We start from the raw sequence: 144,179 nt of genomic DNA, 5'->3' as shown, positions 1-144,179 counted from the left end.
CTATTGGTTTTGATATTTCGAACAACAATTTCCATTGCTTCGAAGGATTTATTCTTACTAAGATACCAGAAAACAGGCTCTTAATCCTTTGACGTAAACAAATATCAAAACATTCCTTCACCGCGAGGCATGGAATGTGCTTCGAAATAAGCTTTCGACGTTCGAAGCCGTATGTCATTTCAGTTTGGCGCCCAAAATTGGCTTTGAAACCAAATAATTTATTATACTTCGAACAACAATTCCCATCCTTAAGGGATCTCTAGTTTTGCTTCGAAGGATACTACTCTCACTAAGAAACCTAAAACAGGTCTTTAAACCCCTTCAAAGTAAACAAATACTTGAACATTTTTACATCCTTAGGTATGGAATGTTCTTCGAAGCAGGCTTCCGACATTCGAAGTCGCTTGTCTTTTCATTTTGGGCGCTAAAACTGGCTTCGAAGCCAAATGTTTTATTTCAAAGCTAACGTCAACATCTGAGATGTGTTTTTCCCTCCAAAAGTATCAATATTGAAAGAAACTCTTCGTATCTGTACTTTTAGTACTTCTCTATGAATTATACGATATATTTTCCAGACACAAAGGTTTTTAGAACCCTTTTACTTCATATTCTGAAATCACTCATTTGTTCAACACACAAACCCTTCCCCTTTATTAACCCTCTCTTCCTTGCTACTTGCCACCAATGGATTCTTCTTCTCTGAAAGTACTAACTGATGATCGTATAAGCCCAACAATGGCTTTGAAGAGATGTATTGAGGAAGAGATCGCCAAACTTACAGCTGATGGGTCAAGCGCCATAGACGGATGCCTCTTTGTTTCTCGCCATAGCGATAAACAAGAATACATCCTAGGTCCTATCTTTCAGCTTTATACCCTCGCTTGGAGGACCACTTTCTTCTCTATGAAAGGGGACTCAACTAAGGGAATTGGAGAATGACCTGTCCTCACCGTTGTTGGCCGACATTGAGAGCTGAGTGGGAGGAATGGTATGACAGAGTTGTGCCTGCAAGAGAAGATGACTTGCAAGAGCTCTGTATTCTCGACGCCCTTCATCTTTCCAGGTTTATCATTCCTGAAGACCCTTTTTTGATTACTGCTGCTCTTTGCTTTTGGAACATGGCTTTTAATTTTTTTCAGTTTCGGTGTGGCATGATGGCTCCCACCGTTCTTGATATCTGCCATCTCCTAGGGCTTTCACCCCTTGGTACTCCTTTTACACCCAACTACCCGAACCTTTCTGTTAAGTTTTCCCTTCCTCCCTTAAATTCCTCCTATAATGACTTTGTAAAGGCTGAAAACAAAAGGGTAGGCCCCGTGAGAGATAGAGGACTTTTTTCCTTTATTTTATACTAGTTGTGTAAATTTCTCTTTTGTACATCATCTCAACAGATTATGCCTGAATTCGTCCCACTTGCGAAGGCCCTTGTTTTGAAGAAACGCATAGCCTTGGCCCCATATCTCTTAGGCCATATTTATAGAGCTTGCTCCCAATTTTGTGAGAAACCTCTTGACATCAACCAAGGAGGTCCCCTTTGGGTGCTCCAACTCTGGCTCTTTGCTTACTTCACTGATTTGCATCCCAAATGCTTAAAATTCCTTGTTCAGGATCCTAGCACTTATAGGGAGAAATATGCTAGAATTGTTCTTTATCCTGCCTCCTTTGCCTATTACCTCACCTTTTTTTATCAACTTCATATTTCTCCATCTGCCCCTTTGATGCCAACAAAGGACCCGCTTGTCTGCAAACATTTTTGGCTGATAAAGAGTGCTCCACCCCAACACACAAAGATATGTGGGCTTCTATTTTGTTACCGAGGGAGCTATTCATTGGTACTTTAAACCCTCGAGCTTATAAGTGTATATCTGAGATATACTGTCCTTTTCAGTTCGCCAGATAATTTGGGTTTACCCAGGGGATTCCCGTTCCACTTTGCAGCCTCTCGAATGTCCATCTTACGGCCAGAGACCTAAGAATACCCAAATCAAAACTAGAGATGGCAGCGTTTAAACTGTTGAAAGAATTGAGTGAGTTCAAATTTGTCCCCTTTCTTCCCTCTGGCTTGGCTTTGAAAAGATTTCAAAACTGGTGGACAGCCAACATGGAAGTGCACCTATCGGTACACCCTCATGATTTGTTGATAGGGCTAAGAGTGCCTTCTAAGGCTAAACCAACAACAGTTGAAAACATACCCTCTCTTTCCACAGCTACCCAAACTGTTCTTGTAGCCTCACCCCCTCCAGCTAGAGTTACCAGAGCTGCTTCGAAAAAGGGTAAGTGTTTTCAGGTTCTTTTTCTTTTAGACTCTTTTGTTTATTTCTTTTACACTCATACTTCTTGGTTCAGGGTCTCCACAAGAAGAATCTCCTAAAAGAGCTGAAACTCTAGCTGCTCTCAAAGACAAACAACAGCAGAAAAAGAAAATGAAGCTAATACTCACTCCTGAAGAATCTGAATCTCAGACTGAAGAGAGAGAGATTGAGAAAGAGCAAGAAATACCATTACAGAGAACAAAGAGAAAAAAAGTAGCTGTCTCTCCGTCTGATTCGATCGAAGACCCTACTCATGAGACAGTTGCCAAAGAAGTGGAAAAGGAACTTACTCCTGAAGAGCCTGAATCCCAGATTGAAGAAAGAGAGATTGAGAAAGAGCAGGAAATACCATTATCGAGAAGAAAGAGAAAGAAGATGACTGTCTTCCCTTCTGATTTGGCCGAAGACCCCACTCATGTGGCGGCTGCCAAAGTAGTAGAGGAGGAACATTCTAGAGAAATAATTGTTTTTCAAAGAGTTGAGAAGAGGCGGCAGCAGCAACTATTAAGAGACGAAGCTGCTGCTGCTAATGCAATCCACAGGGAAACTACGAGAAGGCAACACATTGCTGAGCACTATTCCCTTCGTAGCTCTCATATCATTGCTATCACTTCTGAAACAAGTAATTTCTTTCATGCCTCTATTCTTTTCTTGTCAAATTCTTGGTATTGAGACTTGACATTATTTTGTACTTCTTCTTTTGCAGCAACAACTACTGAGCCTATTCTTCTAATAAGGACTCCCTCAGTTTCGGTTGAAGTTGATCAATTGCAAAATGTCAAGTCTATTCAGATAATACTCCCACTTCCTAGACCTACATTCTCTGCACCCTCCTTGAGGCCAAGTATTGCTGCTTCTTTCCCTTCTGGCTTAATTTCATATCTCCTTCATTTGACTTTTGATTTATCTGAATTTAATTCTCTTTCGAGCCTTGCTTTTCCTCCTCCTCCTAAAGGAATTCCACCTGCTGCTCTATCTCTGATGGTAGCTGATTCCCCTATAGAGGGTGTTGGCAGCTCTCTAACTCATAGTCTATTATCTTTGCCTAGTTCCAGCCCCTCTTCTCTCGACCTACTGGTGGCTAGAACTATAGAAACTACTGAAGATGCTCCACCAATTTCTCTTATCCCTACGCAGTCCTTTGTGCCTTCTATCAAAGCTCTTTCTACTCCCTTCATGTCCACGGATAAGGTAGACATCTTCAAAGCTAGACTAGCTATTCTCTTCGACATACCTTCCACCTCTCCAATAGCTGGTGATGAGACTGAGCCATTAGTTCTGGCTAATTCCTTGCTAGAAATTTTTTAGAGCCCTTCCACCAGTAGTAAGACTTTTTCGCCTCTGATAGACTTGGACAGCTGACTAGAGCTGTTGACATCTTTTTCGAGGATCCCTTTTGAGGCCTTACAGAGGCCTATAATAAGAAATGGCTTCCTTCAGTGCTGCAAAATCGTTGAGCAATCTACCATGACTGTCTCAAGTCATTTATCTCAAGCAGCAATCACTATTGATTTTTACATCAATATTTGCCATGCTGCCAAGGCTGCAGAGGAGAAATTGGTTAGAGACCAAAGCTTTGTTTCCAAAGTACATACTGAAGTATCAGAGCTAAAGGAACAACATTCCTCTGTCTCCCACTTTCGAACTCAACTACTGGAGAAGAAAGCTCAACTTGAGGAGGAGCTATCCGCAGTTAACCAAGCCTTAATCCGCACTGACACCAAGTTGCAGATTACCAATCAAGGACTGGCCGACCGAAAGCAGGAAATGACCACAGCCATCCAGTTGTTTTCATCATTTAAGAATAGAACATCCATTGTAAAAGAACAACTGAGGCACTGTACTGACTTTTGGGCCAATTTATGGTAAAATGTATTCAACTCTTCATGAAAAACAAATTCTTATTTACCATTTGAGTATTCTTGTGTTCCTGTACTTAGTATTTATTTTATTCCTTGTGTTTCCCATATGGTTGGAAAATAAGACTTTAAATATCTGTCATTAATCTTTTGGGATGTATGTATCCATTCAAATTTCTCAAATGGTATGCTCCAAAAGGCAGGACTCTATGAACTTGATATGGTCCTTCCCAGTTAGGTGACCATTTACCAAACTTATGGCTTTTGATCCCTATTGGGAGTATTGTCTTCCATACCAAATCACCTTCATCAAAGCCAATGTGTTTGACTTTCTTATTATAACTTTTGGCTGTTTTCTTCTTTTGAAAAAGAATGCTATTTAATGCCAGAATTCTAGCTTCATCTATACTTTCCAACTCCAAGCACATACTCTGATGGTATTGCTCAAGATCTAACTGGTCTTGGCATCTTACCCTCAAGGACTTAACATTAATTTCCACAGGTAACATTGCATCATACCCATATACTAAGGCATAAGGAGTGACTCATGTACTTGGCCTTGGAGAAGTTCTATAAGCCCACAATACATCCAACAATAAGTTATGCCAATCCCTAGGATTGTCTTCCACAACTTTCTGTATTCCTTTTTTCAAAAACTTATTGGATGATTCAGCTTGACCATTGGCTTATGCATAATAGGGGGTGGAATTAACAAGGCTGATTCCAAATTCTGCCACAAAAGACTTTACCATTTTCCCATCAAATACAGTCCCATTATCAACAGTTATAGTCTGTGGGATACCAAATCTATGGATTAAATCCTTAATGAATCCAATGACCTCAGTCTGGTCTACAGCCTTGTATGGCTTAGCTTCGACCCACGTAGTGAAGTAATCAGTGGCCACCAAAATAAAACAATGATGCTTCGAAGAGGGTGGGTGTATTTTCCCTATCATATTCGTGCCCCATCCTCTAAATGGCCAAGGTTTCACAACTGCATGCAAGTCAGTTATGGGCACATGCCTTATTATGCCATGTTTTTGGCATGCCTGGCAACCTCTTGCATATTCTATGCAGTCTTTAAGGATAGTTGGCCAATAATAGGAATGCCTGTGAAGTAACCATCTCATCTTCAGACCAGGCTGATGAGCACCACAGATGCCTTCATGAACCTCAGCCATGGCTGTCAATGCTTCTTTTGGGCGTAAACATTCCAACAATAAACCATCTCCCCCCCCTTTTGTAGAGAGCATTAACATATATCATGTATTGCATAGACTGCAATTTAATTTTTCTACTGGCCTTCAAAGATGGGCCAGCCAGATACTGCATTATCGGATGCCTCCAATCTTGTTCTTGTAAATCATTATGATTGACTTCCAAGACCACATTCCTTTTATTTAAGTGTAGTATTAATTTCTGATATGTTGTTTGGCTTATGTCCCTTTGAGTATTATCCCTTCTCTTGATATTCGAAACTTTCTGGGCCACATCATTAGCTTTATTATTCAAGAATCTTGGGACATGAGTTACATTTGCTATCTGAAATTGGGAAAGCAGATATAATGCAACAACATAATATGACAGCATGCTTATACTTTGACACTTGAAAATCCCTTCACTTAGTTAACTACCAATTGAGAATCTCCAAATATGTCAACTGCATGAGCTTGTAATCCAATAAGAATTTCCAGCCTCATTATTAAGGCTTCATATTCAGCTTGATTATTGGAACAAGTAATTTCATCCACTCTGAAATCATCTGTGGTTTCTACTCCTTGTGGTGGCGGAATTACTATACCAATTCCAATTAAACCATTGGTTTTTGATCCGTCAAACCACATTTGCCATGGTTCAACACTAGCCATACCAAGTTCCATTATCTCTTGGCTTTTTGTTTGAGATGGATGGTCTGCCAAAAAATTAGCTAAAACTTGTCCTTTTACTGCCTTTTGGGAAACATATTCTAAATGAAATTCTGATAAAGCTAGTATCCATTTGCCAATTCTTCCCCTCAACATAGGTCTAGATAACATATATTTAACCAAATCTATGGTTGCAATTACCAAGACAGTTATAGGCAAAAGATAGTATCTTAATTTCATTGCAGCAAAATACAATGCAAGGCACAGCTTTTCCATAGCTGAGTATTTACATTCACAATAATTTAGAAACCTACTAAGGTAATAAACAGCTTGCTCCTTTCCTTCTTCATTGTCTTGGGCTAAGAAAGCTCCCAATGAATTCTCTACTTGTAATAACCCTCACGCTGTCCTAATCATACTCATATGCATTCATATGATTCTATCTTGTTAAGCTTGCATTTCAAGTCTTGTCCTTGTTCGCTTATATGTTACAGCATGCTTTGTACCTTACTCGGTGCGGGTTTAGCCGAGGTCACCCCGAGCCTAGGTCAGTTTTGAACCTCTTGCATCTAAGACCATCTTGGAATTTACTTTGGTTGACTCCACCTTCGCTCTGACATGTTGGCCGAGATGTCACTATCTAGGCCGAGGTGTTCATCGCCTAGGCCGAGATGTGTATTATCTAGGCTGAGATATTACCCTTGAACCCTAGTGGCCTTACTCTTGGATTGGTACGACCTAGACCGAGGTGTGGCACATCTAGGCCAAGGTGTGGCACAGCTAGGCCAAGTGTTGTCCTTTCTAGCCGATGTCGTTGTCACTTGCTTGCCGAAGTCTTGTTGTTAGCCGATGTCGTTACTTGTCGGAGTTCTCCTGCCACCTAGCTTATTGAGTACACGTTGTTATAGTCTTGTCTTTTCACTCAGTCACCTTTTTTAGTAGAACCAGCCAGTCGTTGCCACGTACCCCTGCAGAGGGTTAAGTCAGCCGACAGACCCAGAAAATATACATTTTGTATTATATCTTTGCCTTGTAGAGAGAGAAGCTCTAGGAAGAAGAAGAAGTTTTAGAGTGAGAGAGTGGGCTTTCGAGCTTGATTCCTAGAGATCAAACCGTTAGATTCGTGTATTGAGGTTAGATTCTTGATTTACTCTTGTCGTCCTTTATGTTTATCTAGCTGCATTGCACGATCGAACCTGTTCTGCACGTCATGCATTGATTTAAAGTTAGTTTTAGAAAGAGAAAATAGTGTTCATGTGTTCTTGAAGAAAAGTCTTGTTTGATCCGAAAGTTTGCATTAAGATTCATGTTTTTGTGTTTGTTCTTACAAGATCCTTGAATATGGGTACCCAGGTCCATGTTTTTGAATTCATAGCATGAAATCCCAAATTTTGTAATAGCAAATTATGATCTTTGCATTCGTTTTCCTCATGTTCATGTTCTTCATGTTCGTCATGTTCTTTAAGAGAGGGAAACCCAGATTTTTCCCGACTTCATTTCCTTGAGTGTGGCCATCGAGGCCACACCTCCGCAAGGAGGTGTGGGACCTCGGCCTAGACCTGGTAGTTGCCCAGCATGTTTTCCCGAGATAAGAAACTGTGTTTTGTTTTGATTTGACTTAGTTTTGAAGAATGCCGAGGTCATTTGCATGCATGCAAGACTTGTTTTGAGTAGTGCATTCAATAGACTTTGCCACGTGTTTGTAGGACTTGGACTTGCCTTGACCCCGACGTTTGAAGAACTAGGTGAGTGGTATTTTTAATAAAGTTATGTTATTAAGTTTTGATAAAGTTTTGCCTTGCTTGTTTTGGAAAAGTATTTGTTAAGCATGAATGACTATTCCTATTTTGTGTATCAAGTATTAGCTTTGGTTTTGACAATCTTTGAAAGTCCGTACGTGCTAAGGGACTATGAGCGTTTGTAGCACAATCTTTGAAAGTCCATACGTGCTAGGGGACTATAAGAATTTGTAGCACAATCTTTGAAAGTCCGTACGTGCTAAGGGACTATAAGCGTTTGTAGCACAATCTTTGAAAGTCCGTACGTGCTAAGGGACTATAAGCATTTGTAGCACAATCTTTAAAAGTCCGTACGTGCTAGGGGACTATAAGCATTTGTAGCACAAGTTTTGTTAATGTCATCCCTTGGAACATGAAAGACCTTGATTGTTGAGACTTGGAAGATTTGTTAGATAAACTTGATTTACTCTTTGATTTTGTACAAAATGTGACGTGCCTTGATTTGATAAAGATTTCGGAAATCATTCATGTAAACCCCTTTATTATTTATACCATTTACTGAGTATCCAATCTCACCCCTCTATATATATATATATATATGTAGGTGACGAGCAGGACGGCGGTGACGCCTAGATGCACTTGCTACTTGTTTTGGATTTTGCACTTTTACAGCATCTTGAAGATTATGCTTCTTAGTTGTATTTTATTGTATTTTGTATTTGATGGCTGAGAAGCCTTTTGGTCAAGATGCATTTTTGTACTTCATTCTGTTGTATTAAAGCTATGTAATGATGTATGCCATTCCATTTAACTTATGCACTGCTCTTGTGGACTACATAGCTTTGAATTTATTGCTTCCGCATTTGCAAGCCCCATATGTATACTCTGTTTGTGTGTGAATTTTGAAAGTTGGCCTTCGGTAATCTCGGATTACTGGCCATCACGGCACCATTCTACTAGGGACGGGATGGGGTCATGACAGATTGGTATCAGAGTACAAGTTTCTTATAGTACGTTATTCACACACTTGAGTCCTAAAAAGCATAGGATTTCCCTTAGAAAAATGTTAGGATCGCATCATATTGCTTGCTATTTGATAAGGTGTGCATTATCTCGGCATGACCCTTTGTTATTTGCATACATGATTCTTGGTTCAGTTTGTTTTAAAGTTGCATTTTGCATACTCATAGCATCATGAGGAGAGGTAGACCACCAATTGGCCAATATCAATCAGAGGATAGACTGGACAGACTAGAGAGACTGGTTGAAGGTTTAACCCGTGAGTTGAGACAAATGAGGCAACAGAATGCTAGTGCTATATCTATCCAGGCCGAGCAGACAAATGGCCAACATGCAGTTCCGCCCCCACCTCCTCCAGTGCCTCAAGTGCCTCCGCAGCCAGCCTTGTATGGGGACGGCACGATCGCCTTGATTAGGGAGTTTAAGAAGATAAAACCGCCGAGATTCTCAGGGGGTATAGAGCCAATGAAGGCCGAGGCGTGGGTTTTGGAAATGGAGAAGCTGTTCGAGATCTTTCCCAACACCAACGCTCAGAAGGTTACATTGGCAGCATTCACATTAGACGATGACGCTCGAAGGTGGTAGATGATGATTCGGGAAACTAATCCTGGTTTAACGTGGGCCAGATTTTTGGAGCTATTTTACAACAAGCATTTTCCCCTTAGCGTTCGAGATCACAAGACCACAGAGTTTCAAGCTCTGACGCAAGGCAACAGGACAGTGGCAGAATACGACCGTGCCTTCATCGAATTGGCGAGATACGCGCCTCATATGGTCAGTGATGAATATAGGAAAGCTAGGAAGTTTGAAAGTGGACTACGTGGACCGATCCAGGATCGAGTCAACATGCTCAATATGCCGACTTACGCCGAGGTGTTAGATAAGGCCATTCTGTCGGAAGCCAACTTAAACCGATATCAAAATTCAGGAGAGAGTCAGAGGAAGAGACAGAACTATGAAGGTCGTCGGATGCCGTTTAATGCCAAGAAGAAGGCGAATGTGGGCAGTTCCAACAACTCAACTCGGGATGGTAATGCTAAGCCGACGTGTGCGAGTTGTGGGAAGCCGCATCTCGGGGTTTGCCGTTGGGCAACAGGAGCTTGCTTTGAATATGGTGAGACAGGCCACCGCGTGAAAGACTGTCCGAAGGCAAGGGCTAATGATAGTAAGAAAAATGGGAACACCTCGGGCTCTGCACACGGAAGCAACGTCGGAAGGACACAGATGAGATAGGGTAGAGTTTTTGCTCTAGTGCCAAGAGACACCCAGAATGCTGAAACGGTAGTGTCAGGTACACTCTCAATCTGCTCTCAAGTTGCATACATCTTGCTTGATTCGGGCTCTACACATTCATTTTATTTGTTAAATTTGCCGAGAAGTTGAACAGACCGCTAGAACCCTTTGATTATGTGTTATCTGTATCTACTCCATCTGGGGGAACAAAGATTGTTGCATCCATATATAGGGCGTGTGTTGTAGTGATTGAGGGTGTAGAGTTATTAGTTGATTTGATGCCATTAAGCATGACTCACTTCGATGTCATACTGGGAATGGATTGGTTAGTAGCGAATCATGCATTCATCAATTGTGTTACTAAGAGTGTCACATTAAAGACCCCAAACCAAGCCGAGGTCATTTTCCAGGGTAAGGGAGTAGTACCCCCACCTTACTTAATCTCATCCATGAAAGCCTATAAGTTGATCCAAAAAGGGTGTCAGGGTTATTTGTGCAGTATACTAAGCGATTTAAATGGGAGTGTTGAGTTAGCGGACATACCAGTTGTTAAGGAATTTCCCGACGTCTTTCCAAGTGAGTTACCTGGCCACTTAGTCGATAGAGAAATAGAGTTTACTGTGGACATCATTTCGGGAACGCAACCTATCTCCAAGACACCCTATAGGATGGCCCCAGCTGAACTTAGAGAACTGAAACTGCAATTACAAGAATTGTTGGATAAAGGATTCATTAGGCCAAGCACTTCACCATGGGGAGCACCCGTTCTATTTGTTAAGAAAAAGGATGGCACACTTCGCCTTTGCATTGATTACAGAGAACTTAATAAGGTAACCATTAAGAACAAGTACCCGTTGCCTAGGATTGATGATTTGCTGGATCAACTACAAGGAGCACGAGTCTTTTCCAAGATTGACCTTAGGTCGAGCTACCATCAACTGAAAGTTAAAGCCGAGGACGTTGAGAAGACTACTTTTCGGACAAGGTATGGCCACTACGAATTTTTGGTAATGCCTTTCGGAGTGACCAATGCCCCTGCAGCATTCATGGACTTGATGAACAGAGTCTTTAAGCCGTATCTAGATGAGTTCGTAGTTGTTTTTATTGACGACATATTGATCTATTCCAAGAGTACAATTGAGCACGAGAATCATCTGAGACTCGCCCTGCAAATCTTGAGAGACAAGAAGTTGTACGCCAAGTTGAGTAAGTGCGAGTTTTGGCTTTTCAGCATTTCATTTTTAGGGCATGTGATTAATGAAGAGGGTATATCAGTTGATCCCAGTAAGATTGAAGCCATTGTGAATTGGCCGACGCCGACCAACATGTTCGAGGTTCGTAGTTTTCTGGGCTTGGCAGGTTATTACAGAAAGTTTGTGAAGGACTTCTCAAGGATTGCAGTACCATTGACACAACTAACTAAGAAGGGAACAGCATATGAATGGACCGATGATAGAGAATCAGCTTTCCAAGAGTTGAAGACGAGGTTAGTTACGGCACCAGTTCTTGTACTCCCATCAGGTAATGAGGAATTTCAGATTTTCAGTAATGCTTCACACAAGGGTTTGGGTTGTGTATTAATGCAAGGGGGCAAAGTCATAGCATATGCATCTCGTCAGTTGAAACTTCATGAAAAGAACTATCCAACCCATGATCTAGAGCTAGCAGCCGTGGTGTTTACTTTGAAGATTTGGCGTCACTACTTATATGGAGCCTCTTGCCAAGTTTTTACAGATCACAAGAGCTTGAAGTACTTGTTCACTCAAAAGGAACTAAATTTGAGGCAGAGAAGATGGCTTGAATTATTGAAGGATTACGACATGCAGATTCAGTATCACCCAGGTAAAGCAAACTCGGTAGCCGACGCATTGAGTAGAAAGTCAGTGGGAAGTATGGCATGCCTAGCCATGATTTCAGTGGAGCCGACTACTATTGGGGAAGTAAAGGCAAGGCAAATAGAGGATGAATTCCTGAAGAAGGTAGCCAACAAGATTATCATCAGGCCGAGGTCAGGTTACACCCTTGACAATGGAGTGCTTAAGTTTGAAGGAAGATTGTGCGTGGCCGACGTCCCAGAGTTGAAAGGAAAGATTTTGCAAGACTCTCATGGATCTAGATTTGCAGTTCACCCAGGGAACACCAAGATGTATCAAGATGTAAAACAGACTTTTTGGTGGCCAAATATGAAAAGAGAGATAGCCAAGTTCGTGTCCCAGTGTTTGTATTGTCAGCAAGTGAAAGCAGAACATTAGAGGCCAGCAGGACTTCTTCAACCTTTGCCGATTCCCGAGTGGAAATGGGAACACATCTCCATGGACTTTGTGATTAGTTTGCCGAAGACACAGAAAGGGATGGATTCAATTGGGGTTGTAGTCGATAGATTAACTAAGTCAGCACACTTCTTGCCTGTTCAGACTACCTTTAATGCCGATCAACTTGATTTGTTGTATATGAATGAGATCGTTAAACTTCATGGAGTGTCGATGTCCATTGTGTCAGACCGAGATCCGAAGTTCGTTTCTAGGTTTTGGCGGAGTCTACAAGGAGCTTTGGGAACAGAGTTGAAATTTAGCACAGTTTTTCATCCCCATACCGATGGCCAAACAGAGAGAACAATTCAGACACTTGAAGACATGCTTAGATTATGTATATTAGACTTCAAGGGAAGCTGGGAAGTGCATTTGCCATTAGTAGAATTCGCTTACAACAACAGTTATCAAACTAGCATTGGCATGGCGCCGTATGAAGCCTTATATGGAAGAAAGTGCAGATCGCCGATATGTTGGACCGAAGTAGGAGATAAAGCTTTGATCGGCCCCGATCTAGTTCAAAGGACAACCGAAAAGATCAAGCTTATCCAACAAAGGATCAGAACCGCTCAGAGTCAACAAAAGAGTTACGCCGACTAGAGAAGAAAGGAGTTAGAGTTTGAAGTAGGGGATCATGTATTCCTGAAAACCTCGCCGATGAAAGGAGTTTCAAGATTTGGGGAGAAGGGTAAATTGGCACCCCGTTACATTGGACCGTTCAAAATTCTTGAGAAAGTTAACCCAGTTGCCTACAGACTTGCTTTGCCGCCGAGATCAAGTCAGGTTCATAATGTGTTTCATATCTCGATGTTGAGAAAGTATATTCGGGACCCACTGCACGTGATTGATCATTTTGGGATTGTGGTTGATGAAGATTTAAGCTATGAAGAAAACTGATGCGTATCATCGATAGACAAGTGAGGCAATTGAGAAACAAGGCAATACCGATGGTGAAAATTGAATGGAATGAGCATTACGGCAAGGATGCCACATCGGACATTTTCGCCCCTAGTTCGAGGGGTATTTCTGTTCTAGCTTCGCAAGCTTCTTCTGATGAGGTCTGATCTTCTTGATCTGACTTTGGTGCCTCTTGTTCGAGGGCTGTTTCGAATCTGGCCACACAGGCCTCATATCGCGGTTGACCGTTGAACACTCTGAATCCAAGGTCAAGGTTTGAAAGTAAGGGCTCGAGTCTCGAGGCTAAGAGCGATTCTAAGCTGCACAATCTCAAGAGCGATTCCACACAGGTCTTCGTAGGACCACGCAAAACATTTTGTTTTTGAAAATTTTTAAGAAAGCGACAAATCACTCGCGCTGAAGATAGTGTGAAACCAGTCTGGATCAAGCCAGGGTCCTTCTCAGTTGTAACAACCCTCATACTGTTTACCGATTAATGACTGATTGGTTATCGATAACCATTGATTACCGTTAAACTGAACTGATTATGACTGATAATTGAACTGATTCAAGTACTGAACTGACTGACTGGAATCTGGAAGTAATTGACTGACTGTATCTGTTTAAATGCATAGTAATTGCATTCTATCTGTTGATTGATTATTTGATCTGTTCGTGTTTTATGTTTAAACTGCTAATTGAAGGCCTTATCGGCGGCCGAATCCGGAATTGATTGATATTTTATGGCCATTGTAATTTATGTGAAATTATGGTATGGTTATCCGAAAACTGATTAGGTATGATTAAATTAGATTAATTTTGGCAAATGCTCAAAGCTTGACTTATTTACCAAAGAGCCATCTAGTGGGCCACTACCTAGGCATATTGAGCTACACCACACTTGAATCAAAACACTTCCTCAGCCTTGTTTGAGCACTCAGTCGAATTTAGAGAGAGAGGAAGTGAGAGACTGGAGTTCACTTGTAGAATTGCTTGGAAATTGAAGGATTTAGAGCATAAGATTGCATAGTTGAACCTCTAGACTTGCATTCAAGGAACCTAGGTATGAATTTCATCCTTTTGACTTGTCTTTAAGTTGATTCATGCATGGTTCATGTCTAATTGTAAAGCTAAGCCTAGAATTGGTTCATTGTTGTTGATTTGAAGCTCAATCTTTGCATGCATGTTAGTATTGTTGGTTTTTGAGTTGTTTTCATGGCAAAATGTCACATGCATGTTCACAATTATGTTTAAGTCCATGATTTCATCATGTTTTGGAAAGATTTGGCTCATAAGAGCATGGAATTGAAGCTTTGAAACGATTTGAATGCATGCATGTTTGCATGTTTATATTGTTCTTGAAATTGGTTTGAACTTGGGTTTTAATTAAACACCCTTGGGCTTTGATTTCGCAAATCGAGCTTTGAATCATGTTTAACTATGTGTTTACAAATGTTTTCTGGAAATTCAGCCCAAGAGGTCGAGTTTTGAGTTGTTTAAACTTGAGTTTGAGCTTGGAGGTGCAATCTGGGTTTTCCAGATTTCGCACTTCCGCTCGAGCGGGGAAAGTTACGCTCGAGCGTGGAATCCGAGCAACCAGTATCTCTGCACTGTTTTACAGTCCGCTCGAGCGGAGGTTTGGGCGCTCGAGCGGAGTCATGTCTCAAGCTCGAGCGGGCGTCGAGCGGAGATTTCACCCATCCAGTACTTTTACAGTACGCTCGAGCGGGAAAGTTTACGCTCGAGCGTGTACCTTTGTTGCATGTCCGCTCGAGCGGGGAAACCTGCGCTCGAGCGGAACTCTGTTTTTCTGAGAATGCTTTTAAATGTGCATCTTTGCATCCTCATCTCATTCTAGGCATTCTTAGGCCTAGTTGTAGACATCTTGTTGAGGATATAGATGTAGAACACACCGAGGCATTAGGGATTAAGTTGTTATCTTTCCCAGCTGTGTAGCTTAGTGTGTTCAATCTGTTAACTGTGTAGGGTTGGCGACTGGGGAGACACGCTCTAGCTTACTGTAGCCCGAACTCTGTGAGTAACAATTGTGTAAAGATATGTTCAAATGATTATCTTCTGAATACTGAACTGAACTGTTTCCTGAACTGATATTGTTTACTGAATGAATATATGTCCTATCTTCTGAACTGTATTGTGGCATCCTTAGCACCTACTGTTACTGTTACTGTTACAGAGATCTCTGTCGGTTCCCTTGTTGGAACCACTACTGTCTACTGACTGATGGCCACCATTACTGTTCGGTCTTCTAGACCTACTGTTTACTGTTATGCTAACGGATGTACCACATATGACTGCTTACTGTACTGAACAACTGAATGACTGATTGAAATGAACTGTTTTCATACTGTAAGGACATTCATTCTTAACCTCTTTACGCTTTATGTTATTCACTGGGCTTTAGCTCACTGCTCATATATATATGTAGGTGCTCAGCCACCAGACCAGAGTTAGGAGCGTGGGTTAGACTCCAGTTTTGTCAAGCCAGCCTTTGTGCCTCACTGCGAGGTTCCGAGCCTAACGTGTGAGGGCTTAGGGGTGTTTTACAATTCCCCCTTTTGTACTGTTTCACTGTTTTGTATAGACTGAATGTTTACCGTACTGTTATCTAGGGTTGAGTCCCTAGTCTGAATGATTGTAACTATTGTGCATACCGTTCTGTACTGTTTACGTCTAAATGTATGAAAAATCTTTTCATGTAGACTGTCGCAGCTCATTGGGCATTGTTTATTTACTGTTTTGGCTTCCGCCAGGCCCTGTACTCTGTTTTACTGTATTACTGTCCTGCAGGCCTTCGGTAATCTCGGATTACTGGCTGGTTACGGTGCTAAACCCATAGGGCCGGGTTTGGGTCGTGACAGAGTGGTATCAGAGCGATACTTAACCACGAGTTATACCGCACACACGTGTCCAAATGAGCTATAGGGTGTCCTAGAAAGTAATTAGGGCATCTCATGAGCATGAAAAGTGTGTGGTTATGTTATAACTGAATATCTGCTAATGTGTTAAACTGTGAAACAAATGACTGCTTATGTTTAAAACTGTTATAACTGCTTATAGTGAAATGGACAATACAAATGAACCTGAATCCTCATCTACTGAGGCAAGAATGGAAAGAATGATGGAACTGATAACTGCTAGACTTGAACAACAACAGAACCAACAGCCCCCACCTCCTCCTCCTCCTCCGGTACAGCCGGAACCTAATACAAATGTAAATGATGGGGATATTATTGCTCTAACCCAGAAGTTCAGCAAAATGAAACCGCCATCCTTTCAGGGAGGCCTCGAACCGTTAAAAGCTGAAGCTTGGGTTTTGGAAACAGAGAAACTATTTGAAGTGTTCCCGTGCTCTGAAGCACACAAGGTACTGTTAGCCACCTTTACTCTACAAGAAGAAGCTAGAAGGTGGTGGATGTTGATCCGCGATACAAATACTGTTATGACTTGGGCTCAGTTCAAGGAGTTCTTCTTTGAAAAGTATTTCCTTCAGTGTGTCAGGGATAGAAAAGTGACTGAATTTGAGCAGCTGAAGCAGGGCTCGATGTCCGTCGCGGAATATGAAACAAAATTTACTGAACTTGCCAGATATACACCACACATGGTGGACACTGACTACAAGAAGGCCAGAAAATTTGAAGGCGGCCTTAATGTTGCAATACTTGACCGAATAAATGTTTTGAAACTACCGACTTTTGTGGGTGTTCTCGACCGGGCATTGATGGCCGAGTCAAACATTGAAGCACTGAAAACTGAAACACCAACGTCGGAATGGCGTAGTAAGAGGCAGGGGTTTAAATTCAAGAAAGGCAAGCACAACCCAGCCAACAAGAAACAGAATACGGGGTCGACAACTAGCCCCAGCCAAGGGAGTGGGTTTATACCACCCTGTTCTGAGTGTGGCAAGAAGCACAAAGGGGTCTGCTACAAGATATCAGGAGCCTGTTATAGGTGTGGCAAAGTGGGCCAGATGGTTAAAGACTGTCCCTCTGCCCCACAAACTAGTAGTAAAGCTACGCCAAGCGCAGCAGCGTCAAATGTAGCACCAAAGCCTAACCCCAGAACTACCGGGAAAGAGCCCCTGAGGCAGGGCCGAGTGTTCGCCCTAGTACCGGGAGACGTCCAGAATACCGAGACCGTTGTGTCAGGTATTCTCTCTATTTGTACTCAGAATGCTTATGTACTGATTGATTCGGGGTCTACGCATTCTTATGTGTCGTATGATTTTTCGCGTAAATTGAATAGACCCTTAGAACCTATGAATTATCTGTTAGCCGTATCATCACCCGTTGGGGGATCTATGACCTGTGCATACATGTACCCTGCTTGTGAAATCATTGTTGGAGATGCACATCTGTTTATCGATTTACTGCCATTGAACATTGACCATTTTGATGTAATATTGGGAATGGACTGGTTAACGAAATATCATGCCACCATAGACTGTGTGATGAAACAAGTAATTTTCCATCCACCTGGTCTACCTGAATTTCTGTTTAATGGGGTTGGAGTAGTACCTCCCCCGTATCTGATTTCATCTGTGAAAGCTGTTAAATTGATTAGAAAGGGCTGTAAGGGATATCTGTGTTCTGTACTGACTGTACCTACTGATGATAATGCTAATGTGAACTGTATTTCTATAGTCAGAGAATTCCCAGATGTTTTTCCAGATAATCTTCCAGGAGATTTGATTGACAGGGAGATTGAATTTACTGTTGATGTGGTTCCCGGAACACAGCCAGTTTCTAAAGCTCCGTACCGAATGGCTCCAACTGAATTGAAAGAACTGAAAGTGCAACTGCAAGAACTATTAGACAAAAAGTTTATCAAACCCAGTACCTCACCATGGGGTGCGCCTGTTTTGTTTGTAAAGAAGAAAGATCGCTCGCTGAGACTGTGCATTGATTACCGTGAATTGAACAAGGTAACTGTGAAAAATAAATATCCATTGCCACGTATTGATGATTTGTTTGATCAGTTACAGGGTGCACAAGTGTTTTCCAAGATTGACCTCAGATCCGGATACCATCAGTTGAAAGTTAAATCAGATGACATTGATAAAACTGCTTTTAGAACGAGGTATGGACATTACGAATTTTTAGTTATGCCTTTTGGAGTCACAAATGCACCAGCTGCATTTATGGACCTCATGAACAGAATTTTCAAACCATACCTTGATGACTTTATTGTTGTATTTATTGATGACATATTGATTTACTCCAAGAGTATAGAAGAACATGAACATCATCTGAGACTTGCCCTACAAACCTTAAGAGAACAGAAACTGTATGCTAAACTGTCTAAATGTGAATTTTGGCTTGACCATGTTATGTTCTTGGGGCATGTTGTTAGCAAAAATGGAATTTCTGTTGATCCGCAGAAAATTGAAGCTGTAGTGAACTGGCCTAGACCGACAAATGTGACTGAAGTCCGAAGCTTTTTGGGATTGGCTGGATATTACAGACGATTTGTCAAGGATTTCTCCAAAATTGCCCTACCATTGACTCAGTTAACTCAGAAGGGGATATCATTCGACTGGACTGACCAAAGAGAATCTGCTTTCCAGGAGTTGAAAACTCGCTTAGTGACTGCACCTGTTCTAACTTTACCTTCAGGTACGGATGGTTATACTGTCTTTAGTGATGCTTCTCATAAGGGTTTGGGATGTGTTTTAATGCAGAATGGGAGAGTAATTGCCTATACTTCCCGACAACTGAGACCGCATGAAAAGAACTACCCGACCCATGATCTGGAACTTGCTGCAGTAGTATTTGCACTGAAAATCTGGTGTCACTATCTGTACGGGGTGACATGTGAAGTATATACCGACCACAAGAGTTTGAAATATTTCTTCACACAGAAAGAACTGAATATGAGACAGCGGAGATGGCTAGAACTGATTAAAGACTACGACCTACAGATTTTGTACCATCCGGGAAAAGCCAATACCGTTGCCGATGCACTGAGCCGGAAATCGATTGGAAACTTAGCATGTTTGCTTACCGGACAGAAAGAGCTGCTTTTTGACCTTGAAAAATCAGAAATTGAAGTTGTTTTGTGAGAACAAGGTGGAACCTTAGCTGCTATTTCTGCTCAACCGGCACTGATTGAGGAGATTAAAGAGAAACAGCAACTGGATGACTTCTTGAAGAAGATCATCGAAGAAAGAGAATCTAAACCGAGACCGGGATTCAAATTTGAGAACAATGTACTGAAATTTCACGAAAGACTGTGTGTACCGAATGATATTGAACTGAAAAGAAGAGTTCTGCAAGAAGGCCACAATTCGAAATTATCTATCCACCCGGGGAATACGAAAATGTACCAAGATCTGAAACAGAATTTCTGGTGGCCGGGAATGAAGAAAGAAATTGCTGACTTTGTGTCCAAATGCCTTCATTGCCAACAGGTCAAAGCTGAACATCAACGACCTGCCGGATTATTGCAACCCCTACCCATACCAGAGTGGAAATGGGAGCATATCACTATGGATTTCATAGTGGGATTGCCTCGCTCCAATAAAGGTATGGACTCGATTTGGGTTATTGTTGATAGACTGACTAAATCTGCTCACTTCTTACCTGTTAAGACAATCTATAATGCGGACAAATTGGCTATACTCTATATTGATGAAATTGTGAGACTGCATGGAGTGCCTGTGTCTATTGTTTCTGACAGGGATTCGAAGTTTACATCGAGGTTTTGGCAAAGCCTACAGACTGCATTGGGTACTGAATTGAGACTGAGTAGTGCCTATCATCCTCAGACAGATGGCCAATCAGAAAGGACCATCCAAACTCTGGAGGATTTACTGAGAATGTGTGTCCTTGATATTCAGGGAAATTGGGGAAGTCATTTGCCCTTAGCTGAATTCGCCTACAATAACAGCTATCATTCGAGTATTGGCATGGCGCCTTTCGAGGCGTTGTATGGCAGAAAATGTAGATCTCCGATTTGCTGGGCAGAAGTTGGAGACGGGCCTTTGCTTGGGCCCGAGATCGTATATGAAACGACCGAGAAAGTGAAACTGATACAACAAAGACTGAAAACTGCGCAGAGCAAACAGAAGAGTTATGCTGACGTCAGAAGACGAGACAGAGAGTATGAAGTAGGTGATCACGTATTTGTGAAAGTGACACCGATGAAAGGCCAGGCTCGTTTTGGAGTCAAAGGCAAGTTAGCACCGAGATACGTCGGACCATATGAGATTATTGAGAAAATCAATCCGGTGGCGTATCAAGTTGCGCTCCCTCCTGAAATGGAGCATATGCATAACGTCTTCCACATTTCTATGTTAAGAGACTACCTCCGGGATCCCTTCCATGTGATTGAGCCTACTCGGGTAGTGTTGAATGATGACTACACTTACGAGGAACGGCCTATACAGATTGTGAACAGACGGATCAAGAAACTGAGGAACAAAGAGATCCTGCTAGTGAAAGTTGACTGGCAGAACCATGGTGGCGTGTATGCCACTTGGGAAAGGGAAGACGACATGGCTAAAAGATATCCTGAACTGTTTCCACTGAACCCTGTTTTCTTCCAGAATGAAGGTAACTCGAGTTTAGAGGACTAAACTCTTTATAAGGAGGGGAGACTGTAACAACCTTCATACTGTTTACCGATTAATGACTGATTGGTTACCGATAACCATTGATTACCGTTAAACTGAACTGATTATGACTGATAATTGAACTGATTCAAGTACTGAACTGACTGACTGGAATCTGGAAGTAATTGACTGACTGTATCTGTTTAAATGCATAGTAATTGCATTCTATCTGTTGATTGATTATTTGATCTGTTCGTGTTTTATGTTTAAACTGCTAATTGAAGGCCTTATCGGCGGCCGAATCCGAAATTGATTGATATTTTATGGCCATTGTAATTTATGTGAAATTATGGTATGGTTATCCGAAAACTGATTAGGTATGATTAAATTAGATTAATTTTGGCAAATGCTCAAAGTTTGACTTATTTACTAAAGAGCCATCTAGTGGGCCACTACCTAGGCATATTGAGCTACACCACACTTGAATCAAAACACTTCCTCAGCCTTGTTTGAGCACTCAGTCGAATTTAGAGAGAGAGGAAGTGAGAGACTGGAGTTCACTTGTAGAATTGCTTGGAAATTGAAGGATTTAGAGCATAAGATTGCATAGTTGAACCTCTAGACTTGCATTCAAGGAACCTAGGTATGAATTTCATCATTTTGACTTGTCTTTAAGTTGATTCATGCATGGTTCATGTCTAATTGTAAAGCTAAGCCTAGAATTGGTTCATTGTTGTTGATTTAAAGCTCAATCTTTGCATGCATGTTAGTATTGTTGGTTTTTGAGTTGTTTTCATGGCAAAATGTCACATGCATGTTCACAATTATGTTTAAGTCCATGATTTCATCATGTTTTGGAAAGATTTGGCTCATAAGAGCATGGAATTGAAGCTTTGAAACGATTTGAATGCATGCATGTTTGCATGTTTATATTGTTCTTGAAATTGGTTTGAACTTGGGTTTTAATTAAACACCCTTGGGCTTTGATTTCGCAAATCGAGCTTTGAATCATGTTTAACTATGTGTTTACAAATGTTTTCTGGAAATTCAGCCCAAGAGGTCGAGTTTTGAGTTGTTTAAACTTGAGTTTGAGCTTGGAGGTGCAATCTGGGTTTTCCAGATTTCGCACTTCCGCTCGAGCGGGGAAAGTTACGCTCGAGCGTGGAATCCGAGCAACCAGTATCTCTGCACTGTTTTACAGTCCGCTCGAGCGGAGGTTTGGGCGCTCGAGCGGAGTCATGTCTCAAGCTCGAGCGGGCGTCGAGCGGAGATTTCACCCATCCAGTACTTTTACAGTACGCTCGAGCGGGAAAGTTTACGCTCGAGCGTGTACCTTTGTTGCATGTCCGCTCGAGCGGGGAAACCTGCGCTCGAGCGGAACTCTGTTTTTCTGAGAATGCTTTTAAATGTGCATCTTTGCATCCTCATCTCATTCTAGGCATTCTTAGGCCTAGTTGTAGACATCTTGTTGAGGATATAGATGTAGAACACACCGAGGCATTAGGGATTAAGTTGTTATCTTTCCCAGCTGTGTAGCTTAGTGTGTTCAATCTGTTAACTGTGTAGGGTTGGCGACTGGGGAGACACGCTCTAGCTTACTGTAGCCCGAACTCTGTGAGTAACAATTGTGTAAAGATATGTTCAAATGATTATCTTCTGAATACTGAACTGAACTGTTTCCTGAACTGATATTGTTTACTGAATGAATATATGTCCTATCTTCTGAACTGTATTGTGGCATCCTTAGCACCTACTGTTACTGTTACTGTTACAGAGATCTCTGTCGGTTCCCTTGTTGGAACCACTACTGTCTACTGACTGATGGCCACCATTACTGTTCGGTCTTCTAGACCTACTGTTTACTGTTATGCTAACGGATGTACCACATATGACTGCTTACTGTACTGAACAACTGAATGACTGATTGAAATGAACTGTTTTCATACTGTAAGGACATTCATTCTTAACCTCTTTACGCTTTATGTTATTCACTGGGCTTTAGCTCACTGCTCATATATATATGTAGGTGCTCAGCCACCAGACCAGAGTTAGGAGCGTGGGTTAGACTCCAGTTTTGTCAAGCCAGCCTTTGTGCCTCACTGCGAGGTTCCGAGCCTAACGTGTGAGGGCTTAGGGGTGTTTTACAATTCCCCCTTTTGTACTGTTTCACTGTTTTGTATAGACTGAATGTTTACCGTACTGTTATCTAGGGTTGAGTCCCTAGTCTGAATGATTGTAACTATTGTGCATACCGTTCTGTACTGTTTACGTCTAAATGTATGAAAAATCTTTTCATATAGACTGTCGCAGCTCATTGGGCATTGTTTATTTACTGTTTTGGCTTCCGCCAGGCCCTGTACTCTGTTTTACTGTATTACTGTCCTGCAGGCCTTCGGTAATCTCGGATTACTGGCCGGTTACGGTGCTAAACCCATAGGGCCGGGTTTGGGTCGTGACATCAGTACTCACGCTAACAAGCATGATTCCATTCATTAAGGGCTTAGCACGCCTTTCTTTCTCTCAATTGATCAAATTTTTACAAAACCCGAGGAATTCCTTCCTCTTCGTTTTCACCGCAGTGTTCAAAAGGTTTTGAAAAACTTAGGTCGATGCAATGAATTCAAGGCACAGAAAAGACACAGCTTTTAATCAAATACTGCCATCTCATTTGGAATTTCTGGTACAACTGGCACAAGGCAGAAGCAAATGCGAGAGCGTGAAAATCACTGCTGTTTCATTCAAAATCTGTTGGCACAACTGGCTCCCTGACAGAAACAGACTCAAAACAAAACGAAAAGACAAACACAAAACAAAATGGTGATGCCCGAGGCAACACCCCCTGGAATCACCCGACTCCTATACAACAAGACTGACTCGATACAACAAGACAGACTCAACAGGACTGACTCAACACAATGAGACAGACTCAGCAGGACTAGCTCTATACAACGAGACAGACTCGACAGGCCTGACCCGATATAACAAGACAGACTTAACAGGACTAACTCGATACAACAAGACAGACTCAACAGGACTGACTCGATACAACAAAACAGACTCAATACCCAAGTCAGAAAGCAGAATAAACAGTATTCACAAATGCTCAAAATAGTGCGTGCCATCCATCACATCTGGAGTAAACTGAGCACCGCCAGCAAGTGGTTCATCCCCCGATCACATAACAACATAGGTCCAGAGTACCCGGGGGATATCAGACCCTTCTGATGCCATGGTTCCAAGACTACTTAGTAAAAGGGAAAACAGAGAGCATCTCAGCCTGATTTCACGATAACCCACATGAGCAGAGTTGAATGACTGTACTCGTTACTGATTTATGCCCCAAAATTCTGCCTCAAATCTGATACCCTCGGGTAAAACTGATTCCCTAAATAGTGATGCCCGCAGGCCTGATACTCAGATTTGTAGACTGTTACATGCATTCCTGTAGAGGCACACTCTAAAAGCACATAACAAGCAAATGAGAGCCAAAACACCCCTATATTGGGGTAGGGTTTCCTTGTCCTATTTTGTCAGGAGCTAGGGTTTCACTACGCACGCAGCGGTTTCAAACAACCTATATCGGGTAAGCAACCTGTCCTAGTTTGGAATGGTCACTATGGATTCCGAATATGCACTAGGTCGAATGGTCAAAAGGGTGCCCTGGTAAAATCGGGGTATGTGTTCCTATACTGGCAGAGCCCACAACCGGTAAGCCTTATGGTCATGCCTTGACAAGACAAGCCTCCGGCAAACCGTTCAGGAATAGCAGATGGCAAACACGGTGTCCTAGGCGCACCAATGCAAATGCAATGCAAAGAAACACATAAGTGTAGTCAAAACAAGATATCATGAGTTCGAGTCAAGTTCTCTAAATCCCCAGCGGAGTCGCTAGAAACTGTAGATGTCCCCGAACGCCCCCGGGAGGACGAGGTCCCCCCGTTCCATTCGATATTGGGCTCACTACAGTTCAGGACTCTCAAATTGTCACGGTTCATAATCTGAACCAAAGAGTCCAAATCCGGCAAATCGTTTTGAGAAAACAGATTTTGAAAGAAGTGCCAAACATGGACTGCTTTGCTAGATACAGAGTCGCCACCTAAATATTTTATTTTGGGGAAATTTAGGAAACCCTTACTCGTTTGCCTAAGGCCACGTGTCCGTCATCACCAAAGTTGCCTCGGCTCGGGAACTTGGGTACGATTGGGGAAGGTCACTTCGTGAGCACCCCCGCTCGCCCGATCAAAGATCGGCCTCTACTAACCATGATATCTAGTTTTGAAAACTTTATGCGTTCTTATTCCGGTTATTAGCCTAGATTTACTATGTGATGCGCACAGCATATAAGCATAGACTGGATCGCCTGAATTGGAACAAAACATTTCATGTTTGTTTTTGAAAGATGGTTTGATGGTGTTACTCGCAAGTAGGCTAAGACGTGGATTTGCCACCCTCGGGTGGGCTTAGAAAAGATGGTTTTGCCACTATCTAGTGGGCTTAAAATAAACAGTTGATGATTTATTCCAATCTAAACAACCCAACTTTCACCCACAGACACTCAGGCAGTTATATCACATAAGCAAATAGCCTCATGGTAAGCATGCTATTCATGGCAGTCACTCACACGCATGCAAGGATGCTAAAGCATAAAACTTACCGAGTACTCCAAGCCAAAAAAGAAGCTAATTAGAAATCCATGCATGATCCTAATTATACAGAAATGCCTAATGCAACACATGAAAAATGCAACTATAGCAGGCTCGGCTATTCTAAACATGGCATATGAGATGCAACAGCTAACAAGTATTCAACTTTGAAATTGAAATACAATGCAGTTAATATGATGCGCCGAGCCCGGTGCATGCAAAACAGATGAATGAATGCAAACATGCTATCATACTGTATGCTAATTGAAACATGCCCTAATCTAACCATCATAAGCAGGTAAATAAAATGGAAGAAAGACGTGGGGTTGGAAGACATACATCACACTCACGCACACTTATTACAATTATGCCCTCGCACAGAGGGTCCGAATAAATAATACAGTCCCAAATAAAAGAATAGTACAGTCCAAATAAATATTACAGTCCAAATATGTACAAATTCCTAATTAATCAACAAATTAACTAAGAAAATAAATAAACTGGCATGCAAGCCAGGGACTGCCTTGATTCCATTCCGGATGATGAATGATGCATGCCCGGGTTGCCTTTGCGCGGAAATCCATGACGATGCCCCAATTAGCCTCTGTTTGCACCTGTTCTTGAAATGCGTGCCAAGCCTCGGAAGACCGTTGATTCTTGATTTGCTGCAACAGAGAGCAGGAAAGGGACATAGCAATGTATTTTCACAAATGTATGCATGCCTCGATCCTCGTGCCACCAATCACGCATCTCGATGCATGATGGCCGAGGAGTCGAATTGCGCAATTTAATATGAAATGAATGCACATGAAAACACAACAAGACCTAACTCCATCATGCATGATCCGGAGTGTCGGTGACTAGGGAATTGAGACACGTTCTGTCACTCGGAGTACGGAATGCACCTCGTTTCCCGTGCCGGGCTAACTCCTATCCCGAACACGATGCAATATGCATGACATGCATGAAATGCAACTAAGATACAATCCTAACATACACAATGTTATGGAATGGCATACAAGCTACACGAGATAATACACAACCGAGCATACACAATGCTATGGATGAAATGGCATACGCAATGCAATAATGGGCTTACACCAACATGAGAGAGTCTCAGCCACACTCACATAGGAGGCCATCGGATGAAAAAGAAACAACTCGAGACGCGTGCACGCGTGCACGCAAAATGAGGACCGACCCTCAGGCATTGAAATGCCACTCTAATGAGACATGGCAAAGGCATGGAATATGATATGCAAATATGAAAAAATCAGTAGCAAAATGAGGGGCAAAACAGCCCCGAAACAAGGCGAAATGACACCCGATGCATGGAATTTCTCCCGGAATGCAAAACTAGGTACATGAAATGGCTTACAACTATACAAAGAATGCATTATTTGATCATTACATGTGAAGACAGATTTAAGGAAGCCCCAAAACAAGCATGTTTACAGTTCTAAGCGAGGCCAAACAGCAAACACAAATAGGGCAAACCTAGCATGCAAAAATAGCCCTAAATGTGAGATAAAGAAGCAACTCACAGCTTCTGACCCCAAACAGATTAGGGCCCTTCAACAATGTTGAAGAGAGGCCAAAAATATGATGTTTTATAGTTTATGGAAAACCACAAAAACTAACACAGGTATGGCTAAGCTCTCATGCAAGAAAAGGGCCAAAGGATGGACAAAGAAGCAAGTAGTGGTTGCTGGCCTTAAACACAAAGGGGCCCTTCAACAATGTTGAAGAGGGGCCAAAAATAATGCACTTTACAGTTGATGGCCGGACCCAAAACAGTATGCAAGAATGCTCAAAATGCTATGCAAAATAAGGCCAAAAATAGGGATATAACACAAAGTATATAAAATATGCCTCAAACCATGAAAGACCCTTAATGAAACATGAAGAGGGGGTCAAAATAAGACTGTTTTCAGTTCTTAAAAGAGACCAAAAACAGAAGCATCCGAGGCTAACAAATCATGCAAAAAAATGGCCAAAAGAGAGATATAATGGCAAGTAGTAAATGGAGGCCACAAACAGCAATGAGCCCTTCAAAAATCTTGAATAAGGGCTCAAAATAAGCAACTCTTCAGTTTATGACATGCCTCAAAACAGATTATACATAAGCCTAAAATACTACGCAAGAAATAGGCATACAAGAGGGATAATGAAGCAAGTGCAAGATGGGGACCTCAAATGACAAAAGTCCCTTAATAAAACATGAAATAGAGCTAAAAAAACACTACTTTCAGTTATGGCCGAAGCTCAGATATACAAGAAAGTGAGGCTAAGAAATGTTGCAAAAAATGAGCTAGAAAGAGGGAAATGGTAACTCACCCTTGTAGACCAATCTTTAGCAACTTCTTGGACCAAATTTGCTGCCTCCTAGCCTCTGAGAAGACCTCCAAGCTGCTGGAAATGGAAGTGGTGGTGTGGTGCTAGGTGATGGTGTGTAAAAATGGTTAAGAACTTAAGGGGTTTTGAGGTTTAGAGTAGAGAGAGAGAGAAATTTAATGAGAGAGCTCAAAACCAAAATTTTCTCACCCTCCAACACAGCTGGGAGCTGCTGGTTTTATAAGCAAAAGAGTTGGAAAAGAGGGGGAAAAAGGGGGGGGGGGGGAAACAATTCAAGTTTCCCCCCAAAAAAGGCCAAAAAGTGGGATATAAAGGCAAGTGGTAGCTTCTGGACCCAAATGGCCGAGAGCCCTTCAACAAAGTTGAAGAGGGGCTCAAAACAAGACACTTTGTAGTTTATGACCAAGTCCAAAACAGCTCACAAGTAAGCCTAAAATACCGTGCAAAAATAGGCCTAAAAGAGCGTTAAAGAAGCAAGTGATAGGAGGAGATCTCAAACAGCAAAAGGTCCTTAATCAAACATGAAAAGGACCTCAAAATATGACTATCTCAAGTTTGAGTCGGAGCCCAAAAATGTAGAATGAAGGTTCGGGAGCCAAAACACGCAATTTGGGGCCCCGAAAGTGGACTGTTAGGCACCGGAAGTTGTGTCTGACCACAAAGTTGGTCTCTCGGACCGCAGTGTCCCTCAAAAGGGAGTAAATAAGATGCATGCCAAAAACTGAAGCAAACGGAGGTGGTTAAACGGTCTCGAATCGAGGCACACGGCCAACGGCTCCGAAAAATCGGAAACCTGACTCCAAACGGGCAAAACGGCCTACGACCACGAAACGTAGCCTACGGCCACTGAGAGATGATCTACGAGACCTCTCCCTCCCTTCGGGAAGAGAAAACAGAGAAAACGGAGCCTGGTTCGCAAACCGAGGCAAAGCACAAAAAAGTCCGGAAGTCTGGAGGCAAGGCTCGCAGCCGAGACTCTAAAACTTTTGAACGAGCACAATATGCAATATCACCGAGCACTCAAATGGTGACATCTGAGTCTCAAGGTCGGTCAAAAATGAGGTGTCTACACACCCCCTCAATATACAATTTGGCCTCTGCGAAGTCTGCACAGGCTATGAAGGGTTGAGGATCTACATCAATTTCCTCTGTTTCTCCATTGCCCAAGGCCATTATTATCTTCTGATGTAAAGAGGAGGGCACACACTTGTTAGTGTGAATCCAATCTCTACCAAGTAAAGCATTGTACTTAGCATTGCTGTCGATAACGAAGAATGCCGTCATGCAGTCCCTGGTTCCCACACTCAAGTTGATGGGCAAAATTCCCTGAGCCATCTGTTTGTCTCCAGCGAAGCCAGCAATGGTTGTGCTGGTTGGGATTAACCTAGGGTTCCTTTTCCCTAATTTCTTCAAGGGAGATTTCGGAAGCAGGTTCACTGCTGCCCCATTATCCACCAAGACTCGGTTCAATTGTATCCCATCGAAGAAGGCCTTGATATACAAAGGCTTGACATGTTGTGTCATAGATGTCAAGGGATACTCAAAAGGATATGAGAGGTTAATACTCACCTCTTCTTCACTCTCGTATTTAGTTTCCATTGGGGTAGCCATTCCAAATTCATCTTGCACCATACTCACTTGTGAGTCTTCATTAGAGACTGGAATTGGGTCAATTTCTTGACCCTCTTGGTTCTCATTTTCAGCTTGGAATTCATGTGGTAGTATGTGTACCATATTCACTGATACTGGAGGGAACGAGCTAAATTGGATGGCTGGTTGTGCCTGTTTCTCCTTTTGGCCACCTTGTTCAGTTATTTCGGAAGCATCTTCCATGCTGCATTCTGGCACTTCATTACTAACAAACTCCTTTGAATGGCTTGTTTCGACTGGCTTTTCAACCAAAAATGTCTGTTCATCCATGGAGGCTTCAAATATTTCTTCCTCAATCATTTCTTTCTTTTGGCCTAGGCCAACTTCTTCCTCTGTCTCGCTATCACTCTTCATCAAAGCCTTCTCTAATCTTGCTAAACTGGACCTCTCTCTGGCTTTCAGTTCAGAGTGAACTTTGGCCAACTGTTCTCTGCTGCAGCCCATTTTGTCTTGTAGAGTTGATTTTAGAGTATGGTCTAACTTTGGAGACCAATGAAGAGTTTTCTCCACTTTCTTTCAAGTCTTTCTGGTACTGAGTGTACCTACTCTGAATCTTCTTCCTTTGTGATCTAGAAATTACGGGGACCATGTTTGGTTTCTTTGTTTTTGGATGCTTTAGTAACACCCAATTGTTTGGGGCCACCAGGGGAGGTTTAACCATTCTACCCTGATCTCCAATAGCTTTTCTTTGGGCAGGTATCTTCCTAGGTTTGTTTTGCATGACAAACCAATTTGGGACTCCAGTAGGAATGGCAATTTGAAACCGGCCTGACGGGGATCCCCGATCCCGACCCCGATTTAAGCGGTTTTTTCCCGAAAAATACCCCCGGCGGGGAGGTGACGGTATTTGAAAATCAATCCCCGATCTGTCACGGGCCGGGGACGGTGATCAGTGTTTGATCCCCGGCCCGGCCGGATCCCCGACCCCGCTCCCGTCCCCGGCCCCATCCCCGAATTTCCCCGAAGTGAAATTACTTTTATACCCTTATATTTATATATTTATATATATATATATAATAATAATAATAAACCAACTCTTGAACTCTCTCCCTCACTCTCATCACTCAACTCTCACTGTCGTTCATCTCTCTCTCCCTCACTCTCATCTCAACTCTCTCCCATTCTGTGTTCATCTCGCTGTCAACTCTCTCTCGCGGTCACCGACGGCGACGTCAGCACCACCGCTGGCCCCGACTCCCCCTCTCTCTCACCGACGGCGACATCACCACCATCGCCGCACAACGTCTGCCTCTCTGCCACCACCACCGAACCCACAGCCACCGCCAGCCACTCTCGATCTCTGTCACCACCACCGAACCCACCGACGGCGTCGCTCAGATCTGTCTGTGTGAGATCTGTCTGTGTGTGTGTGTGAGAGATCTGTCTCTGTGTGTGTGTGTGAGATCTGTCGCTCAGATCTGTCTGTGTGAGATCTGTCGCCGATAAAAAATTTTTTTTAGATCAATTTTTTTCTGTGTGTGAGTGATCTGATCTGATCTGTGTCTGTGTTAGATCAATTTTTTTTTTTTAAAGTTTAAATCTGTATTTGTTGTTGTTGTTGATGATGATAAAACATAGTATTTTTTGTTTCAGATCTGTGTTTGAGGCATCTGAATTTTTTTTTTTTTTTTTTTAGCCGGGGAATGCTCGGGGTCGGGGAAACCCGATCCCCGTTGGGGGCGGGGGTGGGGGCAGTGGTAGGATCCCCGTTGGGGATCGGGGCCGGGACCGAGGAAAATTCGACCATCGGGGATCGGGGACGGGGAGTGCGATCCCCGGCCCTGCCCCGCCCCGTTGCCATTCCTAGACTCCAGGTACCCATGAACACCCCAATTCAGTTGTTGAGCTGTCTCTTTCTTGCTTCGAATCCAATTTCGAAGCTATCTGTGAATGCCATTGCTTAGCCCTGACTCCTTGTTTTGGGCCTAATTCAGGCCTTCCACGAAGGTGGCCACTTTCCATCTTGTGTGAGGCTGGTCTAGGGGGCCAATTTCTGGCTTTGATCCCATAATTTGAGCCTATTTCAGTCCTTCTTTCAGGATGATTACCCTCCACTCTGTAATAGTTGGTAGGTCTTGACTCATGTAGAGGCCTCTTACCCTTGGATTGCACTCTTGTAGCTGCTGATTCAGCCATGAATGGCTGCTGCCTGGGAGCAGTTAGATATGGCATTTTGTTATAAGCACTGGTTGGTTTAGGACGTCTCTGCACATCCTTATAGTATTGCTTCCCATCAATCAGGAGCCCTTTCAGCCACTTATAGCTCAACGTACACCTAGGACACATTCTTTGGATAACTGCTGCCTCTAAGGAATCATCATCAAGTGCTTCTTTATCAGAGTCTTTTCCCTGACTTGTAGAGCCTTGTCCAACAACTGGTAGACTCCTAGTGTCTTTCTTGACAGTAGCCTAGCTGGCAACATGTATTTGCACATTGACCTCTTCCAATTCCTTCAAAGATAAATTCTGGAAGTCTGGTACAACAACATTAGCTGCACTTTCTCCAACTTCTGGGAATGGATTACTGTCGATCCCCATGACCTTTTCTGCTTTAGCTGGGAATTTTAAACTTCCTTTCTGAATTTGTTCTTGGATCCTGTCTCGAAAAACAATATAGTTTTTAGTCGAGTGAGACCAAGAATTATGCCATTTACAATACATTTTTCCTTTAAGTTCATCTGGAGATGGAATTTTGACTCCTTTGGGTAACTTAAGGAAGTTGGCTGCAAGCAAATTATCAAAAATGTCATCTGCCTTTGTTAAATCGAAAACGTATTTCCTATGAAGGTCTTTCTTTTTAAACTGCTGGTCAATTGTTGTGTCCTTATAAATTAATGCCTCACAGATCACAGGTTCTTTCCCCACAATCTCTGCTGCATCAATCTCATAATTAGGATCTCTATAATATGTCTTGTACGATGCATTATTTCGATCTTGTTCCTCCTCTAGTAATGCTTCATACCTAGACACCTTATAAGTTAGTTCCACTAAGTCTCTGAACTCAGTTGAGTCAAACTTCTTTCAAAGCCTAAACTCTAAGCCATTTTGAGTCAATCTCACGAATTCTGGCTCTGACAGGATGACCCTACATTTGTTTCATGCTCTTTTAATTCTGGCAATGAATTGAGCAGCCTTTTCATCAGGCCTTTGGCTCAACCTTGCCAAATCTGCCATGGAAACTTCTGGCTCTGTTTGGAAGAATTGGGCATGAAATGCTTCTTCCATTTGTTGCCAAGTCTGAATGGAACCAGGCGTAAGGTTAATATACCATACGAAGGCTACTGCTGTAAGAGAATTTGGGAACAATCTTAACTTTATGTAATCATTATTGGTAAATTCACCACATTGAACAGCAAACCTAGCAATATGCTCTACTGTTGACTGGCTTCCGTTTCCATAAAAAAGGGCAAAGTCTGGTATCCTGAATCCTCTTAGATATTCATGTACCCTATCCACCCATTCTGGATATGGTTTCCTGTACACAGGAGTTTGAACCCCCCGAGCCATTGGTCCACACATCTCTCTAACAATATCAGCAATTTGGTCCCTAGGGACCATATTTTGTGCCTGTTGAACCACTACTGGAGAAGCAAACACAAGATTTGGTGGACAACCTTGTGCTTGTGGTCCTCTTGGCCGATAAGGTGGTATATTTGGGACTGGTTGTCCCTGTGGTGCCGGTTGCTGTTGGGGGTGTAGGTAACCCCTTTGAGCCTGTCCTGCGAAAGGACCTGCAAAAGGTGCTGGAACAGGTGTTGTGTCTCTTCCATTTGTAGGAAAACTTTCAACCCCCCAGGTATAAATTCGAATAAGGGATTAGTAAACCCCCTTGTGCCAAGTATGGCTTCAAACATGGGATTTGGAACCATTCTTACGCCATTTTCTTGTCTTGGGCCTGCTCTACCAGTTTGCATGGCTTCACTGTTAAATACTGAGGCATTTTGACCTGCTATAGGCCTAAAAATAGGTTCATACCAAGACTGAGGTGATGGTCTTTCATGGTTTTGACTACTAGTTTGACCATTGGAATGTCCATTAATTTGCATAAGTTGTTTATCTCTAGCCAATCTTTGCTGAGGGACATTTGAAACTTCCTCGGTGTGTCTTGTATTTGTTGGTTGATGGGTATTCATTCGATCCAAAAAGGATGTTGCCATCTCTCCATTGTGTTCATTAACTGTTGTCCCATTTCATCTACTAGGCCTCCCTACGGATTCATTGGCTGGGTAGATGGAACAGTGGATAGTCCAATTCCTTGGCCTCGTCCAATATTATAAACATGTGGTACTTGTTCCGAAGTGCTGGTCTGTTCGACCATAGGTTCTGATAAAATAGGTGTTTCCACAGGATGTGTTATCACATTATCCTCTGGATAAGGTATTTCTACCTCTCCTTCCACGCCTTCTTCCAAGCGTTCATTGGCCCTGTTTGGTAGAACTGTGGGAAAGTGCTTATAGCTTATGCCTTAACAGCTTATGCCTTATAACTATGAACATAAATTGATTTCTGACTTACAAATTAAGCATCTCCTGCCTCACTCAAAGAATAAGCTAATTTCTGACTTACAAAAAGCTATAAGCTGCATTGTTAAGTTAAACCAAACACATCAAAATAGCTTAAATCAAGCTGAAAGCTAAAATAAACAGCTTTTAAGCTGCACCAAACAGACACATTTTCTCCTTGTCTCCTACGTCTAGCCATTTCAATTAGTCCCACTGGGCGTGCCAAAAATATATGTTGGTTTTTTGACTTTCGAAGGTTATTATTGTAATTATGAGTGTGCCAGCAAGGATCAATCAGTCCTTACAGAAAATTAATTGCCAACCAATTATCAGACGATTGTGTTTTAGTTCTTTCAACCTCAATGAAGAGGACTTTTACTGGTGGCTTGATTTAGGAGAATTAAGCAAATGGCAATCAAATAAAGAGCAATTGAAGCATTTCATTAAAATGAAAACTTACAATGATCCAATTCAGCCTCGTAGAGGTTTACCGCAACAATCTACTTGAAACTACTCCTATGAACAAAGTGCAGTGCAGGAATTAAAGTACAAAAATGTAAAGAACAGGAAATGTAAAAACTGGAAAGAAAATGAAGTAGAATAAAACTAGTTTTTTGGATCTGAGTCTGGGGGGTTTTTCTGGGGCCTTCTCTGCTATTTATACTCCTTAAGGATGGCCATCGAACTACACTTCCAACCGTCGAATCACTCCTCTATGATCACTGATCATGTTGCCTTATAGTTAGCTCCACTATGCCATCACTTGCAGTTAAGCTTCCCTCCTAATTTTGAATTTGAATGTGAGTAACCATTGAAGTCACATCACTTTATATCTCTTTGTTGATCGAATACTACGCAGATCTCGTAAAACCAATGCTGACTGCCACGTGTTCGATCATGATTGAAAACTTGAATAGTCTTCATGTATTGCCCTTATCCTGCCACGCGTTGAATTGTAATTGGCTTATACAAAATATGTAGTTAACAGTACAACAAAAATGAGTCCTAAGCTCAATACGGATAAAGCCCAGGCTTGTACAAAATGAATGAAAAGCAAAATAACAAAATGAGCCTTCAGCTCCACGATCCTCCCAAGCTAAGGCCTTGGCGAAGACATATCACCAACACCTGAAAATGATTTTTTCCATATAGAGTGAGCCAAAGTCCAGTAGAAATAATCCAGTACAACATATGAAACTTAACAGAGATATAAAGGTAATATGCATATACTATACCATTGATAAACCGATTTATAATTCTTTTGTAAACCATGCAGTACCATCTGTATATTTCAATTCATGAATTCAATTCCATTTTATTCAGACAACCAAGCTGAGTATACAAACTCAATAGGTCTCTAATCATTACAACCATCATACAATCACTTCATTTTCCATTTTACGGATATTTCGTCCGCGAAAATTGTCATGACACAAACCCGCCCCTGTAGGTTTAGCGTTGTAACCGACCAATAATTCTTGAATTATTCAAGGCCTCTGAACAGAATAACATATAATTAAGGGCTGCGGAAGCAAATATTTATAAATGTACATAGTCCATCGAGCTATGCAAACATACATGGGACAGATAATCTTAAATTTAAAAGCATACATATGACGCCATAAAGGTGTAGTAGTTATACGTCATCCCATGTACATATAAACAAAAATTTTGTTCGTAAGCCAAAAGAAACAAAGTCTTAAACATTCACAAAACATAGCCACAAGACTTGACTTAATCCGGAACCTCCTCAGGAGGCGCAAAAGGTGGCTGACAAACCCAAAATTCATCAAGCATCATCTTAAGCCTAGTCACGAGCCTGCTCACCTACATACATAATAAATAAATAGTGAGCGAGAGCCCAGTAAATAATAATAGAGTAAAAGGTTAAATGAATGAGGTCCTAAAACTAATTCAGAAACCAGAGTTCATATAGAAGACAGATTCACATTCGTATTCTTGTTCAGAGCACATACAGAAATCAGAATTCATGCTTAATCTTTCATAGTACATTCGTTAGCACTAACAGATCACATACAGAGTATCAAAGATCATACTTTTCAGTTCCATAGAGGAACCTCCGGCCGGGTACGGATAACTTATCAGTTCCATAAAGGAACCTCCGGACTGGGAACGGATAACTTGTCAATTCCATATAGGAACCTCCAGCCTGGTGCAGATAACTTGTCAAGTTCCATAAGGAACCTTCAATCCGGGTACAGATAGCATACTTGAATCACAGTATAAATGCTCAAAATATTTGTCAGAGTTGGACAATCATTCATAGTACAAAACATAGCATTTCATAGAACAGATTTTATTCTATATACAGAAAATAATTTAACTTGAACATAACTTTACTAAGTTATTACTCACAAATAACAGATAGCTCCAAGTAGACGAATAAAGTAGGCAATTCAGATATCTTTTTGGCGCGTGACCTACACAGGTACAGAATGAATAAATATTGAATTACACATCCGGAAACATTAACTTGGTTCTTTCTTATCTTGGTGTGTTTCTACTTTTATCCTAATTATTATGCCTTAATCTTGGCCTAGAAATGCCTAGGATGGAATGAGAACGCAAAAATGCATTTGACAACACTTAATCAAAAATATTGGAAACAGGGGTCCAACTCAAACGCAACTTCCTTCGCTCGAGCGGACATGCAAACATGAGAAGGGCTGCTTGAGCACAACTTTCTTCACTCGAGCAGTCTGTGAACTTTGAAAAAGTACTGGTTGTGTGATTTTCATGCTCGGCAGATGCTCGACGGTTGCTCAAGCGTGAGACTCAGGTCTTCGCTCGAGCGCAACTCTTGTTGCTCGAGCGATCTGCAAAAACATGAAACTTCTGGAAGCACGTATTTTACGCTCAAGCAGACTTCTGGTCGCTCAAGCAGAAGTGTAAGATCACAGAGTGGTCGCTCGAGCGCAGGTTCTGATGCTCGAGCGGAAAACAAAATTCTGGAATTTCCATATTGCTCTTCTCAACTCAAAACTCAAATTCAACCCTTCAAAACACAACTCTTGGGCCCCAAAACTTGAGAAAACAAATCTAAACTTGGAAAACATAAAGAAGTAAGGATCATTTTATGAAATCAAGGCCCATAAGAATGTCAATTATACAAACTCAAGCTTGAATTGTAAAAACATAACATGAATATGACATGTATAGAGTGATTTAAGCTCCAAGTTTCCAAATCATAAGCAAATGAGATGTTTAGATCAAAAACTTGTTGAATTCCTTAAACAAAACAAAGATATGGACATGCATATGGAAATTCTTGAGAATCAAACTCAAAAATGCTATGATATATATATATATATATATATGCATGCATGCATGATACACTTCTATAGTCAACCATCTCAGTTCGATTCTTGCACTGTATAACTCAATTCTTTGAATTCACGTGCTAAGTGACTCAATCCCAAAGCTAGAAGGTTGAATTCTTACCTTCAATGGTCAATTGTTTGAAGTCTCAAGCCAAACCCTCCAAATTCTCTTGTAATTCTCCTAAGATGGGCTCAATCTTCTCTTCTTCCTCTCTCTCTGTGTTTGTAGGCTCAAAGGATGAGGAAATGAGTGTGTAAAGTGTAATTAAGAGCTCACTTGTGCCTTATATAGGCTCAACTAATGAAGCTTAATTAGTTTGAGTCAAAGATAACTAAGTGGGATTATTTATTCTATTTTATTCGTTCTGAATCGAGTTTCAATTGAACTTACCATAATGTTCTAAAAATTCCGAATAACACATATACCAAGTCAATTTCATGATCGGATGCCGATGAGGCCTTCAATTCGCAAAATATAACAGAATTTCAAATAGATATTCCTACGATAAATAGATAAAAACACAAATAATGCAACACATATGCAAATAATTTAGAATTTTATCTTAATTACTTACTAAGCGTATTGAATTATGGATTAACGTTAATCAGAGGTCGGGGTTGTTACAGTCTTCCACCCTTAAAGAGTTTGGTCCCCCAAACTCGAATTACCTTCATTTTGGATGTATACCGGATCCAAAGGAAATAAATCAAGGTATCTCCTCATCATATCTTCTTCTGTCTCCCAAGTTGTATAGGTTCCTCCATGATTCTGCCAATCAACTTTCACTAACGGGATTTCCTTGTTTCTCAATCTTTTGATTCGGTGATTCACAATTTGTATTCGTACATATAATCATCTTTTAGAAACACATGAGTCGGCTCAATCACATGTAATGGGTCTCTCAAATAATCCCAAAGTATAGAGACATGAAAAACGTTGTGCATGTGTTCCATAATCGGTGGTAAGGCTACCCGATACGTCACTAAATTAATCTTTTCAAGAATTTCATACGGTCCAACATATCTTGGGGCCAACTTGCCTTTCACTCCAAATCGTGTTTGGCCTTTCATTGGAGTCACTTTTATAAACACATGGTCCCTGACTTCATACTCCCTATCTCGCCTTCGGACATTAACATAACTCTTTTGGCGGCTTTGTACAGTTTTCAAACGTTGTTGAATTAGTTTCGCTTTCTCAGTTGTTTCTTATACAAGTTCTGGTCCCAACAACGGTCTATCACTTACCTCAGCCCAACAAATTGGAGAACGACACTTCCTATTATACAAAGCTTTATACGGAGCCATACTGATGCTCGAATGGTGGCTGTTATTATACACAAACTCGACCAATGGTAAGTAGGTTTCCCAACTGCCTTGAAAGTCTAGGGCACACATCAGTAACAAGTCTTCCAACGTCTGAATGGTCTGTTCTGATTGGCCATCTGTCTGTGGGTGATAAGCACTGTTTAGTCTCAATTCAGTTCCCAGAGCTTGCTGTAAACTCTGCCAAAATCTTGAAGTGAACTTAGGATCTCTATCAGATACAGTAGATACTGGTACACCATGTAATCTCACAATCTCATTAACATACAAGCTAGCCAACCTATCCGCATTATACAAAGATTTGACAGGTAAGAAATGTGCAGATTTAGTCAAATGATTAACAATTACCCAGATAGAGTGCATACCTCGAGGAGAGCGAGGTAATCTCACAATGAAGTCCATCGTGATATGTCCCCATTTCTATTCTGGTATTGGAAGTGGCTAAAGCAACCCAGCAGGTCATTGATATTCAGCTTTGACTTGTTGGCAATGCAAACATTGGGCCACAAAATCGGCAATTCTTTTCTTCATTCCAGGCCACTAGAAGTTTTGTTTTAAGTTGTGGTACATCTTGGTATTCCCTAGATGCATCGCAAACCTTGAATTGTGAGCTTCGGTCATAACTCGTTTCCTCAAGTCTAGTTAATTCGGCACACAAAGTCGACTCTGAAATTTCAGCACATTGCTCTCAAACACAAATCCTGGCCTCAGTTTTGAGTCAAGTTCATCTACAATCTTTTTCAGGAACTCATCTTCAAGTTGTTTCTCTTTGATTTCTTCAATGATTGCAGGTTGAGCAAAAATGACGGCTAAGATCCCGCCCTGTTCATGTAACACAATTTCGATCTCATCATTCTCTAAGTCACATAGCAACTCTCTTTGACCGGTGAGCAAACATGACAAGTTTGTAATGGATTTACGGCTCAAAGCATCTGCAACAGTATTGGCTTTCCTCGGATGATACAAAATTTGCAAATCATAATCTTTTATACCGTCTCTATCTCATGTTCAATTCTTTCTACATAAAGAAATATTTCAAACTTTTATGGTCGGTGTACACCTCGCAAGTCACACCGTACAGATAATGTTGCCAAATCTTCAAGGAAAAAACCACAACGGCGAGTTCAAGGTCAGAGGTCAGATAATTCTTCTCATAGGGACGGAGTTGCCGAAAGGCATAAGCAATTACCCTTTCATTTTGCATAAAGGCACACCCCAAACCTTTATAGGAAGCATCACTGTAAATTTGAAATCCATTCGTTTCATTTGGCAAGGTTAGAATTGGTGTAGTTACCAGTCTGGTCTTCAGCTCTTGAAAGGCTAATTCCTACTAATCGGTTCAATCAAATAGTACATTCTTCTATGTCAATTGCGTTAATGGCATAGCAAGTTTTGAAAAATCCTTCACAAATCTGCGATAATAACTTACAAGTCCCAGAAAACTTCTCACTTCTGACACATTAGTTGGTCTTGGCCAGTCCACAATGGCTTCAATTTTCTGAGGGGTAACAAAGATACCGTCCTTGCTGATTACATGTCCTAAAAATGCCACGTTGTCAAGCTAAAATTCACATTTGGATAATTTTGCATGCAGTTTCTTTTCTCTCAAAGTCTGTAAAGTAGTTCGCAAATGGTTCTCATGCTCTTCCCTACTTTTGGAGTAAATCAGTATATCATCAATAAAGACAACGATAAATTCATCTAGAAATTGTTTGAATATTCTATTCATTAAATCCATGAATGCCGCAGGTGCATTAGTTACTCCAAATGGCATTACCAAAAATTTATAATGCCCATATCTAGTTTTGAGTGCAGTTTTCTCTACGTCATCTACCTTAACCTTTAACTGGTGATATCCGGATCTAAGGTCAATTTTAAGAAACACTTAGGCTCCCTGGAGTTGGTCAAATAGGTCATCTATTCGGGGTAGTGGGTATTTGTTCTTCACGGTCACTTTATTCAATTCATGATAATCTATAAATAATCTCAAAGACCATCCTTCTTCTTTACAAACAAAACTGGAGCACCCCAAGGTGACGTGCTCGGACGGATGAATTTCTTGTCTAAAAGTTCTTGGAGTTGGACTTTCAAGTTTTAGAAATCGATTGTATCCCAGGTACACCATCAATAGTAAACTCGATTTCCCTAACAATTAACTCTCCAGGTATGTCATTAGGAAATACATCAGGAATTTCACAAACCACAGGAATTGTGTCCACATTAACACTTTTCGAAGATATAGTCAACACATAACACAAGTAGCCTTGACAACATTTTCTTAAAAATTTCCTGACTTTCATATATGAAATCAAGTACGGCGAAGGAACTACTCCATTCCCAGTGAAAACAAATTCGGGCATACCAGGTGGTTTAAACATGACGATTTTATTCACACAATCAATAGTGGCACAATATTTCGTCAACCAATCCATGCCCAATATACAATCAAAGTGATCAATGCTCAAAGGCAGTAAATCAATATACAATGTCATATAGCCAATCATAATATCACATGCTGGATATACATAAGTACACATCATAGAATTTCCAAATGGTGTAGACATAAATAGCATGCAATTCAGAGGTTCTAACGGTCTAGTTAATTTTCGAGAAAAAGCATGCGATACAAATGAATGCGTAGAACCAGAATCAATTAGTACAAAGGCATTATGAGCACAAATAAGGATTATACCTGACACCACTAACTCAATATTCTGTACATCCCCAGGCACTAGTGCAAACACTCTCCATTGCCTTAGTGTCTCACTCCCGGTATTACCTCTAGTATTTGTTCTTGCATTGGTCTTCGTTGCAGGAATGGATCCGGCTGAACTCGCTACAGGATGGTTAGCATTATTGAACCTCATTGGACAGTCTCTAATCATGTGACTGGTCTTGCCACACCGGAAACACGCACCCGATGCACAATGACACGTACCTTTATACTTCCTTTATAGCGATCCCGGTTATCCCTCTACTGTTCTGTTATGTTCCGGACTCGGTTCCGTGAAGTTGATAGTAGTATTTATCTTGTTGTGTCCTTTAATTCCACATGATTGAGTTTTAGGATGTTTTGAACAGGGTTGTTACAGGTTGGTTAGGCCTTGGTTTCAATTCCTTGTTGTTCAGTTTTTAGGCGTTCCGCTCGAGCGGGCCTTCTTGCGCTCGAGCGGGTATTGCACACCTCCAGTATTTCGGGTTCCTGCAAAACTTCTGCAGATGTGATTTCTGCGCTCGAGCGGGTTTGTTTACGCTCGAGCGGTAGCGCTCGAGCGGGTCGTTTGGCGCTCGAGCGGGTAGTACTTTCTGGGTGTAAGTTCTGGGAGGTGGAAATCTGCGCTCGAGCGGACTGGTTTTCACGCTCGAGCGGAAGTGCTTTATTCCTGTGTCTTGGCGCTCGAGCGGGCCTTATTGCGCTCGAGCGTGTCCAGAGTTTTGTTCTTGGCGCTCGAGCGTCGTGTTCTCCGCTCGAGCGGGCCATATGTATTTGAGCTATCCGCTGGGTGATTTCAAATCACTTTTTGTTTTTCTTTCTCTCTCTTACTTTTTCTAAAAACCACTTTTGAGAGTCTCTCTCTCTAGATACTCCCTTCTCTCTAGGGTTTGATCTAGTTAGAGTGTCCTCCTTCTCTCCGGCCTTTGTAAAAGTTGTGTTGATCGTCGAGGGCGTCATTTTAATCTGAAAATTTCGGAATTTGGAGCATTTTGGTTTTAGTCTTCATCTCCATTGGAGCTCAAACTTTGAGGTAGGGATAACCTACTCCTTTCTATGAACTTTGTCTTTAAATTTTGGTATTTTGAGATGTTGGGGTTGGTTTGGTAGTTTGGTAAAAGTTTGGGGCCCTTATGTAATTTTATAAAAAGTTGGGGTTTTTATTTATATAAAACCTAGATGCATATTTGGCATGAGAAAGTGGAATTAATGTTGAGACATTAATGAAAATGGAACCTAAGGGTTGTAATGTGAATTATGGAAAATGCCCTAATTACATTGGTTAATTAATTTGCATAATTAATTATGAGACATGAAGAATTGATTTGGGAAGTCATGGGAAAAAAGGGTGTAGTTGGATTATTTATCACTCACCTAGTTGGAATGTCGATTATATATCCATTGTTGCATTTATTTTCTGTATAGAAATAACTGCTTTGGGCTATCGGTGGAGGATAGTCGTGATTGTTGTAGACAATGCATGATGATTAGGCAAACTGAAACTAATCACTGGAATGTGTCATTGAGATTGACGATTGAGAGAATACATTAAATTTATGTATTGTGTGATGATGTGTATAATTGTTGTTTATATGCATTGTGTTGTGTTGGAGGAGATAGGGGATGTACTCCACGGTTTAGGGGAAGATAGGGGATGGACCTCTAAACCGGATGTGTTGGGAGGAGATAGGGGATGGACTCCATAGATAGAGCTCATATGCTTATCTATTAATGTGTTGACAGAGCTCATATGCTTGTCATTGGAAGTGTGATAGTGCTCATATGCATATCTGTGGAAGTGATGATATAGCTTATATGCTTATCTGTTGTTGTGTGATATAGCTTGTATGCTTATCTAATATGAAATGGGAAGTGTTTGATATGAGTTTCTGTCTCATATGAGTTGTTTGGCCAGGTTTTGAGCCATGGTTGAAAAATTGAGAATTGAAAGGAACTGGAAATGAATTGTAAAATGGACTTGCATGTCAAGAAATTGTAAAGTGTGATAGGAGAAAATATCAGTGTTGGCCATCTATCAACTACTAATCTTTTAGTCATTGTTCATATTTGGTTTAGTGTATTTCTACTGGGCTGTGGCTCACCCTATATGGGAATATCATTTTCAGGTACAGGTAGCATGCCACCTCCAAGGACATAGCTTGGAAGGCTAGAGGCGGACACACTTTTGTTGTTTATTTTTGATGTATTACATGTATATTCAAGCCAAGGGCTTAATGTGTAAATGAGTTCGTACTCTTTGTTGTAACCAAGTGTTAACTTGGAAAGCTGTAAGCCTTTAGGGCATTTGCTTTTGTCATTAACATGTAATACCTTTTGTAAATGAAACTCTGATGAATAGAAGAATGTTAATCTTTATTACTAATGCATGTCTTTATTGATGGGTTTTAAGTTATTATTTTGAGGGCGTTACATCCTTCCACATTCTGAATAAGTTGCCGTAGACCCATTGCTTTGACTTGAACTGTTTGAAGATCCAATATTTTGCTTTTTGTTCAAAAAGAATGAACGGCCGTTCCGAAAATTGGGTCCAGACCTTTTGCTTTTCCATTCTGTTATTGGTGCCTTGGCTTGTCTCATTCCTACCAAGGTGACTTCTGTCATTATTGCTCTGTCTAAAACTATCACATAAGTAGGCAATTTCAGGACGCCTACTTGGTCAAACAGTTTCAAATCCAAACCACCTTCAAATTTTCGTGCCTTCTTGTAATCAGTATCCACCATATGTGAAGCAAATCGAACCAATTCAGTAAACTTGGCCTCATACTCGGCCACTGACATCCTGCCTTGTTTGAGTTCTTGGAATTCAGAAACTTTTTGATCCTAGAAGCATTGAGGAAAGTATTTATCATAAAAGATCTCATTGAAATGAGCCCATGTCATATTCCCATTACTACTTCGAATTAGCAACCACCATCTACGGGCTTCATCTTTTAAGGTGTAGGTGGCCAAAAGAACCTTTTGAGTCTCACAGCAAGGAAAGACCTCAAATGATTTTTCCATCTCAAGCAACCATGTTTCTGCCTTCAATGGATCAATACCACCTAAGAAAGTTGGTAGTTTCATTTTCATGAACTTCTGGGTAAGTTAATAATATCATTGTTATTTGGTTCAACTTGTACCGGTGGGGGCGAGGGAGGTAAGGGTTGTTGCCTCTGTTGTTAAGTCATTGCCTCAGTTAAAGCTACAAGCATTTGTTCCATGCGGCTCATTCGAGCCTTAGATGATTCAGCTGTCCCACTACTTCTTGTATTTTCCATTTACTATAGGTAAATAGAACACTATAAACAAAGGCAAATAGTTCTTTTCACAGTATTCAGATCATTTGTTTCAATGTCATATGATCATGGTTAGATTCAATTTTCACTTTTAATGAACACACACTCACACATGCAGATGGAATGCCCTTACTTCTTACCAGGACATCCTAACCTCGTATAGACTCGTGTGTACGGTAGAACACGTGCTCTGATACCACTCTGTCATGGATCAACCCCGTCCTTGTAGGTTTAGCGTCGTAACCGGCCAATAATCCTCGGTTTACCCATGGCCTTTGAACAAAATAACATATAATTAGGGGCTGCAGAAGCAAATATATATAAATGTACATAGTCCATCGAGCTGTGCAGACATACATGGGACATATAATTTTAAATTTAAAAGCATACATATGACGTCATAAAGGTACAGAAGTTATACGTCATCCCATGTACATATAAACAAAAATTTTGTTCGTAAGCCAAAAGAAACAAAGTCTTAAATATTCACAAAACATAGCCACAAGACTTGACTTAATCCGGAACCTCTTCAGGAGGCGCAAAAGATGGCTGACAAACCCAAAATTCTTCAGGTATCATCTTAAGCCTGGTCACGAGCCTACTCACCTACATACATGATAAATAAATAGTGAGCGAGAACCCAGTGAATAATAACAGAGTAAAGGGTTAAATGAATGATGTCCCAAAACTAATTCAGAAACCAAAGTTCATATCAAAGACAAATTTACATTCGTATTCTTGTTCAGAGCATATACAGAAATCAGAATTCATGCTTAATCTTACATAGTACATCCATTAGCGCTAACAGATCACATATAGAGTATCCTAGATCATACTTTTCAGTTCCATAGAGGAACCTCCGACCGAGTACAGATAACTTGTCAGTTCCATAAAGGAACCACCAGATTGGGGACAGATAACTTGTCAGTTCCATATAGGAACCCCCAACCAGGTGCAGATAACTTGTCAGCTCCATAAGGAACCTTCAATCCGAGTACAAATAGCATACTTGAATCACAACATAAATGCCACGAATATTTGTCAAAGTTGGACAATCATTCATAGTACAAAACATAGCATTTCATAGAACAGATCTTATTCTATATATAGAAAATAATTTAACTTGAACATAGCTTTACTAAGTTATTACTCACAAATAACAGATAGCTCCAAGTAGACGAATAAAGTAGGCAATTCAGATATCTTGTGGTGCGTGACCTACACAGGTACAGAACGAATAAATATTGAATTACACACCCAGAAACATTAACTTGGTTCTTTCTTATCTTGGTGTGTTTATACTTTTATCCTCATTATTGTGCCTTAATCTTGGCCTAGGAATTCCTAGGATGGAATGAGGATGCAAAAATGCATTTGAAAACACTTGATCAAAAATGTTGGAAACAAGGGTCCTGCTCGAGCACAACTTCCTTCGCTCGAGCGGACATGCAAACATAAGAGGGGACACTCGAGTGCAACTTTCTTCGCTCGACCGGTCTGTAAACTTTGAAAAAGTACTGGTTGTGTGATTTTCACGCTCGACGATCGCTTGAGCGTGAGACTCAGGTCTTCGCTTGAGCGCAATTCTTATCGCTCGAGCGATTTGTAAAAACATGAAACTTCTGGGAGCTCGCATTTTACACTCGAGCGGACTTCTAGTCACTCGAGCGAAAGTGTAAGATCACAAAGTGGTCGCTCGAGGGCAGATCCTGACGCTCGAGCGGAAAGCAAAATTCTGAAATTTCCAGATTGCTCTTCTCAGCTCAAAACTCAAATTCAACCCTTCAAAACACAACTTTTGGGCCCCAAAACTTGAGAAAACAAGTCTAAACTTGGAAAACATAAAGAAGTAAGGATCATTTTATGAAATCAAGGCCCATAAGAATGTCAATTATACAAACTCAAGCTTAAATTGTAAAAACATAACATGAATATGACATGCATAGAGTGATTTAAGCTCTAAGTTTCCAAATCATAAGCAAATGAGATGTTTAGATCAAAAACTTGTTGAATTCCTTAAACAAAACAAAGATATAGACATGCATGTGGAAATTCTTGAGAATCAAACTCAAAAATGCCATGATATATATATATATATGCATGCATGCATGCATGATAAACTTCTATAGTCAACCATCTAAGTTCAATTCTTGCACTGTATCACTCAATTTTTTGAATTCATGTGCTAAGTGACTCAATCCCAAAGCTAGAAGGTTGAATTCTTACCTTCAATGGTCAATTGTTTGAAGTCTCAAGCCAAACCCTCCAAATTCTCTTGTAATTCTCCTAAGATGGGCTCAATCTTCTCTTCTCCCTCTCTCTCTACGTTTGTAGGCTCAAGCGATGAGGGCATGAGTGTGTAAAGTGTAATCAAGAGCTCACTTGTGCCTTATATAGGCTCAACTAATGAAGCTTTATTCTATTTTATTCGTTCTAAATCGAATTTCAATTGAACTTACTATAATGTTCTAAAAATGCCAAATAACACATATACCAAGTCAATTTCATGGTCGGATGCCGATGAGGCCTTTGATTCGCAAAATATAACAGAATTTCAAACAGATATTCCTACGATAAACAAATAGAAACACAAATAATGTAACACATATGCAAATAATCTAGAATTTTATCTTAATTACTTATTACGCGTATTGAATTATAGATTAACGTTAATCAGAAGTCGGGATTGTTACAAGAATCAGCACCTATGTATACGTGCAATTTTTGAGACTTTTACCTTGAACACACAAACCAACTTAATTCAGTGGAGTATATCCTCTTTCTTTACCCAAATATCATACATTTACAATGTATTAAAGACATAGTCATATTTAATGACAACGGATGAGAGATTAGTTTCAATTTGCCTAGTCCTCATGCAAATTCTACAACACTCATAGCTATCTTCCACCGATAACCCAAAATAGATATTTCTAAACAGATATACAATCTCCAAAATAAATAAACTATCTAAATTTCCATAGGTGAGAGATAATACATATCCAACTCCACCATTTATATAACCATCTATCTAATTTCACATTTTCAAAACCAATTCTATTTATTGTACAAAACAAATGTTTAAGACATTTTAGAGCAAACTCCTCTCTCTTCCAAAATCCAACCCAAGTGTCAAAATCAACCATTTTACTACACACAATCTCATATTCACTCCCATACCCATTTTCAACACATCCATTTGAAAACCCCTCTTTTAAACCAAATTCATAGATTTGTTCAATATCCTTCAAATTCACAATAATGTTTATACAAAACAAATAACTATGTTAAGAGTCATACAGGAGTAAAGAAAATCCCTACCTCAAAGCTAGAAGACGAACAAAGCAAGGGAAGAACTCGGATGAAGCCGAAATCCAACTCTAATTGAATGAAAATATAGCCCTTGAGATGCTCTACCTTTTTAACAAAGGCACAAGGGTAGAGAAACCACTAAATCTAGGTGAAAAAGTAAAGAGAGAGGGAGTTTTGGAGAGAGAAACACTAGATCTAGGGTTTTGAAATGTTTTAGAGAAAGAGAGAGAGATATGAAAAAGTGATGTGAAATGACCTTTTTACAAACTGATATACGCATAGTCTGCTCAAGCGCAAAAAGTGACGCTCGAGCGTTCAAACACAATAAGTTGTTTAGCTCGAGCGCAATTTTCACGACCCAAACCCGCCCCTATAGGTTTAGCGTCGTAACTGGCCAGTAATCCAAGATTACCTTTGGCCTCAAAGACAAAATTTCAAAATATTTATAATCATATCGGGGCCTAAAGCGGAAGCAGAACAATAATAACAATATCCATTGAGCTTGTGCATACATGATGACTAAAATAATTAAAACATTTAAACACAATAATAATTTATATACAAATCTTATATATCTCACACACATATACATTTAAGACTCAGTAAAATTCAAAGCTCTGACAAAGCTAAGGGCTGGTTTACTTGGCTCTACTCGAGCCTAACTTGCTCCATTCCGAAAGCTCTTTAAAAGGCTGACACAGGTAGACTCCGAGGCTTCCTCTATCCTTGTTGCTTAGTTTGCTCACCTACATATGCATATAAATAATGAGCTAAAGCCTAGCGAGTAATAACAGAATAAAGAGGTCAAATGAATGAAGTTCAATGATAATACAAAAACCTGTTTTACAATTTTGAAACGATTCTTAAATCATTTTTGAAGGTAGGCATTTTCCATAATATATCAAATTTATAACGAAACATTTTCCATACCAAATCCCTTACCAAAACATATATTTCATTTTCCCGAAACAATCCATTTCAACAGGCAAAACAATTCGATTAGCCATCACATTAATCCCTTGCAATAATAAAAACCATTCGCGATAGCATTTTCATTAATTCATAAACTTCATCATTAAGATCTTTCAATGTTAAATTATGTGGTACATCCATGAAGTAATAACGAACCGTATGTCACAATCCAAAAGCCATGGTATTGTTACCTCCAGGCAAGGGCCTATAGCCATGGTATTGTTACCCCCAGGCAAGGGCCTATAGCCAATGGATGCCACAATATCGTTTCAAAATGAAACTTCATTCATTAAAGGACAGAACATTTCAATAAGCCATGTTATCAATTTTCAAATCGTTTTAAGAATTCATTCAATCAAATCACATATCCATTTTGATAGCAATAACATTTTTGAAAGTAAAGATAATTTGAACATATCTTTATAAGGCTATTACTCACAGTGGGTTAAGTTGATATAAGGCCTCAGACGTCCACCTAAACAAATCACATTACAAAACACAATAATAGCACCATTCAATATTCATTTCATTTTAATTCAACTCTCTTTATGTGTTTCTACTTCATTCTCTGACTATCTGAGTCCAATTGGTGCCTAAGAATACTTAGAATGTCATGAGGATGCAATTATGCATTTAAAAGAGTTAGTCAAAATTTGATGAAAATAGGGTCCTCGCTCGAGCGCTACTTTGGTCGCTCGAGCGGACTGTAAAATTTTGAAAACTTCTGGGAGCTCGATTTTCACGCTCAAGCGAGACTTTCCTCGCTCGAGCGGACAGTGTGAATTCTAGAATTTCCAGAATTGTGTTCGAAGTTCAAATTTGATATTCAAAGCCTCAAAACTTGTATTTTGGCACAAAATCATGGAGAACCATTGTAATTTAGTAAACACTCCCAATTAGAAATCATTTATTCAAAATCATGCTCCAATTGTCCGAATTTAGATTTTATTCATTTTCTTTATGTCAAACCCACAATTTTAAAATATAAATTAGACTTTCCAAACTCTTGAAATTTCATCATGTATGTAAAAATAGAATCCAATTTCATTAACAATAACAAAATCAAACTTAACTTATGAATTACAACATTAATTCCTTAGAATTTCGACTTAACTCAATCTTTAACCAAAAACTCAGTTTATAATCATAAATGTTCTAAAATGTGTTTAAATTGAATAAAACTTTTAAATTCAATTACAAGCATGGATCAAACAAATTCATAATATTCATAATAAAATCAAAATTTTTTCTTACATTAGGATTAATTCCAAGTTTCCATAAATTTAATTTTTCTAAAGCTTTTCATTTCTTTCTTCAAAATATGAGATTGAATTAATCCAAATTCTTCAAAATCTATGATGCATGTATCATTAGAGTATTAAAACTTACAAAATTTGTCCATGCATGTATAAATGAAACTCAAATTCATGCAAGACTACCAAAAACCAAACTCAACATAATTGATGTCTAAATTAATTTCTATAAATTGAACATAACTCACTACAAGAAAAGTTGCCTATGACGACGTTTGAATCAAAGACGTTTTATGAAACGCCGTGGTATATCTCAATAGCCAACACGTTTTTCAAGGCATGATGACTGTTGATGGTCTCAATGAGCCATGTCTGTTTTACTTAACAGACACTTAACCCCATTCCAATTACCAAAGTAACACAATCTCTCATGAGCTGCTCCTCTCTCGCGATTAATATCGATCTCTCTCAATAGCTGTTCTTCATTGGACTCGAACTCGATCTTTCTCACTCTAGCTGTTCTTCATCAAACTCTGTGTGTGTGTGTGTGTCTCTCACAAATCGTAGATCTGAAATCGAACAAGAAAGTCGATCTAATCTGATCGAAATCCATACTCGATCTGATCTGATCTGATCTCTCTTGCATTTTGTTAGATTTGTTCTTGCCCTAGCTTTTCTTCATCGAACCCGAACTTGATCTCTTTCGCAAATTGTAGAGCCGAAATTGAACAAGAAAATCGATCTAATCTCATCAAAATCCGAACTCGATCTAATCTGATCTCTCACACATTTTGTTAAATCTGCTGATTAACAAGGTTTCAAGCAAGTCATTTTTATTTTGGTTTTCATTAACAAGTGTTAATAGGTGTTTGATTTCTTTGTAGGTGGCGATGAAGTGTAGAGATCGGTTACATGAACTTGTAAAGGAAGAGATAGAGAAAAAGGATTCGAGTACGGAGGAGTGGAAGATCGCGATGGAGAGTAGCTTCAATCACATGGACAATGAGGTGATTGCATGGAACGACAGATTCATTTTTTGTTCTGTTCAGATTTTTTTCTTTTCTTCCTCTTCTTCTTTGTTCTGTCCAGATTTGTCCTCCTCTTCGATTCATTTTTTTTTTCCAAATTTTTTTATTTTGTTTCTTTACAGCAAACGAAGAACAAAGACAATAATTTTTCATTTTTTTTCCAGATTTCTGTTCTGTCCAGATTTTTTTTTGTTCTGTCCAGATTTCTGTTTCCTCTTTTTCCATTTTTTTTTTCCAGATTTTTGTACTCCTCATTGGCAGCAAACCAAGAACAAATTGATCTTATCCAGATTTGTTTTTCATTCTAGATTTCTGTTTTGTCCAGATTTCTTCTTCCTTTTTCCTGAACTCCATTTTTTTTTGCTGATATATATATTTTATTTTTTTATATTTTTTTTCCCTACAGCCACTGGAATTTCATGCAACTTGCATCTAGAGCCTTTATTTGTAATCATCTTTAAAAAAAAAAAAAGAAAAAAAAAGGTAATGTAAAATGACCCCTGTTCTTTGACTTTGCCCTCTTTTTACTGTTGTAGACTGTAGTAGAAACATAAAAATGATATATTTTAAGAAGAAACATAAAATAAAAAAACTGATATATTTTTATATTTCTTGTGTTTAGTGAACATTTGTTAGATTTTTTCATAAATTTTTTCATTGTGTGACTATGACTGCATTGTTAGCTAAGGTTGCGGCCATGGCACTTGCTCAGCACCCAGTTGTGAATACTACATGTAAAGATGGGAAGAGTTTTACTTATAGTAGCAGTATAAATATTGCAGTTGTTGTGGCAATTAATGGTGGGTTGATAACCCCTGTTCTTCCAAGGTGGTTTGGTGGATTCCTTTCATGTATTCACATTTCTTCCTCGTAATTGAAAAGGTAAAGTTTTCTCCATAGCATACATAAGAAAAATGTTGCATATAGGGATTTAATTGATTTTTAGTAAACCGCACTAGTTAAGCATAATTAGATTTGGTTTTCTTAAAAGGTTGTTATAGTTTTATACTGAAATGTTATTTATTTTCATGTATTCACATCATTTGCAATAATTTTTGTTCTTTTAGCTTTATATTAAAAGGAGAGATCGACGTAATTATGTCAAAATTGTAGCGTTTGTTGTGTTTTCTCTAAACTTAAGGGGGAGGTCAGTGTACTTTATCCTATTATTGAACATCCTCATAATTTATATCAAACTATCTTGTAGCCCTTGATTTGTCCATTTTCATCTTGTAATTTATCCTATTATTGATTTGTCCATTTTCATCTTGTGCCTTATGATGTTTTACCAATCCATGGCTGTAAGTTTGGCACTGGCAAATTTGGCTAATTTATATGATGACTCAATTACTTGCACTGTTATCCATATAACCTTTGTTTATGTTGTTGAAGAAATTATTTATAATCGGTATTTCTGATATGTTCTAGAGTTTCTTGGCCTCTTGGACCTTTTCATGTATTATATTATTGAACTTTGTTATGTGGCTGCAGGGTGAACCAAGTTTCCATCTATTTGGTTTTATAATGTGTCATGGTGCTACAGCTGCAAGGGCATTAAAGTCTCTGCTTCAAGGCATTTTGCTGTCCTCAGAAGGGTAATTAACTATTTGTCTCTATAACAAAATTGTAAATATTTTGGGCCCTTTATTTTTGTTATAGATTATTTATCTGCTTCCATTATTGAAAACCCACACTATTATCTTAGTTTCTTTTCCAGGGAAAAACTAAATTCTATGAACCTTCTGTTATACATGGCACCAATAGCTGTTTAGTTCTTAATTCCTGCTACATTGTTGATGGAGGAAAACATGGTTGGGATCATAATAGCTCTTGCCAGAGATGATATCAAAATAATCTTTTATTTACTCTTCAATTCTGCCTTGGCATATTGTGTGAACTTGACCAATTTCTTGGTCACCAAACACACCAATGCTCTGACTCTCCAGGTCTGTCCCTTCGTTCTAACATAGCTTCTTTCCTGTTTTAGTTTGGCATCAATGATATCTTAAAAGAACTGGGGACTCTTTACTTGTTATTGAAATATAAAGAAGAGGATTTTTTCTACATGATGATCGAGGATATGATTATTAATTAAGGTTTTAACATAAAAATCATTAAGGAAAAACTGTAAGGTTTAACATTGATAATTCCTTGTAATATGTTAGTTCTTCAATTTGGTCCTACATCTAATTGTTTTCAGAGCATCATTTGTGACATGGTCTTGTGTCATGACATAGAGTTGTGTTTTGCATGGTAAATTCTTTAGAACTGTGAGTACTTTGTTGGAACACTAGCTCCCGTCTTGCCATTTTTCTCCCTGAAGAACATTTTACTAGCATGATGCTTAACTCATAAATCATTCTTTTTGTTGCATGATGCTTAACTCATAAATCATTCTTTCTATTTCTTGTCCTAATTATCTGGGATTTCAGATCTGGAAATTTACTTACTGTTTTCTTTGGAAAATTAGAGCAGGTCAAGAATAATAATATTCCTACTTGGTTAATGCTAAATAATAATATTTGCTTGATGTTAGTGCGGCTTATATTATTGATCAATTGTATTTCATATTTGAAGACCATATCAGAAAAATCAGGTCCAAAGGACTCAGCAGCAACTGGCTGAACTAGAGCGCAAGAAAGCTGATATTAAAAGAAATGCAGCTCTTTCAACAGCTAAATTTGCAGAGGCTTGTCAAGAGCCAGGATTGCAGGTATGATCCTGCATTGCATGCCACTCTACTGATGATGTATATTCCTTCAAGAACGAACAAATTAAGTGTCAACTTTTGTTTCTTGTCCTAACTATCTGGGATTGCAGCTAAACATTTTTAGGTTGTCTTGCTGGAGTGGACAGATGATTTGGAGCTGTTCATATTAAAGGGTTATGGTAATGCATTAAACTACCAGATGGGAGTGCCATTGCTTGAGGATGTTGTTCAGTCCATGGAAGCTCCAACACTTCTGTCCCTTACTCCTCTGTGCTATGTTTTTCTAGCAAGGTTGATCTTTGATTCTTAATAAAGTAAAATCAGAAGCAATGTTGATCTTCTTTTTAGAATTTTTGTTTTTGTTTTTGCCCCCTTGATTCTCTTTCAAAGTGCTGACCTTCGGTAAATCATGACTGTGTTAGACTTATGTTTAATAATTTCACAGTGCCAATAATCTTCGGTAATATATTTGTGTTAGTTAAATATTATTTGACTAGCACTTGGGCTGAAACTTGGACAAGCAGAGTACAACCCATTGAGTGAAACATTGAAAGCAACTGCTTGCACTAGCAGTGTGACCAGCCATCATGGTGATTGAGTAGAATGTATCCTAGTCACTGGTCACAACCTACATAGCCTAGTCTAGATATACTATCTGTTGCCATGATTAGAGTTTTATTGTGAGTTCTATTCAAACTAGCTAAATAGTACAGAATATTGATACAGGGCATATTGTTTATATAACCTTCACAATTATTATATCATCAAATTATTTGTTGAAATCATATTGAAAAAACAGATGTCACATGGTGCGTAGAACTGGACAGGTTATATTGGATTTTTATACTTCTCGTATTAAACTTGTCTATAATGGGAAGCTTCTAGATGGATTTGATGGTGGAATGTAACTTTTTGCATCCGAACCTTTTGCTTGTTTTTGGAATCATCAACTTCATGTCTTTTCAATGTGTGTTAATGTTCTTTTTGTGTGAAGAATATTAAATATTTAATGCTGCTATATTTCATGTATAGGCTTTCACTTGTTTAAAATTCTATATTTGCTATGGTTGGTGGGTCCTTAAAGAGGAGAGATAGAAGCACAATGGTATTCTCTGGCTAGCTCATCACAAGCTCTATTTGTTGCTTTTGTGTATTTACTTCATTTTATTTTATTATTTTATTTTGTTTATAATATGCTTATGGGGATTCATTTTGCAGGGGGTCTTCCGGCCATATTAATTGATCCAAATAAATTGATTGTATCTATTGGGGGAGTGACAGCTCTTGCAGCAGAGATCTACACACTAAGGTATTGGACTACTACAAGTAAATCTAAAAAATGAGTTGAGGTACAAAATTGAGTTAAAGGCAGATCTGCAGGCAAGAGAGTCTAGTGATCTATTCAGTTTAAGTGTTGGTTAGACAGTAGTCTGCTTGTTTACACCCAAGTTTTGTTAGTGGATTTGTTTTGTTCTGGACCCCTTGTGATCTGTTGCAGTAAATGAGAGTTTATAGGAACTCTAGCGTACAAAATGGTTCCCTTTTTGGTGCTTCAAGTACGTAATGGTTGATGATTGGATGCTTAGCTTACTAATTTTACTTGCTGCTTTTTCCTTACATCCTAACAGACCTTACCAGTTTCATGCATGTACACCATTCAAATAACAAGCTGCAATTTCTGGACTGGTTAAAATATTTTATTCAGTGTATGTCCTTTAATGGGGATGGAGTTGGAGTGGGTTTAAAGGTGATTTACAAGATTGCCTTTTGATATTGTCAATTCAGTGTGTTAAAAAAATATTGTACAAAAATTGTACTTTTTAAGTGTATATAGATTAGATCTAAAATGTTGAAAAAGAAAATGGATTAAAATGTTAAAAAAAGAGCTATAACGGCGTTTTTTCAAAACGCCACTACAATGCCAACGGACATTTTTTTAAAATAAAAAAATTTATCACGGCGTTTTAAAAACGTCGCTAAATATTGGATGACGTCATTTTATCATTATTTATCGCATTTAGCGGCGTTTTTAAAAACGCCGCCTATACTAATTTTACGACGTTTTTAAAGCGTCATAAACTTATAGCGACGGCCGCGTCTTCGACGTTTGGTGATAAGCGTCACTAAAGGAATTAGTGGCGTTTTTCATACATATAGCGGCGTTTTTAAAACGCCGCTAAAAGTCATTTTTCCAGCAGTGACTCCATTGTATGGGTCAATTCTTAAAATAAGTCTTGTTGCATGTAATTTATAGGACTCAATTCAAGAATATTTCTTAAAATTAAACTCAACCTTGATAAGTTTTAAGAATCATAACTCATATTTTGCAAACTAACTTGATTGAACATGCAAGACTCAATCTATGAATTTATATAATTAATCCTCAAATCTCTATTTTAATTTTCTCTAATCTGCCTTCAACTAATTTTGTCTAGATTAATTAAACCACACTAGAAAGAGGATGGAATTCCTTACCTTAAGATGAATTTTCCATAATTTTTAACTTGAGTTTTGATATGCCACAAAGCCTTCTTCTTCCCTTCTCTTTCTTCCTCTCGGTCTCTCTCTCTCTCTCTTTCTCTCAGCCGTGCTCTCCCCCTCTTTCTTTCTTTTATCATTTGTTTCCAGCAGATGAAGGCTCCTTATTGAGTTCATCATCTTTTATTTTATTTTATTACAAGGTAGTGGGACACTTGTCTTATTATATAAACCCATGGTGGTGTATTAGTTATTTCTTTAACTAATTAATCTTGCTTAAAATACTTAATTGAGATTGAACTTTGATTTTAATTAGCTTAATTAACCATCTTTTAATTTTAATTAATCTTGATCATGATTTAATTAATCATAACTAATCACAAGTCCCACATAATTAATTAGTCTAATTGACTTCAATTAAGGCCCAGTTAATTTTATTTAGTTTTGTCATTCTGATTTAGATTTTTAATCAAATTTTCAAAAAGCTTCGAATATCAAATTAAGCTTATTGACATCATCAATTTTTGTTTCTCAAATCATTTAGGCCTTCAATTTCTTATCAGACTCAAAATTTTCATTAATAACTTACATATTCAAATTGGATATCTCAAAAATAGATTTAATTCGTAATAATCACAATTCTCCATCCTCACAATTTAATTAACTTAATTACCTCTAATTCGGACCTAATTAATCAAATCTCAATTTTACTAAACTGAATCAAGTATTTAATTAAACTCTCAAATGGGTCCGTAATTAAAAATTAAATTGATTCAATTTCTTAATTTCACTTCCTTAAGCCATTTGGGCCCTTAATTTCTAATTCCAAAATAAATCTTTAATAGAATCATATACAGGTCAGATTTTACAATTCTTATAATTTTCAAATTAAGTCAACGTAACGACTAATTAAAAATCCAAATCTTCATAATTAATCAAATATAAAATATTATACGAGGCGGGGTCGTCATAGCAATAAGTGACACTCGAGTGCCAAGACACAAAGAAAAAGGGAGACACTACTTGAGCGCATGAAGTGACACTCAAATGTAGAATACGCGCTCCCAGTAGTTTTGCAGACAGTAGACCAATGCTCGAATGTAAGAAAGGCCGCTCGAGCCAAGATCGTTCGAGCACAGAAAACGATGCTCGAGCGTAGAATATACTCTCCCAGTAGTTTTGCGGACCTGCAAACATACTGCCAGTTCACAAAAATCCCGTTCGAGAGCAAGAAGTGTCACTCAAGCGGAGGGGTATAATTCTGGACAACAAAAGTTTTGAAAACTAAGCTACCAACCTATTTCAAACATAACCAATACAACCCAATAGCCAAACTCAAAGAGATAAAGGAAATATGACATAAACAACAATATGAAACCATGAAACCCGAGTCCATAATGCAAAATGGGTTGGGTCTAAACCAGAATCGCTATAAGATTCATATTCATTTTTTCTGTATTTCATTCCATAGTTTTTAGTGAGCTGAAAGAAAGGGAGTGAGGCTCAAGCGGCCTACAGAGATTGTTTTGGATCGAATACGGGTAATATCCCAACTCATATTAGGAATATACTCCAACAGCAGCAGAACTGAGGAACACGATGACGACTACTATCGACTTAGGTGTTCATCGATGGCCCCACTAACCACCGACCTCGTTAGACCACCGTCCACGTCTCTTCGGAATCTCCACCGCCGACGATGTTGCGCATTCTTTGGAATATACAATAATTAGATTTCCTTCAGTGACTTTCGGTATGAGAGATAGAAAGGAGAGAAAAGAAAGAGGGGAAAGAAAATGTCTATGTACGTATGAGTCCTAATGGAGAAAGAGAGTCTCAGACCCAATATTTGGGCCATTCGGGGGTCAATTTTCGAGTTAAAAATCATTTTTCTTAATTTATTATGCAACAATGATTCATCCCACTAAAAATATCATCACTAATATCACTAATGCATTAAAAAAGTAAAAAAAAAAAAATACAACTCCAACACTAAAACATTACATCATTAATGGCGGAATCCACTGCCACCTAATTAGTAGGAGCACTAATTAGTGCTCCCAAACATTTTTCTTTATTATGTGGATAAGAATAAGTTCTTACAAAATGACCAAAATACCTCTCTAGCCCGACCCTTTTATTTCTCTCACTGTTCGATATCTCTCTTTAATCAAAAAAAAAATTCTCTCTCATCAGATCTCAATCTCACACTCTCTATCTCTCTCACCAATCTCAACGCCACAGTTACCTCCATCATCGACTACTCATCCATCGTCGATCTCAGTGCCACTGCCGTCTCTATCATCGCTGACGATCACAAACTCATCCACAGTCAATCTGACGTCTCTCTCTCTCTCTCTCTCTCTCCCCTTTACAGATCTAAACAGCTTTTGATGAAGTGTTTTTGGGCTCGTTTGGTTTGATTTTCTGAAAAAATTTTGGGAAATTTTCTCTACAAATAAGTTTTCAAAAATAATCAAACCAAACAAATTTTCCTAAAAAAATTTCTCAAAACTTGTAAACCAAACAAGTTTTCCAAACAAATCTCTCTCTCACACATATCAAATCAATCACTTTTTCCAAAACTCTATCTCAAAATAATTTTCCAAAACATCTTTTAAAAAAAACTAAACAAAACATGTTTTCGTACTTTTTATCTCTAAAACACATCTCTCAAACACAAACCAAACATACCCTTTATTTTTCAGGGATTTCGAACTAATTGGAGCCAGATTTGAAGGTTTTGAAAATCATCTGGAGGTTTTCAATCAAATCTGTTATTAGTTTTTGTTGTTGTGATCGTTGTTGTGATTGTTGTTGTTGGTACCTTCATCGTCTAACTGAGAATGATTCCCATGACTTGGCTTCAAAAACGTAAAGATCAGCGGATAGCATGTCACGTAAGCCCCTGTTGCCGTAACTCCGACGACGACCAGGCCACTTCCCATGAATCATCGTCGCTGCCTGTAGCAAAGGTTGACACGGTTGGATCGGGCGAAATTTACACCCCTATATATATATACCATCTCAAAGAATATCACTACGAATATATAGGCTTACAAAAACATTAATTAGGTTAGAAAAAGTAATTTACGGCTTAAACTTGAAACAACCTCCTTTCGTCTCAAAATATTAGTCTCTTATTCTATTTTTTATTATTTCAAAATATTAATCCATTTTTAAAAATTAATGAATAAAATAATATAAATTTATTATTTTAGCCTTCTTTTAAATTCATTAATAACACAAAAAGTATAATTATAACAATTGATATTCTAAAAAACATATATTATCAAAGGGTAAATTTGAAAAATTAATATTTTTAAAATATAATAATTGTACTATCAAAAAAACTGAATTCCCCACAAGGAATTGTTATTTTGAGACGGAGTGAGTAATGATCAAGTAAGCAACATTTATTTTGTTTTAATTTTGTAACGATCAAACACACTGAACAGTAATGATTCTATTTTATTTTTATCAAAATTCCGAACACTATGTGGTGTACACTTGATATTTTATGTCAAATTTTGAACCTCTGTTGGTTATTGGCCTAAATTAGAAACAATTAAGGACCAAATTTATTTTTTTTTTAATTTTAAAAGTGAAAAAGTGTTTGTAATGCAATTCATCACAAAAAATACTCCTTCCTTAGTATAGAATGTGTTGATGGGAAGAAGCTGTTATTTGAATTGCACATAAACTGAGTTGAATATTTAGATTTCTTTTGATAATTATAGATTTTAATTAAAAAGTTAAAAAGTCATTATAAGTAATCATGTCATTCTCTCTACTATTTTTTTTTGTACTTCCTTTCATAAAAACTTAGAAAGTTAATAAAATAACTTTTGGATAAATTACACTGATACCTCTTGAGGTTTATGTTTATTACAGTTCCCCACTCACCTTTTGAAAATTATATCTCCCCCCTTGATGTTTAAAGTTTCATTACAGATTCCCCCTCAGCCCTTTTAATTTTTTTAAATACCAATTTTACCCTCATTGGGTAAATTACATTGACACCCCTCACATTTTAGAAATTACAATCCCCTCCTTAAGATTTAAAGTAATATTACCAATTGCCACCTCGGTTAGTATTAGTTGGAAAAAAAAAATCATTGAAAAAAAAAATTCATTGGAAAAAAATTAATTGAAAAAAAAAATTTGTTAGTAAAATTTTTAATTTTTTGTTTAAAAATCAAAGTAAACTCATTTTTTGAATTTACGTTTTTTCCTCAAATTTACAAACTAAGACAATTATTTATAAACCAAAAAAATTATCAAACAAGCTTTTATGACAGTTTTTTAAATTTTTATAAATATATATTAAAAACTGAAAACGAAATGGTTACCAAACATGCTTCAGATGGTAAAAATGTCATAAAATTAACAAATAATTAAATAAGTTACCAACATAAGAAATGATTTATCAAAAGATTCTTAGGCTATGTATGGTTTGATTTTTAGAATTTTTTTTTAAAAATTAAAAATTAATTTGGTTAAGAAATAAAAAATAAAAAATAATTTCGTTTAAAAAATAATTTTTTTATTTTTTATTTCTTAACCAAATTAATTTTTAATTTAAAAAAAATTCTAAAAATCAAATCATGCATAGCCTAAGAATCTTTTGATAAGTCATTTCTTACGTTGGTAACTTATTTAATTATTTGTTAATTTTACGACATTTTTACCATCTGAGACCTGTTTGGTAACCATTTTGTTTTTAGTTTTCAGTTTATAATTACAAAAATTTTAAAAATTGTCATAAAAACTTGTTTGATAATTTTTTTGGTTTATAAATGGTTGTCTTAGTTTGTAAATTTGAGGAGAAAACGTAAATTCAAAAAATTAGTTTTCGTTGGCTTTTAAACAAAAATTTAAAAATTTTACTAACAATTTTTTTTTTTAATTAATTTTTTTTTCAATGAATTTTTTTTCCAACTAATACTAACCGAGGAGGCTATAGCGATCCCGATTTTCCTTCCATTGGTTGTTGTATTCCGAACTCAGTTTCGTGGATGTCGGCTGTTGCATATGTTTCATTTCCGTCCTTTAATTCTTTGTATTTGAGTTTTAGGATATGTTCGGCAAGTTTGTAACAGGTTGGGTGTGTTTTGAAACAAATGGTTGCTGCCTAGATTTTGGTGTCTTCGCTCGAGTAAGGCTTTTGTCGCTCGAGCGAGCTCTGTGTTTTAGTTCCTTCGCTCGAGCCAGGGTTCCTTCGCTCGAGCGAGAGTTAGGGGGGGTGTGTCTGCTGGCTTGAGCGAGAAGTCTTACGCTCGAGCTTGTGTCTGCATCTGGTTTCGGACCTGAAGGTTGCGTTTCTTGGCTCGAGCAAGCTTTCCTTCACTCGAGCGAACGAGGACTATGTTTTGGGTTTCTTCGCTCAAGCGAGCGTTTCCTCGCTCGAGCGTGCTTCTAGGTTGCAGACCTAAAGCTTCGAATTGTTGGCTCGAGCGAGGTTTCTTTGTGTCTGGTCGCTCGAGTCACCATTCCTTCGCTCGAGCGAGCCTCGAATATATCAGTTTGCAGCAGCGGGTTTTTTACACACTTTTTCATCCTCTCTTTTACACAAACCCTAGATCAGCTACTCCCTCTCTCTATATATACATTCTCTCTAAGATTTCATTTACTTCTAGAGTGTTTCCACCCAAATCTCTTTGTAAGGAAGATAGAGGGTGGCGTGGGCTTCACTTTAATCTGAAAAACAGTGGATTCGAAGCACTTCGAGTTTTCTTCATCTTCTCCATTTGGTCTCTTCATTTGAGGTAGGGATAACCTACTCCTCTATATGAGTTTTGACATAAATGTTGGGTATTTTGGATATATAGATGGTGTTGCTTGGTAATTTTGGGAAAGTAAGGGTTTGTATTGAAATTATATAAAAAGGGGTTTTGTGTTTTAAAAACTCCATGTGTATGTGAGACCTTGGAAAATTGAACTATTGTTGTTGAATTAATGAAAATGAGCCTTAGGGCCAAGGTTTGGGAAAAATGGGGAAAAACCCTAAATTAATGTGATTAATTAATTTGTGTAATTAATTTGGAAAAGATATGAGAATGTGAAATTGAGTTGAAACTCGTGAAATTGGGAAATTGTGGGATTGAACGGTGTAGTTGGATTAGTTAATCACTCACCTATGGAAAGGTTAATATTTTATCTGTTTGATAAATTTATTATCTGTTTAGAGATAACTGCTTTGGACTATCGGTGGAGGATAGTCTTGATTATTGTAGACATTGTATGTTGATTAGGGAAAAACTGAAACTAATCACCTTGAATATGTCATTGAATATGACGGTTGGAATAATACATTGAATTTGTGTATTGATTGATTATTGTATATGATAAGTGTTTAAATACATTGTATATGTATACTGTTTGGGAGGAGATAGGGAATGTACTCCATGGTTTGGGAGAAGATATGGGATGGACTCGCAAACCTATTTGGGAGGAGATAGGGGATGGACTCCATTGATAACTAAGTTGGTCGGAGTGTCCAGGGTGAAAGTCCCGAAATCCTGATTACATTTGCATAACGTAGATAATTGAAGTATTGGAAGTGTTTTTGATATGAGTGTAGTCTCATTTACTTGTTTAGGTAGATAATGAGCCATATTTATAAACTTGAATTGGAAGTAAAGAGAGATGTAATGAAACATGAACGTATTTGTCATGAAACTGGAAAGTGTTGTAAGTTGGTTTGCAAGTGTTAATCATCTATCGAATGCTAATGGTTTAGTTATTTCTCATATTTGGTTTAGTATATCTCTACTGGGCTTTGGCTCACCCTATATGGGACATAATTTTCAGGTTCAGGTGATATGCCACCTCCAAGGACGTAGCTTGGGAGCCTTTAAGGCTGATAGCTCTTTTTGTTGTTTTCTTTTGGTATTACATGTAAATTCAAGCCGAGGGCTTAATGTGTATTTGAGTTAGTACTCTCTTTTTGTAACCAAGTGTTGGCTTGGAAAGTTGTAAGCCCGTAGGGCATTTACTTTTGTTGTCAACATGTAATACTTTTGCAATGAATACTCTGATAAATGAAAATATGCTTTATTCTCGTATGTCTATGGATATCTTAAATGTTGGGTTTATGCATTATTTTGAGGACGTTACGGGGGCAATTGGTAATGCTAATTTAAACCTTAGGGAGGGGATTGTAATTTCTAAAATGTGAGGGGTGTCAATGTAATTTACCCAATGAGGGTAAAATTGGTATTTAAAAAAATTAAAAGGGCTGAGGGGGGAATCTTTAACGAAACTTTAAACCTCAGGGGGAGATGAAATTTCTAAAAGGTGAGGAGGAAAACTATAATAAATATAAATCTTAGGGGGTGTCAGTGTAATCATGATGCTATAAATAAGAAATGGTAAGAAAAAAGACAAAATAGTCATTTAGAAAATTTTGAAGTATGACATCAACAATCTAAGGTAATTTGTAATAAGATTATGAACCTCAAGAGGAATGTAATTTTTCAAACGTGAGAGGATTTGTATTAAACAAAAACATCAGGGGTGTCAGTGTAATTTACACCTTTTCTATTTTTATTTTTTAAATTTATTTTATTTTATTTTTTGTAAATTTTATTTTATTTTTATTTTTATTATTATTATTTTTTTTTGGTGACAAATACAAAACCAAACATGTGAAAAAGAAAAAAGAGGGAGGGAATATGGCACCAACCATGGCACTAATTTGAACCGATAAACCCTCTCTCTCTCTCTCTCTCCCTCTCTCTCCATGTTGATGGAAGCTCTCCAAATCCGGCGACAACCACTACCCACAGACCTCCATTTGATGAACTCCATTTCCGGCAAATTCAGAGCAACAATTGGCTTGACTTCCGCTAAACTGAGGTGCTTCTGTGCTTCATCCTCCCCAAATTCGACAAGCACCAAGCAGCAGCTAACTCGCAGAAAGAGTGTATTGACGAGCAACGGAAAAGTTAGGGCGAATGTTTCTGACGCTCAGCTGAAAGAGAACTGGTTGCACTCTCTCTCTTGCCCCTTCCCTGAGAACCTCTTTCCACTCAATGGCGAAGTTGTCAATGTTTGCCAATCTAATTCGGACTCCAATTGGGTAATTGGCATCGACCCAGATGTTTCCGGAGCCTTGGCTCTCTTGAAAACTGATCATTTGGGTTGTTCTGCTCAGGTAATCAATGGCTTCTTCTCTTTACCTATGTTTGTATTATTAGGTTTGTTTGTGCATTGCAATGTGTTTGGCTTGAGTTGACTTGCTGCATTCATTTATGGGCACGAGGAGTTACATGCATAGACCCACCCAACGTGAAAATATACATAGGGAAATCCTATGATACCATATGCACCCTACCACAAAAATATATGTAACTTTACCACAAATTGGCGTAACGAAATGTCCAAAATTTAAATTTTGTGGCTGATGTTGCAAAATTTTTTTGCTTGGTTACGAAATGTCACGCCAATTTGTGGTGGGGTTACACATTTTGTAGCTGATGTTACGAAATTTTGTGGTGAAATTACACATTTTGTGGTAGGGTGCATATAGTATGCACCCTATCACAACAGATAATGAATTGCTATTTGTTTGTCACAACTCTTTAACATTGTTGTAATTAGGGCTGTAAAAGGAATCAAGTTTTTGAGCTCATTAAAAACTTGCTTCAGATCGCCTCGTCATCTGAACAAGTCAAGCTTAAATACATTTTAACACTCGTTACGTTTTCAAGATAAGCTTGAACAATTTACTACTTGGCTCGACTTGATTGTATGCACTATAAAAAACGAACTACTCAAGCTCAGCTTGAAAGGTAAACAGCTAAGCTTGAACATATTTTGAAACTCATTAAGCTTTGAAGTCAAGCTTCATTAACCTACTAGTCGGCTCAGCTTGACTCAATTTGTTTACAACCCTAGTCATAATATTATTGAAATGAGGAGATTATCAGTGTAGCAAATATACGGACCTTCATAATCATGAATGCAAGAACATATGTTTCTATGTGCAGTCAAAATCTTCAATGAGATTGGCATAACATTTGTCGAGTTCACTCTTAAACAACTCCATGCTATGTCTTGATATTTGATAATCAATCATTTCATGACTTAAAGAGAGACATGGTTTGATTTTATATTTTTTCTACTATAACTATTGAATCTTTTGGTGAAACAAGTTTCTTGGTGAATGATTGATAAGATTCCAGGTTCTTCAAGTTTATTTCAATGTTTCTTTTCATGACTGGGAAGAAGTGTAGTGTGATTCGAAGTCAGTAATATCTGAATTCAGCAATATTTGGATTGTGTTTTCTCACCTTATTATTAGTGTTTTGGGATTATCAGCCATACTGTCCCTGAGAAACTTGTTTAAGATCTGTTTTTTTGGAAGAGAGTGAATGAGTGAATGGAACATAACATGGAGTCACCACATTTGTTAAGCCCATATCAAGAAAGCTTTTTAAGCAAATGGCTTCAAAAACTTGGGAAAGGAAGCAACAACTCATAGGGATTTGCCATATTATCTAAAAGTAATGTTATTCAAACCAAATTTTTGTACATAAATTCACATATAGAATGACGTGGTTGCTTGTGGTTCCTTCATTTCAAACCAAAACACCCAACATTTGTGGCACATAATTTTAAAAATTCCACTTCCACATCATTCTAGATGGCAATGCTTCAGTCTCTCTCTTTTTACCATTTTTGGCTTGTATGGTGTATAATGCAAAGCTATGAAGCACTGACACTTCAAAACAAGTGCCGTATCTGTGTCGGACACACGGACATTTCGGGGACACGTATGGGACACACCACATGGCATGTCCCCTTATTTAATTTATTTATTTTTAGGGGACACATCAGGGACACTGCCGGGGACATACTAGGGATATGCCAAATTGTCTTTTTTCCCTATTTTATTTAATGTTTTTAATGAATGTTGAATGTTGAATGTTTATTATTTTTTTCTTAGATTTAAATACTTAATAGATCATCCATCAAAAAAAATATAAACTGTAAGTGTTAATTTAAAAGTGTTTTTAAAATTAAAAAAAAAATAGAATTAGAGTTTGTTTTTGTTAATATTGATTGGTTGTGGATGTAATAGTAATCTAGATAGCAAATAAAAATATATAAAAATATATTTTATTGTCGTGCCCCCACCATGTCTGTGTCCCCATTTTTTTGAAATCCCCGTGTCCACATCCGTATCATTGTGTCCGTGCTTCTTAGATGCAAAGGATCTGCAAGATCGGCTTCTAGGAAGATGTAATTGGAAACATTATGAGATATAAGGCTTAACAACGTGCTTGAATGCGAAGGTCAGCATGTAGCTTTCAAGCAAATCTGTATACTTTTCAGCTAAATCCTTCAACAAATTGTTGGTGGATAGTGGATGCAAGTTCCATTTTAAATGCACCAGTCCCTCTTGGAGAGCTAATAACTAGTTTCTTTTTCGTGGAACAAGGTCGTTCTTCTTCATAGGCCAACTCTTCCATAGCATAACATTCAGCAAATCTTGTTATCCTGCTACCTTTTGAGCATTGGAATTCAGTGGTCACCACTTACACTATATATTTGTCCTATGAGAAAAAATTTCAAAGTTGGTACACCGGGGCTTGGGTCCTTTGGTTGCATGATGAGGATGAGTTAGAGATATTTTTTCAGTTAATGGGTTCTTGGGAATGTATGATAATGAAGATATTTTAGGGTCTGATTTCTTACTTATACTTTCACATCAGGTTCTCGCTTCTATGCTTTTTGGTCTATTTATTCAGTTTTTATGTCTATCTCCTTCCTTCATTGATTGTAGAGTCCTTGAGCAGGTCTCACTCCCACTCCACTTCATGTCATGCTCCTAGTAAGATCCACAAAACCTTATATATTGTGTACAAGTTTAAAGAAGTTTGTATAATCGAATTATATTTACCGCTCCCCTCTCCCCAAACTTCTTATATTTTCTACTTGCATAGTATATTTAAATACACATAGCATCCTCAAAGCATATTTTTCTTACGATAATAATTATTTATCTTTCCCATTGTGATTATGTTATGAACATTGGCATGTTACGAACTATTGTGGTGAGAAAAGTTAAGAACTATTATGGTTTTATTATGAATCATTATGGTGTAGTTTCAAAAGAGTACACGGTATTTACGTTTTACACAGTGTCATATGTAATTCAATACCATTCATGTATTATCTGAATTGTGTGATATTACAGCCTCATTTGGCAAGTTGGGATGGGGCTAAAATAGCCAATAAGCCAAAACACCCAATCGCATCATTCTCTCTATTTTTTTACATGTCTTTTCGTGAAAGGCAAAAAGTCAACTAAAATAGCCTATTTTCAAACACCTTTTGATTTACATATTTCTAGTGGCATCATTGAAGTTGTTTAATAATTATTGATTGTGATTTATTGATTTTAATAATTATTTAAGTTGTTTAAACTTGTCATGACTGACCGCTTGAACTAGTCTAATGCCTTAACTTTTGCATCCCCCCCCCCCCCAACAACTATCACCACACACACACAAAATAATGATATCTTAGCTCCACCCATGGTCGTATGAGGGCCTTGTTGGTTGCTTAGCTGATTATTGATTCTTCACATTTTTTGATTAGTGAATGTTGTGAAACCTAGAATTACCCTATAGCTTAGCCTAATTACTACATTACAAACTTGGAGGCTCTTATACATTTAAATATACATAGTAGTAGGATAGTGTTTACTTTGCACCACACCCTTGGTGCTTACCTTTTACACATGCCATCATATTTCTTTCCAATAGCTTAGGTGTGTGAGATGCTAAAAAATCTTAAATTAAAGTTATCTTGATTTTACTTATTTACTTATAGGGGAAATAATAGTTAAGAAGGTAATGAAGGAAATTAGACAAACAAGTTTTTTGGTGCATTCAAAGATCTCCCTAGTATTTTTATTTGCAAGTTCTTTTCATCAACTATCTAGTTTAGAAAAAACCTAAACATTAACTTATGTAATCATTCATCACAGTCGTAATTAGTTAATTTTGTGAAGCCCACAAGATTATACTGATTATGTATAGAAGGCTTGTAATTCAACCATTGATGAATGTTATGAAAGGAAGTGTTAGAATTTCCCATCTTTACCTTCACCTACTCCACTACACACTCCACTTCACCTACCTCCACTTCACCACACACTCCACTTCACCTAACCCACTATCACCTCCACTACACCTACTACCACATTTTCTTCTATATATAGATTGTATAGGAATTGTAATTCATTAATCTTGTAATATATCAATAACAAATATCAATCAATAATATACATCAAATTTTACATGGTATCAGAGCAGGTTTAGAACTTACTATTTTTGCTTCACCGGCGGGCGGTAACCTCACCTTAGCCGCCCGCCGGTCCTCAACCCAATTTTTCTCTCTCTCTTTCTTCCAAGTTCCATGGGCAGATCTCCTTGCTGTGAGAAAGAACACACAAACAAAGGAGCATGGACCAAAGAAGAAGATGAACGCCTCATCAACTACATCAAAGCTCATGGTGAAGGCTGCTGGAGATCTCTCCCCAAAGCTGCTGGTTTGCATAGATGTGGAAAGAGTTGTAGACTCCGATGGATAAACTACCTTCGACCTGATCTAAAGAGAGGAAACTTCACTCAAGAAGAAGATGAACTCATCATTCACCTCCATGGCTTGATTAGCCGGACACGTTTTCCCAGGCGGTCCTTCCTCGGCCGTGGTGTTCCGGCTGAGTCACCAGACGACCATCGACGAGCTCTGAGCTATGGCTTCCTCCTGGGCGTCGAAGGCGGCTCGTCAAGCCGCAATCGTTTCTCGGCTCTCCTCACGCCGCGACTCTTGTCCAGCGCCGTGGCCTTGCTGGCGCTTGCCACATCTCTGCCGACAGACTCCATCGCTACCGTCTTCTTTGATCTGCCGCCGTCGACAGCCTTCCCTACCGCCGCATCTCTCCTATCACCGCTATTTTCTACTCTCTCTCATCTCCTCTTCTCTTTCGAACCAGAGCACCGACTTCAATGGTGGTTTAGCTAATGGTGGAGGATCGAGCTCTGCTAGGGTTTCTATGATATTCCAACTCCTTTGTTGAGATTCACACACCCACACACTCTCTCTCTCTTATAACCACACAGCCTGTTTTTCAAGAATAACCACACACACACACCCCACTTCTTCTCTCTCTCTCTGCGCACCTAGTCCAGACCTATTCTTCTTTTTTGATTCTCTCTCACTTTCCACCCACTCTCTCTCCCAGCTCTTTCTCTCTCTCTAATAATCAACTCACATGCCCCACGATATTTCCCTTTACAAACAAAAATAAAATAAAAAAACAAATGCTCTCTTTCTGCCGAATGCTCTCTCTCTCTGGGCTTTTTCACTCTGCAGGTTTGAACTTTGAACAACCTTGTGTCACTCTTTAAAAAAAAAAAAAAAAAAAAAAAAAAAAAAAAAAAAAAACACTGCACACCAAACTCCTTTATTCCTGCCGGGATCTCCCCGATCACATTTTTTACACAAAAAAAAAAAAAAAAAAAAAAAAAAAAAAACAAACACACAAACACAAAAGCCACACCCACAGTGGGATTTTTCTTCTCTACTCTGCTGCAGGTCTCTTCTTCTTGCCTCCGTCTTGGCCAGCCCTTGACGGTATTGCCTCCGTGTTTCCCATTCCACTGGGCCCAATCACTACTCCCTGCTCCTCCACTGCAGTATATGGCGGCCCTCCAAATCGGAACATCACGGTGGCCTTCCGCTTCAGCTCCTTGTTTTCTGCTTTCAGCACACTTATCTCTGCTCGCGCATCCTTATACATGCGTTGGAGCAGAGCCAGTTGGGCATTTAAATGCTGCACCTCATTTGTCCTACTCTGCAGCCGGTTCGACAAATTTGTGACCGCTGTCATGCTTTCCACACATGCCTTCAAAGTATATTGATTGGCCTCCACATCCGACTGCCCTGCCATCCTTTGCTCCACCGACCGCATCGGAAAGTTCAACGGAGCAAACTCCGGGGCGCTTGGTTGAGTTTCCAGTGCCACCGCACCAGTTCTCTCTCTCGTTGACTCGTTGAGGTCGGGAAAGAGGGTGAGCAGCCCGCGGGAAGACGATGAAGCCATTTTCTAGGCAACAGAGTGTTACAGACTCTCTCTCTCAGAGTGTTACAGACTCTCTCTCTCAGCACAACGAAGAGTTTTTCAGACTCTCTCTCTCAGCACAACGAAGTTTTTTTTTTTCAGAGGGTTTTCGCAGCTTTTCTCTGCCTCAGCCTCAGCATCAACCTTGGTTAAATAGCCAAGGCAGCCACGCGCATCGCGCGCCTCTTGCCACCAGCCGACAAACGGGCACGCAAGCCAAGGCGCCCACGTGCCTCGCCATCATGTCCGGCACACCTTTTTATGGATTGGGCATGCCTTTTGATGGCACGCCTTTTGAAAAATTGAGCGCACCTTTTGAGGATGCGATTTTTTATGGGTCCGACAAGACTCTGTAAACTGTCCCGACATTGATTCCGGTTAGTTTCTACAAGGGTCCAGCAAGACTCCGTAAACTGTCACAACATTGTCTTCTACAACGGTCCGACATGACCCCATAAACTGTCTTCTACAACGGTCCGACATGACCCCATAAACTGTCTTCTACAAACGGTCCGACATGACCCCATAAACTGTCTTCTACAACGGTCCGACATGACCCCATAAACTGTCTTCTACAACGGTCCGACATGACCCCATAAACTGTCTTCTACATCGGTCTGACACCACCATACAGTGTCCTCTACAACGTTATGACACCCCATACAGTGTCTTCACCAACGGTCTGACACGACCATACAGTGTCTCCTATCCTTTTTTATTTTTATGTATTTTCTTGTTTTGTTACTCTCTCCAAACTCAAGTTGGTTAGTTTCTCTCCTCCTTGAGTTTGCGGGGGGCTGTTAGAATTTCCCATCTTTACCTTCACCTACTCCACTACACACTCCACTTCACCTACCTCCACTTCACCACACACTCCACTTCACCTAACCCACTATCACCTCCACTACACCTACTACCACATTTTCTTCTATATATAGATTGTATAGGAATTGTAATTCATTAATCTTGTAATATATCAATAACAAATATCAATCAATAATATACATCAAATTTTACAGGAAGACATTCAACATAAGCACAAAAGGCCATGATAGCTTCAGAGTTACTCTGATATCCCTCTCCTCTTTTCCTACTCCCAATTATCTGCCATATTGCAACAGAAGTAATACTGAAAATGCAATAGAGCTGTAGTAAGGCCAGTTCATAACTTAACAGTGAATGAAGAAGCTTTTTTGGCATCTCCTCCTGCGCTAGTGGGCTGCTTCACTGTATTGTGTGTGTGTTTTGTTTCACTTTGATGTATTTTTTTGTCCAAAACAGCATAAAATAATCCTCAGGATGTTGTTTTAGATGCACATCAACCTTCATGAGGGTGGTTGAACAGTAAATTTCATTGTAATGAAATACAAACTAACACTACTTTATCTTGATTCAATCTGCATATGGTTGCCTCTTCCGTCCCCAATAGAATTAAATTAAATAAATTTAAAGAGTTTTTTTTTTTTTTTTTTTTTTTTTTTTTTTTTTTTTTTTAATCTAGTTACCTTGGGTAAAATCTAGTTATTTTTTTAATTAGATTTTAGTATTTCACATACCTTAGCCATTGGACCAAAATTCGACAGTATGGGCCTGTTTGGTAGAGCTGTGGGAAAGTAATTATAGATTATAGTTTAACAGATTATAACTTATAGCTGTGAACATAAGTTAGTAACCTGTTTGGTGCAACTGTGAGATTATGGATTTAAGCAGCAAAGTAGTGTTTGGTAAATAAGCTGTAAAATAGCTTTTTTCTGTATAATTGTCATTTTTGCCCTTATAAGATATAAAATTTGTGATTTCATTTAAAATACATTTTTTTCTTTTTCTTTTTCTTTTTCTTTTATTTTATTTTATTTTTTAATTTTTTTCTTTTTTATTTTATTAACATGAATATTCTTTTTCATTTTATTTTATTTTATTATTCTTTATTATTATTCATTTTAATTATTTTTAGTAATATTTATAAATATTAAGTGAAATAAATTGTTGTAAATATTAAAATTAGTATCATTTTGTCCATCAATTATTATTATTATTATTATTTTTCATAATATTATTATTCTTTATTATTATTCATTTTAATTATTTTTAGTAATATTTCATTTTTAGTAAATATTAATTATGAAAAGTAAATATTAATTGAAATAAATTGTTGTAAATATTAAAATTAGTATCATTTTGTCCATCAATTATTATTAATTATTATTTTTCATATTATTATTATTCTTTATTATTATTCATTTTAATTATTTTTAGTAATATTTCATTTTTAGTAAATATTAATTCTCAAAAGTAATTTTTTTAATTATGAAAAGTAAATATTAATTCTAATAAATTGTGTTAAATATTAATTCTGAAAAGTAATTTTTTTAATTTTTTTTCATATTAACTATTAATTCTGTTTTTATTAATTTTGAAAAAGTATTTTTTTTTTCTTTTTTAATTAATATTAATATTGATATTTTTCTTTTTTTTTTCAGTTTATTTCAATTTTTTTTCAATTTATTTTCTAGGGTTTCAAAAGCATAGGGGCGACGACCGGCAACGGTTCAGATCGCAACAGCGTTGGTTTAGATCGACGACGGAGCTTGGTTCAAATCAATCGATGACGACGTTGGTTCAGATCGCGACAACGAAGCTTGGTTTAGATCGATCGACGACGGCGTTGGTTCAGACAGATAGAGCTTCGCGATCGCGATGGTGACGAACTCGAGATCGACCGGCGCCATGGATGTAGCGCAGAGAGAGAGAGAGAGAGACAGAGAGAGCGAGGGAGAGAGAGAGCAGAGAGAGATCTTTGTTTCATCGCCGGAGCGAGCGACACGTCGCCGGAAATCGCCAGACATCGCCGGAAATCGCATGCTTCTCTCTCTGGTTCGTGAACAGTGTTGAGATGTGGTGTATATATAGTGGCATTTTCGTAAATAATGGAGATTAGGAGGGGCATTTAAGTCATTTTAGCACCCTGTATAACAGCTGCGCGCTTAAGCTATCTCGTTAAGCACCTGAAGACCCACTTAGAAAATAAGTTGAAAATTAGCTTTATTTAAGCTATAAGTTGGTGAAATAATTTTTACCAAACACTCTAAAAGAACTTATTTTAAGCTATAAGTGGCTTTAAGCTACAAACAAGTTTTTACCAAACGGGGCTTATATGTGAAAGGTAACCAACTTAGGCTATGGTGCAAAGTAACCACCATTGTGCTACTTTACATATATGTACACATCACACACGCATGTATATATATATAAAAATTTCAGAAGTCAATTTTTATTGTATCTGTGGTAATATTGCCTTGAGGTTTGGCTTACATACAAAAAACTTCCTATTTGGTTTTAAAATGACGTAGACCTCCCTTGTTGGAGTTGTCGACCTAGCGCTAAAATTGAAGAAAGCAAGATCACTATATTACCCTCTATGAAGCATGGTTAATCCAAAACTATTGTTGTACAAGTACTGGATACTTACGTGATACAAGTACGCGTAACGGGTACGCGCAATACATGTCTGATATGCAAAATACTTTAGGTATGTTATGGGTATAACTCCGGTACGGGACAAGTACAACACGGATACTTTTATGGGTGCTTTGGTGCATAAATGTAATTTTTTTTTTTTAAATACTAGAATTCTTATATCGTGCCTATTTTTTAAAACTTTCAAAATATAAGGTATTTTTACATATTAAAAAAATACTTAAACTTCTTTTTTTTGACCGTTGCAAAAATACTTTAATTCTTTTTTACAATTCTTTTTTTAATTATTTTATATCATGTATTAATATAAATTATAAAAATATATATTTTTATTGACATACCGGACCGTACTTGCACTCTACTTTTTCTTTTTTTTTTGGTTTTATCAGTGTACCCATAACGTACCCGCACCCGTGCTTCTAGATTACCCTAGTTCGTGGAACTTTTTGTAACTGAGATGATATCTTTCTTGAATAGAAAAGCTAGCACATGGACGAATACCCTTGTTTCGCTTTAGCTATTGTTCAATTTGAACCCACCATAACTCCACCACCTTTTGTAGTTCGTTCTTTCTATAACTACATGATAACCTTAATATTTTGCATGTGGAATTGTTGTTTAAGTTCATAAATTAAGGGGAATGAGTATTTTACATGTTGTGACAGACATGATCTATGTTACATAGACTCTTCAAAATAAATCAAATACCCATGTTGGACACCCGACACTTGGACCAAGGCATGGGATATGTTTATGATACTTTCCATGAGACTTTTTATAAAAATCATTATATGTATATATTGTTGTATAATTGCTATAAAATGAGTAAATTGCCATTTTGACACTATGTTACATATAGCACTATTTTATCTCACATAACATATTAAAAATATAAAAATATGACCATTTTTGCTGAGTTTGCATATCCTTAAATTTGTAATTCAATGGATCCGACCTCTAGATATGCACCCATACCCAAGTCCAAGTAACATAGGGCATGATGACAAGTACTATCTGCTCCTAGCGTTGTGGAGTAGGTTTGAGTCACAGGAATCAACGTATTTACAAAAAAACGAGGGTAAGGTTGCCTACCTACTATTTCTCCCAAATCGTGCTATAAGTGGGGGAGCCTTGTGTACTGGTTCTGACCTTATTTTGTATGAGGACTATTTTAGAAATTGAAAACTTGACTTCTTTCTTTCAACTTAGGATTTCCTTCAAGACTTCCATAAGTTCCATTATCTTGTTTAGAATGGTATTTCTTTCTTGATAAAACAATCTAGTTCATTAGTTAATTTTTATAATATTTTCTCTCATCTTGTAGGTATTTGATTCTCCTCACTTAAAAGTACTGGTGGGCAAAAGGATCCGACGACGTTTAGATGCTAAATCCATTGTCCAGTTGCTTAAGAGTTTTGATGCTCCCGTTGGTACGTTATAATATTTGCCACTCTCTCTCTCCCCCTTTCTCTCCTTTTTTCTTCTTATCTCAACCAAAATATTGAATCTTGATAAGCCAAACCAAACTAAACCAGGCCTTAAGTCCTACCAAATAGGGTCGGCTATATAAATCCTTCTTCTCCACTTGACTATATCAACGGCCAAAAATATCAAATCTAGATAGAGAAAAAAACCCAACCTAGGGATAACCCCAATGGTTAGAGAGAAAACCAGAGCACTTAGCTCTAGTCAATATTTTACAATCTTCAATTAAAATTAAGTACTATGATCCTTACATCATCTATTTATAGACTAAGACCACTGACAACCACAATTGACACTTAACCAACTAATGACACTTGTATTTAAAGATATTATTTTACTACGTCAGAACTCCCCCTTTAGGAATCTTGTCACAAAGTTTTGGTAGCAGCTAAGTGACTCAATTTAACACCACTTGGGATGGAATGACAGTTCTCACGTACAGCCATAGATGAGGAACATGTGCTGCATTTCCTTGCTCGAAAAATGAATCTTACAACTCATCCTTCTTTGAATTCATTGAAGCTGCAACCTTTGCTAAACAACCACATGTGCAAAGATGACAACCCCCATCATGTACCCATATCCTCTTGCTAAAGCTTAGATAGTTCCCCATTTTCCCAAGCCACTTCACCTCTGACCTACATACTTGTGCAGAAAAGTACTCATGTTGTTGGGATGAGACCAATAGGTTGGCAAAGGATGTCTTCCAAAGCAAGGCTAAGGAATGTGACAAAATGACAAGAGTGACTAATACTATGCATCCAATAGACAAGAACACTTGAGAGAAGGAATTCTAACATTGAACTTCTTTCTTCCTTCCTTCCCTCCCTTGGACATAATCGCCAAATGAGCATCACAACAAGTAGCTTACTTAGCTCAAAACAGCTTCCTATAGAGGCATAAAGGAGTACCAAACATACAACTTCAAATAAGCTCTTTGAAACTTTCAAAGACAGCATTGTCTACTTGCAAGAGATTCTAAAAGCCTCATCAATCTGAGAAAATGTTATCCTTTGTTGATTTTTAATTCAAATCTTTTATTACAAGCATTATTGTTGTGGTTTCCTAGATAATTGTTTTATTATGTATTGTTCTTCAACTACATAAAAGATACCTAAACTGAATTGAGATTTTCTTGATTCATTGACCACGATAGTCATGCTAAATGATATAAATGTATTGTTATTGTGAGATATTATGTTTTATCTTATTTAGTATGTGAGGGTAGTTTAGTCTTACTACTTTGTAATTAGGCCTTTAGGGTTTCTTGCGTTTCTTATTTAAGTGTGTAAGTCATTCTCTAATAATCTATTCAATATAAGATACATTCTTGGGTATACCGTATTACATGGTATCAGAGCCGGTGTACTCACGGATGGGTAGGGTGCATGCCCTTGGCCTCAAGCCGCAGGTGCTGCCGAGTGAGCACACTGAGCATGAGGGAGCGTGTGAAGCGAAGTCCCACATCACCTGAATACTAAGGCCCCATTTGGGAAGTTGGCTATTTTAGTAAGTTATTTTAACTTTTGGCTATTTTAATAGGTTAAAATAGTTGTGTTTGAAAAGAGGGTTGGATTTTTTTGTTATTGGATGTGATGTTTGTGAGAGAAAAAGTGAAATGGTTATGGGTTTGATGTGACATTTTGTCTTATTGGCTATTTTAGCATATTTTGTCTTTTATTGTTATTTTAGCCCAAAAAGCCAAAAATCCGTCTTCCTAAGCACCCCCTAAAGTAATGTTAAGCATATAAGCGTGAGGGCACCCTCACCCTAATAACTAGTTTTTGGGGTTGAGCTCTATCCAAGACCATGTACAGTTATATCATGTATTGTTCTTCAATTATATTGTTAATTCTGTTATGGTTCCAAGATAATTGTTATCATGTACTATTCTTCAACTGCATTCCATGCTGAAAGATATCTATACTGAATTGAGATTTTCTTAATTCAGGGACTACTGCATATGTAGAGCAATCAATACCTTTTCCTCAAGATGGTAAACAGGTTAGCAAAAATTCCTAATCGATAGAAATGCTAATTATTTGTGTTGCATTAGGAATTAATACTGCTGCACAGCAGTTGGTCTTTGTTGTTGTCATCACTATTGTTATGATAATGCTGATATTTTGATTCTTTCTCTTTTCAGACCTTGCATGGCATTGATGTCATGTATGTTATGTCTGTTAGTTTATTTCCAAAACATTGTTTTACGTATATGATTTTTTCATATGCTCATGAGCATTTGATCCTTCACAATTAGAAGTTTCTAACGACTATTCAATATTTTTTAGTACATGGATTGATTTTTTTGTGAGCATTTTTTCTTATGCCAATGAATGCATGTATCAGCAAAATAAATGTTCTTTCTGCATGCTGTCTTTAAATTGCTCATGGCCTTGGGCCACTTTCTCAGTGATCCAACTTGAATTTGAATCTGGTTAAAATGGTGTGCTTTTTCCATATATCAAGGGAAAAAATTGTTATGTGCTTTTCATTCTTGCTTCTATAGATTTACTGATATGGCAGCTACCTTTTCACTATGGCACTTTAAAATTAATATTAGATTTGGGACGGAGAACTATCCACATTTCTTATTTGTTATCTGTTCAAGACTTAATTACTTCCCAAGCGTCTCTCAAGTCTGTCCCCATGAGATATTGTGCGCACATTCTGCATATGTACATGTGTGTGCGTGTGACTCAGTTATGGACACCCTTTGTATCTACACTTTTTATGACCACTGATGTGAAACTTGTTTCTAGGTTTTGTTTTCTAATTGGAACATGTTCTGATTGTTGTTTCAAAATGACACTGTCATCTTCTGAATATTGTTTAACAACTGTTAGTCTTTAAACATTTTGAAAACATCAAATAGGGAAATTAAGAACACAAACAAATCCAAACAGGACCAAATTTTGTGCAAGTACTTTCTATGGTGTCTTCGCGGCAGAAGGATCCTACCTAATCTCTGTTTGTTCTTTTGGGCTGTCGTACATTCTGAACATAGAACCCTTTGGCTTCTTGTGTTTGCCAACAAAATTTTCACCATCAATGATGCATATTTTTTCTTTTGCAATGAAGGGATGGTGGGGTGGAGGATTTGGATATGGACTGTGGATTGGGATCTTAGTTGCATCAGGGTTTTCTGTTGTTCCAGTGCCATCTTCTGTATGGAAGAATGAGCTCAAACTCTCCGGAAACCGCTCAAGTAAGGTGCGCTTGATGCTTCACAAAGTGGCATAAGCATGTCTCACCTTTCATTTAGGTTATATATGTAATAATGTGAGTATACATAAATATTTGTTTACATTGAAATTCCCTTCATTAAAATTCTGAAGAAACTTGCACTAAGATTAAGTTTAATTATTGTAAAGTTTCATTCATTGTTTTTCACTAGACAATAAGAATATATTCCTTACGATATCAAACTCATTTTTAAAAATTTACTGCAGATATAGGGTTCACTGTGATCTAACTTGTGTTTTTTAAGCCTTTAATTACCATAAGGCAGTCCTCACATGTTCAAGAATGAGAATCCTAATGGAAGAAGCTGAGTAGCCTTCGCCTGTTTGACCCAAAACTTACATGTCAAGGGTTTAAAAATGCATGAGCTTGTAGTGGTTGCTTTAATATGGCTTTGGTACTCTAAGCTGAAAATGTTCCAATCAACAGTTGTAGTATACTACTCAGCCTCTTCCTCCCATCTTCAGGTCTTAGGATTATCATGGAGGTTGCAATATACAGCTACAGATGTTCAAAATCTATGGCAATTTTTATGCTAGCATAGATAATAAAGATGGAGAAAAGAATTTTTATAGGCTAAAGACTACTATTTCTACAAGGACTAGATCCAGAAGTTAAGAATATTTAGTAACTACAAGTCTACAAGTATTCTAGACTAACTATAGCTATAACTTCTAATTCTACTCCAACTATGATATGAAATCAAAATAAGAAACTTCGATCTTTTTACCACTAACACTATTCTGGACATAATAAAACTCATAAAAATGATCCACTTAATAACTGGACCCAAAAGAAAATCCATGAGCCACCCCGCAACCCATGTTCAGCAAATATGAAATTACTAAAATATCGTATAACCACTAAACACTGTCATGAACACTTTTCTTTGGATCAAAAAGGCTTCTTAATGATCATTGGACCCAGACTTTGCTTTGTACTTCTAAAGATTAATGTACTTGTTTAGTCATGCACTAGATGTTGAATCAACTAGTTTGGCTACGAGAGACAATTGCCAAGCTATAAGAGTATGATCAAATCAAATAGTTGTTGCCATCCTACTTGACAGGATTAATCTGAACAGATGAGTTATCACCAAGAGTCCCAACACAATTCAACCCACTCTCATTGTTGCCCATGGAATTCTTACTACCTTCCAACGTGTTTACAAATGGGAATGGCACTACTCAACAAAAAATGACAGGTTGATGGGTTTACGAACCCAACGGCAAAATACTTGAAAAGAAGATGCTAATACTGCCATCATTCATACTCATTTTTTTCTTAGAACTTATATGCTATTTTATGAGAATTATATATGCATCCTTTAATTTATCAAAGATGTCCAAATTTGGCAGGATGATAGCAGGGAAGCTGCATCCACATTATTTCCATCTATGAGTTCCCTGTTGAAAAGGAAGAAAGATCATGGTATATTACTCTCCTAGATACATATTTCCTTTTTGCTCTCTTTAATGACTTCTGTTTGCTATAAAGACAGAAGGAAACTACATAGTATAGGCTCTTTTGCTAGCAAATATAGCTTAACAGTAAAAGATCTTCTCAAGTAAGAAGCAAAGCAATAATACCTTGAACCAACCCAAGGATATGCAAATGAGATTGTTGGAAATTTCAGTAAGGGGAGGGCATTTGGAATGCTGAATTATTTTTTCTGAATCAAGGTGTACTGAATTTGCAAAATTTTATGGAGAAATTATTGAGACAACAGTTTGTTTTTTATTTATTTTGTCTCATCACGGGAGTTAAAAACACACTGGGCTGTTCCTGCCTTGAGTTGGTTCTACTTAACTATAGCATAGATATATGCTGAATTGCATTTCAAGTTTCCAATTAGCACCTTTATAGGCATTTACGTACTAACATGAGAAGACACTTTTATTTTTACTTTTTCAACGCATTTAAAATTTGATATTTGGACTTCATAAAATTTCAGCCTTTTTGAAACTTAGAATTTATATATATATATATATATATTTTTTTTTTGATAACTTGGGATTGTTCTCTGGTAAACACAATATAGACACATGACACAAATATGACATAACATGAATACAGATACTAGAATTTCTAACAGTAACTTAATTAGTGTCATTTATATGTTGGAAAAGAATTGGGAGCAAAATACCCCAATTTCCATTTTGAAAGTCCCAAGTATTTATATATAGATAGTAAACTAATAGGGTGTACGGTTTCAAAAAATAAAATGCTCAATGGGTATATTTAACAACTGTGAAATATGTCAAAACAAAACAAAAAAAACAAAAACAAAGGACAACTATAGAATCTACAAAAGAGAGAACATATACACAGATAGGAAACTATAGAATCTAGAAAAGATGAAGGCACATTTAAGAACTAGGGTGGTTATAACCGACCTTGTCTCAGCTAGCTGAAACTGTCTCGTTGCCAAACTTGAGTAGTGCTTATTAATTCTTCGTATTCCTATTCTATTTTTGTTTCTAATGTTATTTTGAGGCAGGGCTTTATTCTATTAGATTGCCTCTTATTTTATCTTTTGCTAAACCTTCCACAAAACCCTAGACATGTATGACAAAACCTTAAAAATTTAACACGTGCAGATTGCATGCTCAAGAAGTGTCCAGATTATTAAAAATTAAAAATAAAATAGAAGGATGTGTGAATGCATGGGTGAACATATGTTGTCCAACAAGTCTCACGTGGGCAGCGGCGGAGCCAATATAGTACCGGGGGGGTCACATGCCCCCCTAAGTTTTTCATATTTATACTATTTCCCTTATATATGAAGTTTATATCTTTTGTGTCCTTTATAAAATTATAATAGTGCCCCTCCTTAAATAATGTAAAATTCGTTTTAAAAATTTTAAAAGTGCTCTATTATATTTTTTTTGTTCATTCTTTTATACCCTGGACTGGAAAGTCAATGGTAAGAATTGAATTATTTGAACATTTCTTTTTTATTATGGGATTTGTTTAGTTGATTGTTTTTCTCCATAATGGGATTTTTTGTTGAGTTGATTAATAGTGTTGAATTTGTTAATCATAAATTCAGTTGGGTTGTTGATTGTGGATTTCTAAGCTATATTAATGTAATTTTCACGATAATTGTAATATTAAATCTCAACAATAGACCCTCAAAAAAATGTATAAATTTAATAGTATCTCGTTGTTTATTGTGGGATTTTTTTCCCCTTCTTTTCAATGATGTGAATAATATGTGCCCCCTTTGCCTTGAATTTTTAGCTCCGCCACTGCATGTGGCACCTGGGATGCATGTCTATGCTTCCTATATTATCATGGTCACATTTGAGTGGTGTTTATCATCATCATCTCTTCTTATTCACCTTCACTCTGTCTTTGTTTATAACTTGATTTGAAGGGAGAGGGTGTGGCGTGTTTGACAGGTGGACACATTTGTACGCATCATGTCGGTGTCAGACACAGACACAAAATCCATTTTGGAGTGTCCATTCTTCCTAGGTGGTTCTCATCCTCTATCCAATAAAATGGAAATGGGTTTCCAAGTTTTTTTTTGTATATCATCTACCATAATGGTAGTTGTCTTCTTTTTCCTGTAGTCATGCTTTATTTGGAGGTCAAAAGTTTTTCATGCCCGGACTGAAGGTCTTCCATCTTTGATAGAGAAATGTTGTCATACATATATTTGACAATGTAGCGTTATTCATCTAGCTTCAGATACTTTCCTCCAATGCAAAGTAAGTTTGTCAGCCCACCAGCATCAGTCCAACATCCTCATTGGATCGATTGTAATGATGTTGCAACATCGTTGATAGGTGGCGTCATCACTTATGTCAAGTTGCGGCCTCTTTGTGCAGAACAATTTCTCCATCCACATAATGAGACATCAGTATGGATGAATTCTATGCCAGGCAATCCTCATCTTCTTTCTGGTTCTTAAACCCTGGAAAGAACGAATTATTTCCTTGTTCATTTGATTCTCCTGCACTCGCCTTTGAATTCCATTGTGTTCTTAATACCCTGTAATACACTATTGTACGAATGGAAAGCGATCTGAAAGATCAGTATTCTCCAGTGCCAATTTCCCGAATTTACATTTCAAATTGACTTGCTTCGGCTCAGTTTTAAGGCAATAGCTGACTAGAGCGATGTCTTTTCCACAGTCGTAATTGGATGTCTAAATTGTTGAACACCTCCCTCTTTTAGTTCTTTGAATTCAACAGTTTAAACTTAAGACAGAAAACAAAGCTTGGGGATCAGAACACCCTAGTTTGAGGGAAGTTCACTTTCTCTGAAGGAGCCACAAACCCCTACAGTGCACACATTTGCAAGCCAAGCAATTCATTCCCTCAACCTATTCTGCCATTGTTTTGAAAAACAGGCAAGGGGTCATATATCACCATCAAACTGTAGGCTACATGATTTTCATTTATTTTTTAATTTTCTAATGGCAGCTTATCTTGGTGTTTTTTAGTTTATCTGTACAATGGTTTAAAAGCTGGGGCTGTGAGGCCACTAAAAAAAAAAGTGGAAGTATAGTTTTGTTCCGGGTTAGATCAGCATGGGGTAATGATCGTTTCTTATGGTAAACAAATGATACGTTTGGTTCAGCAAAAGAGTTATTTGTGCCTGTGTTGTTCACACTAACTACTTACGTCCTCTATAGCTTTTTATGTTCTGTGGATCTGGCACTTGCAGGTCGAGCTGAGGCACTACTCATTGCTGCTTACGGCAAAGGCATGAAGATCAGCACCAATTCATCATCCATCTCAGAAGAATTGATGTCTTAAAACAGGCAAATTGGCCACAACCCACTCCTTTCTTTTGTCACATCCTTCAGTTGTTGCTTCTTTTCTTCTCTGCAAATGCTACAAAATGAAGAGCAACATGAATAGCGACAAAGAGTAGTTGATGGTTTGGTATTGTATAATTCTCACATTAGACTGACTGCGTTAGATATTTCACTAGTTTTAGTTTTTAGCTTTTTATCTTTTTTGCCATTGTCATTTTTTTTCTTCTTTTTGGGATTGCTTCATGGAGATTAGCTGACTGATAGTATTATTGATACTTCTTGTGGGATTTAAACTTCCCAATTGTGATCCTTCTTTGTAACCTAGTGTGTGTAATTGTTAGATGAATATCTAAATTCTGATGGAAATTTGAGGTTCTCTTGGAAACATATGGTTGTTACTGTAATTTATTTATTCAAGTCATGGAGTGATATAACATAATATTTATTGCAGTTCATTTGGTGAGGTATCAAACAATATATGTATATGGGGGGTGTCTTTCAGTCCAGTAGAAATTGTAATTTAATTTTTTCCCCCACCCATCATTTCTATGTGAGGCTTGTTCTCTCTTTAACTCAGCACTTTATAAAAAAGGGGGCATTTCCCTAAATAAGCCAAAATAATAAGGGAATTCTCAAACTAAGCCTAGTTTTGAAAGAATTCCCAAAATGAGCTAACTCGCGGTTCACAATTGCGAGTTCAACACTTTTCCACCCCTGTCGCCCGAAACCTGCCAAAATTGAAACTCGCTGTTACGAAAAGCGAGTTTAATTAAGAACTCGCTGTTAGAAAACGTGAGTTTGATTAATTTTTTTTTCTTTTGAACTCGCTTTTCACAAGAACGATTTTATCCCAGGTTGAACTCGCTTTTTGAAAGCACGAGTTTAGCAGAAAGGATTTTTGTTCTGAACTCGCTGTTTGTAAGTACGAGTTTATCAAAAAAAAATTTCTAATGAACTCGCTCTTTGTAACCACGAGTTCATCAAAACCCACGTTTTATGAAAAAAAAATTTAACCTCACTCTTTAGAACCACGGTTTTTTGCCAAATTTTTTTATGAACCGCGCTTTTAGCGTAATTTTTTTTTTTAATTTCAATTTTACAGAACTTTAAGAAAAATTTTTCGTTCTTTTGTTTATGTTGTCATTGTTTTCGTGATAATATATTTCAGAATAATTTTTTTGGTTAAAATTCTTTTACTAAAACCATTCTCATATTAATTTTTTTTTTCTTTCCTTTTGTCTTTATTTTGGGTTAGAATATGTAATTCAGCATTTTTTTATTTTGTTTGACTGAAGTAAATTTATTTTGTTTTTTCTTGTGTTTGTTTTGGGTTAGAAGGTAATAATGTAATTCATAAATTTTTTGAGCTTTAGTAAAGCCGTTTTGATGTCAATTTTTTTTTAATTATTATTTCTTTGTTTTGCGTTAGAAGGTGTTATTCAGTAATTTGTTTGGGCTTTAATAAATCTGTTTTCATTTAAATATATATATATTTTTTTTTTGTCTTTATTTTGGGTTAGAAGGTAATAATGTAATTCATAAATTTCTTTTCACTTTACTAAAGCCATTTTCATGTAAAGTTTTTTATTTTTTATTTTTTTCTCTTGTCTTTGTTTTGGGTTAGAATGTGTTATTTAGAATTTTGTTTTGGCTTTACTAAAGCCGTTTTCATGTAAATAATATATATATTTTTTCTGTTGTCTTTGTTTTGGGTTAGAAGCTGATAATGTAATTCATAAATTTCTTCTCGCTTTACTAAAGCCGTTTTCATGTAAACTTTGATATTTTTTATTTTTTTCTCTTCTCTTTGTTTTGGGTTAGAATGTGTTATTCAGAAATTGGTTTTGGCTTTACTAAAGCCGTTTTCATTTAAATAATATTTTTTTTCTGTTGTCTTTGTTTTGGATTAGAGGCTGATAATGTAATTCATAAAACCTTGAGGAAAAAACACATAAGTCTCCCACAAAAATACATAAGTAGTACAAACATAAGTCTCGAACAACAATACATTGTGGACACCATGAACTGAACACACAATACATAGATAAACATAACAGTTAGACAGACAAATATTAGTCAGACAATCTGACCAACTCATTACGGAAACACTTACTCTAACACAGACATTACATATTAATGCATGACCTAATATTGCCGAAATGTAGACATTAACACCTAATTCGTGCTTAAATCGGTACGTGGCTCAGAGTCTGAACAATCCGAAAGCTCAGCATCAGAGACAAGCTGAGGATCCTCCATGATACCCTTGATAGCCGCATCATTTGGTTCTGTTTTGTTCTTCTGGGCATCCTTCTTAACTATGTATAGCTGCATATCGCGGGCTAACCTACGGTTCATTTGAGAAATCTCACGTTGTAGTCTTTTACATAGTCGATCAACATTATCAGGATCTTCCTTTTAGATCTCAACAGAACGTGCTTTTGGCACCTTCAGTCGATTTTCCCGACATAATCTTTCCATTTGGACTCGCTCTATAAATAGTGCGGGCCACTTCAGAAGTCTAGCGTTTGCTAAACCATATCCTGTTTGATTATTTGATGGTTCCTCCACCAAACCACATGGATCTCGATAGTACTTGGGCATGACAAAATGTCGCTTCCCAAACCTATCATAATAAGCACAAGAGGCATCTAACGAAGCAAATGGTGTTTCATCTTCAGCATCGCCACTTCCCCTTCCCCCTCCTCGTCGTGAACTGTCACCCCTTTGCAAGTTCCTACCACCTCTGCGATTCTCACTCCCTCCCATGAACCATGTAGCCATGCTAATTTTTTAAAACAAATGAATGATAATTTCGTAGGGCGAAATGAGTTGTAAGGTTGTGTCTTCACCTTTAGTCGTTTATATAGTTCGTTATGAACAGCTTTAGAAATATGGCCCTGCATGACAATCCCACATAAACGAACAAGGTATGAGTTGTCAGTAGAATGAAAAACCAGAAAAAAGGAAATATTGTGCACCAAGTCACATGACTTGACAATCCATCTGCATATACCGACAAAATAAGGGCATGCTCACTGTAAGGTAAATCAGTGAATTCACTGTTGCCATGTGACTTTCTGAATTAAGAATCCCACATATATCAATAAGAGATGAGTTGTCATTGTGTATCAAATAATTGAGCAAAATATCGAGAAAACCAAAGCCTGTGCACTAGGTCACATGACTTCACAATCCATCTGCATATACTGACAAGTCTCTCCACGATTTGACTACTCAATGTTTGAAAAAATGAAGCTTATGTAGGCAATGTTGTGTTTCACTTAGCTATGCATCATTCGTTGTTATGACCTACTATTTCTATCAACGGGAAAAGTATGACTATTTGAATTTTTGTTGTCATTTGGAATTATTTTAAAATCAACTTTTGATTATTCGATTTGTAATATTTTGGGAAATATTTACAATCTCAACTTTTGAAATCAACTTTAAAATAATGGTGGACCTTGTGAGTGAAACGTGGGTTAGGTAGGAGTACTTGGCCACCAATGTTTGTGAATATCATGGTGCATTCAAATCTGTCCAGAAAACTGGTGTTACACAGTAATTTCAGAAGTGTTGTTCTCTTTGGGTATAAATCCAAAAAATAACAAATCAGCGTCATGGGAACTGGTTACAATTCTAGTTTCTATACTAAGAGATTCGTCAATTTCTAGTTTCGACACAATTCCAATTGGGTTTTAAACTTAGTCTCCCAACTGGACCAACCACTTGGGTTTGAGCTTGTTTGTCCAGGCCCCGAAGTTTAGTTTTCTGTCAACCCCCCATTCCTTACCAGAGTCATCATTTGTACTGGACTTACACGAATTGGAAGGCGACTCTTTCTTCTTTCCTGATGGAGATTGAATTTCTTTACGTAGAGGATCCCTATTTGACGAGGCGCAGTTAAGGGAAACTTTTCACCGAGCTACCTGTTTTGTTTTATGTGTTATTGAAGGCGGTAGTTCGTTTGTCTGAACTTTATTAGTCCCCCAACTGGACCAACCGCTTGGCTTTGAGCTTGTTTGTCCAGCCCCCGAAATTTAGTTTTCTGTCAACCCCCCATTCCTTACCAGAGTCATCATTTTTACTGGACTTCCAGGAATTTGAATGCGACTCTTTCTTCTTTCCTGATGGAGATTGAAATTCTTTACGTAGAGGATTCCTATTTGACGAGGCCCAGTTACGGGAAGCTTTTCACCGACCTACCTGTTCTGTTTTATGTGTTATTGAAGGCGGTAGTTCGTTTCACCGAGTTTAGTTTTCTGTCAACCCCTCATTCATTACTAGAGTCATCATTTTTACTGGACTTTCAGGAATTGGAAGGTAACTCTTTCTTCTTTCCTGATGGAGATTGAAATTCTTTGTAAATTGATCCCTATTTCACCAGCCCCAATTAAGGGAAGCTTTTCACCGAGCTACCTATTCTGTTTTATGTGTTTTAAGTATTCACATAATTCAACATACATTAATCCATTCATTAATCCAGAATTAAGAATCGCACATATATTAATAAGAAATGAGTTGTTAGTGTAATAAAAAAGTCGAGCAAAAAATTGAGAAAACCAAAGTGTGTGCACCAAGTCACATGACCTGACAGTCGATCTGCATATACCCACAAAATAAGGGCATGCTCACTGTAGGGTAAATCAGTGAATTCACTGTTGCCATGCGACTTTCTGAATTGAGAATCACACATATATCAAATTGGTGTTGAGGTAAACCAATTGGGTTTTAAATTGCTTACTAGAGTCATCATTTCGACTGGACTTCCAGGAATTGGAAGGCGACTCTTTCTTCTTTCCCGGATGGAGATTGAAATTCTTTACGTACAGGATCTCTATTTCACGAGCCCAGTTAAGGGAAGCTTTTCACCGAGCTACCTGTTCTGTTTTATGTGTTTTAAGTATTCACATAATTCAACATACATTAATCTATTTGTTAATCCAGAACATTCATTAACTCATTGCAATTCAATAAAGAAAGTCATTAACTAATAAATGTGCTGTTATAAATGTAGTTATTTCATAAACTTCAGGTTCATTAAACAAATACTTCAAATACATCCGTACGTTAGATGAACAACAACATTGTCTTACACTCCAGACAACATACAAATATATATGAAAGATAAAGTTGTTTGATTTCTCATTCCTCATCTGACATGTAGTAGTCAGAGAGATATTTTTCATTGTTTAAGACATTATTTCGCTCAATCACTTTCAAATCTCTGTTGCTTGCTTCTGCCATTTCGGTGGCTAGCTGAAGCATGAAATGTCGACATCTTCGCATCAACATTCTGTTGTTCTCCTTCTTAATTCTACTAACTGTTTTTTCATAGTCACTGACATTTCGTCTAGCCATGGTTAATGAACGACGATGAGGTACCGGTGCCCTAAAGTTACGTAGATCATTAAACAATCCTTCTTGCTCCGTTACACTGAACACCCATTCTGCTCGGATACCAGCATAATAATCCTTCGGACTCGAGTACTTTTCGCTCTTGTAGTCATAACTAAATGGAGGTAGCAGCCACACTTTCAGATTTCTTTGTTGGCGTGAACTTCCTGCACCTCTTGAAGACATTGTTCCTAAAATAAACAAACAAATAATAATAGTAATTATAGATATATTACTATTGTTATGACTTGAACAAACATCATACTGGGGTTGTCGCTATTTATAGACATCATACTGAGGGTTAACTAGAGATGATCTAGTGACGATAATGCATGCTGGGGCACTATGGAAGAAGTGATACCCGTGATATTATTTTTTAGCTTTTCATTTCATACAATCCTGAGTACCCGTGACTTTGTGTACCTATGATGTAGTCACGGACGTGGTTGTCAGATAAAGTCATCATTGTAGGACAGAGGATGACACTGCAATCCCTTCATATTGGAGCAGTGAGTTGTCAAATAAAACAATATGCAGTGAGTTGTCACATCGCCCCATGAAACTATTTTTTCATGCTTACTTTTTTAATACAGTAAGTAGTGACTTGGAATTGACGATTTCAGTACAAATTGGTATTTTCAAAAAATTATAAATGAAATTAAACCCTTAAATTTTCTTTGTTTTAAACAAATATTCTTCATAAACAACCTATATTTTATTTTATTTTCACTTAATGAACTTCACAGTCATCCTATTTTCTCCTGTTTGCATTTTTTGTTTCTTTTTGTATATTCTGCAATGTGATAAAAAAAATAAAGCATTTACTTGCGCTGCAGAAAGTCACATGCATCACGTAATGTGAGGAAAAAAGTGACAAACTATATAAGCATGGCAAAGTCAGAAAGTCACATGCATTACTACATCACTGCATAAAGCGACATGCATCATTGCATCACTGCACAAAGTCACATGCATCGCTGCATCACTGCACAAAGTCAGATGCATCACTACATCGCTGCACAAAGTCACATAGCATCTGAGGAAAAAACAAAGCATCCAAATTATTACACTGGTTCAAGTAATTGGTGAGCATCACTGACACATGTTGGACGTATCACCGCGCCGAGTTACAATTTATTATCGTACCATACGTACTGTGCCCTTGTGAATTATGCAATCTATTAAAATTTTGAGGGGGTGTCATAACAAAATAACAATAAATTAATAAATATGTCAATACACCTAAAAAGTAAAACAAATTTCTGAATAAATATTTCAAAGAATTTAAAAATATTTTAAAGATTTTGAAATTGTAATTTCACATTTATTTTTTTTAAAAAATTTCAGGCAGAGAAATTTGACTACTTCAGACGTTTAGTCGGCTGATCAGCTTGGTTTTTATTTTATTATTATTTTTTATGTTATTACTTTTTGTTTTGAATAACAATAAATTATGCAATTCATAAAAGTCGAAGTGACAACTCCTATCAAGTTGATGCATAGTTGTTCAGGTCATAAAAGTTGACGTGACAACTCTGATGCATAGTTGATTACAATAATTTCATACATACAGCTATCATGTGTATATATGGTATAAATATCGCATCATACCATAACAAAAGTTTTACAACTATTTCGAGCGATATCATCATGAGATATACGGTGGTTGATCTATATTCAGCAATGGGTCGTTATTGGGTTGCAGATGGAGATGAATTTGAATACCCAATGAATCCAAATCTGCGTTACTCACGTGCCACCGTCAATACCATGAGAGCTGAGTGGGAATTTCGCAAAACTCGAGCAAACGTTCTCGTTGAGCTATGTCGTGAAGTAAATCTTAAATTTCCTCGCCGGTTAGCCATGCGTATGCCAACTGACACTCCACAGTTGTTGCAAAGGGCATTGCATCGTAACCGCGACGAGGTTAATCGCATGATCCAACGTTTGCAAAGGTTCGGACTAATGAAGACGGAAAATGAGCGTGCCGAAGATGGGTTAATGGATGATGCACACCAGTACTACGCCTGGAGCATGGATGTTATGTATGAATCTAATATTAAGATGTCAGATGATGATGATACTGAATGAAATTGTTTGGATGAACGCCCAAACCATTTCTATAATGCATGTAATTTTTAATGCTTATCCACGACTTATCTTATCAATGAAGGGAGATATTTCAATTGTTTTCGAATATTTATTGTAATTCTACCTTTACTTTCTCTCCGTTATTGTTATTTTGAAGAACGCTACTTAAACTAGACTTTCATGATTTCATGCATTATTGATGTGGAATATAATAATGATACTTAAAGAACAAGGTATGAGTTCATATCGATTGATAGTTGAAATACTTGTGTTTGTTTAGATATTTATTTTGTTTTCTTTTTGTTCATATTGCTCCCCACAACTATCCATTATGCAATGTTCACATTTTTTTCCCAGATTTTTGTTGTATAAAATTTTTACAAACCTGTAGCAACACAAGTGGTCCTCCAATCTCATTTAATCATAAAATCCTATCAATTCTTATCATTTTTTTCCTGTTTTCGTTTTCATTTTTATGGAAATCATCAAAACAAGTAAGAATAAAAAATTGTGAAATTATATTTTTCGAAGAAATAAGTATGACACATTTACATCATCTGTACAAGTTTGATATACAAAAACTATAAATAAAATAAACTATACACTCCACATCACACCCGCTAATGCCCTAACCTGCCCCCAGTCCCACAACCCCGACCGTGGACCTCTCTCCTCGGTCTCCTGCGGTAGACTCTCTGAATATCTGGCTCCTGTGGAGCCTGTGACTGTGACTCCCCCTCTACTGCATGTGCTGCCCCTGATCCTGGCTGTGGCGGAAGATCGGATACTGCTGTGAGCTGTGAAACTCCATCATCTGGTGCAACTGTATCAGGATCTGCAGTTGGAGCTCGACCTCTGCCTCTGTCCGCACCCCGACCTCTGCCGCGACGTCCGCCACGACCAAAACCTCGACCTCTCCCGCGCGCTCTGGGGGGGGCTCAATATAGCCCTCAGCGTCAACGTGGGAGATGTCAGTGAGAACTGCATCATGTGTACTCATGGTCGCGGTCGAACTGTCTGGTGGTGGTAACTGGGCAGGTGGGGTAACAACGTCATGCATGTATCGGGGCGGTGTCCAATCAGGGTCAGACACATAAGGTATGCCAGTATGCTACGTAAGAAGTACGTCGAGGGAATCTGTAGATATGTATGGGGTAGTATGTGGTGGGGTCGAAGGCAGTGTCGAAGGAGCTGATGTGGCAGGCGCTGAAGTGGAAGGCGCTGACGTGGACGGCGCTGATGTGTCTGGAGCAGCTGTTGAAGTGTGTACACCGTAGTGGCCGAAATGCAAACGATCTCCCCGATGGGCAAGCTGGAATGCCTGGTACAATAACTCCCGGATCTCTACAACGGCCTCCAAGGCATGCTGTGCATCACGTCTCAAATAGGCGTCCTCAGCCAAGTGAAACGACCTCCCAGCTCCAGCCACCTGAACAAACATTCAGACGTATTATTAGGCTACAGTTCACTAAAAGTAAATCAAGTATGATTTTAATAATTATCTGACACATAATATGATACTCACCAATGCCTCAAGATAAGGGCCAACTCCCTAATATCCAGACTCAGACACGTGGCTCGGATTCCCGACTAGTAGGTGTGTATGTCGCCGATACCACAACATGTAAGGGTCGGAAAAGGGGATCACCTCATCACTGTAGTCAGCCTGTACAATACTGTCCCGGTGAGCATCCTACAACTGTATATATCGCATATAAAACTGACGCCAGTCAGTGCCAACTCAGTCACGCCTATCAGTGACATGCAACTGCCACTCAGTGTCGAATCGATCCGGCACGGACTGCACCCGACCAAACTTTTGGAGGACACGATGGGGGAGATGCCACTCAACCACGTCAAAACAAATAAGTGGCACTCTCGCCATCCATATCTCCTGACCCAGTCGGCAGTAGTCGGGGAGCATATCGAGGACCCCAGTGTAAGGCTGCCAGATAAACTACAATGACGACAAATAATTTAAATTTTGCTCGTGAACTCAAAACATATACAATGAAGAAGACAACTAAAACGCAATCAAAAAAGTTCATACCTCGCCCTCGATCATCCGGTCCAGCTGGTCTCTATAAACTACCACTACGTGGGTCGAGACGACCTCGTGGCCCATGTCAACCCTCCACCGGCTACCTCGCGGTCCGGTGGGCAACTGCATGTCCCCCTCACCCATAGGAAGCTCACCAGGACCAACCGGTTGCCGCCTAGATGGGGCAATGCGAATCAATCTCTCCCATGCCCAAATCTGCAATAGTTTGAACACAATTACAATACTGATATATGGCTATAAATATGAATTGACATGTCATAAAATTATTACTAACCTGTAGCAACACAAGTGGTCCTCCAATCTCCCTCGTACCCACCTGAGCTGCTCGACATAGCATCCTATACAACCATGCCAGAGCTGCGCTACCCCAGCTGTACTGCCCAATCTCCTCAATGTCTCTCAGCAATGGCAAGTACATCAGCTTGACCAGGTTCTGTGACTTATCAGGGAGAAGTACCCCCCCAATAAGCCACATAATATATGCTCGGGTATGCTGCTGTACCAACTCATCTGGAGCATGATTTGGAAGATGAGCAAAATGCTCGGCCAGCCACCTCACCCTCACTCTACCTGGCTGTAAATCTACTGGTGTAGGTGCTACTCCCAATAGCTCAGCACATAGGGCTATCCACTGCCCCGTCGCGAGAGAAGAGTCAACTCCAGTAACTGCTCGGCCATCAATCCGAAGACCATATAGGACGGATACGTCCTGCAACGTGACGGTGGCCTCTCCGATCGGGAAATGGAATGTATGAGTCTCTGTGCACCACCTCTCAACGAGAGTAGTGATGAGTGCGTGGTCTAGTCGAATGTGCCCGATACGATACACACCATAGAATCCCGCGCGTAATAGATACTGCAAGACTCTATGGTCCAACGGATGCTCCCACAATCCAGAATCTGCCCGACGGCATGTCAACACGGTGCGTGCCTCATCTTGCACAATAGAATTACCAGTTCAAATAATAACATTATCCCGAAATATACAACAAAATGCAATGCATTTTAATTGTAGCCGTAAAGTGCAACAAACGTTATTGCATACCGGACGGTCCCACATACTGTCAGCCCGATGTGCCTGTCTGAACAGTGGAACCTCCTCAGGTACATGTGCCATGAAGCCTGTACAACTGAAATTATTGATCCATATCAAAAGCTCATTTAATCATAACATAATAACAGAGAAAACTGTAATTATTGATTTTGTACTGAACGATGTAAAATACAATGAAGTAATGTTATGGGTTCGAGAAAAAGACAAATTTATGTGCCACTTACACGGAAGCAATTTGAAATTAATGATTACATTTATGGCATATTTGACAAAACTGAAATATTTATTTTGTAATGCTAAAAGTTTGAATAAATTATAAATTTTGCAAAATACATATAAAATTTTGTAATTGTGAACAATGACCGCAGCATTCTAATTTTTAAAATTTTAATTTATAATAGGTTAATTTTTTTAAAATTTGTAAATTTTTTAAATTATAAAATGTGAACAATGATTGCAGCATTCGATATTTAATTTATTCAAAAATATGAAATTTTGAAATGGTAGAAGAACTATGTGATTAAGTATAGAATATTGTAATACACATTTCGAATCAAGTACTCCGTGAAAAACTAGTACACATTTTCAATAAATTATAAAAGTTTGAATAAATTGTACACATTTTCAATTTTGCATTACACATTTTTGACTCAAGTACACATTTTGTAATACACACTTCAAATGTACGACCCCGTTTACAAATAAATAATTTAAAAATACATAATTAAATGATCTATTACAAATGAAGAATTTCAAAATGATATATTACATGTAAGTATTACATAGTCTTCATCGACCAAGTCGCGCCGGACATGTTCGCCTGTCATGACCTGTCTGGTGGCACTCACTGCAACGAGCTGTCAAACGCCTGTCTGATATATCCATCTCATTCGGAATACGAGCCATAGATGTACGACCCCGTTTTACTTCTCGCAGACGAAGGCCATTAGGCATTAAGGTCCACTGCGGATCATCCCAATAATCTTCATGCGGTATTGGGTTGAATTTAGTTTCCCAAACCCTCATGTGTACAAGAAGCCTGTATACTGGATCAACGTACTGGAATGGATTGTCACCGCATTCAGACATTACAGCGAGCATATGAGAACATGGATAGTGTCTTATCTCATATTTCCCACAACTGCATGTGGGTTGATTCATACGTACAATCTGTCTATTGCGACCTCGTCCACGGCGAAAAGATGTTTGCACCTCAAATACACGGCGGGGCCTATAAGATAATATTGAAACAAACTAATCAAGTTCATGTTTTTAGATGTAATTAACTTAACAACATAATAATAACAATTTTTTCACATTACAAACTAACCTGTCATACGATATCAACTTGAAAGTATTTCCCCTTGCGATACCCTCCTCCATAGTTCTTTGCATCTCTCTAGGGTATTGGAAGTCATTGCGTACATCTGTTTCAGCTTGGGCTCCCATCTCGTCAAAATATTTGACGAGTCGTCGAAATGTGAATTCAACCATAGCTGAAATAGGTAAGTTCCTTGCACCTTTCAAGACGCTGTTGAAACACTCTGCATCATTACTGGTCAATACCCCCCAACAATATCCACCATCATATGCAAGGGCCCAATCCTCAGGATTCATCTTGTGGACCCAATCGATGGCTTCTTGGTTAATAGCCTGTATCTGATCTAAGTAACTATTACACTTTCGTCGTTGATCAGCACTCCCTACTTTCCACAGAAGTTGTTTGAGCTCCTTATTTCTGAAATGTGTGTTAAAGTTACTGCAAACATGTCGAAGGCAGTGCCGATGATATCCAACAAATTGGAGCGAGGGATTCAGCCAATGCCGCCTCACAGCAGCTAAAATACTCTCAGCTCGATCAGATATCAAAGTCACTCCCTGTCGGTCCATGACAATATGTTCCTTGATATTTTGAATGAAGAACGACCAAGACTCTAAACTCTCCCTGTCGACAACAGCGAATGCAAGCGGTAATATTTTGCCATTGGCAGTGACAATCGTTGCTACAAGTAACACACCAGTGTATTTACCGTATAAGAATGTACCATCTATAGTTATAACAGGCCTACAATATCTAAAGCCATCGATGACGGGTTTGAAAGACCAGAAAACAAAGTGGAAGACGGGTATAATGGTTGCATGCCCGGTATATTTATGCTTCCATGTCACGATGGTGCCAGGATTAGATGTCTGTAATGCATGCATGAATTTAGGCAATTGCCTGTATGATTCATCCCAATCACCGAATACCATTTTAATTGCGTTTGCCCTTGCATGCCACGCCTTCTTGTATGATATACTATAGTTCATGGTCTTTTTTATATCTTCGATGACATTCTTAATTGGCATATCAGGTTCATTCTGCATACGACAATCAAATATGAGTTGGATTATCTAGATGTGAACACTATAAACAAACAAATATGTATGTATATGTAAACATTTATTTTTTATACTAACCGCAACTTGTCCCAAAATATGAGAAGCAATGTAACTGGAGCTAATATTAGTGTGGTCCCTGTTCATTCGTGGGTATAAACAATGGTGAGGACCCCTGTACTGCTTTATTTCAAAAAAACCATGTTTCCTACTAAGAGATGCACGCAACCACCAACTGCAGTCGTGTTTGCAAGCAGACACCCAAAGGTCTCGCTTGGAGATTATGACCTTATACTCTCGATTATTTGTTGCATGGTACAATTTCACAGCATATAGAAGTTGCTTCTTATCAACAAAAACCATTCCTCTGTCCAACTCTGGATTTTCAGCACTCTAGATCCGGTTACGGGGAACGACATCACGGGTACTAATGTCAAAATCACCACCCATGTGAATGTTGTCATAGAAAGGGATTTCAACTCTAGGTGGAATGGGGGCATTTTCAGGTTCAACGGGAGCCTGGGCATCATATTCTTCATCATCATCATCATCTGATCCGCCTAATACATTTTCTTCCTCACACATTTCATTGTCATCATCGTTTAGGGCGACATCAGGACCGTACATGTCACTGTCAGCAAACTGCACCCCGTTCACTGTTTCAGCCATATTACCAGTAACTTTAACCGGAGTGGTATGATGGCTGCATGTCGGCACATCTTGTGTGTTACTGTCAAATTCATAACCATATCCACCACGTGAACTTGATTCTACACCATGGCCTTGAAATGACTGTTGTGTGTAGCCCAATGGATAACATTGATCTGATTCATACATAGGAGACTGAAACGCTGTTGTGTCAATCCCATGCGTCAGCAATGTAGTGAACGGACGAGAATCCATATGTGTCATGTTCGGGATATTGTGTACAATCTCTTTATCAATGTAAACTTCCAAACAATTTGGTGCTTGAAAACTTGCACCGATGCTTAATACGGTGTTCAACGCCTCATCGTCATTGATCGGTAATATCTTGTATTTGCTGTGTGCTTGCCACTAGCGATAAGGATATCTACATTTGAAGGTCAATCGGACACTTTCCCCACCTTTGACGTAAACATCTCCTCCAAATTGCTAAGCGTGGTGCCAATTTGCACCGCATATATCCCTTTCGGCTCAGCATCATATGCTACGCCTTCATCAGGATCCCGAATTATGTTTCTCCCCAGTAGAAAATAATTGGAACAGTCTCCATATACTTGCTTCAATTAAGACAAAAAACATTAAAATAGCAACAATATACTTATATCTCCTTGTACTTGTAAAATAATTATATGAAATTATACTCATTCAATTACAATTACTTGTGACGCAAAAACTTTATTTAAGTAATCATCAATTATAATCCAACATTCATTATTGATTTTTTAATTAAGATATGAGTTAAAATAATGATAATAGTTTAGATTTTTTAGCTTTTTAAGAAATACATCTTACAACTTATGAAAAAATTACCATCATCCTCTTATGCTATGCTTTTTACATTACTTATTATGATTAAGATCATGCTCTTGTGCACATTAAATGTAATTCAGCTAAATTTTAGGTCAAAAAACAGCTTTATTAATTTTGGATTAATTTTGTATAAATTAGAAAGTAACAACATTTGTAATCATTAAATAAATATAATTTTATTTGTGTGATGAACATCTTAATTTTATAAGGACTTGTTATTTTACTTCTGAAGTTGTAATTTAAAATTTATCAAAAATGTTTGTGTTACATGGATTCTTGAAAACAAATCAAGTAACCATATCAGACACTTGACACCTAGATAAGTGTATCATATGTATGGTCGATACTTCTCATCAGGCATGCACATATCCACGATTTTAGCCAAAAAAAATTTTGTTTTGAACTCACTGTTATAAACCACGATTTAAGCCAAAAAAAATTTTCTTCTGAACTCGCTGTTATAAAACACGATTTTATCCAAAAAAAAAAAAGGACTTGTGTACTCAAAACATATATATTAAAATGTGATCAGAATATCACTTATGTTGTTGGTAGCTCAAGTGGTAGTGCAATGGTGATGCCCAGGCAGAGGCGTGGGTTCAAACCACACCAACTCCTTCTCAATTTTCAAAAAACTCAATTTTCAAACAACTACCTCGGCATCACCATTGCACTACCACTTCAGCTACCAGAAGAAAAATATTTTTGGCTAAAATCGTGGTTTATAACAGCAAGTTTAGAACAAAATTTTTTTGGACTAAAATCGTGGTTTATAACAGCGAGTTCAGAAGAAAATTTTTTTTAGCTAAAATCGTGGTTCAGAACAGCGAGTTCATAATAAATTTTTTTTAATTAAAAGCGCGTTTTGTAACCGCGATTTCTTAATCAAAATCGCGTTTTGTAACCACGATTTTAAGATTTTCTAAATTCCACGCGGGACAGGCCCAGAAATGTTGAAATCGTGGTTGTGAACCGCTAGTTAGCTTATTTTGGGAATTCTTTCAAAACTAGGCTTAGTTTGGGAATTGAATTAGTATTTTGACTTATTTTGGGAAATGGCCCTAGGTTGTGACCTTATATAAATTATAAAGTGTTGGTAAACTTGATTTATACATAAAGAAATTTGATTTATACATATTCGTGACCACGCTTGTAAGTAAAATATGTAAAAACGTGTTTTCAAAACACATTTTGAACAAAAATTCAAAACCAGCACTCCCTCTTATTTGTCACAGACACTGACACTCACTCTCTCTATCTTTCTGTCTGAGACAGACACCAACAACACTTGCACTCACATGAAACATATATAATTTTTAATATATATAAATTTTATTTTATACAATTCAGAACAATTAAATTTTTTTTAATTTAATTTATCTTTTTAAATAATTTATTTTTCAAATTATTTTTATTTTTTCCAATGAATTTTTTTTTTTCAAATAAACCTCAGGGGTGTCAGTGTAATTTACCTAAAAAAAATTTACATTTTAAGAATTAAAGTAAAAAAATAATCATTTTATATAGTTGATTATTATTTGCTATTATCAATTATTATTATTATTATTATTATTATTATTATTATTATTATTATATATATAATAAAATATTGGTATGAATATTACAAAATAAAATTTATATATATTAAAAAGCCTATATGTTTGATGTGAGTGTGAGTGTTGTGGGTGTGTGTGTCAGAGAGAGGGATAGAGAGAGTGTTTGTGAGTGTCTGTGACAAACAAGAATGAGTGTTGATTTTGAATTCTTTGTTGAATTTTTACATTTTGCTTAGAAGTGATTATTATCCACGGGTCAACAGTAAAACCGTAGTTTGCAACCACGTTTTCTGAAAATAGAAAGAATTACTTAACCACAGCATGGTTGTGTATAAATCAAATTTTCTTAATCAGATTTACTTTAAAAAAATAATTACTTCAAAATTTTTGTATAAATAAAATTTCCTTAAAAGCGTGATTTGTAACCTAGACAGATATATCAATAATTTTGAATATGAAGACATTACGAAGATTCTTCTTTTATTTTTCTATTCATATAATTTTATACTATAATTTGTATGAAGTATTGTATTTATTTAGTGCGATTGGACAATACTGGACAAGTCATACAAAAATCTTAAATCATAGTGTAACTTTTTCTATGAAATTATTATTTTTTTCATTGAGTTCAAATAACTCGACTGATTTTGTATGACTTGTACTTAATTTTAATTTCAAACATTGTTCACGTCATTTTTTATAACTGGTGGTCAAATTAGTGAGATTTGTGGACAATTAAAGAGAAGTTACTTTTATTGACATTATTCCCTCTGCCAATAAGGACCTTAATGACAAAGTTATTTGATAGGTTATTTCCTATGACATTATTCCCTAACTTAGGGAAATAACCTCATCCGAAATAACGTAGAAAATAACTTAGGGAAATAACATAACAAAAAAATTATCGACCTGAAGCGAGTCAAACTTGAGTTTCATTAATATTAAAGAGCTCTCATTATGTGTTAGAAATTAGGTATGCTCCTTTCAGATCTCAAGTTGAACTCTCAGTATGTTTCATTAATTGAGATTTGTCGGATCTACGTGGAATGGACGTTTGGTGTGGATTGTAAAATTAGTTGATAAATACGTAAACTGATTCAGACATCCGACTATCATAAAAAGTTATAACTTAATTGAATAAACATAATGCAGGCGCATAGAGAATAAGTCAATTGGATAATTCAAGTGGGTAAAAATTATCGAGAATGACTCATTTTATAAATCCAATATTTTAATTTTTTCAAACATAATTCCTAAACAAATTTGTTTTTTTTTTTTTTTTTATATCAAATGTTTTCATAATAGCATTTTCCATGACGACTTGGAAGGCCTCTTTTGGCAAAGAGGTAAAAAGTAATGTTTTGACTTCTAATTTTTTGTGGATCAAATTAGTCGACTTCTAATGTTTATATCAATTTTTTGTAGATCACTTCTAAAAAGTCATTTATTTATATCAAATTTATAAATGAATTTTAAGGAGGAAAAACTCGAAAATGAAATTCAACCGTAAATGGGGCAAGAAATTCAAGTAAACTACACTTTTTATATTTAACCACGATTACATTTGAATTTAGTGCATAAATTTAGTCAAACCAATTTTTCTTATCGTAGGGGCATGTGGCATCAATGGCATATTTTAAAGTTTTCTTTTATTTTTTATTTTTGGGTTAACATTCTAAGTAGTTAGATTTTTAATTTGTTAATAAAATTTTAGTGCACTACTTAAAGGGTCACCCATAGAAAATATTAAGCAGGCCTACACCGACATAAAATTCAATTATCTGACTTTTCTATTTTGCCATATCCCTATCTCCAAAATATATATATATATATATATATATATATATATATATATATATATATATTTGTTCCTGGCCAAAATGATGAGAAAACTTCCATAGCAATTTCTTATCACAAATTTTGTTCCTTACTTTTCAATTTCTTATTCTTACTTAAAAAATTGAAAGTTAGAACAAAATTATTTTTGTTACTTTATTAATTTTAAGTTATTACTACTCCACATCACCTAATTAATAATAATTTTTACAGCCAAATTAACGTTTCTCTTTCTTATGTAATTATTATTATTATAGATAATTATCTGTTCATTACGTAAAAATTATTTGTTCCTAAAAAAAATTATATAACATTATTTAAAAATTTTAACTTATCATAAATTTCTTAACCCCTAATTTCTGAAACCATAACCCTCATTTCTGATTTCACAATTTAAAACCGTTAATTGAAATGATTTTACATTCATCAATTCAAAACCCTAATTCAAAACCAAAACCCTCATTTCTGATTTCACATTCAATAGAAAACCATAACCCTCATTTTCTTATTTCAAACATAATATTTAAATTTTGCTAAACAGATGCAACATTCAACAGATTTCACATTCAACAGATGTCACATTGAACAGAAATCTGATTTCACATTCAATACAAATCTGATTTCACATTCAATAGATTTCACAATTATAAACAGATTTAAGATAAATATAAACCATTCAACATTCACATTCAACAGATTTCTAAACAGATTTCACAAATATAAACCCTAACCCTAACCCTAACCCTAATTTAAAATTTAAGATTTCACATTGAACAGATTATCTATAATTAAAATTCAACAAATTATCTATAATTAAACACATTCAACAAATTCAACAACAAATTATCTATAGCAAAAGATTTCACATTCAACAGATTATCTATAATTAAAATTCAACAAATTATCTATAATTAAACAAATTCAACAAATTATCTATAATTAAAATTCAACACATTCAACATTCACATTCAACAAATTATATATACTTAAAATTTCACAAATATAAACCGTAACCCTAATTTATTATTTCTGATTTCACAACATTTTATTCACAAATATAAACCCTAACCCTAACCCTAACCCCACATTCATGAACCCTAACCCTAACCCTACATTCATGAACCCTAACCCTAATTTATTCACGAATATAAACCCTAACCCTAAGCCCACATTCATGAACCCTAACCCTAATTTATTCACATTTTCACAAACACAAATATATTCACAAATACAAATTCTAATCCTAATTTATTCACAGTAAAATAGATGATAGAAGCCATACCAACGAGAGAGAGAGACAGTACTGAATCAATCAGAGGGAGCTCGAGAGAGAGAGAGAGAGAGAGAGAGAGAGCAGGTAGCTCGAGAGAGAGAGAACAGAGTGAGAGGAGTAAAGAGCGAGAGAGAGACAGCAGAGAGAGAGAGGAGAAAGCGTGAATGCAAAACACGGGGCTGGGGGGGTTAAATATAAGTTTTAAAATCGTGGTTGTGAACCACGATTTCACTTAAAGAAAAAAAATTTGTCCTAAAATCGTGGTTACAAATAGCGAGTTGATAATTTTTGATAAACTCATGGTTATGAACAGCGAGTTCGGAAGAAATCTATTTTTTGATGAACTCGTGGTTTCAAAAAGCGAGTTCAGCATGAAATCGTGCTTGTAAAAAGCGAGTTCAAAGGAAAAAAAATTTAATTAAACTCGCGTTTCGTAACCGCGAGTTCTTAATCAAACTCGCTTTTCGTAACAACGAGTTTCAAATTTGGCAGGTTTCGCGCGACAGGGGTGGAAAAGTGTTGAACTCGCGATTGTGAACCGGGAGTTAGCTCATTTTGGAAAATCTTTCAAAACTAAGCTTAGTTTGGGAATTCCTTTATTATTTTGGCTTATTTAGGGAAATGCCCCTATAAAAAGGCTTTTTTAAGTTTTCTTTGACACACTACTTTTAAATTAACTTATTGGCTTAAAATAAGTTGATAAATAAATTGTTACTTACAGAAGTTAATTTATTTAGTAATCTCTTATTTAACTTATTAGCTTTTTAACTCTTCTATGCATAAATAAGGGTAAGCAAGGTCTGGATTAGACTGGATTGGGGTAAAATCAGGACCAATCCGTTATCTACGGTTCCTGAAAAATTGGAACCAATCCAATCCGTTTAAATCATGAAACCAATCCAAACCAATCCATTTAAATACGGATTGGATCGGTTTAGGACCACGGATTCACATAATTAAATAACAAAAATATATATATAACACTTTAATTTCATAAAAATATAAACATAGCGCTATATTAGTTTCACAATAACAACATCTATTTCTATAACAGCGACATATTGTTCTAGAATTTAAACAACCATAAGAAAACTGGTTTCACCATAAGTATTTAAACCATTACAAATTAAAATTAAAAATTAACAAACAAAAGTAATAAAAGAAGATATTATACAGTTTTAGGTTTGAGTTTAGATTTTATATAAAATAAGAAAAGATACTATGGGGGAGGATGTATAATAAAAATATATATTATTTGTATGCGGTCCGGATCAGTTCCAATCCGGAACCGTGGAGTTCAATCCAGAACCAATCCGTGTACTACGGATTTTTAATTCTTCAATCCGGAACCGAACTGCGGATTTAAAAAACCAATCCAAACCTATCGGATTAGACTGGACTGGATCGAATTACGGATTTTACAGATTCCTTACTCAGTCCTAATAATTAGAGAAAACACAGCTTCGATAGAACTGAACAAGATTTGGTTTTGGCATGCATTAATAGAACTATGAAAAGTGAAATTGAATCCAATAAATTAACATGATTGGTGCCACATCGGTTTGCAAGTTTTGTTGATTTGTATAGCACTAATCATCAAGGTTATACAAGTAACCAACAATATATACAGAGAGTGGGATGCCAAAAAGCCAAAACTGGCAATAGCATCGAAGAATGAAGAACCTTTTTTAGGGCTGTTAAAATTTAGAAAACACCATCTTCAGGCAGTTTGCTTACTTTGCACCCTTGTACATGTTGTCAACAATGTTCTGCAATGCAACACAAAGATTTCCCCTTAGTACTGTGCCACCCAAAAAAAAAAAGAGTACTATAAAGTAGTCATAAACAGAAATGACAAATTAACAAATTCCAAAAAAGTTAATTGGAAATTTAAGTCGACTAAAAGTTCTTGCATGCACTAGTTGCTTGGCAGATGGCAACATGGAGTGAACTAGAAATCTCCAATGTTCAAACACTCATGGCCAAGGGCGGAACCAGGATTTTAACTCGAGGGGGTCAATTTTTGGCTTTTCTTCTCCACAGATTATTCTAATACATATTTTTCTACAATGAAATGATTTCCTCCTGATTCCTCTCAAGTCTCACCGGAAAAAAATTAGAATTCTAATACACATTTCACATATTTCAAAACATTTTTGGGTCAAAGCATCTAGTCAATGAACATAGTACAATGGCATGCCATGAGATTCCTTGAGAGAATCAAGAAGAGCTACCTGGTAGTATTTGAGCAACTGAGGCCTCTTCTTCTTGAATGTTGGGGTCAGAAGGTCACGCTCCATGTTGAATGGCTCGGGGTCAAGATGAACAGCTTTTATAAATTCAAACCCGTTCAACTGCCAGGCACATCACAAAAGTTTCAGAAATCTTCTGGAAGTAAATAACGTTTTCTTCCCCTCTGCTAACTCAGATTATTATTCAATTATCAAATGGAAGTAGAAATGAGAGGTGGTTGGAAGTGTAAAAGACACAAACCTTCTCTTCCTTTCCAATCCGTGTGAGCTCTACAAGTACGTTTTGTTTTGCCTTGGGATTTTCACAGAGGGAATTGAAATCCCCAGGTACACCATTTTCTTCAGCCCAACGTTCAAGTACTTGCTTATTTGGGTTTACAACAGCAACAAGGAAAGACTCAAAGCTGTTCCCATATACCCATATCTGAGATTGAAATTCAGACATAATCAAACACAAGAAGATTCTGGAATAAACAAAATGCTCAATCTCCTAGCCCCAAGTACAGGCATAGATTTGACCGTTCATTAATGCTGTGTTTGGTTGGGGGATTTGGGGAGGAATTTGGAAAGGGAAATGGAAAATGTAGGTGAAATGTGAATAAAATATACCTATATTTCACCTAGTTTCACACACTTTTTCTCTTTCCCTTTCCAAATCCCTCTCCAAATCTCCCAACCAAACACAGCATAAGTCACTCTAAGGATTGTTTCCAACAGGAAAAAGTGCACAAATGTGAGAAATGAGAACATTCTTAGCAGATCCATAAGCATGCACAAAAGCATGAATGAACCAAGTATATAGATATCCTCAAGTTTTAACAAGAAAGAATAAGTTGGACCTCAGGATGCACACATCAAAATCAACCTATGGCAAATATCTTGTGCCTTAAGGGCATGTTTGATTGGGTGGATTAGAGCATGGGATTGGGATTATTAATCCGTGAAGCCAATTATTCTATGTTTGTTTTAATATTTTGATTTAGGATTATTAATTCAATGGATAATTAATCCAACAAATTTGTAGGATTATTAGTAATGGGGTAGGGGTGGGATTATTAATCCAATGGATATTAATCCAATTGGATAGTGAATACCACACTAATTTAATAGGATTATTAATACTTCACTATTAATCTTGTGAATCAAACATGACCTAAGTGTAATAAAACAAAAAACAAATCTGATGGGAAAAAAGCATGTAAATGCAAACACTAATTTTGTGAGATATAATCAATCATAAAGACCTGTGTCAAGTTTCTTCCAGTGCTTAAAAGCACACAACATGCACAAATTAGTTTAGCAGAAAAGGGATTGAAATTTAAAATAGAACGCACTGGAAATGTGTGTGTGTGTGTGTGTGTGTGTGTGTGAGAGAGAGAGAGAGAGAGAGCATATGTAAGGTAATACATAAAAAGAATAACTTTTAACGGTCAAGAGGTTCACACAAACAATATCAGAAACAAAAGAAGACCACATTATAATGTCATAACAGTCAAGAAGTATTGAAACAAGGAAAATGCTATGGATCCAAGTAAATTACCAAATAAATTACCAAACCTTTCACATGGGTGTGGGACCCACACACATGTGATTTGTGTGGATCCCACACCCATGTGAGAGGTTTGGCAATTTATTTGGTAATTTACTTGGGGTCCCTAGCATAACTTTTACAACAATATCAGAAACAAATCCATGCTCTCATCACTAGAAGGACATTGTTGGTAATATCTACAACGAATACATTCCATATTTGTTGACAACAATTGGAATGCTCACAGAGACAAAACTGAAACTTATATTCCATTTATATATTTACAATAGTTCAGAGGCATACCGAGTCAATACCAGTAACAGAACCATAAACATTCTCCAAGTTTTCAACTGCAACGTATTCTCCTTGTGACAGCTTAAAAATGTTCTTCTTTCGGTCAATAATTTTCATGCTCCCATTGGGCTGCCACTCACCAACATCCCCTGACACAAACATTGTTAGGGGCAGGGTTGACTAAGAAAGAAAATTATGAGCACTATATCAAATTAATTATGAAAGACACTGTCGTAGACAAACCTGTGTGGAGCCATCCATCAATCAGGACCTCTTTGGTGAGGTCTTCACGTTTGTAGTACCCTGAGAACAAGGTATCGCCCCTTATACATATTTCTCCGCGTGGTGTGCTTGAGAGGGCATCATATCCCATTTCAGGAATAGATTCTAGGCACACATCCACATTAGGCACTGGAGGACCAACAGTACCAAGCATACCCAGCTCATTTGGTAGTGAGACAAATGTTCCCACACAGCTTTCTGTGAGACCTACATCACAGAAAGAAAACAAATTAAAAAAAAAAATTAAGTTTACTGTATGATAATGGATATACAATGGAAGATACCAGTGCTGAATTAGTAGAAGTCTCTATTCATGGGCAGAAACAGGGGGAATATGGCACTGAGGTAATGGATTTAAAGAAATTTCATCAAACTTTCTTAGAGGCCTTCAAAGCGAAGTGTAATAGAACTCATTCCCAAGTGGAGTTTAAGCAACAAAGAAACATATATCAGCAAGCTGTCTCAAATAGGCTGATAAGTAACAAAAACCACTTCCAAAGGGAGGAATGAGTGAAATTCAAATGTACATGCTAAAAAGGCAGATAAAATAAGTTAAATTGATATGTACAGATTTAAAAGGACAACATACCATATCCTTGCAGAACATGACAACATGCCACCACCCGTAGAAAAGCTTCTACATGGGTAGCAAGAGGTGCTGCTCCAGATAAAATAAGCCGTACATTTCCGCCTAGCCCATGCTTTACCTGAGAATGGAGTTAAAAAGAAATGAAAGCCACATTAAAGATTAAGTTTTGTATATATGGTCCCATGAGAAAGTAAAAGAGGAAAAGAAGAATGAAAAGCTGCTACAAGAATATGTCCACCACCTTATTGAAAACAATTTTGTCACAAAGTGGAGCTGCATCTACATGTTTACTCCCCTTCTTCATGTTATGTAGCTTGCCGCAGCATTTGTTTAAATGCAAATAAAAATGAGACAGCACAAAATAACAACAAATTAGCTACCTTACAATTAAAGCAAACACTGTAGAAAAATCCAAGTCCCTGTAGATACACATAGGGTAGCCACAGTTTATGTTTCGTACACATGATGCATAAATGGTTGTGCCCCCTTTTGATTTGTGCCTTTTAATACGAAATCTATCTTATAAAAAAATGCATGATGAATGAGATGACACTTGAAATAGGAAGTATAAAGTACAGAGTTCTGATCTTAAAAGGGTAATTTCAAGGTTATATAAATACAATGAGAAACAGAATTAAGAACAAGAAATTGTTCCAAAGGAAAAAAATGACCAAAATTTTGGAAGAATTGAATATCTAGTCACAAATTTTTGACCAATCAATATATGGTTGCGATGATGTCCTTCAAGAAGTGATGAAAGGTCTTCAGTTGAAAGGGTTAATAAATAAAATAGAATCTTCAAATGAAAAGAAATTGATGTGGGCATAAGTGATTCCACAAGATATCCCTATTATTCTTTTCTTTTTTTTCTTTTACTAGGAGGTTAGAGATGCGGAGTAGAACTTACTATGAGTATGCAAAGTTGAACATAGTATTTTTTAAGAGACCCCCAGATGAGATCTTCTGTTGCAAACCTGAAAATAAGAACCGGAGTTCGAGAATAAAATGCATGAAACTTGAAGTTATGTTTTGCACAGAATGAAATTATGAAAGAACACTATGTGCCTCTGAAATGAGCACCATTGTATTTAAATTTAACTCTGCCCTCATTAACCATTCTGTTTCTTGCGTTCTCTATTCATATTTTAATAGTCCCATGGCAGACCAAAATAAAAAATTATCAAAATTTAACAACTTAAAATACACTGAATTTGTTTCATGCTTTCTAGAGCATAAATGTTTTTGGAATTAAAACAGAACACAAAAATAAATCACTAACATTAAATCTTTTACTGTTTCATATTTTAGTTGATTACTGTGTGATGGATCAATACCACTGCAGTTGATTAAAGCCATTGTGTTTCATTATCTGCTACCGATGAAAGTGTCCCTTTTAGGTTCTATTTTGCTCAGAACATGTACCAACTTGCATTTGCATCCATTGAGAAAGAAAAAACTTACCTGCATAAATTCTATCCAGTACTCGGGGAACAGCACAGAAAATAGTAGGTTTCAGCTCACCAATATCTTCAGTCAATAGTTTGACATCCTGAAGATGTAACAAACACCGAATTGTTACATTGAACTCTAATGTGGAAGGAAAAGAATTGGTAGTCATATTACCCCTCGCCAAAATCCTATTGAGCCGCCAATATTGATAAAACACTCTTCAATCACTCGATCAAAGAAATGTGCCAGAGGAAGATATGAAAGATATACATCCTTTTCAGTCAACTGTAAAATTTTCAAATGGATGTGCAAGAAATCCTAAATAAAGCAGAATAATTTAGATTAAATCAAATAAATAGCCTGCCACGTAGATTTATGAATGTAAATTGATTCACATGCTTACCAATTCATGAACGCTCCCTAGCAGGCACCTCACCCCAGCTATAAGAGTAACAATGCTATTATTGGAAATCAGAACGCCCTTTGGGTCACCAGTAGTGCCACTAGTATACATTATTGTACAAATGTCACTTTTCTTTTTTACTGGAGGATCATACTGTTTATCATCTCCCTGCAAAACTGATAGGGTGAAATTCAAATCGAAGTAATAAATAGTCAATGGAAGTATCATCCATACTTAGCCCCCCTTGGGGAAATGGTATCAGATCAATTGGTGATTTATAAAAAATTTCCAATTCAAGAACAGATTTTTTTTAGGGATGCACCACATAATATTTGAAATTAACATTCAGTACTAGAGGCAACGTATATATAGCACACATCATTTCAAGTGCAAAATGCCTCAGATTTAACCACAATTTACTTCAGAGCACCATCAGATTTAGTCAATAGTACTCAACCTATCCTATAACCCAATGTAATAGAAGTAACACGATGGAAATAACTGGATCTTAAAGTGAAACATATTTTGACTTTTGACCTTATATCATAACCCTGAACCAATACGACTGCCTGCCTGCAATATGGAAACACACCAATGCCAGTGACCTCTTGTGCCAGCTGTCAACTCCAGCATATCATCTAAGTTATCCTCAAACCACTTTATTATTAGATAAACAAGGATCCATAAAATGCAATAAAGTGGCACAATACAATGATTTTTGTAATACAAAATGTGCAGTACGCCATCCAGCATCCCTGCTTTGAATTCAACAAATTTCACGTGGTACAATAATGGGCATTATTCAAAACCAAAAAATTATTAACAAAACAACCAGATATGAAATGAATAATGGATTAACAGAAGTAGCTTACCAATAACAAAAATTCATCCCAAGCATATATAGCCAAACCAAACTTTTCAACTTCTTCTTTTTTGTTCAGGAGTAACCTTGCCAAAGCTCACAATTGCTATATCAAAAAATGAATAAAGTATTATTTCTTAATGCCGAATGCAAATGCAAACTGAATATTGTATCAAATACAACTTACTTTTCAAGTATTTCGTTGCACTAGGAAATGTTTTCAGCACCTGAAAAGGCAGAAGAAAAATTAAGACGCGTAATCCAGACATCCTATTATATTTTGTTCTATTGCCACCATCTTAGCACTAAACACAATAAAACTACAACAATAAGTTGGACAGAAATGGACCTTTCAGAGTATTGAATTATAAATGAAGTCACATAGAAGATGCACCAAATTTTGGTATCAACTTGAACATATTCATCAAATCAGATCAAGATACATCCACGAATATCTCATAACAACCTTAGTCGGGACACCAATCATAAAATGAAAACCTGTGTACCTCAGGAATCTTTTTCTCTTGATCAACACATAATAACCATATGTAAAACTCCAAAACGAATCAAGTTGATGATGAAAAATAATTAAACCACAGGTGAGAGATTCACTGCTCATCACTGAGTCTTTAGTTGAGGTTGGGATGGACCAATACCACCAACAGGTGACATATCAAATTTTATGAAATTAAACAAATCTTTTACTACATGGCTTTACTGTTAATTGAATTCCAGCCAACGCATTATGTGGTGTGCATTGCATAAATATTTTGAGTCATCAACAAAACAAAATCCACCACTATAGCAATAGTTATTATGAACATAAATCAACAATTTACCTATCTTTACTTGAGGCAGAATTCTCATTTCCAAAGACAAGCCCAACAACCCCTTGTACACGATTCGGTAAATTAATCACGTGTAAGCATAAGATTAGTAAAATGGCACTTACCACAACAACACATCTGAAAATTGATTCCAAGACATGTATATTATAAACCAAATACACAATAATGAGAAGTTATCAATTGAAAAACTAACTGTGACAAAATCCATATTGAAAGATGACAGTAAACACTGCTGAATAGCAAGCTAATGAGAGAAAATACCTCGTACCTAGACTAATGAGAGAAAATTCCTTGTACCCAGACATCAAATCCATCCTTTGATACAAATGGACCACTAAAAGTCAATCAAACCAAAGCTTTCTGAAAAATAACAAAGAAAAAAACCCTCGACAGTGAACAATAACTGACCAAACTAAACAATTTGATCAAAACTACAAAAGTACAGAGATATCATTCTACATTACTAAGAAGGATCACACTACGATATAGTTAGCATTCACATATACACATACATATACATACACTTGAAGGGTAGAACACGTTACGCACATACGCACTTTATTGGCCTTGTTCAATGCAGTGTATAAAGCTCTGCCGATAGCTTCTTTTATTTTGGAATTGCGTGCCAGAGTGTTTAGTGTTGCTTCCACTTATAGCTTATAAAAAAAAATAGCTTAAAATACTAATTACCGGAATGCTGAGGAAGATGCAATTTTAACTTTTGTTTTTTATTATTAGATTTTAACTTACAAGAAGCTGAACCAAACAGGACCATTATGACCCATCGATTGAATTTTACTGTTTGAAAAAAATATTTACAAACTTACTGATCACTTCTCAGAGTCAATTTTTGAATCTGACATGTACAACCGGCCAACATTCAAAAATACATTCTAAAACAATGTCAGAGCAGTGACTTTCATGAATAACTGGCTAATGTGTGCATATTACTAATATCATTGTCTCCTTGTCACACTTATGCCCAAAACAAGTCTTTTGACTAGTAGTACAATACATATGACATCAAAGCACTGATTGATAGCATATTTTTATATACTATTAAAGAAATTAATTGTCACAATTGATAGTGAAAGGACTTTAGTGAAATTATAAAAAATGCAAGGGCCAGAGTGCAATATTACACACACACACTCTCACAGAGAGAGAGAGAGAGTTAGGAAATGAAAGTTGAAATAGAAATCCTACCTTATCTGACTCCACTATCAATGCAAATCAGCAATTTTATTTTAATTTATTTTCAACACAATAACACAATAGGATGACTACAAGGAAATTTTCATCTCCCATTACCTCCAAAAAATGTTAGCTACTCAGCTTACTCTGCAATTTAAGAAATGTTGATCATGAAACATTTCATCTCCCACACACACACACGTACACACACACACTCAGAGAGAGAGTTAAGGAAATGTGGAATGGAAATGTCAATACTTTCCATTTGATACCCAAATTTTGTATGGCAAAAAGAACCTACCAAAGCAAGAATATGGAGAAAAATGAACTACCTTTCACCATAAAAACCACTCCCTACATCTCTACATCTCTACCCCAACCTCTACATCTCTGTCTTCCTTCTGTCTTTTTTCCCAAGAGTTACATCTCTGTCTTCTGTCTTTTTTCCCAATGGATCAGCAAGTTGTTTTTTCTCAACCACCACCACGATCCATTATTAAAAAACCCTCAAAATTTTCCCGGATTCTTCGATCAATTTTTGGCAGCTGCGGCGGGAAGTCGGTGGAGAAGACATTAGTTGAGGATGAAAAAGATGGGAATACAGATTATGTTTCTTATTTTTCTTCCTCCGGCTTGGACTCGGATTCAGCTTATTCTTCAGAGGAAAAGGGCAGTAAAAATGGAGAATCGCAAAATGAGTTTCAGATGGTGACAGATGACAATAAGCAAGAACTTCAAGTGGCTGACTTGAAAAGGGAGTTGACAGAAAATACTGAAGAGAAGGAAGCAGAGAAGATGATCAGTGATTTAAAGATGGAAGCTGAAACGTTGAATGGTGAGAATTCAAAGCTTTTACAAGAACTTGTCACCGAATGTAGCCAGCTGAGGGAGAAATTGGGTGAGAGAGAAAGGGAACTTGCGAGTCACACCGAGATGCATGAGACCCATAAGAGTGAAACATCAGCTCGAATGAGGGGTTTAGAACTTGAGCTGGATTCTCTGCGTACCCAGAAAGGAGATGAAGTGAAGTTGCTGATGGAGAATCTCAGCGCGATTGAGGAAGACTACGGCTACTTTGAGAGCCGTGTATATGAAATTATGAACGCGTTTCAAGGTGCAAAGAACAGGGTCAGGGAATTGGAAGAGCAGGTGGACTCTCTACGGAACCAGAACACTAATTTGGAAGAGCAGCTAAGAGGCAAAACGCACGAAACTGAGACTGATCAGATGCCAGGGGTCCAAGAAAAAGAAGAAAGGAAGAGCTACGAAGATGAAGATGAAGATGATGATTTTGAGTTCCCCACCCCTGCCGATGAGATCATTCCTGTCTACCCCATTTTTGGCAGAGATGAGCTCGACGGAGTTCCGGAAGGAACCTACTGCGTCTCCGGAAGAGTGAAGCAGCCGGTGGCCGGAGGAGGAGTGACGGTGGCGCAGGAGAGAGATCGGAGGAGGCGGTTGTTGATGCCGTACAGGCAAGAAGGGTTCTTTGCTAACGTGAAGATGTTGACCAGAAATGTCAAGCAAATTGGAAATGCTCTCAAAGCTATCAATAGCAAAGTGTTCTAAATTTTTATTTTTATTTTATTTTATTTTTTGTATTTACGTATATTATTATGATTTTTAGTTGATTGTGATATTATGGTGGAAGCTTTATCAGTTTAGTTTTTAATTTAAAAAATAATAATTTTACCTTTAGATTCATCTAGATAAGGTACGTTAGAAAAATAAAAAATTGACATAATTTTAAATAAAAAAATCACTACAAATAAAAAAGTTTGAAATAAAATATAATTTATTTAAAATTTTCCGAACAATTAAAACTTAATAAACTTAAAAAATATATTAAAAATTTAGTTTGTTTATTATTCAAGTCAATTTCAAATGAGTTTTAATATTAAAAAAAATGACAAATTAAGTTAAAATAGTTTGATTTTTTTAAAAAAAGTTCTATAATACATGTAAATTATATCCTCCAATCATGATTGAAGTTTTTACGCACTGATTTAAGTAAATATTTCAATAAAAATTCTAATGGTAAACTTTTATTCTGTTTGGAAATTGATTGTTGCGCTATTACGTAATTTAGTGGGCTTTTTCAATTATTTTAAGTATTTTTTTTACTTATTTAATTTAAATACACCTAAAAAGTATTAAAAAAAATATGAACATAATTTTAAAAAATCACTAAATACAATTTTTTTAATATTTCTTTATAAATATTTTATTTTTTAAGTCCATATAAGTTAAGAAATATTTTTTTAAAAATATTTAAAAATTTCACTAAAAAAAAAATTAAAAATCATTTTTAAAATCTTAAAATCAAACCGTCTTTAATTTTTATTCAGATTTTTTTTAAAAAAAAATATATCTCATCATATTTTAACAGTGTTATTTACCAAAATGTTGGATGTTTGATTCAATATTTAAATTAAATCTTTTTTCATTTGAGTAAAAAATGAATAAAACTCAATTTGATATAAGTATGAAACAAAAAGTTTAAATAAATTTTGAATATTTTTTTACCAAAATTTTAATTTGAGTCAATATATGGATGTAAATGCATTATGCATAATTTGATTACAAGAACATCTTAAGTTCAATCTCATTCAACTCATTTGGTTGATTGTGACACGGTTACAACCAATATTTTTCTCAAGCTCTAAGTTCAGAATAAAATTAGATTAAAACTCTAAATAACATTCCCAATGACTGGTCTCAAGACATTAAATAATTTTGAAAAATTCTAAGTGCACATAAATTGGATTATGTGCTAGACTTGAATAGTTTTTCTAATATGGTACATGAGTCACGCAAATTGTTCATGGTCCTTTGCATTGTAAAACAAGGTAGACAGTTCTCAAAAAATATATAAATAAAAGAAAAAAAAGGTAGAAGTTAAGGAAGCTCATAACTCAGAGAGAGAGAGAGAATAAAATCCAATCTGTAAATGACAAATGCCCTTGTGCTTAATTTGGAAACAAGTAGAGAGTAAATAATCACACATTCTGGTAGTATAATTATGTAGCAAAATGATGACAATCTAACTCATTTTTGTGTGTAAAGGCAGGTATAGACAAACCACAAACCAATCCAGAAAGCAAGAACCGTCGCTGTGATTCCAGGTAGCCAAACTGAGAACATTTTTCAATCCCAGTTGCAACACGCCCCGGTTAGGCCAACAAATCATGTCCTCAAGCTGGAAAAACACATGTCAATGTAACGTTGAAAAAACTTATCTGCGACGTCTGTTTAGGACCATCTCCGGATTGTCTTTCCTCATCATGGCAACAAACTCATCGTAGTTAATTCTTCCATCCTGCAAAAGAATTAAAGGATACATTTTCGAAGTGCCAATTCATCATGAGTTTTGGAATCAAAAGACAGTGCATTTATAATCTAAAAAAAACAGACACTTCAGCGGAGGAAGCGTATGGTGATCACGATACTTCAGCGATACTTCTTAAACCCTCTGAACATGTCATAAGTGATAACTTTTTTTTATTAACAATGTTCTGCATTCTTCATAACACAATTTATGCGTTCTTCTAAATATATTTTGAAATATTTATAAGATGCATATAACATGTGTATTACAATTTCTATAATTGTTTTGCATTCTTTAGAATGTAATTGTAACATACAAGATATCTTGATGTTTTAAGTTACAAAATATATAAACATTCATATGTATGATATATAATAAATTTGTAAAAATATGAAATTTTAACATGCCACAAGTGTGTCGTGTCTTGCATTTTTGAAAAATAACATGTTCGCCAGTCCGAGTGTAGTTGTTGGATGACAAAGAAACATGGACATGAAGTACTATATTTTTTCGATATGAAATTTCTATGTATGAGGAGAATAAAAAAGGCTAGATAAGCATTGCATTAGTAAAGGAGAGAAACCATACGTTGTCTATGCCAACTTCTGCAATAATCTCCTTTATTGTTTTCTTATCGCCCGTATTATACTTCTTCAGGGCGTGCTCCAATTCTTCCATTGTGATGTACCTAAATTAAGAGGCAAGAATGACAAAGCATAAATTATTTAAGAATCAGTCCTACAACTATGTTTAGGCGAAAATGGGAACAAAAATTGCTGTAATGATGTGTAACATAATAAGATAACAATAGATTTGAGAGAGGAGCTTACCCGCTCTTGTCCTCGTCAAAATATTCGAAGGCAGTGTATAAGTGGTGCTCTCTTTCCACTCTATTCATATGCATCATAGCAGTTATAAATTCAATGTAATCAATTGTTCCATTTCCATCCACATCAGCCTGGAAGAACCATGATATTTTAGTTTTAACATCTGCAGCTATATACTATGGATCACATTTGTCTTGAAAAAAATGGACAACAAGTATGATTTCGATAATAGACCGTATATTTTCTTTAAAACAAATATGATCCAATCATATGGCTACTAATATTCGATCGTAATTTCTTACATGGATGATCTACTAGGCAAGCACTAAAAGATGAACGGTCTAAATTAAGTTCAACAAATCCTACCTTATCTGACTCCACTATTAATGCAAATCAGCAATTTTATTTTAATTTATTTTCAACACAATAACACAATAGGATGACTACAACGAAATTTTCATCTCTCATTACCTCCAAAAAATGTTAGCTACTCAGCTTACTTTGCAATTTAAGAAATGTTGATCATGAATTTTATCTCCCCCCCCCCCCGACACACACACAGAGAAAGAGAGTTATGGAAATGTCAATACTTTCCATTTGATACCCCAATTTTATATGAAAAAAAAAAAACCTACCTTTCAAGAATATGCAAAAAAATGAACTACCTTTTACGATAAAAGCCACTCCCTCTCACAATCTCTACATCTCTGTCTTCCTTCTATCTTTTTTCCCAAGAATTACATCTCTGTCTTTTGTCTTTTTTCCCAAGAATTACAATGGATCAACAAGTTGTTTTTTCTCAACCACCACCACAATCCATTATTAAAAAACCCTCAAAATTTTCTCAGTTTCTTCGATCCATTTTTGGCAGCTGCGGCGAGAAGTCAGTGGAGAAGACATTAGTTGAGGATGAAAAAGATGGGAATACAGATTTTTCTTTTTCATTTTCTTCCTCCGGCTTGGACTCGGATTCAGCTTATTCTTCAAAGGAAAAGGGCAGTAAAAATGGAAAATTGCAAAATGAGTTTTAGAAAGTGACAGATGACATTAAGGAAGAACTTCAAGTGGCTGACTTGAAAAGGAAGTTGACAGAAACTACTGAAGAGAAGGAAGCGGAGAAGATGATCAGTGATTTAAAGATGGAAGCTGAAACATTGAATGGTGAGAATTCAAAGCTTTTACAAGAACTTGTCACCGAATGTAGCCAGCTGAGGGAGAAATTTGGTGAGAGAGAAAGGGGACTTGCGAGTCACACCGAGATGCATGAGACCCATAAGAGTGAAACATCTGCTCGAATGAGGGATTTAGAACTTGAGCTGGATTCTCTGCGTACCTAGAAATGAGAGATTGAAAAACAGAAAGCTGATGAGCATTCCAGTCTTCTGAAGAAACTTGAGGAGAAGGAGAAAGAAGATGAGGATGAAAAAGATGGGAATACAGATAATTCTTTTTCTTTTTCTTCCTCCGGCTTGGACTCGGCATCGGTGTTGCAGATTGAGAAAAAACGACTCGCATTCGCATTCTTGAAACTGTTTCAAGAATGTGAGGCAAACCTTGAAGTTGCTGAAATTCTGAACGCGTTTCAAGGTGCAAAGAACAGGGTCAGAGAATTGGAAGAAACAATCAAAGAGGAGTCAGAAAAAAAAAATTGCTGATCAATGGAAGATGCTCCAAGAGAAAGAGGGTCTTATGGTACAGGTGAAGGACCTGGAACGGGCGGTGGACTCTCTACGAAACCAAAATAGTGATTTGGAAAATCGAATTTTTGAATTGGAGTACCCTAATTTTCAAATCCTGATCGACGGAGTTCCGACATCTTATGCATCTGCAGTAGCGGAGTCGCCGGAGAGATGTAAGAAGAACAACAAGAAGGCCTCCGAGAGAGCAACAGAAGTAAAAGTCCCCGGAAGAGTGAAGCCGATGGTGGCCGGAGGAGGAGTGACGGTGGCGCAGGAGGGAGATCGGAGGCGGTTGTTGAAAATTCGAATTAAATATTACCCACTGATTATTTAAGTAAATTGGAAATGGTCTCAAAGTTGTTTTCTGGTAGAAGAACGCCAATCAATAGCAACTTGAGTTTTTTTTTATTATTTATTATTTATTTTCTTATTTTTTATTTATGTCATGTCTATTATTATGGTTTTCTTAGTTGATTGTGATATTATGGTGGAACTTTCACCAGGTTGGATTTTGATTTTAAAAATAATAATTTTACCTTTAGATTCATCAAGATAAGGTAGACTAGAAAAATAAAAAATTGACATAATTTTAAATAAAAAAATCACTAAAAATAAAAAAATATTAAAATAAAATATAATTTATTTAAAATTTCCCCGACAATTAAAGCTTAACGAGCTTAAAAAATATATTAAAAGTTTAGTTTGTTTATCATTCAAGTCAATTTCAAATGAGATTTTTAATCAAAAAAAAAATCTCAAATTAAGTTAAAATAGTTTGATTTTTTAAAAAAAAAGTTCTATAAGACATACAAATTATATCCTTCAATCATGATTGAAGCTTTTACGCACTAATTTAAGTAAATATTTCAATAAAATTCTAATGGTAAACTTTTATTCTATTTGGAAATTGATTGTTGCGCTGTTACGTAATTTAGTGGGCTTTTTGAACTATTTTAAGTTTTTTTTTTACTTTTAAAATTTATTTAATTTAAATATACCTAAAAAGTAAAAAAAAAATATGAACATAATTTTAAAAAATCACTAAATACATTTTTTAAAAATATTTCTTTACAAGTATTGTATTTTTTAAGTCAAATAGTTCAATAGCCAAAAAATCAACTAAAATAATAAAGTTTCCAAACAGGCCATCTAGAATATTGAAGGTAGAACCAACACTAATAGGGTGTTTTGGGCGAGGGGAGATTCTACTCACTTTGTTTGGTTTTAATTTTCAAATTTTATTTTTTGAAAAATTTTAATTTTTTGTTTTTCGTATTTTTTGTTTTTACTGAATTTTTTTTAATTTTTTTTTAAAATTCGTATAATATTTGTGAAAAATCTTTAAAAATTTCACTAAATATCAAAAATACAAAAAAAAAAAAAAGATATGAAAATTCAGAACATTTTTCATATTTTTGTATATTTATTAATTTTTAAAAATATTTTTTCACAAATATTTTACTATTTATATACATCTAAGTAAGGTACATCCAAAAAAGTAAAAAAAAAAACTTAAAATTTTAAAAATATTCACTAAAAACAAAAAAAATACGAAAAATAAAAAACTCAATTTCTAGAAAACTGAAACTAAACACATTTGAGATGGAAAAATATGGTCCGGATTGGGCCAAGGTAATACCAGGCAAATTGTGGGCCGAACACATTTGGGCCGTGGTATCCCAACTCCACCCAGAAGTGATTTTTGCTCGGCAATGGCAAGGGCATGTGGAACCGAGCTACTTCACCTTGTCGGCGCGGAGGCCGGTCAAGTGAGGGTCCACGGTTTATGCGTTGCGCGGTTGGAGAGCACACATCCATAACTCGGCGATAAGGCTCATGCCTGAAGCTCGGCAAGAAGGACTTTGGTTGACCGGTATGACTAATCTTAAGCTTGGCTTCGCCGAAATGCAGTAGAGCATGGCAGGAAAGGAGCTTGGTTGTGGGCGGCACCTGGGCATGAATCGCAGCGTGGCCGTTAACAGCCGAGATGTTGAAGCCCGGCTGCCGAGCCCCCAGAAAAGTGGGCTGGCAGTCGGGTAGGCGATGTTCAACAAGATTTGTGCTGACAGATAGGGTAGCAGAACCACGTGTCGAGAGATCACTAGGAGTAGATTTGGGGCGCAGAAGGTATATAAGCAAGTCTGCGCCCCCCCATGCTGGACACACGGACATTTGGTAAGAGAAATACTTACACTCAACTCTCTTCTCACTCTCTCCATCCTCAGGTGTGTGCTAACTTGATCGTCGGAGGGGTTTTCCGGCCACACACCGCCGGGTAGCTCACCGCTGTTGTGCACGCAGGTGATCGGATAGAAACGGAGCTTAGAAGTATGGAGTGCGGGCTTGCCTGAATATTTGCTCCCCGCATAAGTGGCGCCGTCTGTGGGAATTTGACAGACAAAACCTTGTCTTCCAGGCTCATCCGATCGCCGTCCATGGCAAACATCGAGGAGATTTCGCTGTCCGCCGTCGACGGAGTTACCCCGGAGTCGGGCAGACGGAGAGAAAGACATCCCACCATCATTCCTCCGATGGCGGACCTGGAGATTTCTCCAGGAGGACATTCAAGAGATGTGCAGGATAAGCGCGGAAGAAGTTATGGTCATTCACGGAGTTCAGACGGTCATCGGCGGCGGAGAGAATCCCATGCCAGACGTCTGGAACACAAGTTAAGGGACCAGGACGCCGTCATCCGGCGAATAGCGGCGGAGATGGAGGAGCTGAAGCGGCATGTCAAAAGGAAGGGTGTCGCTGGAGAGGGAAACCACAGTGAGCGCACCCAACCCCGCCGTTCAGGCAATCAGAGTCATCGGCACACTCCTTCCATTTTCATCACCCGAAGTTACAAGGTTGCAGATTCTGACGTGCACGAAGAGAAGTCTAGCGCGCAAGACAGCACCTATCGACCCTCATGTCTGGCGACGACGTCGAGGTATTCTTATTCCGTTCATTCCGAGGATTTGCGGGCAGTTTTGAAGGAACGGGCTCACCGGCGGGAGGCTCAAAGGGTGCCGGCATTCCAGCAGCTATCCTATGGGGTTCACGCCAGCGAGGAGGCCGGAATGCCTCTACCTCGCCCAGCCGCGCCTCTCCTTGTAGATACAGACTTGGCGAGGCTGAGTGCCACTCCATTCTTCGTGGATATAGAGACCGCACCGCCTCCGGCAGGCTTCCACCAGCCAAAGTTCACGCTCTATGATGGAAAAACCGACCCGTATATGCATGTAAGTCATTTCCGACAGGTCATGGCCGGATATAGGCGGAATGACGCTCTTATGTGCTTGATCTTCCCGTCGAGTTTGGGCGAGCTGGGTTTGAAATGGTTCGAGAGGTTGCCAGAGGGGAGCATTAAAAGGTGGCAGCAGTTGGCCGAAGCCTTTATGACGCGCTTCAAAACCAACACCAAAACACAAAAGGAAGTTGATCACCTCCTTAGTGTCAAGATGGAACCAAGCGACACATTGAAGGCATACAACTCCAGATATTGGGCGACCTTCAACGAGATCTTGGATTGCCCGGTCAACCTTGCAATCACACAATACAAGCGTGGTCTCCCGGTCGGACATAGACTGTGGGACTCGCTTACCATGCACCAGCCGACATCCATGGGCCAGCTAATGCAGCGCATCAATGAGCACATCCGAGTGGAGGATGATGCGTCAGTATCTACCGTGAAGGCAACTCCAGTAGCAACAAACAAGCGGTTAGCTGGCAAAGTGCACGCGGTCGGGTAGGAGTCCGGCCGATCCAACGACCGCGCCGAGGAATCGAGCTGTGGCACTAATCACAAAAACGAGGGTATGGGACGTCAGAATGACCGGGATGACTACCCCCGGGATGACGTAGCTGATGCAAACAGAAGGTTGAAAGCAAGGACAGACATCACCACGGTCTTTAAGATTCCAATCTATCGCATACTTAGTGAAATCTGTGACGAGGAGTATGTCCGGTTTCCTGCTAAGTTAGGCGACGGACAGAAGGGCTTCAATCCGCGGTACCGTTGCACGTTTCACCGGGAGCGAGGTCATCGGATAGAGGATTGTTTGCCTTTGAGGCAACACTTGGAAGACCTAATCGCAGCCGGACACTTGGACCTTTACATTGATGGCGGCGTGAAGGCTAATCAAGCTACGGTTGACCCGCGAGGACCGGATGACCGAGATGCGCCTCCCCAAGGGGTTATTAATGTCATCCACGGCATAGTGGAACCGGCGTGTATATGCAAGCTCCGAGGAATGATCAAGAAGGCAGAACACATGAGGGAAGTTTTGTCGGTTCAGCCTGCGATCAAAAGGGGGAAGACCGAAGAGAAAGAAGTGATCAGTTTCTCCTCAAGAGACCTAGAGCGCATTCAGATGCCGCACAATGATGCCCTAGTGGTAACACTCCGCATCAAAGAATTTGATGTCAAACGGATCTTGATCGATCAGGGAAGCTCGGTCGAGATCATATACTACGACGCTTTCAAACAGCTCAAGCTCCGGGATACAGATTTGGCCCCGGCGACTTCGCCACTCATTGGTTTCAACTCACAACCGGAGTGGCCTTTGGGAAAGATTATCCTGCCGGTCAAAGCGGGATTCGTGGTCAAACAGGTGGAGTTCTGGGTGTTGCAGGTGCCATCCACTTATAATTTGATCCTTGGAAGGGGATGGCTTCACGCTATGCAAGCTGTAGTGTCAACCTACCACCAAGTGGTGAGATTCCCCTCGGTTAAGGGGGCAATCGAGAAGGTTTGGAGCGATCAAATCATGTTGAAGCAATGCTTCATGGCGGTCAACGGGAGCCGACCTGCCAAAGGCTTCGTTCAAATGATTGAGGGACCGGAAGATCGGGGAATCCTTGACGTCGTAGGCACAAAGGCCGAGGACAAAGCTGTCGAGGAGTTGGTGGAAGTGCGCATTAATACAGACTATCCGGACAAGTTCTTCTTGCTCGGCTCAAGCCTTACAGCCCAAGAAAGGTCCGACATGGTTGAGTTTTTGAAAGGTCCGACATGGTTGAGTTTTTGATGACCAACATCGAAGTCTTTGCATGGTCACCTTACGACATCCCCGGTCTCGATCCGAGTTTTATATTCCATCATCTCAATGTCTTCCCCAGAGCTAAGTCGGTCATTCCGCGAATAAAGAGATCGGCATTGCATCACGCCGAGGTAGTTGCGGAGGAAGTGAAGAACTTGCTCGAGGCGGGAGCAATTCAGGAAGTGCATTACCCTCGGTGGATTTCAAACATGGTCGTGGTGCCCAAGAAGAATGGGAAGTGGCGAGTTTGCGTTGATTATAAGACTGTCAACCGAGCTTGTCTGAAAGACAGCTTCCCTCTGCCTAGAATAGACCAGCTTGTGGACTTAACGGCTGGACATAACAGGCTCAACTTCTTGGATGCCTACCGCGGCTACCATCAGATTTCCATGCATGGGCCCGACCGAGAGATCACCTCGTTTACTACACCAAGGGGACTATTCTGCTACCGAGTCATGCCTTTTGGTTTGAAGAACGCCGGGGCAACTTTTCAAAGGATGGTGACCAAGATGTTCGCTCCTCTGCTAGGCCGGACAATGGAGGCTTATATTGACGATATGGTGGTGAAGAGCCGGCATCAAGCAGACCATTTGGCCGAAATGTTCACCATTCTCAAAAAGCACAAGCTATGCCTGAATGCGTCTAAGTGTGCCTTCGGCGTGGGATTCGGGAAATTTTTGGGTTTCCTAGTCACGAACCGAGGTATCGAAGCAGACCCTACACAAATACGAACCGTGCAAGAGCTAAAATAGTCTAGCTCGGCTAAAGATGTGCAGCATCTGGCCGGAATGGCCGCCACGCTTAACCGATTTATAAGCCGGTTATCAGATCGCTGCCGCCCTTTTTTTCAAGCATTGAAATCAAAGTTCTCATGGGATGAAGAGTGTGACCGGGCTTTGGCCGAGCTCAAGGAGTATTTGTTTTCAGCGCCGTTGTTGGTCACACCAAAGCCCGGAGAAGAACTTTACCTTTATCTGGCTGTATCACAGCATACAGTCAGCGCAGTGCTTGTCCGGTCGGAAGGGATCAAACATCTACCTATCTTCTACGTCAGCAAAACCTTGCTACTGGCAGAGTCGAGGTACTTGCCACTGGAAAAACTTGCATTAGCGTTGATGATGGCTTCAAGGAAGTTGGCACACTATTTCCATGCCCATACCATCATCGTCTTGACCGAGTTCCCTCTCAAAGCTTTGTTCGAACGGGCAGATTTCTCCGGTCGGATTCTTAAGTGGGCGGTCTAATTGGGATAGTTTGATGTGAAGTTCCAGCCGCGCACAGCCATAAAAGCCCAGACTCTAGCCAACTTCGTTGCTGAATTCTCACCTGGAACTCATCTGGTATGCCCGGTCGATATTGCCGTGGCAGATGAAGAGGTGAATGCAAGCTCGACCGAAATACCACAGCTTGGCGGCATTGACGACGCGGAACTTACGCGCCCCGCCGAAAGCCCTTCAGTTAATACAATACTACAACCTGGTAATGCGATGACAGAGTTGGCTATCACTGACCAACCCGCTTTGTCCGACACCACATCACCGAGGATGGAAGAAATGGAACCGCTCAGCACAGAGCCTGCGGCCGGCATAATACCGCAACCTGGCGATTCGCGTACGGACTTAGGCATTGTGGATCAACTTGCTGAGTCCGGCGCCGAATCACCAAGGGGGGCTGAAGTGGAACCGCTCAGCACGGGACCAGAATCCGAACAGCCGAGCAACTATGATCCCATCAACCTTCAAGCTTCTCAGGACCCCTCAGAGTGTTGGAAGCTCTTTGTCGGTGAAATGTGGAAACTTTTGTTGATGGCGCCTCGAACCGTCACGGTGCCGGGTTGGGTATAGTTCTGATTTCGCCAGACGGACTGACCATAGAACATTCTATCACTCTTGGCTTCTCAGCATCCAACAACGAAGCCGAGTACGAGGCGCTATTGGCTGGTCTCAAGAGCGCGCTTCAGATGCAAGCATCCGAACTAATGGTTTACAGTAATTCCCAGCTTGTGGTTAACCAAGTTTCTGGGGTTTACGAGGCAAAGGATGACAGAATGAGGAAGTACCAAGCTCTGGTCAGAGACCACATCAAGCGATTTTAGGCGATCTGGGTCCAACAGATTGTCCAAGAAGAAAATGGCCGAGCAGATGAGTTGGCCGGCCTTGCTTCTATGGTCGACAGCACATCTCCCAACCCTCTTTTGATTGAATTCCTTCCGAGGCCCAGCATTGAGGAAACCGGGCAGACAGAAGTATTCTGCGCCGAGCTAGGTCCTTCTTAGATGGACCCCATAATCCTCTTTCTTAGAGAACGGACCCTTCCAGCCGACAAGAAGGAAGCGCATAAAGTGCGGGTGAAGTCCGAGCAGTTTTGGCTCTCTCCATCAGGGGCTTTATACAAGAAGTCTTTCACCGGTCCCTACCTAAAGTGTGTGCACTCGAGCAACGTGGAAGCCTTCTTTTACGAAATTCACGAAGGCATCTGTGGTAGTCATATAGGGGGCAGGTCCTTGGCCTACCGAGCTATTTCGCAAGGCTATTGGTGGCCGTACATGCAAGCCGACTCCCAGAAATATGTTCGCAAGTGTGAGAAATGCCAGAAGTTTGCCCACTCAATCCACCAGCCGGCCAGGGAACTTCTTCCCCTCACCAGCCCTTGGCCCTTCGTGATGTGGGGGCTAGATATAGTGGGGCCGCTACCAACCGCACCAGGCAACTGGAAGTTTTTCATCGCGGCCACAGACTACTTCACCAAATGGGTTGAAGCGGAGCCTCTGGCAACAATCAAGGAGAAAGACGTGAAGCGGTTTGTCTCGCAGAATGTGGTCACGCAGTTTGGCGTTCCCAAAATTCTGATCTCTAATATTGATACCCAATTTGACGGCCGCCTGTTTAGGGGGTTCTATGAAGATTTGAAGATCGAATTCTACAACTCTACTCCGGCTTACCCACAGTCCAACGGTCAAGCCGAGGCTTCGAACAAAACCATTCTTAATGGATTGAAGAAGAGGCTTGAGAAAGCCAAAGGAAAGTGGGCTGAGGAGCTCCCCAGTGTCCTTTGGGCATACCGAACAACCCCGCGGCGATCTACCGGGAAAACTCCTTTTGCCTTGGCATATGGCATGGAGGCGGTCATCCCTTTGGAAATTGGTATGCCTACCCTCAGAAGTGAAAGTTTTGAGCCCGAGCTGAACGCCGAAGCCATGGCCTTGGAATTGGACCTAGTGGAAGAACGCTGGGAAAAGGCTCTTATCCATGTGGCAGCCTACCAACAAGAGCTTTCAAGGAAATACAACAAATCCGTGCACCCCAGACCGTTCAAAGTGGGTGATTGGGTCTGCGGAAGGTCATGGGCAATACCCTGGTGCCAAGCGAAGGCAAACTAGGGGCAAATTGGGAAGGACCCTACAAGATAACCGGTTTGGCGGGCAAGGGGGCATATCACTTGAAAGACTTGGATGGTAGGGGAATACCCCGGCCATAGAATGCAGCCAACCTCAAGTTGTATTATTTCTAGCTTTTGCTCTCTTTTTTGTGCAAAGAAATTTTTTGCCTTACACTTCCATGTAATATTCATTTTTGTCAATATATAGAAGTGACTCATCTTTGCCTTGGCATTTTTTGTTGCTTTGAGTTTTGCGTATTCTCAATCGAGATGACTTACTCCGGCTGCAAGAGTTGATGTTTTGTTCAACTTAGGTAATCTCAACCGAGATGGTTACTCCGGTTGAAAGAGTTGATGTTTTGTTCAACTTAGGTAATCTCAACCGATATGGTTACTCCGGTTGAAAGAGTTGAAGTTTTGTTCAACTAAGGTATTCTCAACCGAGATGTTTACTCCGGTTGAAAGAGTTGACGTTTTGTTCAACTTAGGTATTCTCAACCGAGATGATTACTCAGGTTGAAAGAGCTGATGATTTGTTCAACTACGGTAATCTTGACCGAGATGTTTACTCCGGTTGAAAGAGTCGATGTTTTGTTCAAACTAGTTCGCCTCAACCGACATGATTATTCCGGTTGAAAAGTTGATGTTTTGCTCAACTTAGGTATTCTCAACCGAGCTTTTTATTCCGGTTGAAAGACTGTTGCTCAACTCTGGGTGTACTACCGAGATGATTTATTCCGGTTATATGAGTTAATTAATGAAATTTGTCTTGCCGAGATATTTTGTCCGGTTGAAGTTACTCAGCCCTAGGACCATGCAAACACTTGGTGAAACTAGATCTTTCTCATTAATGAAAAAGGAAGTACAAAAGGAGGGGCAAACAACCCAGTTACATGTGCAAAGCAAAAAACAAAGAAAAAAGAAAAGCTAAGCTAAGGGGAAAAGGTTGGTGAATTCATCCTCGGTTGCCTCCAAGTTGACCGTTGGAGGTTGGTCTTGGGCACTTCGGCCGGGCTACTCCTGCTCTTCGCGGTCCACTCCCTCAGCATCTGTCTCGGCCCCTTCTTCAAGTCCTTCCTCGGCCTCAGCCTGCAACGCGCTGAAGATGTCGTTGGCATATGGCACGAGATAGACCGCTAGGAAGACAGCCGGTGGAGCAGCAAACACGTCAGTATTAGGACCTTGACCGAGATGTTCGCAGGCAGACTTCCAGCCCGCTTTGAAATAAATGTCTTGAGTTGCGAAGACCTGTTTCTTATAGTTGTCCTCAGCTTCTTTGAAGCCGGCGTTATTGGCATCCTCACACTCCTTCTCCCTTGACTTCTTGAGTGCATCCAGCTCGGCCTGGAGCTCATCCCTCTTCTTCTCGGCTTCATCAAGCTGGCTGAGCAACTTGTTGTTGTCAGCATTGGCAATTTGCAGAGAGGATTTTGCTTGGCCCAGCTCGGTTTGAAGACTCTGGACTTGGCCGGCAGTGTCATTCGCCTTCTACCGCAGTCGATGGATTCACTCCATGACCAAGTGTTACTTCTGGATGGCCTGCAAGAAGAAAGTTCGATAAGAGAAGAAACCGTACAAACACTTGTAAAATTTCAGTAGAAGATTGAGATTCTTACCCTGGTCATGGACTTCACGGCGGATTTCACCAACCGGGTGTCAGGGACGTGGTCGCTGCCAACCACGTCGCTCGGCAGAAGAAGGGCTTTTGAAAGGTCAAAGGCGAGCAAGTGCTCCTTGTCGCCCTTGACGGAAGCGTTAGCCGGGATGTCTTTACCTCGATGCTTTAGCTGCGGTCGCCACGGTGGTGTTGGGTTGACAGTATCGGTGGGTTGCTCAGTGATTAGCTCGGCAACCAGCTCGGCAGTTGGATCTGCGCGAGGTCTTTTGCCAGCCCGGCAAGTCTCTTGTCTGACCTGTTCAGCGGCTGGAGACGCCAAGGTAACCACAGGGCCGCTAGATTGACCGGCTGCTTGAGAGTGGGTGGTGATGCTCGGTATCTCGGCTGAGGTTGTTGTGAGAAGGTTCTTGATGCGGCTTCGTTTTGCCATCTCTTGTTCTTCGGTCAGCCGGATTAGCGGCACGTCCGATAGAGTTGGGTCCGGAGGAGGTGTTGGAGCACGGAGAAAGTCTGTAACTTTGCTCCGGCGTGGAGCTAAGTATCTGTAGGTTGGAGTGTAGTCGAGCAACTCCTTACAATCCCGGTGGCTATAACGGAGCACGGTTCGGATGGCTTCGACGTTGGGATATTGGTAGTTGGATTGCAAGGCTTGGATTACTGCAAAAGAAATAGGAAAAATGGTTAAGTACATAATGTTGAAGGCAGGAACTTAACCGAGCAAATTAGCGCGGCTTACATGTGGAATCAAAGTTCTTGCTGATGAACCAGCCCGGTACGTCGGCTGTTTCATAATTGCCAGACACCTAGAAGAAGTCGTCATCATGTAAGTCCTTGTCTGGGGTGCCGGTCACTATTTTCTCTTTGCTCGGTCTTATTTTTAAATAATAGGCCAGGCCGTCGCCGGTGTGCCCAAGGGTGTATTGTCATAGTATCTCAGCTAAACCTAAGTTTGTTCCTAGCCGGTTGTTTAGCTCGTGCACGCCATTGATATTCGGTAAATGTTGGTCGAAACTTGGGTGGGTGTTAGCCCGGTGCGGCGCAGAAATTCGGTCATCAAAGGGTTGACCGGGAAGCGGAGGCCTCCTTCAATTATTGACAGCACGGTGAAGGGGCATTGGTCAAGCCTACCCCAAGGGGTTGTTTCCATCTCGGCGAGCTCTAAATGGACATCTGCCGGGATACCGTATTCTTCCCTAAAGGCGGCCAAGGCAGCAGGTGTGTCCACAAGGAAGCGAAATTTCCCCATGTGTGACCAACTAATTTAGCTCGGCTGAGGTGGTTTGGCACAGGCTGGGAATTAATGGCTACTCGGTCCTTGAGAGCGTCAGAATTGGTCTTTGGTCCCCTTGGACTCTGTAGGAAAACGGAGGGTAATTGTAAGTGGGAGCGCGGTCGCGCAAAACGAGCTAGAGTTGAGCTCAGTCGTGGCTTGTGCCAAACCACTTCGGTCGTAAAGGTTAGCCAAAGAGCTCGGTCGCCCAAGCGAACCAGAGATTAGCCCGGTCGAGCGGCCAAGTCCTTTTTGCTACCCCGGTTTCTCCTAAGGTTGGGACAAACTAAAGATTTGCTCGGTTTGAGTGATTTTTTGGATCAGATGAAGATCTGGAGCCCGGTCCGCCCCAGATCTTCATTGTTCATCAGGGAAATTGAAGAACAGTGAAGAAACTAAGGGGCATTAAAGGTTTTGGGTGGGGGAGGCCCTAAAACCTACGGATTTGGTGCTATAAAGAAGAAAAATATGAAATGAAAACAGTAATAACAAGGGCTGGGGGACTTACCAGTGAAAGGCAGAGGCTCCTTTTTCGAACGAGAGTTTAGGGATGGCGAGAGAGAAAGGGCAAGAGCTCAGAGACGCTTGAAACGGAGGAATGTCAGTGAGAATAAATCAAAGAGGGAGGGGGCATGTTTATTGAGGAAGAAAAACCGCCCAAATTCGAATTTCAGGGGACGACTGGGTTGGCTGCTCGAGGACCAATGGGAGATTGACACGTGACCCCGTTAATGGCAGCGTCAGAGTTGAAGATGCAGGAAGGTCAGACGAAGCGTCGACCGAGCAAGACAAGGAACCGAGCGCGGGAATTAGCCCAGTTTGCCTCTTTCTAATTATAGACCAAGGAAGAGTTTATCCCGGTCTGGACAAGTAATCCCGGTCACGCTGGCGCGGACGGAATTAAGGGGCAATTGAGAGGGAAAAATATGGTCCGGATTGGGCCGAGGTAATACTAGGCAAATTGTGGGCCGAACACATTTGGGCCGTGGTATCCCAGGTCCACCCATAAGTGATTTTTACTCGGCAATAGTAAGGGCATGTGGAACCGAGCTACTTTACCTTGTCAGCGCGGAGGCCGGTCAAGTTAAGGTTCCACGGTTTATGCGTTGCGCGGTTGGAGAGCACGCATCCATAGCTCGGCGATAAGGCTCATGCCTGAAGCTCGGCAGGAAGGACTTTGGTTGACCGGTATGACTAATCTCAAGCTTGGCTTCGCCGGAATGCAGTAGAGCATGGCAAGAAAGGAGCTCGGTTGTGGGCGGCACCTAGGCATGAATCGTAGCGTGGCCGTTGACAGCCGAGATGTTGAAGCCCGGCTGCCGAGCTCCCAGAAGAGTGGGCTGGCAGTCGGGTAGGTGATGTTCAGCAAGATTTGTGCTGACAGATAGGGTAGCAGAACCACGTGTCGAGAGATCACTGGGAGTAGATTTGGGGCGCAGAAGGTATATAAGCAAGTCTGCGCCCCCCCATGCTGGACACACGAACATTTGGTAAGAGAAATACTTACACTCAACTCTCTCCTCACTCTCTCCATCCTCAGGTGTGTGCTAACTTGATCGTCGGAGGGGTTTTCCGGCCACACACCGTCGAGTAGCTTATCGCTGTGTGCATGCAAGTGATCGAATAGAAACGAAGCTTAGAAGTAAGGAGTGCGGGCTTGCCTGAATATTTGCTCCCCGCACAATATTGATTTATATTCAAAAAAATGTTTAAGTGAATCCAATTTTTTAGTATGTCTTATTAAATTATTTAAGGTTATAATTTATTCCCAGCATACCCCTTTTTTTTTTTTTCAAATTATCCTTTTGAGGTACACCCAAATAAAATAAATTAAAAATTTTAAATTACTTTTGAAAAACCTTTATTTTGTTCACGTATATACATGGAATACGATCAAGAAACCCAATACCAGCGAAGGAGGATGGAAAAGGAAAATAACGAATATTTAGCATGCTTTTCGTCATTATTCTTCAAACTCTTATAAACGAACAAATTCACTTTGTTCGGCTGCATATTTCAGAACAAAATGAAATTGTTCGATTATAAAAATCCAAACAATAATAACGAAAAATAGGCTGAATATTCGCTTTAATTTAAAAAAATACAAACATAAAAAATTGTACTTTTAAATTTATGCGAATACTTACATCCTCTTTGATGGGTTGTTTTAAAAAATTGTTTTAATTATTACTGTCATACATAATTCATTTTTTAAATTTATTTACAAATATTTTATTTTTCAAGTCCATATAAGTTAAGAAACAAATTTTTTTAAAATATTGAAAAATTTCACTAAAAACAAAAAAAAAATTAAAAATCATTTTTAAAATCTCAAAAACAAAGAGTTTTTAAAAACAACCCATATTTTAATTTAAATATTGACTCAAATTTTTTTAAAAACAACAAAAAAAAATCTCATCATATTTTAATAGTATTATTTACCAGACTGTTGGATGTTTGAGCCAATATTTAAATTAAATTTTTTTCAAATAAAATAAAAATCACTAAAAATAAAAAATTGACATAATTTTTTTTAAAAAAATCACTAAAAAAAAATTGAAATAAAATATAATTTATTTAAAATTTCCCGAACAATTAAAATACATATTATTTCTTGTGATTTAAAAAATTACAAATATCCCCTTATTAGAATTTTTTATTTAACAGAATTAACTAAAAAATAAAATTCATAATTACTCTTCTATACAGTAATAAAATTACTTAAATTATTAATTGAAATCTATTTTTAACATCATTAAAAACTATTACTTAACTTGATGATTTATTAATAAAAGTGGCGATTTGTTATGAAATTAGAAACCTCTGGGGTGAAATATAATTTTCAAAACTATATTGGGCGATTCATATTTTAATCAAACCTCAAAGGGTGTATTTGTAATTTATCCTTATTTTTATGATATAATTTTATATTTTATTTTAATGTGGAGAGTTTTGATTTTCTTAACTCTATAATTTAACAATGGTCTCCCCAAATATTTTTTATTAAAATTGGATTGGATTAAATAGAAATAGGTCGAATAGTTTTGCCAAGAGAAAGAGTTGAACTTTTAGAATAAATTATGAAAAATTACAAATGAATGTAGAATATTAAAAATACTTTTAAATATATGGGGTGTGTAATTTTTTATGTGTAAAAAAATTACAGTAATAATTACATTTTACCTTTTGGTAAATAATTTTTTCATTTCTCTACTGTCTTCTAACTTTTTTCAATAATTGTTGAGAGCAATAGTCACTGGTCAATAAATAAATTAAATGGACAATTTTTATCTTTGATTAATTTAATTATGTAATTATGTAATTTTCATTACCATAATACCATCACACTACCATAACTTTAAAATTTTCAATCTTGTTAACTATTATATTCAATATTTATTTCAACTTTTGATAACTTTTATTTATATATATATATAGATATATATTTATATATCATTTTACCTCAATTTACACCATTATTTGATACAAAATTTTATTTTTTATTTTTACTAAATTCTTACCACTTAATCCCTATAATACCAACACCTTCATCCATCAAATTCTAAAACTAAACCAAACCCCATTAACCACCACTTGCTTTTCGTCTCAATATTGACACCCTTTCCAACCCCCTTCTCTCTCTATCTTCTCTTTTCCAAGTGCCTTCCAACCCTAGCCCAATCCTTTCTCTCCCCAATGTCCTCACATACACCACTATTTTCTTTTGCAATTGCCCCTTCTCCAACCTCATCTCTATTGTGCCCCACCTCCCCCTTCAAATGTGACAACCTAGCCCTTCACCTTCACTAATCCCTTCTTTTTTTATAGATGATGATGGGATTTATCATGATGGTTGGCGATTAACAATGGTGAGTGACTAAAGAGAGAGGTCACGATATGTGAGATCAACGGTGGTAAGATAAATGTGTCTAGATACCCAATTATCCACACAAAAAAAAAGAAAGCGAAAGGTGTACTTTTTATCCTAGTTGATAATTTGCTTGAAGGACAAAATGATAAAACAATAATAGCAATAATGCGAAGTGAGCGGATTGGTGGTGTACAAATATGTACTTCTCAACTTTTGTTCCCATAATATTTTCTCTATCCTATTCTATTCACACTTAGACTTAATTTGGGAACTTGGTTAGAAGTGAAATTTTGGCTTTTAATAATTTGGAAACTTTTTGGTCATATTATTTCTTCCTTTTTTTTTTCCACATTTTTTCCCAAAAAAATAAAAATAAAACATCTTTTAACTAATTTTTCAAAACAAGCCTTAATCTCAATATATATATATATATATATTCTGCAGTAAAAAAAAATCTTACCTTACCTCCTAACTTTTTCGATTATGACTATAAGCAAATGTAAAGTATCTTGTTAGTTGTATTAATATATTCAAAAGAGATAGAGAGCCCAATTGAACTATTGAGAATTTTAATATTCTCTCGTGTGAGTTTTTTGATAATTTGATTCAGGATTTGATGCAAAATTATTAAATATTTTAATATTTAATTAATTTGTTTTTTTATTGGGAGGAATGTTGACTTTATAGGTTTGTATGATCTCGAACAAGGTAATTATTCAGTAATTTTAAATATGGACACGTGATATTTCATAGTATTATGATTAGTAAAAAAAGTAGGTAGATGGGATATCATGTTGAGTGATTGAGAAATATAAAAAAATATATTGAATGATAATTGATTAGAAAATATAAATACATGATACTCTAAAAATATTAAATAATTTTCTCTTGAACAAGGCACACCATACTCATATCAAACGAGGCATTATATTCTATAGTAAAATTTTAACCTTTAAAATTTGATTGAATATTATTAAATGAGAGTCGTCAAATATCAGCATTCTTTTTTATTTGACCCAAATAGTTCTGATCTAAGGCCGATAATAGTAGGGGTGAGCATGGTTCGGATTGGACCGGATTGGGATAAAACCAGGACCAATCCGTTATTTACGGTTCCTGAAAAATCGAAACCAATCCAATCCGTTTAAATCTTGGAACCAATCCGAACCAATCCATTTCAACACGGATTGAATTGGTTTATGACCACGGATTCACATAATTAAATAACAAATATATATATATATAACACTTAATTTTATAAAAATATAAACATAGCGCTATATTAGTTCTACAATAGCAACATGTTTTTCTATAATAGCGACATAATGTTTTAGAATTTAAACAATCATAAAAAAATTGGTTTCACCATAAGTATTTAGACCATTACAAATTAAAACTAAAAACTAAAAAGGTAAAGTAATAAAAGAAGATATTATACGAGGTTTAGGTTTGAGTTTGGATTTTATATAGAATAAGAGAAGATACTATGGGAGAGGATGTATAATAAAAATATAGACTATTTGTATACGGTCCGGATTGGTTCCAATCCGGAACCGTGGGGTTCAACCCGGAACCAATCCGTGGACTACGGATTTTTAATTCTTCAATCCGGAACCGAACCACGGATTCAAAAAACCAATCCAAACCTATCGGATTGGACTGGACTGGATCGGATTACGAATTTTACGGATTTCTTGCTCAGTCCTAGATAACAGTAATGCTGAACAAACATAGAGTTGGGTTGAATTTGGATTGGATGTGGAGTGAGTTTAAGTGGGTATTTAAGATTTAGGTATTGTTTGACATGTGTTATTTTAGCACATCATTTTATTTTGATCACATCACCTTTTTATCATATCATTTTAATCCCAACCTACATTTCAAATATTTTCGTAAAAAGTCAAAAATATACTAATTTGGAACTTTCCAAACAGCCCTTTACTTATTTAGTAGTTTTTTTTATTTTTTGTATATACTTATTTTTATCTTTAATGACTTTATTAACAAATTAAAAAATTTAAATTTCTAGATTTAGTTTGACGAAACGAATTGAAAAATTAATTTTTTTAAAAAAAATTCACAAAAAAAAGAGGCCAAAAATAGTGGTATTTTTTTGGGCTTATTTTTGCTTTTTTTTTCAATTTTTTTTTAAACTTTTTAAATTCATCTAACAAATGTAAAATATATATATATATAATTTTGAGAAAAGCCACTAAAAACAAAAAAAAAAATTAATAAAAAAGATGAGACTTTTTCAAGAGTTTCCAGAGTGTAAAAACACAAAAACATCTCGAGTAAGTTTAGATTGGCTAGGCTTAAATCTCTACAATCCCATCCTTCAACAAATTTCATAATAAAAAATATATATTATAAAAATAAAATAGGTAAATTATAAATATATTCTCTGAAATTTATTTAAATTATGAATTATCTCTGTAGTTTTAAAAATTATAATCTGCTCTTAAAGTTTTTAATTTCATAACAAATAAGTCTTTTTATTAATAAATCATCAAGTTAATTAACAGTTTTAATGATGTTAAAATTTTATTTCAATTAATAATTCATATAATTTTATTATTATATAGGAGAACGGTTAGAAATTTTATTTTTTCAGTTAATTCTATTAAATAAAAAATTCTAACAGGGAGGTATTTGTAATTTTCCAAAATCATAAGGAACAATTTGTATTTTAAGCAAACTTCAGAGGGTGTATTTGTAACTTATCCAAATAAAATTAAGTAAATTATATAGATATAATTGTACTAATATATAATATTTATAATTTCATATAAAATTAAATATCAATAGGGTATTTATTGATAATTCCCTTTCCATCTTCTTGTGTTTTATTTAATTTAAATTATTTTCTTATATTTTAATAAATTCTATGAGTGACATAATTACCAAAATATCCCTAATAATGATAGGATGAAGCACCAATTAATGTTCACAATGATAGTGTAAATATTTCATAATATGAACATTCATATTGTTAATGGAAGCATTTACACTGTCAAATTTATTTATCTATTTATTTTATAAAATTACATATATTACCCTCTATGAAGCATGGTTAATCCAAAACTATTGTTGTACAAGTACTGGGTACTTATGTGATACAAGTACGCGTAACGGGTACGCGCAATACATGTCTGATATGCAAAATACTTTAGGTATGTTATGGGTATAACTCCGGTACGGGACAAGTACAACACGGATACTTTTATGGGTGTTTTGGTGCATAAATGTAATTTTTTTTTAAATACTAGAATTCTTATATCGTGCCTATTTTTTAAAACTTTCAAAATATAAGGTATTTTTACATATTAAAAAAATACTTAAACTTCTTTTTTTTGACCGTTGCAAAAATACTTTAATTCTTTTTTACAATTCTTTTTTTAATTATTTTATATCATGTATTAGTATAAATTATAAAAATATATATTTTTATTGACATACCGGACCGTACTTGCACTACTTTTTCTTTTTTCTTTTGGTTTTATCAGTGTACCCATAACGTACCCGCACCTGTGCTTCTAGATTACCCTAGTTCGTGGAACTTTTTGTAACTGAGATGATATCTTTCTTGAATAGAAAAGCTAGCACATGGACGAATACCCTTGTTTCGCTTTAGCTATTGTTCAATTTGAACCCACCATAACTCCACCACCTTTTGTAGTTCGTTCTTTCTATAACTACATGATAACCTTAATATTTTGCATGTGGAATTGTTGTTTAAGTTCATAAATTAAGGGGAATGAGTATTTTACATGTTGTGACAAACATGATCTATGTTACATAGACTCTTCAAAATAAATCAAGGAAAATGTCTCGTAGCTCAAATTTTGTGGCTCAAAAGTGGCTCAAATGGTCAAAACGACGTCGTTTTGGCCATTTTTATGTTGTTCTGTACTCAAAACGACGTCGTTTTGGCCATTTGAGCCACTTTTGAGCCACAAAATTTGAGCTACGTAGCATTATCGATAAATCAAATACCCATGTTGGACACCCGACACTTGGACCAAGGCATGGGATATGTTTATGATACTTTCCATGAGACTTTTTATAAAAATCATTATATGTATATATTGTTGTATAATTGCTATAAAATGAGTAAATTGCCATTTTGACACTATGTTACATATAGCACTATTTTATCTCACATAACATATTAAAAATATAAAAATATGACCATTTTTGCTGAGTTTGCATATCCTTAAATTTGTAATTCAATAGATCCGACCTCTAGATATGCACCCATACCCAAGTCCAAGTAACATAGGGCATGATGACAAGTACTATCTGCTCCTAGCGTTGTGGAGTTGGTTTGAGTCACAGGAATCAACGTATTTACAAAAAAACGAGGGTAAGGTTGCCTACCTACTATTTCTCCCAAATCGTGCTATAAGTGGGGGAGCCTTGTGTACTGGTTCTGACCTTATTTTGTATGAGGACTATTTTAGAAATTGAAAACTTGACTTCTTTCTTTCAACTTAGGATTTCCTTCAAGACTTCCATAAGTTCCATTATCTTGTTTAGAATGGTATTTCTTTCTTGATAAAACAATCTAGCTCATTAGTTAATTTTTATAATATTTTCTCTCATCTTGTAGGTATTTGATTCTCCTCACTTAAAAGTACTGGTGGGCAAAAGGATCCGACGACATTTAGATGCTAAATCCATTGTCCAGTTGCTTAAGAGTTTTGATGCTCCCGTTGGTACGTTATAATATTTGCCACTCTCTCTCTCCCGCTTTCTCTCATTTTTTCTTCTTATCTCAACCAAAATATCGAATCTTGATAAGCCAAACCAAACTAAACCAGGCCTTAAGTCCTACCAAATAGGGTCGGCTATATAAATCCTTCTTCTCCACTTGACTATATCAACGGCCAAAAATATCAAATCTAGATAGAGAAGAAAAAAACCCAACCTAGGGATAACCCCAATGGTTAGAGAGAAAACCAGAGCACTTAGCTCTAGTCAATATTTTACAATCTTCAATTAAAATTAAGTACTATGATCCTTACATCATCTATTTATAGACTAAGACCACTGACAACCACAATTGACACTTAACCAACTAATGACACTTGTATTTAAAGATATTATTTTACTACGTCAGAACTCCCCCTTTAGGAATCTTGTCACAAAGTTTTGGTAGCAGCTAAGTGACTCAATTTAACACCACTTGGGATGGAATGACAGTTCTCACGTACAGCCATAGATGAGGAACATGTGCTGCATTTCCTTGCTCGAAAAATGAATCTTACAACTCATCATTCTTTGAATTCATTGAAGCTGCAACCTTTGCTAAACAACCACATGTGCAAAGATGACAACCCCCATCATGTACCCATATCCTCTTGCTAAAGCTTAGATAGTTCCCCATTTTCCCAAGCCACTTCACCTCTGACCTACATACTTGTGCAGAAAAGTACTCATGTTGTTGGGATGAGACCAATAGGTTGGCAAAGGATGTCTTCCAAAGCAAGGCTAAGGAATGTGACAAAATGACAAGAGTGACTAATACTATGCATCCAATAGACAAGAACACTTGAGAGAAGGAATTCTAACATTGAACTTCTTTCTTCCTTCCTTCCCTCCCTTGGACATAATCGTCAAATGAGCATCACAACAAGTAGCTTACTTAGCTCAAAACAACTTCCTATAGAGGCATAAAGGAGTACCAAACATACAACTTCAAATAAGCTCTTTGAAACTTTCAAAGACAGCATTGTCTACTTGCAAGAGATTCTAAAAGCCTTATAAATCTGAGAAAATGTTATCCTTTGTTGATTTTTAATTCAAATCTTTTATTACAAGCATTATTGTTGTGGTTTCCTAGATAATAGTTTTATTATGTATTGTTCTTCAACTACATAAAAGATACCTAAACTGAATTGAGATTTTCTTGATTCATTGACCACGATAGTCATGCTAAATGATATAAATGTATTGTTATTGTGAGATATTATGTTTTATCTTATTTAGTATGTGAGGGTAGTTTAGTCTTACTACTTTGTAATTAGGCCTTTAGGGTTTCTTGCGTTTCTTATTTAAGTGTGTAAGTCATTCTCTAATAATCTATTCAATATAAGATACATTCTTGGGTATACCGTATTACATGGTATCAGAGCCGGTGTACTCACGGATGGGTAGGGTGCATGCCCTTGGCCTCAAGCCACAGGTGCTGCCGAGTGAGCACACTGAGCATGAGGGAGCGTGTGAAGCGAAGTCCCACATCACCTGAATACTAAGGCCCCATTTGGGAAGTTGGCTATTTTAGTAAGTTATTTTAATTTTTGGCTATTTTAATAGGTTAAAATAGTTGTGTTTGAAAAGAGGGTTGGATTTTTTTGTTATTGGATGTGATGTTTGTGAGAGAAAAAGTGAAATGGTTATGGGTTTGATGCGACATTTTGTCTTATTGGCTATTTTAGCATATTTTGTCTTTTATTGTTATTTTAGCCCAAAAAGCCAAAAATCCGTCTTCCTAAGCACCCCTAAAGTAATGTTAAGCATATAAGCGTGAGGGCACCCTCACCCTAATAACTAGTTTTTGGGGTTGATCTCTATCCAAGACCATGTACAGTTATATCATGTATTGTTCTTCAATTATACTGTTAATTCTGTTATGGTTCCAAGATAATTGTTTTTTTTTTTTTTTTTTTTTTTTTTTTTTTGATCGGCAAAAAAATCTTTATTGATGACAACATACAAGGTATGGAATAGTACATCAATAAAGAGGAGCTTGGAGCTAAGACAAAGCTCGAGGCGCCAGTTGGTGAGGAACCAACCAAAAAAGAACAAGAGGAGAAAGAGAAGGAAAAAAACAGCAGAAAAACAGAAAACTAGAACAAGCACCTAGATACACCACACAGGACAACCCTCAGGTGGATTAGCCCCCAGCTGAAACACCCTCCTCTGCACAGACCAAGAACACACTCCTCTGCACAGACCAAGAGCACACTGAATTCTGAAACACCCTCCTCTGAGAGCATACCATGGGCTGCATCAAGCTAAACACCTCACTGAATGAAAACAGAATTCAGTCTTATTAATTCAAACCAGACCAAAAGCCCAGCGAAAGGCAAAACATGGGAGCCTTTGACACCAGACTTCAGCACAGCAGATCATCATTTCATACCCATAAACCAGCAGATCATCATTTCATGCAACCAGCACATCAAATTCATCTCAACACAGCTTCGGGATCAAACAACATACAGCAGCCCAATTTAACTCATAATTCACCAGCTTAATCAAAACAGATCAGTATCCAAATGAACACAGACCATCTCAAAACAGATCAGAATTAGCACATAGCATACCAGGGCTCATGCACAGAACATCAGAAGACAGCATATACCAGCCCTTATGCAAAACATTTTTTCATTAAAGCAAACAAAATCAACCCACAGAGCTTTACTAAGCCAGCACTTAACTACACACAATAACAGACTTGACTCAGATTATATATAATATCATGTACCGAATAATTAAACCCCTTCAAAGATGAGGAAGCCCACAACGCTACTCTAACCTTTATTAGCTCTGCCAAAGCAATCCAATCCGGTTGCACCTTGTTAAATACACAGTCATTTCTGCTTCTCCATACTGACCACATAATTGTTATCATGTACTATTCTTCAACTGCATTCCATGCTGAAAGATATCTATACTGAATTGAGATTTTCTTAATTCAGGGACTACTGCATATGTAGAGCAATCAATACCTTTTCCTCAAGATGGTAAACAGGTTAGCAAAAATTCCTAATCGATAGAAATGCTAATTATTTGTGTTGCATTAGGAATTAATACTGCTGCACAGCAGTTGGTCTTTGTTGTTGTCATCACTATTGTTATGATAATGCTGATATTTTGATTCTTTCTCTTTTCAAACCTTGCATGGCATTGATGTCATGTATGTTATGTCTGTTAGTTTATTTCCAAAACATTTTTTTACGTATATGATTTTTTCATATGCTCATGAGCATTTGATCCTTCACAATTAGAAGTTTCTAACGACTATTCAATATTTTTTAGTACATGGATTGATTTTTTTGTGAGCATTTTTTCTTATGCCAATGAATGCATGTATCAGCAAATAAATGTTCTTTCTGCATGCTGTTTTTAAATTGCTCATGGCCTTGGGCCACTTTCTCAGTGATCCAACTTGAATTTGAATCTGGTTAAAATGGTGTGCTTTTTCCATATATCAAGGGAAAAAATTGTTATGTGCTTTTCATTCTTGCTTCTATAGATTTACTGATATGGCAGCTACCTTTTCACTATGGCACTTTAAAATTAATATTAGATTTGGGACGGAGAACTATCCACATTTCTTATTTGTTATCTGTTCAAGACTTAATTACTTCCCAAGCGTCTCTCAAGTCTGTCCCCATGAGATATTGTGCGCACATTCTGCATATGTACGTGTGTGTGCGTGTGACTCAGTTATGGACACCCTTTGTTATCTACACTTTTTATGACCACTGATGTGAAACTTGTTTCTAGGTTTTGTTTTCTAATTGGAACATGTTCTGATTGTTGTTTCAAAATGACACTGTCATCTTCTGAATATTGTTTAACAACTGTTAGTCTTTAAACATTTTGAAAACATCAAATAGGGAAATTAAGAACACAAACAAATCCAAACATGACCAAATTTTGTGCAAGTACTTTCTATGGTGTCTTCGCGGCAGAAGGATCCTACCTAATCTCTGTTTGTTCTTTTGGGCTGTCGTACATTCTGAACATAGAACCCTTTGGCTTCTTGTGTTTGCCAACAAAATTTTCACCATCAATGATGCATATTATTTTCTTTTGCAATGAAGGGATGGTGGGGTGGAGGATTTGGATATGGACTGTGGATTGGGATCTTAGTTGCATCAGGGTTTTCTGTTGTTCCAGTGCCATCTTCTGTATGGAAGAATGAGCTCAAACTCTCCGGAAACCGCTCAAGTAAGGTGCGCTTGATGCTTCACAAAGTGGCATAAGCATGTCTCACCTTTCATTTAGGTTATATATGTAATAATGTGAGTGTACATAAATATTTGTTTACTTTGAAATTCCCTTCATTAAAATTCTGAAGAAACTTGCACTAAGATTAAGTTTAATTATTGTAAAGTTTCATTCATTGTTTTTCACTAGACAATAAGAATATATTCCTTACGATATCAAACTCATTTTTAAAAATTTACTGCAGATATAGGGTTCACTGTGATCTAACTTGTGTTTTTTAAGCCTTTAATTACCATAAGGCAGTCCACACATGTTCAAGAATGAGAATCCTAATGGAAGAAGCTGAGTAGCCTTCGCCTGTTTGACCCAAAACTTACATGTCAAGGGTTTAAAAATGCATGAGCTTGTAGTGGTTGCTTTAATATGGCTTTGGTACTCTAAGCTGAAAATGTTCCAATCAACAGTTGTAGTATACTACTCAGCCTCTTCCTCCCATCTTCAGGTCTTAGGATTATCATGGAGGTTGCAATATACAGCTACAGATGTTCAAAATCTATGGCAATTTTTATACTAGCATAGATAATAAAGATGGAGAAAAGAATTTTTATAGGCTAAAGACTACTATTTCTACAAGGACTAGATCCAGAAGTTAAGAATATTTAGTAACTACAAGTATTCTAGACTAACTATAGCTATAACTTCTAATTCTACTCCAACTATGATATGAAATCAAAATAAGAAACTTCGATCTTTTTACCACTAACACTATTCTGGATATAATAAAACTCATAAAAATGATCCACTTAATAACTGGACCCAAAAGAAAATCCATGAGCCACCCCGCAACCCATGTTCAGCAAATATGAAATTACTAAAATATCGTATGCTGGAAATTTGTGTTAATGCATATAATAAGATAGTGGCATATGATAGTGGTATTGGTGGTAGATAGTGGCATGTATAGAATATGATAGTGGTGTTGGTGGTAGATAGTGGCATGTATAGAATATGATAGTGGTGTTGGTGGTAGATAGTGGCATGTATAGAATATGATAGTGGTATTGGTGGTAGATAGTGGCATGTATATAATATGATAGTGGTAGATAGTGGTAATATATAATATGTAAGTGGCATATAATGGGTTATAATGATGTTTGTAATATCTCCTATATAAGGAGTGTCATTTGGTCTTGTAAAATAAGAAGTTTTGAATATAACAGAAATATATTCCTTCTTCCTCATATTTTCGGAGTTCTTCTTCCTCATATTTTCTAAGTTGGTATCAGAGCTACAAAAAACACAGCAGCCCTAAAACCGTCACAGCCATGTCGGAAGTCACGTCCGAAACCACTTCAACCCCTGCCGCTGCCATTCCGGTGAAAACGTCAAACTCTCACTCTGTCCAAATCACCACCATCCGCCTAAATGGTGATAATTTTCTCCGCTGGTCACAATCTGTCCGGATGTATATCCGTGGGCAAGGAAAGATCGGTTACATCACTGGTGACAAGAAGGCTCCTGCTGTTAATGATCCGCTGTTCGACAGTTGGGACGCTGAAAATTCCATGGTTATGACATGGTTGGTCAATTCCATGGAGGAGGATATAAGCTCTAATTACATGTGCTATCCTACTGCACAAGAATTGTGGGATAATGTTAGTCAGATGTATTCTGACCTAGGAAATCAATCTCAAGTTTTCGAATTAACTTTGAAGTTAGGAGAGATTCGTCAAGGAGATGATTCCGTCACCAAATATTTCAATTCGTTGAAAAGGTTGTGGCAGGATCTTGACATCTTCAACACATACGAATGGAAATCGGTTGACGACTGCAACCACCACAAGAAAACTGTGG

At 37.8% G+C, this 144,179-nt stretch overlaps 3 protein-coding genes and 3 long non-coding RNA genes across 29 annotated transcripts in view; 4 read left to right on the top strand and 2 right to left on the bottom strand.

Annotated features, from left to right (window-relative positions):
* Positions 1-50,402: 50,402 nt before the first annotated feature.
* Positions 50,403-53,138, top strand: LOC145807370 (uncharacterized). Of its 6 annotated transcripts, none has more exons than XR_014350405.1 (6): positions 50,403-50,470; positions 51,049-51,171; positions 51,599-51,675; positions 51,876-52,074; positions 52,684-52,787; positions 52,910-53,138. It is a non-coding gene; the product is annotated as an uncharacterized LOC145807370 (long non-coding RNA). The 6 variants fall into 6 exon arrangements; XR_014350404.1 differs by lacking the exon at positions 50,403-50,470 and adding an exon at positions 50,574-50,979 and having other exon boundaries at positions 51,975-52,074; XR_014350406.1 differs by lacking the exon at positions 50,403-50,470 and adding an exon at positions 50,574-50,979 and having other exon boundaries at positions 51,881-52,074.
* Positions 53,139-53,803: 665 nt separating this feature from the next.
* Positions 53,804-55,146, top strand: LOC145807369 (uncharacterized). Its single transcript, XR_014350401.1, has 3 exons — positions 53,804-53,905; positions 54,013-55,007; positions 55,121-55,146. It is a non-coding gene; the product is annotated as an uncharacterized LOC145807369 (long non-coding RNA).
* Positions 55,147-64,026: 8,880 nt separating this feature from the next.
* On the top strand, positions 64,027-83,883 carry LOC145807747 (Holliday junction resolvase MOC1, chloroplastic-like). 5 transcript variants are annotated; one of them, XR_014351104.1, is made up of 6 exons: positions 64,027-64,538; positions 75,322-75,427; positions 77,434-77,486; positions 78,564-78,690; positions 80,084-80,156; positions 83,403-83,883. XR_014351104.1 is itself a non-coding variant. In XM_082906519.1 (6 exons), the coding sequence occupies exons 1-6, from the start codon at positions 64,125-64,127 to the stop codon at positions 83,492-83,494; spliced, it is 870 nt and encodes a 289-aa protein (XP_082762645.1). In that variant the 5' UTR covers positions 64,028-64,124; the 3' UTR covers positions 83,495-83,883. The 5 variants fall into 5 exon arrangements, 3 of the variants coding, with proteins under 3 accessions (XP_082762648.1, XP_082762645.1, XP_082762647.1); XR_014351103.1 differs by having other exon boundaries at positions 78,564-78,764; XM_082906519.1 differs by having other exon boundaries at positions 64,028-64,538; positions 78,564-78,695.
* A 20,248-nt stretch (positions 83,884-104,131) lies between these two features.
* On the bottom strand, positions 104,132-113,914 carry LOC114257586 (long chain acyl-CoA synthetase 4). 15 transcript variants are annotated; one of them, XM_082906506.1, is made up of 16 exons: positions 112,668-113,914; positions 111,434-111,532; positions 111,164-111,215; positions 110,512-110,551; positions 110,335-110,430; positions 109,463-109,630; positions 109,234-109,377; positions 109,072-109,159; positions 108,518-108,584; positions 107,852-107,923; positions 107,611-107,728; positions 106,983-107,228; positions 106,749-106,888; positions 105,156-105,338; positions 104,897-105,016; positions 104,132-104,431 (listed from the first exon to the last, which is right to left on the bottom strand). In XM_082906506.1, exons 10-16 carry the CDS (start codon positions 107,912-107,914, stop codon positions 104,396-104,398), a joined length of 906 nt encoding a protein of 301 aa, XP_082762632.1. In that variant the 5' UTR covers positions 107,915-107,923; positions 108,518-108,584; positions 109,072-109,159; positions 109,234-109,377; positions 109,463-109,630; positions 110,335-110,430; positions 110,512-110,551; positions 111,164-111,215; positions 111,434-111,532; positions 112,668-113,914; the 3' UTR covers positions 104,132-104,395. The 15 variants fall into 15 exon arrangements, with proteins under 15 accessions (XP_082762632.1, XP_082762641.1, XP_082762631.1 ...); XM_082906515.1 differs by having other exon boundaries at positions 109,234-109,344; positions 112,668-113,887; XM_082906505.1 differs by having other exon boundaries at positions 112,699-112,854.
* A 1,399-nt stretch (positions 113,915-115,313) lies between these two features.
* LOC145807746 (uncharacterized) lies at positions 115,314-116,658 on the bottom strand. The gene is made up of 2 exons (XR_014351102.1): positions 116,525-116,658; positions 115,314-116,382 (listed from the first exon to the last, which is right to left on the bottom strand). It is a non-coding gene; the product is annotated as an uncharacterized LOC145807746 (long non-coding RNA).
* Positions 116,659-136,430: 19,772 nt separating this feature from the next.
* LOC114257574 (Holliday junction resolvase MOC1, chloroplastic-like) overlaps positions 136,431-144,179 on the top strand; it is a 15,573-nt gene continuing 7,824 nt past the window's right edge. The window contains exons 1-4 of the mRNA XM_082904667.1: positions 136,431-136,466; positions 137,974-138,079; positions 141,068-141,120; positions 142,199-142,330. Coding sequence (XP_082760793.1) covers positions 136,431-136,466; positions 137,974-138,079; positions 141,068-141,120; positions 142,199-142,330 — 327 coding nt within the window. The remainder of the gene's footprint in view (positions 136,467-137,973; positions 138,080-141,067; positions 141,121-142,198; positions 142,331-144,179) is intronic.

This window comes from Camellia sinensis, chromosome 14 (genome assembly GCF_055761805.1).
Source record: "Camellia sinensis isolate YWXY chromosome 14, ASM5576180v1, whole genome shotgun sequence".
NCBI lineage: Eukaryota > Viridiplantae > Streptophyta > Magnoliopsida > Ericales > Theaceae > Camellia > Camellia sinensis.
The sequence above is the reverse complement of the archived record's forward strand: the minus strand, read 5'-3'. Positions and strand labels throughout refer to the sequence as shown.

Excerpts from the sequence above, each read along its gene's own strand:
- LOC145807747 (XM_082906519.1), top strand. The coding sequence starts at position 64,125 with ATGTTGATGGAAGCTCTCCAAATCCGGCGACAACCACTACCCACAGAC. Across the intron at positions 77,487-78,563 it reads TTCCTCAAGATGGTAAACAG|GGATGGTGGGGTGGAGGATT; the intron begins GTTAGCAAAAAT and ends TTTGCAATGAAG. Across the intron at positions 78,696-80,083 it reads CCGGAAACCGCTCAAGTAAG|GATGATAGCAGGGAAGCTGC; the intron begins GTGCGCTTGATG and ends CAAATTTGGCAG.
- LOC114257586 (XM_082906506.1), bottom strand. The coding sequence starts at position 107,914 with ATGAAGAAGGGGAGTAAACATGTAGATGCAGCTCCACTTTGTGACAAA. Across the intron at positions 107,229-107,610 it reads TCATGTTCTGCAAGGATATG|GTCTCACAGAAAGCTGTGTG; the intron begins GTATGTTGTCCT and ends TCTGTGATGTAG. Across the intron at positions 105,017-105,155 it reads GGATTGGAAAGGAAGAGAAG|TTGAACGGGTTTGAATTTAT; the intron begins GTTTGTGTCTTT and ends TGTGCCTGGCAG.